Genomic DNA, 136,124 nt, shown 5'->3' on the forward strand with positions numbered 1-136,124 from the left:
CCCAGAACTGCAAATCCCCGGTTCCCGGTTGCGAAGAGACAGCAGGACGCTGCTCACGCAGGCTGTGGGGGGCTGCCCTGCGAGTAGCTGAGGGGGTCAGTAGGGGGCGCTCTCCCTTGGAATGCAGTGCCAGGCTGGAGAATGGGGGTATCCATATGCCCCCACCCAGCCCAGCCCTGGAGGGACCCTCCCCAGGGGCGAGAAGGGGGGGTTCATGCTCACCTCCGATTTCCCATCTCAACCAACATGAAATAGAGTCTGGGGCCTGGCAAGGGGGTAGGGCCGGGGGAGGCAGGAGGGGATGAGTGGGGTGGGCCCCGAGGGCTCCCCCTACAGCGCCGCACAGGGAGAGGGGTTTCTCTGCTAGGCCCTGCCAGGCTATGGGGAGCAGGGGCTCAGAACTGAGAGCAGGCGAGGGGGGGCAGCGTTAGCCCCCCAGCAGGGACAGACCCAGGCAGTAATGGAGGGGAGGGGCAGACCCCAACACTGGGGGTGGCAGGGTTACCCCCCCCCCAAGTGGGGACAGACCTGGGACATGGACCAGACACCCAGGTTGGATTCCAAGGGGTTTATTTGCTTCCCCGACAGTCGCTGGAGGGGGTGGGGGTCCCGGGCCCGGTGGAGTCGAGGGGGTCTCGGAGCCGGCCGTGGGGGGATCTCTCCGCCTCCTAGCGGAAGAAGGCCAGCCGTTCCCGCAGCCACTCCTCGGTCAGGTCCTCCGTGGTCCGGATCTCGAACACCTGGGGGGCGGGGGGAGACGTGGATGGAGCTCGGGTGGGAATTAATGCAGGGTCCTCCAGAGAGGAGCCTCGATTCAGGGCCGTGGATGCTGAATGGGCGTGGCAGTAAATCCCACCGTTGGGGGGGGGGTGATCCCATCTCTAGGGGCTGGGGGATCCCAGCTATGGGGCAATCCAGGGATCTTGGCTAGACCCCAGGTATGAGGGCAGGTCCCTGCTAGATGGGTGGGAGGCCCCGGGGGCGAGGAAGCAATAAGACCCCCTGCTATAGGGCAGGCCCCCGGACGAGGCAGAGCAGGGTGTAGAGGAGAGGAGAGCGACAGCCCCTTCCACCATGGGCCAGAGGGGAGGGGCAGAGGTAACCCCCCCCCCCAGCATGGGTATGTGGCTAGCAAATTGGGTGAGGGGGCTATGGGGAGCAGGGGTCCCTGGGGTGTCAGCGCTGCCCATGGGAGGAGCTCGAAGGGGTGGCACTGCCCTGGTACCTTGGTGAGCTCGGCTGCCTGCACCAGCCTGTTTTTGCTCCCGGCGTACATCATCTGCTGCTCCGGCTTGCACCCTGCCCCGTGGGGAGAGACAGAGAGAGAACCCAGGAGTCCTGGTGCCCAGTTCTAACCTCTAGACCCCCACTCCCCTACCAGAGCTAGGGATAGAACCCAGGAGTCCTGCCTCCCAGCCCCACCCCGCTCTAACCACTAGACCCCCCCCCACCCCACTCTAACCACTAGACCCCCCTCCCCTCCCAGGGCTGGGATAGAACCCAGGAGTCCTGCCTCCCAGCCCGCTGCTCTAACCACTAGACCCCACTCCCCTCCCCGAGCTAGGGATAGAACCCAGGAGTCCTGGCTCCCAGCCCCGCCCCCCTCTAACCACTGGACCCCGCTCCCCCTGGTTCTCACCGAGTGGGCTGGAGAAGATGAAGCAGAGCGGGTAGGAGATGCGCCCGTCATCGTGGACGTATTTGTAACTGTACACCACAAAGGTAGCCCCAGTCAAGGAGGCAGCTGCTTCTCGCCAGAGCTGGGCCATGCCTGAAATGCTCCTGTCTCTATCCTTCTCCGTCTCGTCACCCTCCTGCCCCCCCCTCCGGATACCCGCCCTAGGCTGCCCCCACCCATGTCAGACACATTGGGGTCTCCCAGGACCCCAGCCCTGCAGGGCCCAAAGCCCGGAGCTCTGGTGCTCCTGCCCAGCCTCCCACCGCGCTGCAGAGCCACAAGCAGGGGGGCTGTGGGGTACACCCCCCCCCACAAGAGGGGCTCGTTTTCCTCTCCCTCTGCGCTGCCCCCTGCTGCTCTGATCCCCTGGCTGCTCCCTGTAGCCCCCTCTGATCTCAAATCTGCTTCAAGCTGGGGACAAGGGACCCTTTTCCCTGCCCACAGCCCCGGCATCCATCCTCTCCCGGGGGCAAGGATGATCCCAGAGAACCCCCCCCCACACACACACACATACACATGCATCCCTCATGCATACTCCTGGCATCCTGCCACCATGTGCAATGCCTGCGCCCCACCAGGTGACTCGGATGCCCCCTCCCTGCCCCACGGCAGAAGGATATCGGGGCTGGCGCTCCGGCAGCTCGCTCTTCAGCTCCTCCGGAGAGATGTCCTGTGGGAGAAATGCCAAAGGCTGCATCAACTGGCAGGGTGGAGAAGAGGACAAGGAACCTCCCCATCACCCGCCATTGTACAGATGGGGAAACTGAGGCGCGGAACAGGGCAGAGACTTGACCTAGGACGCCCAGCAAGTCAGTGGCGGAGCCAGATGTGGAACCCAGGAGTTCTGACTCCCTGCCTTGCCTGGCAAAGTGGTTAAAACAGAGCAGGTCCTGAGAGCCAGAACTCCTGGGTTCTTTCCTCAGATCTGGGAGGGGAGTCTAGTGGGTCACAGCATGGGGGGCTGGGAATCAGGACTCCTGGGTTCCACACTCAGCTCTGGGAGGAGAGTGGGGGCTAGCAGTTAGAGCAGGGAGGGCTGGGAATCAGGACTCCTGGGTTCTCTCCCTAGGGGGGCGGCGGTAGGAGGGGTGGCCCAGTGGAAGGGCAGGAAGGGCCACTCCGCACATGGGCCAGCAAGAGTGGAGGGGCTGGGCACGCAGAACAGCCGAGCTGGGCGCCGCTCCCCCAGAGACACCCCAAGATCCAGGATCAACAGCTGAGCCCATGTTTGAAATCGCCGGCACTGAAACAGGCATCAGAGCCATTGCTCTTTCCTTTGCAGCTGCCCCTCGAGCCGGGCCCCGGGTCGCTACATGCCCCGGGATTAGTCTACGATCGAATCTCCTCCGAGTCCAGCCAAGGGGCACCGGGTGCCGTGGCACAAGCCTGCTCAAATCTTGAGGGAAACGGAGCCACGGTCCCACCTCGTAACCCTTCAGGATCAAAGCTGTTTGGGTGCCTAACTCCCCTTGGTCTCTGTGGAAGTTAGGAGCCCAAATACCTTTGTGGATCTGGGACAAACAACCGGCCTGGGCCGAATGGGTCCAATCCTACCAGCAACCCCGTCTATCTGAAATATTGGCAGCTCAGTCCAATTAGAGTCTCTTCGATCATGGAAGAAATCCCGTCTGTTTTTATTAGGGTTTGCTAACGTCACACTGAGGGTCTGGCTCACTAGTGGGGCTTTTCTGAACATCTGGATTCCAGCACCGCTCAAGCTAGACGGACAGGCTGGGGGGCTCTCTCCTGGGAAGCAGCGACTCTGGAAAAGACCCGGGGGTTGTGGTGGAGAATCAGCGGAACAGGAGCTCCCAGTGCGACGCTGGGGCCGAAAGAGCTAATGCGATCCTGGATGTATAAACAGGGGAATCTCGCGTAGGAGCAGCGAGGTTCTTTCCCCTCTGGGTTTGGCCCTGGTGCGACCGCTGCTGGGATCCTGTGTCCAGTTCTGGTGCCCACAATCCGAGGAGGATGTTGCTAAATTGGAGAGGGGTCAGAGATGAGTCACAAGAATGATCAGAGGATTAGAAAACCTGCCTTATAGTGACAGGCTCAAGGAACTCAACTTATTTAGCTTAACAAAGAGACGGTGAAGCGATAACTGGATCCCAGGCTGTCAGCACCTCCATGGGGAACAAATAATGAATAACGGGCTCTTCAATCTAGCAGACAAAGGTCTAACACGACCCAATGGCAAGAAGATGAAGCTAAACAAATTCCGACTAGAAATAAGGTGTAAATTTTTAACTGGGAAGGTCATTAACTGCCGGAACATCTCACCAAGGGTCGGGGTGGATTCTCCATCACAGACCATTTTTAAATCAAGACGGGAGGTTTTCCTTAAACTCGGTTCTAGGAATTATTCGGGGGCAGTTCTCTGGCCTGTGTTACCCAGGGGGTCAGACTTCTGGCCTTGGAATCTCTGAATAAAGAATTTACTCCGTTAACTGGCGGCAGTAGTAAGTTGCTACCTTCTATATAGACCAGCCCTATGAGGGGAGAAGAATGGGTCATATAGACAGTGAAACCAATGGGAGATTTGAAACCAAGGGGAGAGAACTGGTAGCAAGAGGCAGTGCGGTCTAATGGGCAGGGTGCTGGGACGCAGGACACCACGGTGCGTTTGGCCTCAGCGTTGCAGCAAGCCCTTGTTCCAGTGCAGCGAGCCGGAAAATGTGTGGCAGCTTTGTTCAGGTTGTAAAAACCGCAGGCTCGGATCGAATTAAGTATGAAACCGACTGGTGCGAGCCGTGAGGCCTCCCCGGGGCTGTTTCATTCGGTGGTAAATTCAATTTATCTTCCTCCAGACCACGTCGGTTCTCGACGCGCTGCCAGAACATCGCATGCAGCAGGCCGGGGAACACAGACGACTGTTTGGAAGGAGAGCGGGGTTCCACGCGCCTCCCCCAAGGGCCCGGCACTCAAACCTTAGAGGGGCAGAGAGAGGGACTGTGTGTGTGTGTATGTGTGTGTGCGCACGCACGCTTCTCCCTCCTGGAGCAATGGGCACCTGTTCTGTGTGTGTCCCGTGTCCTTGTCCCTGCTGGAAGGAATGAGCTCGGCTCTGTGTGTGTCTGCTGCCCCCTGCTGGAGAAATTGGCACATGCTCTGAGTGTGTCCCTGCTGGAGGGATGGGAACCTGGGTGTGTGTGTGAGTGTGTCCGTCCGTCCCTGCTGCCCCGTGCTGGAGGGGATGATCCCTGCTGTGGGGTGTGTGTGTGTGTGTGTGTGTGTGTGTGTGTGTGTGTGTGTGTGTGCGCGCGCGCCCCCTGCTGGAGAGGATGAGCCCTGCTCTGTGTGTGCATGCATGTGTGTGTGTGTGTATGTATGTGTGTGTGTGTGTGTGTGTGTGTGTCCCTGCTGCCCCCTACTGGAGGGGATGAGCCCTGCTCTGTGTGTGTGTGTGTGTGTGTGTGTGTGTGTGTGTCCCCCTGCTGCCCCCTACTGGAGGGGATGAGCCCTGCTCTGTGTGTGTGTGTGTGTGTCCCTGCTGCCTCCTACTGGAGGATATGAGCCCTGCTCTGTGTGTGTGTGTGTGTGTGTGCGCGCGCGCACTACCCCCTGCTGGAGCAATTGACACCTGCTCTGTGTGTCCGCAAGAGAGCCTGAGAACACTGCCCTCTAGTGGAGACAATCAGACTGCCACCTCTGCACCTCGTAGCCCCCTACCGTGCTTATGAGGTTGCTTCTCCAGCCCCAGTGGCGGGGGGCTGGGCTTTGGAAGCAAGAGGAGCTGGGTTCTAGCCCCACTGATGCCGTGGGAGCCCTGTGGCATAGTGGCGTCTGGGAGGAGCTAGGCACGAGTCCACTGCCTGCGGGGCCTTTAACCGAACTGGGCTTTCCAAAGGTAGCTGGAAGAAGGGAGTGAAAGGTCCCCACCTGGAATTCCTCCTCCAGCACCACCAGCTGCCGCTCCTTGTCAATCTTCACTGGGGGGAGAGACAGAGCCAGGGTCACGATCTGCACATGGGCCACCTCCGCCAGCAGGTACCGGAGCAGCGCTGCCTTTCCCTCGGGGACGCTGAACGACCCCCAGCCAGCACCCCTGCCCTGCTCCCCACAGCGCCCCCTGCTGGGAGAAACTGGCCCCAGCGGCTGTCCAGGGCACAGGCTGAGCGGAAGATCCGCCAAGGCGCGTGCCGGTGGGGGTCAGGGAGGCGGAGAAGGGCCGGGGATGGTGCCCCTGGGGAGGGAGCCGGCCCGGGGACACTCACTGAGGATGGCCGCGTTGTTGGTTTCCTTCCGGAAGCGGAATTTCCTCAGCTTCTCCGTGAGCGCGGGGTCCACGTCGCACACGACCAGGGAGTCCGACTGCAGAGAGACCGGCCATGAGAGGGGGCAGGGGCTGGGGCCGCCTCCCTGCGGGACCCCCAACCTGGAGGGGAGGGGAGCTGCCGCCCACAGCCAGCGTTCCCGCCCTGCACCCCACAGCGCCTCCTGCTGGGACAGGCCAGGGCCGGAGTAGCCCGGGGTTGTTTCCAAGGAAACAGCCTCCTTCTGCCCATGGTGAAGCCGACAGCGCTCTGGCCGTGCCCTGCCCAGTGCAGGGGCCGCGCCATGCCTGGGGGATGGGGTAGGGAGAGCGCACACGTGTGTAGGTCACTGCCCCCTTGTGGTGGGGAAGGGAGGGGCCATCGTGGTTGTGGGCCCAAAATGTTTCATGGTCTGTTCAGCTGTGGGCTGTGCATGGGAGAGACCCACCGGCTGAGATGTGCACACACGCACACCTCCCCGGCCTCTCCCAACACACACACATACATGTTCAATCTCACACATGTCATTTTGCTGGCACACCTAGTGTCACACATACACACCCATGGCCATTGTCACACCCACACAGAGACACACCCAGTGTCACACACACACACAACGCCTTACAAACACCCACCCACCCATTGTCACATAGACACAGATGTTCACCCCTTGTCACACACACCCGTTGTCACACATACAGAGACTCACACCCACTGTCACACCCACAGCCATTGCCACACACACACATTGTCACACACCTGTTGTCACACTCATACACACTCATTGTCACACACAGACACCCATCGTTACACACACACCCATTGTCACACACATTTCACACACAGTCTCACACTCATGTCACATGCAGCCATTGTCACACACAGCCATTGTCACGCACACAGAGATTCACACCCATTGTCACACACACACACATTTCACACACAGAGGCTCACACCCATGCCACAAGCAGCCTTTGTCACACACACAGAAGATCACACCTATTGTCACACACACACATTGTTACACACAGAGACAGGGGCGGCTCTAGGAATTTGGCTGCCCCAAGCACGCCGGTCCCGCGGCTCCGGGGGACCTCTTGCAGACGTGCCTGCAAAGGGTCCGCTGGTCCCGCGGCTCCGGTGGACCTCCCGCAGGCATGACTGCGGAAGGTCCGCCGGAGCCGCCTGCCGCCCTCCCGGCAAAATGCCGCCCCAAGCGCGCGCTTGGCGCGCTGGGGTCTGGAGCCAGCCCTGCACAGAGAGACTCACACCCATTGTCACACACACACACATTTTACACACACAGACTCACACACAGCCATTGTCACCCCACACACACATTGTCACTCACACATCCATTGTCTCACACACACACCCATTGTCACACTCACAGTCTCACACCCACATAGAGGATGGGGATGGGTTGATACACAGATGGCAGATGAAGAAACTTTCCTGTACGTAGCCACTTTTCCGGACCGCCTTTGACACCAGGGTCACCGAGGGGTGGGGGGGGGGGCGGGCACAATACAGCCAGGCAAATACTGGCACCATGCTAAGCTCTAGATCTAACCGCCAGCTCTCCCGCGTCCGCCGGAGGGGGCTGGTGAGCAGTTCCCCCAATGCACAGGCTGCTGCCAGGCTCTCCAGGGTGCAGGCACCTTTCCTGGGCCTCCCACCCACCACCATTGCTGGTGCCACTTGGCGCCACCGCTGAAATCTCGGCGCTTGCAAACCCCTCTTGCTGCAGGGTGCGGGGCCCACAGCTGCCCTCCACGGGCACATGGCCTCCTGCCTCCCCACCCCAGCCGGGCTGGGGCCTTCGGCGTGAAAGTCTCGATTCGAACACGCCCCGAATCCTGGATCCCAGCTTTGCAGGGGAGCTGGGGGGTGGGGACATGCAACAACCGCTCCATAAGGAAACCCCCTGCCTCCAATGCGCCCCCCCCACCTCCCTTCCTGACCCCCGCACGGTGAAGCAATGCTCAGCCTGACCATTCTGCCGCGGTCTCTGCCCTCCCAGCGCCGGGCGGCCTGACTCTCGGCTTTCCTTGCTGCAAGCTGGGCTAGCGCTGACCTTGTGACAGGATGCTCAGAGCGCAGTTCCTCCGGTCGGGGACACTTTGACAGCACTGATCTGCTGGGGGAAGAGGGGGAAGTGTGAGGGTGGGGGAGGGCAGGGCAGCTATGGGCGTGTGTGGAAAGAGGAAGGGGTTTGCCTTCCAGGGGCAAAGGGGGAAGGGAATGGTGGCGGGGTGGTGGGGCGACTGGGAAATAAAAGGGCAGAGGTGGCCGGGCACAGCCACAGGGCGCTCACAGATCACCCCGTGTGCCACCACATCCTGTTTTGGATGAGCTGAACCAACGGCCACCTGCTCCCCCCCGCCCCCACTCCCCGCCAGCTTCACGTTACATGCACACGGGTCACATGGCTTCCATTGTGCCCTGCGCCTTGCATGCACCTTTAGATCGGGGTGACGTGGTCAATCAACCACTGACAGACTGCGATCAGGGCCCCGTTGTGCCAGGCGCTGCACAGACCCCGACCAAGATCAAGGCCCCGTCGGGCCGGGCGCTGCACAGACCCCAATCGAGATCAGGGCCCCATTGTGCCAGGAGCTGCACAGACCCCGACCGAGATCCGGGCCCTGTTGTGACGGGCTCTGCATGACACAGAGCGAGAGACTAGGCTCAAAGAGCTGCCAGTCTAAATAGACAAAACAAAGAGTGGGGAAGGAGGTGGGGAACTGAGGCACACAGATACCAAGGGCTCCAGTTCTGCAAGGACTCAGCATTCACAATTGGGACTGAATGTGCTAAGGAGCTGACATTTTCCAGCTGTCCAAATGCTTATGCTTAGATTGTGAACTGTCTGGGGCAGGGACTGTCTTTTTGGTATAGGTAGGTACAGTTCAGGCCTGTAGGCATTACAATTAATTAGTTAATTAAAGCTGAATAAAATAAGTAATTATTGCACATACGTGCCAAACCGCTGCTACAGTGCCTCATGGGAATTGTAGTTCAGTTATTTTATATTCCCATTCTCTTCTATGGGCTGGGCTGCCCAGCTGGACTATGTCTCCCATGATGCACCACAGCCACTGGCCTGCCATGATGGCCCCTCCCTCCATGAGGAGGCTGTGGTGTATCATGGGAGATGTAGTCTGATCAGCGACACTAGGCTATAGCGGAGTGCACAAGGTGCCTGAGCTACAACCCCCTATGAGGTGCTGGTTTTCAATTTTTCACCCCAAAAAGTGTTTTTTCCCCAAAATCCCAGCATTCATTTTATTTAAAATCTCAGGATTTTTAAGACAATCTTGTGATTTTTTTTGGAGGGTGCGGGAGGGATGGCTCATCATTTTTGAACCCTTGGAGTTGGCAAAGCTTCAGTTTGGAGACCTACACCCTGCTCAGCCACTGGCTTGCTGGGTGACCTTGGGTATGTCACGTCCTCACTCTGTGCCTCAGTTTCCCCATCTGTAAAGTACTTTGAGATCTATGGCTGAAAAGACCTAGATAACATAAAAGGATTATTATTATTAAATGAGTTTTGATGTTCTGTCTCATATCCCCAGCTCCTGGAGTCATGGGAGGCAGTGAGAATCTGAGCTTTCTTTTTAAAAAAAAGAAGAAAACATTAAGGGCTTGTCTACCGGCAGAAGTCTACCAGTGTAATTATACAGCTATAGCTAATGTGGCCTAACACCCTCTGTGGATGCACCCTCCGGAGATTTTGGAGCTCACCAAATCCGGGGGGGGGGCGAGCTGGTGTGCGTACGTTAGCTCTGTTTAGACGTTTACGTTTGAAATTAATGTAGCTCGGCATTTCCTGGAGAGGTTTGAGTTTTGCTGAACTCGGTGTTCTGGATGGCCCAAGATGACTCCAGGCACCCTTCCCTCTGTGTTAACAAGAAGTTATTTTGTCAGGGATTTTAGCTGTGCTTCAGCCACCTCCAAAGAGACATAAGCTAAACTGGGGAGAAAGACCGAAACAACGCGCCACTCCAGCGGGACTGACATCGCCACAGCTCTCGGGATTTAGTGGTCAAATTCCTCACTGACGCTAGCTGTAAGTGTCTAGGTCTCATGGTTGCAGGGAAAAGCTTGGACATGTCACACACACACACACACACACACACACACTTCCCAGGCTCAAGGGCAGAGGAAGGCCAGACGTTGACTTATTTATTTATTTATTTCAAAAACTCTCGTGATTTTGAAGCCAATCTTGTGATTTGTGAACATTTGGGTTGGGCTAAGGTGAGAGGAGGGGGAGGATAAGGAGTGGGGTGGAGGTGGGGGACAGGGAGGAGTTGGAGAAGGGGAAGAAAGAAAAAGGAAGGGAGGAGGGGGTCAGGGGGAAGGGAGGAGTACGGGGATGGGGGGGAGGAGTTCGGAGGGGGAGGGGAGGAGAAAGGGGGAGGAGTTGGAAGGGTGAAAGGGGAGGGGCAGAAGGAGGGAGAGGAAGGAGAAGTGGGAGGGGTGAGAGGAGGGGAAGGGAGGAAGAGGAGGAGAAAGGGGATGGGAGGGGGAGGAGTTGGGAGGGGAGGGGCAAGAGAAAGGGGAGCGGTGGAAGGAGGGGGAAGGGGCAGGAGGGGGAGGAGTAAGGGGATAGGAGGGGCAAGAGAAAGGGGAGGGGCAGAAGGGGAAGAGCAGGAGAAAGGGGATGGGAGAGAAGGAGAGGGGGAGGGGCAGGGGAGGGGAACGAGAAAGGGGAGCGGTGGAAGGAGGGGGAAGGGGCAGGAGGGGGAGGAGTAAGGGGATAGGAGGGGCAAGAGAAAGGGGAGGGGCAGAAGGAGAGGGGAAGAGCAGGAGAAAGGGGATGTGAGAGAAGGAGAGGGGGAGGGGCAGGGGAGGGGCAGGAGAAAGGGGAGGGGCAGAAGGAGGGGAGAAAGGGGATGGGAGGGGCAGGAGAATGGGGAGGGGCAGAAGGAGGGGAAGGAGTTTGCCAGAGTGGTTGAAAGGGGAAGGGCGGAAGGAGGAGGAGGGGGCAGGAGGAGTAAGGGGAGGGGAGGGGGAAGGAGAAGGGAAGGGGCAGAAGGAGAGGGGGAGGGGCAAGAGAAAGTGGAGGGGCGGAAGGGGAGGGGCAGTGGAGGAGAAAGGGGAGGGGAGGGGAGAGGAGGAGAAAGGGGAGGTGGCGCGCCCAAGCAGGCACTCTAACGCCACAGCCCGGGCTATTACGTCACCACGATGCCATTACGCCATTGGTTGGGGAGCCTCGGATTGACAGGACTACGAGCCAATCAGAGGCTCCGGAGCTGAGCCTGAGGCCGAGGCGGGGCGGGTGGGGGTGTGTTGCGCATGTGTGCGGTCGTGCGCGCGGGAAGCCACGCCCCACCGAGGGCAGCCGCGAGCGTCTGGTTGGTCCCGGCCGCTGCCAGTCGACCTTCCGCAGCCAATGGCGAGGCGGCTGCGCGCTGACGCGTGGCGTGCCGTGCGCGCTGACGTTGCGCGGGGGGCTACGGTACGGGCGCCTCGGTGTGAGGCTGGCGGGGCCGAGGCCGGGGCCGGACGGGCCGCAGAGACGGTGAGTGCGGGACGCGCCCCCCCCCCCGGGCTCCTCCCCCGCCCCAGGGAGCCCCACTCCCCGCCCGACGCGGGCATCTCCCCTCTGCGGCATCTCGCCCCTCCCCCACCCCGAGCCAGGGCCCCCTCCCCGCCCTCCCGCGCAGCCCCCCCCCCGCCCTGCTCCGGGGATCCCTCTGGGCGTCACCCCCAGCCCTGGACCAGCCTCCTTCCCTCTCTGCAGCGCCCCTCCCCCCATCCCAGCCAACCCCGCCCCGACCCCGGGACCCCCTGTAATCCATCCTGCCCGACCCAGGGATCCCCCCTTCCCCCCATCCCAACCAGCCCCGCCCCGACCCAGGGATCCCCCCTCCCCCCATCCCAGCCAGCCCCGCCCTGACCCAGGGATCCCCCCTTCCCCCCATCCTGCCCGACCCAGGGATCCCCCCTTCCCCCCATCCTGCCCGACCCAGGGATCCCCCCATCCCAGCCAACCCCGCCCCGACCCAGGGACCCCCTGTAATCCATCCTGCCCGACCCAGGGATCCCCCCTTCCCTCCATCCCAACCAGCCCCGCCCCGATCCAGGGACCCTCCTTCCCCCCATCCTGCCCGACCCAGGGATCCCCTCCCCGACCCAGGGATCCCCCTTCCCCCCATCCTGCCCGACCCAGGGATCCCCCTTCCCCCCATCCCAGCCAACCCCGCCCCGACCCAGGGACCACCCTTCCCCCCATCCCAGCCAACCCCGCCCCGACCCCGGGACCCCCTGTAATCCATCCTGCCCGACCCAGGGATCCCCCCATCCCAGCCAACCCCGCCCCGACCCAGGGACCCCCTGTAATCCATCCTGCCCGACCCAGGGATCCCCCCCCTTTCCCCCATCCCAACCAGCCTTGCCCCGACCCAGGGATCCCCTTCCCCCCCATCCCAACCAGCCCCGCCCCGATCCAGGGATCCCCCTTCCCCCCCATCCTGCCCGACCCAGGGATCCCCGCCCCGACCCAGGGACCCCCCGTCCCCCCATCCTGCCTGACCCAGGGATCCCCCTCTTACCCCCATCCCAGCCAACCCCGCCCCGACCCAGGGATCCCCCCATCCCAGCCAACCCCACCCCGACCCAGGGATCCCCCCTTCCCCCCATCCTGCCCGACCCAGGGATCCCCCCTTCCCCCCATCCTGCCCGACCCAGGGATCCCTGCCCCGACCCAGGGATCCCCCTTCCCCCCCCCCATCCTGCCCGACCCAGGGATCCCTGCCCCGACCCAGGGATCCCCCGCCGCCCCCTCCTGCCCGACCCAGGGATCTCCGCCCCGCCCCAGGGATCCCCCTTCCCCCCCCATCCTGCCCGACCCAGGGACCCCCTGTAATCCATCCTGCCCGACCCAGGGATCCCCCTTCCCCCCACCCTGCCCGACCCAGGGACCCGCTGTAATCCATCCTCCCCGACCCAGGGATCCCCCCCTTCCCCCCCATCCTCCCCGACCCAGGGATCCCCCCCATCCCAACCAACCCCGCCCCGACCCAGGGATCCCCCTTCCCCCCATCCTCCCCGACCCAGGGATCCCCCCCTTCCCCCCATCCCAACCAACCCTGCCCTGACCCAGGGATCCCCTTCCCCCCCATCCTGCCCGACCCAGGGATCCCCGCATCCCAACCAGCCCTGACCCAGGGACCCCCCTTCCCCCCATCCTGCCTGACCCAGGGATCCCCCCCTTCCCCCCATCCCAACCAGCCCCGCCCCGACCCAGGGATCCCCCTTCCCTCCAGCCCTGACCCAGGGATCCCCTGTAATCCATCCTCCCCTATCCAGGGATCCCCCTTTCCTCCATCCCAACCAACCCCGCCCCGATCCAGGGACCCCCTGAAATCCATCCTCTCCGATCCAGGGATCCCCCTTCCCTCCATCCCAACCAACCCTGCCCTGACCCAGGGATCCTCCTTCCCAACCAACCCCGCCCTGACACAGGGATCCCTCTGTGCTTCACCCCCCTCACCCCACCCCTAAACCAGCCTCTTCCCTTCTCTGCAGCTCCCCTCCCCCGCAGTTTTCCAGCCTTGCCCTGACCCAGGGATCCCCTGTAATCCATCCTCTCCGATCCAGGGATCCTCCTTCCCTCCATCCCAACCAACCCTGCCCTGACCCAGGGATCCTCCTTCCCAACCAACCCCGCCCTGACAGGGATCCCTCTGTGCTTCACCCCCCTCACCCCACCCCTAAACCAGCCTCTTCCCTTCTCTGCAGCTCCCCTCCCCCGCAGTTTTCCAGCCTTGCCCTGACCCAGGGATCCCCTGTAATCCATCCTCTCCGATCCAGGGATCCTCCTTCCCTCCATCCCAACCAACCCTGCCCTGCTCTGGGGATCCCCCTTCCCTCCATCACAACCAATCCATCATAGGCACCAACTCCATAGGTGCGCCAGCTGTTCCATGGCATACAAGAGGTGCTGGGAGAGAGGGGGAGAAGTGGGAGCAGAAAGAGGTGGGGAGAGGAGGTTTGGAGGATGGGACGGAATGGAGGCGGGGCCTGTGGTGGAATAGGGGGTTGAGCCCCTTGGTAAGTCGGTGCCTGTGAACTCGCCCCTTCCCCCCCCCACACACCGACCCTCTAATCCACTGTGGTCTGGGGATCCCCTTCCCTCCATTACAACCAACCCTGCCCTGATCTGGGGATCCCCTGTATTCCATCTTCCGTGATCCGGGGATCACCTACACTCAATTCAGCTGGACCCCCAAACCAAAGATTGCCTGCCCTTTCCAAAGCAGGCATCCTACCCCATCCAGAGTTACCCTTTACACCTACTGCAACTAGGGAGCCATTCTCCTCCCCGGATCCCCTACCTCACTCTGATTTGGGTTCCCATATATTACATAAGAACGGCCACACTGGGTCAGATCAAAGGTCCATCTAGCCCAGTATCCTATCTTCTGACAGTGGCCAATGCCAGGTGCCCCAAAGGGAATGAACAGAACAGGGAATCATCAAGTGATCCATCCCCTGTCGCCCATTCCCAGCTTCTGGCAAACAGAGGCCAGGGACACCATCCCTGCCCATCCTGGCTAATAGCCATTGAGGGGCCTGTCCTCCATGAATTTATCTGGTTCTTTTCTGAACCTTGTTATAGTCTTGGCCTTCACAACATCCTCTGGCAAAAAGTTCTACAGGTTGACTGTGTGTTGTGTGAAGAAATACTTCTTTTGTTAGTTTTAAACCTGCTGCCTGTTGATTTCATTGGGGGGTCCCTAGTTTTTGTGTTATGAGAAGCTGTAAATAACACTTCCTTATTTACTTTCTTCACAGCAGCCATGATTTTATAGACCTTTGTCATATCCCCCTTAGTTGTCTCTTTTCCAAGCTGAAAAGTCCCAGTCTTACTAATCTCTCCTCATACGGAAGCCATTCCATACCCCTAATCATTTTTGTTATCTTTTTCTGAACCTTTTCTAATCCCAATATATCTTTTTTGAGATGGGGCGACCACATCTGCGTGCAGTATTCAAGATGCATTTCTGTAGCGGCAACATGATATTTTCTGTCTTCTTATCTATCCCTTTCCTAATGATGATTTCAGAGAACTATCAGCAGTGACTCCAAGATCTCTCTCTTGAGTGGTAACAGCTAATTTAGACCCCATCATTGTATACGGGATATATTATATCACCTCCTCTCTCCCCAACCAGGGATCTGCTACCGCATCCTAAACCTGGGACACCCCACCCCCACCTCCCAGATGCAACCCATCAGCATGCCCTCCCTTGTTCCTTTTGCCCGGGACATAATTCTTAATGTCTCTGCACTCTCCCCATGGATTCCAGACTGTTCTTGCTAGAGATCCCGTCTCTTCTCCCCGTCTCTCAAAATGCACATGGAGACCTTCTAGCCAAATTTCTTCCCTGTTCCTATGTACCAGACAGAACACCTCCCATCTACTCGCTCTGATTCCCTTAAGATACTCACAGCTCTCTCCGCTAGCCTCTGACTAGAGGTCTCTCTTCCCTGTCATGCTGGCTGACTGCACTGCCTTCTGTCCTCCTTATGTGTATGCCCCTAAGATCCTCCCATGGAGGAGATCTGTCCTCCTTCCCTCTGTACTGACACCTTTCTGTGGAGATATTTCCAGCGAAGCCTTGCATCAACCCAGCTCTCTAGCTCCAGAAACCCCCTTATCCCTGAGGGATCCTTGCACCCCATTGGAACCCTCCTGCAAAGCCAGGCATGTGCCACTAATGGTCCATCGAGTGTGTCTGTCTGGTATCCTGCCTCCTGCAGTAGCCAGTACTGGATGTTTCAGAGGGTGGCATAACCCTCCCTTCCTAAGATACCTCCTTGTGCAATCCCATCCCACTCTGGAACGCGCACATGCATTTCCTTCCTGATCACCCCCAGCTGGTTATCTCATGCCCTCATGCTTTAGGGCTGGTTGTTCATATGATTTTGTCCTGTACAGCTGAAATTCTTTCCTAATACCATCTGATCTTCCTTTTTGGAACCTCAGTGCCCAACCCAGTTGCTTACTATCATGTGGCAATGAGTTCGACAAGTTAACAACCTCTTTCCTTCTACAAGTTAGAAATCTGTTTGCTTTTTTAAATTCTGAGTGGGCTATTATGGGTCAGAATAGACAGGTAGAACCAAACTAGCTTTCCTTGTGCCATAGGCCTGTATCTCCTTCCATTTTTCAGATCCCCCCCGTGTACACTTGATCATGTTTGCTGGCCTTCTCTGGTCCCTTTTCTGTGCTCTTAACTGAACCAAATAACTGCAGTACCTACTCTGAGGCTGTCCCAGCAATGTCTTTGTTGTCACTATTTTCTTATTGTTCTCCATCACTTTCTTAATATGGCGTTATCCAGTTGTCAAAGCACAGTCGCTGGGTTCTGTCCTTGGCTTTGAGAGCAGGGTCTAATGGGTAGAGCAGGGGAGTGGGAGTTAATACTCCTGGCTTCCATTCCTGGTTCTTCCACCCAACCCTGCTTCATAGCGCACTCTTTCTCCAAGCAGGGTCACTCATACTTCACAAAGGGGACTGTGAGGCTTTGATGTCAGTCATGTGCTTGGAGATCTTGGAAATAACAAGATCTAGAGAAGAATCCAAGTGTGGTTCTTCCAGTTACCCAGTAACAAAGGTCTCCAGGTATCTCATATACTTGGAGGCAGCACTGATCAGAAAAGGGATGGTGTGGGGGAAATTAGGGGCACACATTGGGGACAGCGGTGGCATCTGGGCTTGGGAGAGCTGAGGTGAGTCCGTAGCTCTGTCATAGATGTGGTGTCTTCACAGCTGGAAAGGCATGGGTTGGATAGCCAGCCTTAGTGGAGACAGGGCACAAGAAGTTTCAACCTCAGGTAGGTGGGCTCCACCCTATACTCCTCTACCGGGGGTTTGCTAGCCACATGGAGGTAAAAATCTACCTGTCTCTTCACTAGGACTTTGTGCCTCAGTGCCCCAGGTGTAATGGGAGGATCATATTGCCTCCATCTTACTTCAGGAATGTGGGGATAAAACCCATGGCTGAGTGTGAGGGGCCCATGTTATGATGATGCGGGAGGCACCAAAAGTGCTTCGCAGGCCTAAGGGAAGATTAAAATAAGCTGTAACCAAGGATGGGGTGTGGGGGGGAACCCAAAAAGACACACAGTATGGCCTGTGTGTGCATGTGCTGAAGTTCAGCGAAGGGGAAATGTCTCGCTGCTGGGAGATCTCTTGTCTTTGCTGTGCAATTCGACCCCTTGAGTTGGCCTAGCTTGAGAGCTGCCACACTGCAGAATCCTACAGTTACTGCCTTCATGTTGGTGCTATCCTCGCTTGTGTGAGGCACTAGGACTTCTGGGAGAGGTCGTACCCCATGGCGCTTAGCGCTGCGATCATCGGAGCCCTCTATCGGTCGTGTCGCAGTGGCTTGTGGGAGAACTTGTCTGCTCTTTCCGACCAGCTGGGCAGAATTAGTGAAAACAAGGCCTTGGTTTGGTAGCCGTCCCGTGGCTTGTTCTTCTTGAAACCAGTTGGGACGAAAGGCTGAGGAATGGACCCTAGAGAACTAATGAGCGATTCAGAGAGAGCTCTTCAGTCATCGTCTGTGATGTGCCGAGAAGGAGGGGGCAAAATTCTCACCCTCTCTTCCAAGCTTTCTGGTGTCCTTACCCGAAGCCTTCCGAGAAGACGCTTTTTTGGTTCGTGCCAAGCACAAGGAGAACCTCCCTCATCTCCAGAATAATCTCAAGTCTGAAATCTTTCTGGTCAGCACCACCACCGCATTGTCCTACGGAAGGCATGGGATGAAGACGCCCCTAGCTCCAAAGAGATGCTGAGGGAGTGCTGGGAGGCCTTCCTGCCGGCGGTTGTTCTCATTGCTCACGGGTATCGTGAAGGAGCAAGATATCCGGATGGTGTCGAATGTGGGGAAAGCAGCATGGAACTAGGAAGGTGTCGGCGTATAGGGTGGGAGCAGACACCATGAGGCATTGAAAGTGGTGGTGCCGGCCAGGCAGAGTGGGGGATGTTCCCTTCTTCAGAGGAAGGCACAAGAAACCCTGTAGCTAGCCCTGGCTGCTGTTGTGGGGGCTAGATGGCTCGTCTCAGCGGCAGCGTAGACTGGAATGCAGTTGCGGGCAAGTTTTAAAGTCAATCAAGCCGGAGGGAGCCTGTGGAAGGATGCAGAGGGAGCGGTGACGTGGGCCAGTATGAGGAAGATGAGAGGTCTGGTTTCCCAGAGTTCAAAGTCTTTGCTGAACGAGGCAAACACAGATGCTTTTCTGGAGCAGCAGGTGGATGGGAAGCACGCTTTGGCCCAACTAGCCTGTTGGAGCCGAGTTGTTCCTGCAGTACGATCTCCAGATCGGGTTCAGGGATGGGGGCGGTTTGTTTTGTACAGAATTTTAACATAGTTTAAGAGGAAAGATGGCCTAGTGGTTATGGAGCAAGCCTGGGACCTGTTCCCTGCTCTGCTGAAGTGATCCTGTGTGACCATAAGTCACTTGTCTCTTTCTGTGCCTGAGTTTCCTCATCTGTAAAATGGGCATGCTATCCCCACCCCAGCTCACAGGGTGCAGGGAGGATGAGTCCATTGTGAGGTGGTCAGATGCCATGGTGATGGGGGCCATATAAGTTGAGGGATTGGATTTACAACATGTTGACATCCATTGGAGACTGAATCCTCTGTTTATCTGTGGAGAAGGTACATCCCTGGTAGTGGTAGGGGGAGCGTCCCCCTACACGCCACCCGCTCCTGCTCATCTGCGTTAGCCCTGCCCTGGAGAGACCAGCTCTCGGCCTCCTTGGTCCATTCAGATCTCATCTTCCTGAGGCATCAGTCACTTGTCTGTTGTGGTGGCTTTTGTGATAACCTGTCGGGTGCTGGTCTGAGACCCATCCCATTCATTTCAGAGAGGCAGTGTGACCTAGTGGGTAGGGCACTGCACTGGGACCCAAGAGAACTGGATTCTGTCCCCTGTTGGTTGACCGTGGGCAAGTCACTTCGCTCCTCTGTGCCTCGGTTTCCCCCACTTTATGGGGGAAATGGAGGCACAATGCTCTAAAATGCTTTGTGGTCTACAGATGAAAAGAGTTAGGTGGTATTAATAGTAACTTCTCAAAGCAGGAGGTGGAGGGCGGCGTGTGGAACGGATTTCCAGGTGGTGACTAGTCAGTCAGTGGCAGGAGTTGCCAGCTCATAGATAATAGATCTTCAGGCAGGGATAACAGAAGCCGTGTGAAATTCCTCCCTCTTCTCCGAGCCAGCCTGGGAACTAAGCTGCGGCCGGTGGGGAAGCTCGCACAGGGTTACTATTTGAGGATCAGACTCAGGAATCGGATAGTTGCAGGGGTGAGCTACAGAAGCCCCGGCTCTCCAGAGGGCTGGTTCTGATCCAGTCCAGGAGTACGTACCCCAAACCGGCTGCCATGGTGGTGGCTGGGTGCCAGCCTCGTTCCCAGTGGGACATGTCTGCATCACTGCACCCCCTGCTGTCTCTGATGCTAACTAGGGGGGGGCCCTTAGGAGCAGCCTGAGACAGGCGCGAATGGGTTGGGGGTCTGGATTTCCAGCGGGAGTTGCTGGGGGTTGGCACCTCTCAGGATGGCCGCGTCTCGGGGGGCTGTAAAAATGCAAACCGCCGGCCTCCTCCAGTGGCTCCGCATCGGTCTGCTCAGCTGCGTGACATCCATCGCTGCTTATGTCTCCCGGTTCCCCTCTGTAGCTTAGGCCGCTGGTGGCCAGCTCTCCCTCCGAAGGTGTAATTACAGCGGGCTGCGTCACTGCTCCAGCAGACCGCTCCTGTCTCCTTACCTCCGGGAGCCTGCTTAGTTTGGCTGTAATGATAGTGTCCAGTGGGGAGAGACCCAGACAGCAGCTTCCCGTCGGTCTCTCCTCACACACACACACATGCCTTTTCAGAAAGGTTTGACAGCAGCGCGCTTTAAAAATCGCTGCTTCTCCCTTCGCTGCCATCCCTATCCCTCAACTTGGCTGTGGCTGGCACACATGGACAGCAATGCACAGGGCGCTATTGTGACCTGGCTGCCTCCAGCATTGCTGACAGGAAACAGCGCCCAGCCCAACGGGCGGAGGGGAAAACACTGGGACAAAGGATGCTTCATTCAGCAGGGTCCAGACGCTGCTTCCACTTGGTGCATTAGCCTAGGACTTGGGCATTCAAGTCCTACCTCCCCCACAGACTCCCTGTGTGACTTTGTGTCAGTTAGCCCCTCTGTGCCTCAGTTTCCCCAATGGTTGCGTGGGGATAATAGCACTTCACTCATAGGCAGGCTTGGAGGGATTAGATTTTTATCAGTAAATGTCAGTAAACGTCAATTTCACTGCACACCCAAACCCAGGAAAAAACATTTTCCACTGATGATCGAAATTGGCAGGCAGCATTTTTGTCTGACTTATTAGAGTCAAAATCTGGTGATCAAGACTTTTGAATTAGGCTCGTCACAAGCGAAAGAATAGTTTAAAAAAAAACAGGAAGGATTTGTTGATCTAAGGCTATTTACCTTTGAATGTGATGTTGACAGTTTGTGTTTCAATGGTTTCTAAACCTTTGGCTTTTTGGATCTCAGAATCTACTGGCATTAAATAGTTGTCTGACCGCAGGTTTCCAATTTCCCAAAATGGTGAAAATTTAAATAGATAAAAATTGGGGCAGGGGATGCTTAATAATCTGTTGAAATTATAGAAAAATAAAACTGAGTTCTTCTTTAGGGCATAAAGAGATTGAGACACTGAGGTCCTACACTAACAGGATCAGTAAATTCCTTTGTATAGATCCAAGCTATATTGATTATGTCTTCGATTGCTGCAGGACTGGCGCAGTACGGGGTGCTGAGTACCCATGGAAAGGGGTACGGTCCTCCAAAGAAGTGCAATTTTAGAGTTCACCTGCTTGTATCTGGTTGCTCTTCTTTTTATAAGGTTGTTGTCTCTGTGTCTGTCTAATCACAGCCTGAGGAAACGGACCTATCTTACATCTGTATCTGAATGCCTCGTAATCTTTAGGGTATTTATCCTCCTAACACGCCTGTGAGGGAAGGCCTAGCGGGATAGAGACCCGGACTGGGATTTGAGGCCTGGTTCCATACGTCACGTCCTCTCTCTGCCTCAGTTTCCCCGTCTGTAGATGAGAGTAACGGGACAGACCTCCTTTTGAGATTGAGTGAGGAAAAGTGCTAGATGTTGTTGCCCATTGCGGCCTCAGTTTCCTCAGCTGTACAGACTACAGGACTTGCCCCATGGTTACACAGAGACTCTAGCAGAGCAAGGAATTGAACCTGGGTCTCTGGAGTGCCAAGTTGGCACTCTAACCACTGGGCCATGCTTCCTCCAGGATCCAAAGGCGGCCAGGTGACAGGTGGTCCTAGTCTCTGAGCCTAATTCCTGTGCCTGTGCTGAGCAGGGCAGTGTCTGAGACAGCTTGACAAGAACATTGAGTTAGGCCCCGCACTGGATGAGGAGGCAAATGGAGAGAGTGCGGCATAAGGGTGACTCAACTCAGCTGATGGGGAGTCAGGACTCCTGGGTTCTATTCCCATCTCTCCTACTGTCTAACCTTCAGCTCTGTGCCTCAGTTTCCCCATCTGTAAAATGGGGATAGTGCTACTTTGTAAAGGTCTCTTATGTCTGCCAATGAAAAGCACTACATAAAAGCTGGGGTTTAGGATTGATTTATTACTACAGTACCTGGCTTTCACGCAGCAGGAGTGAGTCTAGTGCTGCTGCAGGGTAGGGTGGGGGTTTAGAGAGAGGCATCCCGTTGAGATGGCCAGAGCAGCTGGAACCCAGGCTGCGACGCCGTGGCTAACGCCCCAGCGGTGCTGAGAGGCGCCATGGAATGGCCAGTGAACACAAGGAATCCATAGCAGAGCTAGGATGAAGACGTGGGAGTCCTGATCCTTTGCTCTGAGCACTAGGCCATGCTACCCACTGTGATCCATGGGGCAGCACTGTACACTGGGACTTCTCCATATTAGAGAGGGGGCAGGCTGCAAGTTGCCTTGGATGACTCCCAAGGGCTGCATTCTTGGTATGGTATGTCCTGCCTTGCCAAGTCGGAGCACAGTCCAGCCGTTTCAGTGGCCCAATCAGGAAACCAGACGTCTCTCTCCAGCAGTTGGTCTCTGTCCATCACCCCTGGACTCTGTTGGAAAAGCGTCTCTGCTTTTCCTTTTGTTTTTTTAAATACATAGAGGCAGAGCTAATCCCACTGCAGACAGAGCCAGCAAACATGCCTTCCGTGGTGCAGAGACAGTCTGTAAACCCTTTGACATAGCGCAAGGTGCTGTCTGAATTCTTTGTTGAGCTTCAGAAAGCCATCGCTTCGGACAGAAAATCGAGGTGTGCAAACAACACAGGAAAGTTAGAGGTCGCGGTAGCTCAGGAGTTCAAGACGTCTCGTGTGAGAATTCCGCACCCGTTAAGCTATGAGAAGGGGAAAAAAAAAGTCTGAGACAGTTACGTGGCTGGAATATGAAGCACCTGTTGTCCTTCCACTTAGCCAAAGCTGCTTCTCTTTCTCATACAGCCTTCAGTGTTCAGCATTGTCCGTTCTGAAGTGCTGTATCTGCAGAATGGCTGTGCCGCAGAGCTGCTGTCCCCGCCACCCCTGCGCTCCTCCCAGCACCACTGGAGCTAGTGTGCTTTCCTGCCTTTGAGAGAACCAACCCACCCCACCCCCACACACACGCGCTGACACACACACATCCTGCTAAGAGGTTCTTTCTCCACAATCTAGTTAATCCCCCCTTGGAGCAAAAAGGAACCCAAGGAATTTTGGGTTCCTAGATAGGCCCCTCTGGATTAGAAAGTAACTGCAACAAAAGGCTCGTTAAGTTCCCCTTGTAACGTTGATTTGTGCCCGGGATCCCCATCTGCTAAACCAGAGAGTTAATGGGGGAGTGTTGTGATAGGAGAAAATGGGTCTTTAATTGTTTGCTGAATAGGCGTTGAAAGCCAGTTTCCTTTTCAGCCCCCTTACTGCTCTCCCTCCCACTCCTCTCTTATCTCTGCCTGTCTTGTGCAGTCCTGATCCTCAGTATTGTGCTTGCACGCCGGGAGCAGGTGAATCTCCAGGGACGCCAGCGACACACAATCTTGTTGGTTTAAAAGCAAAAGTTAAAAGCAGCTGTAGGTCCTAACGCATGCCCTGAAAATGCTCCCTTTGAGGCTTTACAATTGTATTTTCCTACCTTGTATGTTTCAGTCTTCCACTGGGGTTGTGTAGAAGGAGTCACAGGAACAAAGTGCTGCCGAATGCATGGAAGAAATTGAGGGCAAAAACTCACTTTTTTTGCTCATCTGTGAGTGTGATCTTAGATGCCTTAATAGTAGCTAAAATATCTTCAGACAGAAGTGACCCATTGTAAGTCAATGGTGTATTAGAAATGTGTCTCAACTGGAAAGTGAATTTCACTGAGGGGTTTATTTGGATTTAGACCTTCCCCGGCTGTGTGTACCACCCGACAGTGCAGGCTTCTGCTGTGTACGAGAACCAGGAAGTGGAACTGACTGTAAACGGGAGATTAGAACAGATTCTGCTGTGAGTGAAGTACAAAAAGCTTCCGAAAGGTCCCCTCCAATGACCTGTGGTATTTGAATTGCCTGCATCACCCTAAATCAGTGGTTTGCAACCTTTTTTCATTTGCGGGCCCCTAAAGAATTTCGAATGGAGGTGCAGATCCCTTTGGGAATCTTAGACATGGTCTGTGGACCCCCCGGGGTCTGCGGACCCCCGATTGAAAACCACTACCGTAGAATCAAAGCATCTTGCAATCTTTACTGGATTTATCTTCACAACCCCCCTTGTGAGGCAGGGCAGTGCTATTTAGATGGGCCGTGGAAGAGGTACAGAGAGGCTAACTCCCTCCTCCGAGATCACGCAGGAAGTCTGTGGCAGAGCGAGGTATTGAACTCCAGAAAGCCCAGGTTAGCACCCTAACCGCCCCTTCCTCCATCACGGGTCCCGAATAAGAACTTTGAGTGTGTGTGTGATGTCTAGTTAGCTTAACACCTGAATCAGACCATTGGAAGGAAAACTATAGTGAGCCCAGTGTTGGCTCACCAAAGGCAGAGATCTCACAAGCTGTGCCCGAGTCCTCCAAGGAGACCTCCAGGAAAAGTGAGATGTAACATTCCTGACATTCTTAAAAAGGAAAGTCTCCCTACTTGGTGTTTTTTTTAAGCCTAGAAAGGATAGGAGGGAGTGTGTGTGTGTTTTGCAAGCATAGCTGTGTTAGCTAGGAGTGTGGGGATAAAGATCAGTCCCCCTAACCGATGTAGGTGTGCCAGCAAATCTGGTGTGGACACAACTATACCAGCAAAGTCTTTGTAGTGTGGGTCTTTGACTTTGCAGGCCCCCTGTGTGTGTTTATAATGTACGTCCTTCAGCTTGGACCATTTTGCCTCTTGAATGCGGTTAGTTCTGCTGGGTGGGCAGCAATCAGTGCAAGAGGAGATTTTAAATGTAAAAATCCCCGCTCCCTGGCTTTCCAGGTTTCTCTCTTATTGGGCAGGGCAGGAGAGAGATCATCTCCTTTTTTACAAAACCTAAACTTTGGCCCCAACCATCCTTTTCCACCAGTGGCCGGCCCTGACTTGGTTCTCGCTATCAGCTCACTGCTGCTTTCAAATCTCGCTTCACGTCTTGTTAGGGCAGCCCTGGGGTTGGGGGGAGTTGGACCTGCTTGGGTTGGTTGGCTGCATGCGAAAGGAACAAAGATTAACGTGCAGTTCAGGGGGTCGGGGGAGAAGGGGAGGGGAGGAGAGGGTTGATGGTGCTGTAGCAATGTGATTGGCTGGTTGGGTCTCTCCGATCAGATACCCTGCCCTTGTATCGCTACCCTGCCTTGCCTGATTGGTCAGTTGTTCGATCTGGTACATTCCTGCCGCACTGGGTCAGACTGCTGGTCTACCTTGTCCGCTGTCTGGACTCTACCAACATCCAGTGCCTGATGCTTAAGGTGAATCCCCTTCTCATCCCACCAACTCAGTCTAGTAACTTTCTCTTTGTTAAGCTAAAGGGGTGACTTAATCCCAGTCTATAAATACCTACGTGGGGAACAAATATTTAACAGTGGGCTCTTGGGTCTAGCAGACAAAGGTCTAACGCAATCCAGTGGCTGGAAGTTGAAACAAGACAACTTGAGATTGGAAATCAGGCATAAATTTTTAACAGCGAGAGTAGTTGAGCCTTGGGGTATTGTTCCAAGGGTGGTCGTGGATTCTCCATCACTGGCAATGTTTACATCAAGAGTAGATGTATTTCTGAACGTTCTGCTCTAGGAATTATTTTGGGACGGGTCTCTGGCCTATGTTATCCAGAGGTCAAACTAGGTGATCACAATGGTCCCTTTTAGCCTTGGAATCTGAATTGCACAATGCCGTATGTGGGGGAAACAGGGAAGAAAAGTGAATTCATCTCTCCCACCTGAGGTCTGATTTGCACCAACATAGCAGGTCATAAAGCTGTCCAGATGCAATAGTTGACTCTCTCTGATCTCCTGTGGCGATGAGTTCCGCAGGTGGGCTTTCCGCTGGGCTCAAGATACAGCCTGTTGTGTGTTTGGATGTGTAATCGTCCCACCTGTCTGCTGTTGTAAAGCAAGAGAGGCCTTGGACTTGGTTATAGACCAACGCAGGCTGTGCTCTGGGGTGGCCAATCTTTCTTAATCGATCTCGTATTTCTTTTTCCTTGCAGGGATCTCCAAGGCAGTCTGCTTAGAAGAGAGCCCTGCAAAAGGATCTAGACGGAGAAAGATCTTTTGGGACAGTCCCCCCGCATCTGATCCCAGCTTCGCTGGCAGCAGGATTTGCATTCCAGTTCGTGCCCTCCTCCACCCCCGGGCCAAACCGTAGGACTTAAAGCTGAAATCATGTGAGGGGGTTTCCCTTGCTCCCCCCTCTCCCCGACCCCCTTCCCTCCCCCCCCCAGCCTTGGGCGTGTCGCTGCTGAGCCGCGTTGACACGCCTGCCACCATGATGTTCCGGGATCAGGTGGGAATCCTGTCCGGCTGGTTCAAAGGTTGGAACGAATGCGAGCAGACGGTGGCTCTGCTCTCCCTCCTCAAGCGCGTCACTCGCACCCAAGCCCGCTTCCTGCAGCTGTGCCTGGAGCACTCGCTGGCCGACTGCACCGAGATCCACATCGTGGAGTCGGAGGCCAACAGCGCAGGTAAGTTCGGCGCAGCTTCGGGATGCGGCTGCTGTCGGTCCGGTGGAGCAGGCTGGGATTAGCATCAGGAACGGGGTGGGTTTAGATCAGCTTAGTTTAATCCGACTCTCCTCACTCTGAACTCTAAAATGAGTCCATTGTTGTGGTATGCGAGACTAACCATCTCTGAAATGCAGCCATGTCTGGGGCGAGACAGGGCAGCTGTTAACAGCCTTGCAACAATGCCATACAGAGGTTTAGGGTGGAGAAGGAGGCATGCTATATCCATTAGGATTGTAAACCTCTTGGGTCAGGGGACCACCTTTTTTGTGTGTTTGTGTAGCATCTAGCACCAGGGTGTCTGTAACTGGAGCTCCTAGGTGCTACCATAATAGACCTGTACAGCCCCTAGCGTAACGGGCTCCTGGTTGATGGCTGGGCACAGCTGTCATACAAATGGTGGTAATTTAGACTCTGCTCATTAAAGCTGGGATACCAAGGCAGCTCTTGCTTAATGGCTTCCTCCAAGACAGCAGCAGACAAGCTGGTGTATTGGAGTGAGCCCTGAGTCTTTAAGGTGCCACAAGTACTCCTGTTTTTTTTGCGGATACAGACTAACACGGCTGCTACTCTGAAATCAGAGAGGAGAGTCGCTCATCTTTTTCTCTGCAGGATGGCTGGGCCCCTTAGTGCTGCTCCGGGGCATTGGGGTCAATACGGTTTCCATGGGGGGAGCGCCCCCTACTGAGCCGGGAATGCTGTGTAAACAGGAGATCTTAGTAACAGACGTGTTCCAGTGTTAATCGTCCTACACCAAAGATTGAAATAGACAATTGGTTTATATAACCCAGCCCACCGGGAATCAGGGCAGCGTTCTTCCTAAGTACAATCCTCTCTCTGACCTAGTTCTAAACGTTCCAGGAGCCAGGGCTCCTTTTTCCATGGGAGGAGAATGTTCCCCAGCTTCAGCTCAGCCTCTGTTCCCCTCTACTCCATTTCATCCCCTTTCTTCCTGGTCCCACCCCCAGCCACTCTCCCGCCTTTGCAGTTCACATTCTTCAGATTCTTGGAGAGCAATTGCAGTGTATTGGAACTACTTAACTCTCCTCCCTGGTAGCAGTGTGTGTCTCTTAGCACTTGATCACTTAAGCATCTCAGAAGCACAGGAGTTTAAAGCTCTTTCAGGGTAGATCTGGCCTTAATGCAGATTTACTTGTAGGGTGACTCGTTCTAATGCAGCGTTACGCAGCCTTCAGGCTGGCGACCCCCTTATTCGAAGGCAAAAAATTTTCTGAGCCTCTGATGCTTACTATAAAAAAATAAAATATATGTAACAATCAGTGATGATGCTAAGCCTGCATAACTTCTTTGTGTGTTTTGAGAGGTTAGTCGAAGAATGCTTGACCATGAAAAGGTCAGGATGTGCCAGTAATGGGGGAGTGAGATTTTCCTTGCTTTAGATTGTAATAAAACTTTTCAGCATCTCGTAACCGCCTTGAAAGTTGTGGCCTTCCTGGTTGAGAGATGCCTGGTCTAAAGTCTTATATGCATCCATGTTAAGATCATCCTCTCCCTTCCTCCCCCTCCCCCCGCAGCTATGTTGGGGGGTGGGGAATAAACTGAGGAAATCAAACTGACTTAATCAAACTGGGGAAAATCTCAGTGTGGACACTTAAGGCGTGTCTATATGGGGACCCTCAGGAAAATTAATCTGAATTAACCAAAATGTGCAAATTTAGTGACATCATTTTAAACCACTGGGTGGACACTCACATTGTAAATTAAAGTGGCCTTAATTTGATTCAGTTTAATTCTCTGTGGAAGTGAATTATGAGAGTGAGGTTTTGGAATTGAATTAAACTTAATCTGAATTAAGGCCACTTTCATTCTTAATGAGTGCATCCACACGGGGTTTAGTGTAGTTTAACTAATCCACTTTGAATTTAGATGTCTAGCTAACTTGGATAAATTTTTCTGAGTGTCCCCTTGTAGACAAGCTCTTATTTCATTTTAAGCTCTGCTCACACAGAGATTTTTGTTTTAGTGTCACTGTCATTTAGGAGTGTGATTTGTCTTGTTGTAGATCATCTTTTTACACCAATGTAGTTCCATGGCGGCAGTCCCTAGAATGGATGCTGTTATACTGGTCTCTAACTGGTATAGCATATTCCCCTATGGAAAGCAGAATTAGCTATAAGAAGAGCCCTATCAAATTCGGCGTCCATTGTGGTCAGTTTCACAGTCATGGGATTTAAAAAATTGTAAATTTCGTGATTTCAGATATTTTAAATCTAAAATTTCATGGTGTTGTAACTGCAGGAGTCCTGACCTAACTGGGCTCGCAGCAGCGCAGAAGTAAGGGTGGCATGGTATGGTATTGCCACTCTTACTTCTGTGCTGCTGCTGGCCGGACGCTGCATTCAGAGCTGGGCACTTGGCCAGCAGCTGCTGCTCTCTGGCCACCCAGCTCTGAAGGTTGTGCAGAAGTAAGGGTGGCAACACCACAACCCCTCTACAATAACCTTGCATCATCCCCCCACACACACCCTCTTCTGACTCGGGACCCCCAGTTTGAGAAATGTTGGTCTCCCCCGTGAAATCTGTATAACATAGGGTAAAAGCACACAAAAGCCCAGCTTTCACGGGGGAGGCCAGATTTCATGGTCCGTGACACGTTTTTCACGGCTGTGAATTTGGTAGGGTCCTAGCTATAGGCCAGGTCTGCTCTACAGACATCTGCCAGCATAGGTACATCAGTAAGGGTTGTGAAGAGGTATGATCCCTGACCCACCTAGCTTTTGTCACCGAAAGCCCCAAAGTAGATGCAGCTATACCAGTAAAACTGCTTTTTTGTACCAGTATAAGATGCCCTTACACTAGGGGCTTGTCTACGCTGGAGAGTTGCAGCACTGCTGGTGGGGTTGCAGCGCTGCAACTTACACACCGTCCACACTTGCAAGGCACATACAGCGCTGCAGCGCTGGCTGTACTCCTGCTCTGCCTCAGGTATAACTAGTGCAGCACTGGTGATGCAGCGCTGCTCCGCCAGTGTGGCCACCAAAAGCGCTGTAATTGGCCTCCAGCAGAATTTTCCCATAATGCTTTTAACTAAAGAACTCTGTTTGTTATGATGCCTCTTTGTTTTGTTGTGAAGTCGGGGCTCCCGGAGCTGCTTATCTAAAAAACAAACACAGCTCCTGTTTGCTGTGAATGAGGCAGGCAGGGGGGTGAATGTCTACAGCCTAGTGTTTGCTTTAGGAGAGAAACAGCAGGGCGGGGAGGGGGAGCGGGGGAAAGGGAGTCCGTTGGAGCAGCTGCTTATCTGGTCTGCAGGCTATCTGCATTTAAGAGTGAATGAGGCGTCGGGGAAATGGTCAGAATTTGCAAGGCAGGGAGCTGACAGTGTCGGCTCCAAAAATCCCCTCTCTCTCCCCCCCACACTCCACCCCACCCACCTCTTTTGAAAAGCACATTGCAGCCACTTGAATGCTGGGATAGCTGCCCATAATGCACCACTCCCAACACTGCTGCAAATGTGGCCACACTCCAGCGCTTTCCCTACACGGCTGTACGAAGACAGCTGTAACTCCCAGCGCTGCACACCTGCAAGTGTAGCCAAGCCCTAGGACTGCTTTAGTTACGCCAGCAAAGCACCCCTAACACACGTCTGGCCACAGTGGTATGAAAACATGCATCCCGGCATAACTGCCTCCATCTGCGGGATTGGAGGGGTGTCGCTTTGTGTGTACCACTGTAATTATACCGGTATATTTAAAGCGTGTGCAGACAAGCTCAGACACCTTAATGAGCCCATGCTTGGTCCTAGCAAAGCGACTTACTATTGCAACTAAGGGCTCTAAGGGCTTGTCTGCACTTAAAATCTGGTGTCTTTTGACCGGTGATAGCCTTAATGCAGGTGCAGTTACACCAATGTAAGGGGCTTTTATTCCAATAGAGCTTATTTCGCTTTGCCAAAGCAAGGTCCGCTCCACCAGTGTAACTCCTTCTAGGGTGGGGTGTTGTGTTTTTGCCACTCAAACTATGCTGGTAGCAGTGGGGTGGAATCTGCCCTGGTGTGTAGATATAAAGCAGGAGTGGCCAACCTTCTGACCTTGGGAGCCACATGCAGTAATCTTGAGGGCCACAAGACGTGTACAACCTGCCTGGCCGGGTGGCCCCGGCTGGACCATGGGGCTAAAGCCCTGAGGACCCCCCCCTCCCTGCAGGGCAGAAGCCCCAAGCTCCTGCCCCAGTCTAGTAGATGGAGAATGGGGGGGGGGAGGAATGGGGGGCTCCATGGGTTGTCCTTTAGCTGTAAAAGAGCCTTGGTGTGGCCATGCCTAATATAAAGTATCAGCAAGACCTTTTTTTCAGTCTTAATTTTGTGGCTAACTTGGTTAAAAGCTTTTCTCTGTGTGTGATTCTTTTTTTATGAATTTTCCTAAAGAAACAATAAAAAAAATCTACAAAAAGGTAAAGGAGTTGCAGCTTGTGTGTGTTACCAGATACTGCCCCGTTCACAGGATAGCCAATACGATGATGCCATTCTGTGACTTTACAGCTTGTCAGAGCTGCAAGACCAGACAACGCAAAATCAGACAATATTACGCAGACATAACATGCTAGAGTGAGAGTGACAGTAATAATAAAAAGACACACAAATAGGCAACAAAGGGAAGTGTGTGGGGAGGGGGAGTTGAAGAGGGAGGGGGGAAAGCAGAGAGGTCAGATGAATGGCAGTCCGGGATTGAGATATCGCCGCATTCTTGATCCAAACGAATCAAGAAACAAGGTCATAAGAACGGCCAGGCTGGGTCAGACCAAAGATCCATCTAGCCCGGTATCCTGTCTCCTGACAGTGGCCAATGGCAGGTGCCCCAGAGGGAACGAACAGAACAGGGAATCATCAAGTGATCCATCCCCTGTCGCCCATTCCCAGCTGCTGGCAAACAGAGGCTAGGGACATCAAATTTCTTTGACTTCCTATCATTTCTCTCTGCGTCGTTAAGCTGTTTTTTAACTCAATTCCACCCCCGAAATCAGCTCGAGCAAAACTCAGTTTAACATTGTTTCTGTCTAGCGGAAGCAAAATACGTAACGCCGGCCATGGATGCATCATGGGAAAACATTGGCCTTTTCGGCCAAAAGTAATTAGCCATTTCCCCTCTTCGGTAGCCAGTTTTCAAAGCAAAGTAAAACTTGACCGTCTAAGGGGCCTCTTGTTTTGTTCCTAAAAGGGAATGATCTGAATTGAAAGGACCGTTTGATTTAAAAACAAGTAATGAGTGAACTGTAAAAAGTGTGTTGCTTTTGAGCTGGGAAGAATTGTCAAATTCGGAATGGGTCAGGCCTCAGAACAGACTAGATTTAAAAAAAAAAAAAATCTAACTATTCGGCTTTTTTAAAGCTAAAATTCCCCCTCTCGCTTGTGCCACACTTCAGCTTGCATGTGAATTTTAACAGCCTTGTTCCAGAATTCCCCATGAGGCAATTTGAGATCGGAAACATGGCAAACCCTGTGCAACATGGCACCCTGTTAGCCTCCAGCTGTTCTCTGGGGGCGAGGATGGTCCCTGGTCCCTCGATGAAGTAGCAAAGCAAATCTTGTCAAGTTTGCGCAGGGCCTGCCGGCAGCTTGCGGGAGACACTCGCTGCATCGTTGGCCTCAGCTTCTGTGGCCTAGCCTTCCCCTAAGCCTTAATTTCCAGTTTAAAAATAGCTGTCTGTGTGTGATGGGAGATGCCCCAGAGGTAGCCGCTCTGTCCTTTCCAAGTGTGTCTCCTGCTCCCTGGCTGAGATTGCGTGCTCTGCTAGGGGCAGGCAGGGATGGGTCATAGCCCAGACTGGCGTGTCAGATGCGTGCTTGTTTCTACAGTCGCTCTGGCGATGCGTGGATCCCCCTAAATAAACCACGAAAGCGATAGATTCCAGTTCCATTAATCGGACCACCCATCCTCTGGGGACTCGGGACTTAGGCAAGCCAGTGCTTTTCATCCCAAGATCTTTAAGCGCCCTGCAAACGTTTGGCTATCCCTGTTTTACAGATGGGGAAACTGAGGCAAGGGGCGAGGCAGTGACTTGCCCTAGCGCTCTTGGCAAGTTGGTGAAGAGCTAGGAATCAAACCCAGGAGTCCTGCCCCTCCAGGCGTGTGTCATACCCACACCGTCTCCCTTGCAGGGGACTCTCGAGAGCAGAGTCCCCACCATGCAGAGATGTGGAAGGGGTCCCTGTGCAGGTGCGGGGGTCACCCCTCTGTGCAGCAGGCCCATTCTTCCACAGGTGTGGGAAGGATCTTCCCCTAAGAGGCCAAGAGGAAACAACGGGTAGGAGCTAAGATTTAAAGAATTAAGATTGCTGGACCTGCATGTGCTGCTCAATGCAGCTTCCCTTGGCAGAGGGTATCTTCCATCCGACAGGCACGCGGTGAACAGACTCTGCCCTTCCGGGGCTGTGGGTGGGTAGCTCCGGGCCTGTAACTGTAACCTTTGGGCGTCTGCCCGTGGTGGTGGCAGCGTGTGCTGGAATCTGTCTGCTCTGACTTTGCAGGGAAAGTTTCTCCCAAAGCCTCCCGTCCCCTCTCTCCGGTGGTGAATGTTCTATTAAAGAACAAGACGTTGCTATTAAAGAACAAGAGATCTCAGTTCTGCAGCCTGCGCTGGCAGGGAAGAGCTGGCCAGATGCATTCCCATGGTGTTGGGGAAATCGAGGCAGGGCAGTAAAGTGACCCCTCCACCCCTCAGTCCATACGCGGTCGGTTAGTAGCAGAGCTGGGATTAGCACTGTGGTAGTGTTGAGGGAGCTGCATGCGCTCCTCTGTTGGAGCTGCACAGGCTGTGCTGACAGCACCACCGATGCAGCTGCTTCTGGGGTGGAGAGCAACATGGACCAACAGTGGAGGTGGGAGAGGAAATTTTGGCTCAGGAGACCAAGGCAAACCCCTGCTCCCTCAAAGTTCTCAAGGAGATATTCATGTCTATGCAGAGTGGATAGGACCTTGGATCTCCTCTGAAGGCTGAGGGGGCTTGGTCATCTCTGAGAGTTTGAAGCCATGGCTGTTTCAAAGAGCCGGTAGCACCTGCTTGAGTTAAAGTTGGGTCTAGCTTACCGTTGAACAGCTGACTTCTAGAGCTCCAAAATCCGCAGACTGACTCGGATGGTCTTGAAACTTTCTGTGCCTCATGGGGGTCTGGTGTAGCGTGACATTTGACATAAGAACGGCCCAGTATCCTCTCTTCCGTACCAATGCCAGGTACGTCAGAGGGAATGAACAGAACAGGGCAGTTTTGAATGATCCATTCCCTGTCGTCCACTCTGTTTCTGGCAGTTTAGGGACACCGGAGCATGGGGTTGTGTCCCTGAGCATCTCGGCTAATAGCCATTCATGGACCGATCCTCCAGGAACTTATTTATTTCTTTTTTGAACCCGGTTATTCTTTTGGCCTTCACAACATCCCCTGGCAATGAGTTCCACCGGTTGACTGTGCACGCGGTGAAGACCTGCTTCCTTTTGTTTGTTTTTAAACCTGCTGCCTGTTAATTTCATCCGGTGAAATTAATAACGGTTCTTGTGATTTTGTTTGCTCATGCCTGGGGTTCAAACCAGAGGCACCAAGTTCCTGGGGGGTGCTCGACCCCTGCTCCGCCTCAGGCCCTGCCCCCCCAGCGCATCATGCATGCCACTGAACAGCTGATCACAGCTGGCATGAGACCCTGGGGGGGAGGAGCTCGTTAGTGGGGCTGCCAGTGGGTGCTTAGCACCCACAATTCTTTTTCTATGGGTGCTCCAGCCCCGGCCCCTGTGGTTCAAACTATGGCGCTGATCCTCTGTTTAGGATTTTATTCCACTGCATGCTGAAGTTGGGGTAGCTGGCAAAGGAGAAATCCAATGGTTAGGCACTAACCTAGGCACTATGGCTAGGGCTTGAAGATGTAGGTTCAATTCCCAGCTCTGCCACAAACGCTCCGGGCAAGTCACTTTGCCGCTGGCTGCCTCAGTTTCCCCATCTGTGCAATGTTGAAAGTGGCCCTTCTCTGCCCCACTAAAGATTTTGAGGCGCTCGGATGCAGGAGGCCAGATAAGGACCTAGGACTCGCCCCTTCTTCGGAAGAAAGCTGGGCCGCACCGCTCCGGTTCACAAGCCCTTATGCTCTGTCTGCTGGCTGTGCACGTGGTTATTTCCCAATAACTGTACGGTTATTTACCTAATCCCTAAACGGTTGAGAAATCTCTCTGCCAGGCTCCCCGTCCCTCAACTTCCCCCCCATACGCCCATAACAAATACGCCCACTTCAGTGTGGAGAACCCTCTCCCTTTGAAGGCCTCTTCTACCCGCCCCGCCCAGATCGATTCCTGTCTTGAAGTTCCCACGCGCTGTCCGGGGAAAGGGAGTTCAATCAGAGCCATCCTGTTAGTTTTGGGCAGAGAGCTGGAGAGTTCAGCAGGGAGAGGTGGCACGGCCTAGTGGATAGAGCACTGGACTTTAAACGCAGGTCTGATGAGCCCAGCTCTGTCGCCGACCTTGGGCAAGTCGCTGCCTTCCCCATGCCTCGGTTTCCCCAGCTATAAAATGGGAGTAATGAGACCATGTTTGCCAAGTGCTTGGAGCTCTCTTTGTTGCTGGAAGTGGTGACGTTTTGGGGGACACACAGACTGATCACCTGGATTGCTTGAGATCTCCGTGTCTGGGGTCGGAGTGTCCCTTCCAGGTGTCTGGTTCTGGTAAGCCCCCTTGGTCACCTCACACTGTGGCTTTCGGTAGGATACAAATCTCCCTGCCTGAAGCTGTTGCTAGTGTTCCAACACACCTCTTCATTAGCTGTCTTGTTCCTCCCCAGAAGTGGCTGCATTGATTCCTCTGTGGCGAAAGCGACTGGAGGATGGAGCAGGCTCCTGTTTGTTCCGGTTCTTCACCCCTCTCTGCCCTCTCTCCCCCAAACAGCTGTCATCAGCCAGTGGCACCAGGAATCGAAGGACAAGGTGGTCTCCCTGCTCCTGTCTCACCTGCCCCTGCTGCAGCCTGGCAACACAGAAGCCAAGTCCGAATACATGAAGCTATTGCAGAAGGTCCTGGCCTACTCCATCGAGAGCAACTTGTTCATCGAGGAAAGCCGGCAGCTGCTGTCCTACGCCCTCATCCACCCGGCCACCACGCTGGACGATCGCAACTCCCTGGCCCTGTGGCTCAATCACCTTGAGGAACGCCTGTCTAGCGGCTACTCCGGCCAGGGCAGGGGCCGGCCCGACACTGCCTACCACTCGCGCCAGGGCTCGGACGAGTGGCAGGGCCCGGTGGACTCGGGCATGGGGGAGCTGGGACACGGCTGGCAGGAGAAGCTGCCCCGCGAAAACGGACACTTGCCTTTCCACTCCTCCAGCTCGGTGCCCTCGGCCATCAACAGCATGGGAAACAACACCAATGCAGGTATGGGGCGGGGCCAGGATGGGGCGTGGGCAGTAGGCAGGAGCTTGGAGGCCAATGTAACATTATTTCCAGTTTGTCTAGCTTTAACATCCAGCCATTGGATCGTGCTCGACCTTCCTCCGCTAGCTTGAAGAGCCCAAGATCAAACGTTTGTTCCCCGTGTAGGTACTCAGTGCGGTATCCCAACCTTGTTTTACCCATGGGGGAAACTGAGGCACAGAGCGGGTGAAGCCACTTGCCTGTGGCTAGTCAGCAGGAGAGATGGGAACAGAACCCAGGAGAGATGGGAACAGAACCCAGGAGTTCTGAGTCCCTATCAGCTGAGCCGTGCTTCCTCCTCGGACTCCGCGCATGCTTCCTGATGAACCCCAGAAGAAAATATTTTGAGGCCCAAGCAGCGGGGAGATTGGAGGGGTGGCAGTGTGTCCAGGTGGGTGGTCTGTGGTGTTTGGGGGCAGAGGGAGGTGGGGACAATGACAGATCAAATCTAAGCTCTGACGTTGGGGGACGGGTCAGTGCCCCGTATCTCAGTGCTTCAGTTTCCCCATCTATAAAATGGGGGCTGATGATATTGATTGCCCCTCCATCCCAGGGGGGCGTTAGTTTGCACGGTGCTTTGGGCCTGCGAAGTCCTTGGAGTCCCATGGCGGCTGGGGGTGTGCGTACACGTACGTACAGATGCCACAGTGACTGGCGAGGTAAACGAAGCTTGAAGATGGTCAGGGGAGCGTCAGGATGGGTGGCGGGGGGGTGTCAGTTTCGGAGGTGACCTACTGAACCCCACCCAGTGGCGTAGCCAGGTGGAGGGAACAGGGGGAGCGATCAAAAAAAAAAAAAAGGTGCCACCCGCTGTGGCGCTTTTACTCCCCTGGCGGTGCTCCGGGTCTTCGGCGGTGGGCCCTTCGCTCGCTCCGGGTGTCTTCGGTGGCACTGAAGGACCCGCTGCCGAAATGCCACCGAAGACCTGCAGAGCAAGAGGAGGTCCCGAAGACCCAGAGCGCCGCCGGGTGAGTAGAAGTGCCGCAGCGGCTGTTGCCCTTTTTTTAATCGCTCCCCCTGTTCCCTCCCGGTGAGTAAAAATTAAAAATCGCCAAGAAATTGACACGGTGCACTTGGGCTCAGTGGGGGAGCGGCCGCTGCCCTGCTCCCCCCTAGCTACGCTACTGACCCCACCCCCAATAACTGCCTCTACTTCTATTAAAGAAACAGGAGTGATTATTAAAGCTAATTAAACCTTCTAATCACTTTTTCCTTCCCTTTCGTCTCCTCCTCTCCCGTTGGGGCGGTTCCTGGTGGATTTCCCTCCCTGCAGCCCCCAGCGCTCCGGTGGCTGCCAGAGGAGTGGGAGTGGGGGGGAAACGTGTGTTCTGTTCGCACCGAAACAGGAACAACACGAATCAAAACGGAGGCGGCTAAACTTGCCTTACCAGCGTCCCCTTTGACTCGAAAGCCGCCGCTGAGGGTGTGCCCAGGGTTTGGAAGACTTCAGGGGCCAAACCAGCTGTGTCCCAGAGCGGCGACTAGCCCTGGCCGGAGCTGAAACTTACAGCCTGGGTCCGTTGGCCGAACCGGGCTCTGCCTTGCGCCTGTGCCATCCCCCTGCTTGGCGTTGGCTGGCTCCTTGGCAGTCCCCACAGGGGCACTCGGGATAGTGGGAGATCCGTGGCGAGGGCCGGGGGCAGAGCTGTCGCTGGGGGTGGAGGATACCTGCCTCTTTTCACTGCCGCCAAATACAGCAGGGAGACGAGACGAGGGTTGAGCTGCTCCCCGGCTGCTTCACGATGCTGGGGAAGCAGACGGAGCAGCGAGCAGTGCAGACGGCAGGTCAGTTCAGACGCAACCCCCCTGCCCAGAGCGACCCTCCTAAGCCCTTTGCTGCTGCTCGTCCCTCTGCACGGGGGACTGGCAAAAGGAGCGTGGTGAAGTGGCTGGTTCCCCCGATAAGTGTGGGTTTGGCTCTCACTTGCGCTGTCGATCCTCTGCATGCCCTGGAGCAGGCAGCTTCCTGGAGAGGGGTCCTGACTCCTGCTGCTCAGTTGCATCAAGGGCCTTGGATGAAATGCACCATAGCCGTGCAGAGAATTCTGCCCATCTGGGGGAGCCTCGCTGGGGGGGGGCAGGGCCCATTCTGGGGCCGGATCCTGAATGCGGAGAGGAGGAGCCTGGCAAAAAACCACTTCCCGAGTGCCAGGCTGCTCTGACTTGTAGGTGACTGATCTCTGCCCTCCTCTCAGAGGCGTGAGGCTCATCCTCCCTGGTCGATCTGTAGGATGGGAGATCCGGCCCCAATGTCATGTTAATTCTCTGCCCTTCCCTTCCAGCTCTGCCCTGCCAAATCCACCCCAGCCCGCTCAAGCGCTCCATGTCCCTCATCCCCACCAGCCCGCAGGCCCCCGGCGAGTGGATGAGCCCCGACGAGCTGTGCGCCCGGCAGGCTTTCATCCCGGGGGACCACGCGCCCCTGTCCCCCCAGAGCAGCGTGGCCTCCTCGGGCAGCGAACAGACGGAGGAGCAGATCGGCAGCCGCAACACCTTCCAGGAGGATGGCAGTGGCATGAAAGGTACGGCTGGGGGGGAGGCGCTGTCGGCCCGTGCTGGGGAGGGAACCCCAACTGCCTCGCTCTGCTGGCCAACCCCGGGAACACAGGGCTTACAGGCTGGATCAGACCCCTGCCCGTGCAGCTGTAACTGGGGGGTTCCCAGCGATCTGACCAGGGCTGCTAGGCCGGGGGCTGGAGGGAACACGGGCAGTGGTAAGCAAGGGAGATGAGCTTTCCTGTGTCTGTGACGAGTAGAGCCCTGCGCGGATACAGAAATGTGGATCCACGTCCGATCCGCATCGGCCAGGATCAGCCCGCGATCCGCCAGCCGTTTTTTACCTGGATCCAGCCCCGCAGCGGCAAGCGAGGGAGCGGGAGGGGTCTTGCAGGGAAGAGGTGGGTGCGGGCGCAAGAAGGGGCAGCGCAGAGGGGAAGTGCGGGGGGCACATCGGGTGCTGCTCCTGGATGATCACAAGCGACGGCACACGGCAGCAGCGGTGCGTGTGGTATCACGGGGAGGGGTTGGGCCAGCGGGCCGGGACTGGGAGCGTGGCCAGTGCTCCTGGGCCAGGCCGTGGTGGGGGATGCTGGCGCTACCCGAGGGGCCCGAGCCGCTGAACAGGAAGCGGTGCGGTGAGCGGGTGCCGGACAGCCCTGACGCCGACCTGCCGCTGGCCCCAAGCACACAGCACCCCCCCGGGCTGCTCGAGCTGGACACTGCAGGCCAGGTGCCACCAGTGAGTAGTGCCCTGCACGGTTGTATCTGCATCCAATCCACTATCTGCAAAAATGGTCCCCAGATATGAAGCGGGAATCCATGGATTTTCAGGGCTCTAATGATGGGAAACTGCTGTGGGTAGCAGCCAGCCTTGGTCTGTAATCTCGTCTCCCCAGAAGATGGTCGAATGCCCTTCCAATACCCTCTCTTACACACGCCCCTTGTCGCCTGAGAAGGCCCTGCCTGGAAAGGGGAATGTTCCTCTGGCTCTGGGGAGCCCCGGAGCGGCCGGTGCGTAACGCCGGCGGTCCCGGGAGCTGTCTCCATCCTGCGGCCGCGGAAGCTTCCCCAGGCCTGGCCGGTGGGTGGCGGCCTAGGTGCACACTCAAGAGTCGGTCTCTCCCGTCTCCGCAGACGTCCCCTCGTGGCTGAAGAGCCTTCGTCTGCACAAGTACGCAGCCCTCTTCTCCCAGATGACGTACGAAGAGATGATGACCCTCACGGAGCAGCATCTGGAGTCCCAGGTGAGGAGGGGACAGCAGGGTCCCAGCCTCCCCTCGACCGTGCGCTTCCTGGGGGCAGCAGCCACCTGGCGGGGGGGGGGCTGTGGTGTCATAGGACATGTGTCTTCCACAGATTCAGGGGGCTGCTCCGGCACCCGCCAGCTGGGAAGGGGCTCTCAGGACTGCATAAACACATGGGCACCCATCACCGTCCCCATAGCTCCTGATCTGAGCCGATCGCTAAATTCCAGGGGCTTCTCTGGATACCTCCAGCCCAGAGCCCGAAATTCCCACCTACCCGTGGGGCGAATACCACGGAAGAGCCCTGGGTTCCTGTCGGACTCTGTGGCACCCAGGGGCACCTGCGGCTGGGACCTGTTCCCAGGTGTGTCTCTGAGTCTGTCAGGGGCGGGGGTGGCTGCATCCGTGGCTGTCGCCTTAGCTCCCACGTCTCTTCCTTCCTGCACAGAACGTGACCAAAGGAGCCAGGCACAAAATTGCCCTGAGCATCCAGAAGCTGCGGGAGAGGCAGAGCGTTCTCAAGTCTCTGGAGAAGGTAAAAGACCCACCGGCTTCCCCTGCGAGGTCTGAGCTGGAGGCCTCGGGGTCAAGGCAGCCAGACCCGGGGTTGATTCCTCGTGTTTCCTTAGGCCCCTCGAATCTCCCCATCTGTAAATCTGGGGTCGCAGTCCTTGCTTGGGCTGTGAGCTCCTTGGGATCTGTGCCTCTCGGTCGGGGCCTGCACTGCACCCGGTGCAAAGGGCGGGGAAGTCAGGGCCTCTAGGTGCTACTGGAATTCACGGCGTGGCAGATTGCGCCTCTGAACCGCAGCCAGGCGTGGCCCGCGGCACAGCAGCTGGGGGAGTTAAAACCCAAGATCTCGGGGCAGGTGCCGTGCACGGCAAACAGGATTGTGTGGCTGCGAGTCCTAAATTACCTGCCACGGGGCTGCTGGGACTCGAACCTGTGATCCCGGGTGCTCTGAGCCTGATGCTTGGACCACTGAGCCCCTTGGCCCTTTCTGAGACGTGGGGCTGCCCTTCATTTTTCATGGCATCTTCCCCACCCCCTTTGCCCTTTCTTCCACCCCCTTTCCCTGGCCCCTCCGCAGGACATCCTAGAAGGAGGGAACCTGTGGAATGCGCTCCAGGAGCTCCAGCAGATAATCATCACGCCCATCAAAGCCTACAGCTCCCTGCAGGCCCTGGCCACGCCCAAGGAGGGGCAGCAGGCGCTGCCCGAGCGCCACGGAGCCCCCAGGCCGGGCCTGGACAAAGCCACCAACGGGGCAGAAGACAAGGAGCCTGCAGTGGACGGCTTCCCGTCCCAGACGGCCTCCCCCTGCGACGGGGAGTCGGCCACGGCACCCATCGCGGAAGGGGACATCCCAGGGCAGTTCACCCGGGTGATGGGGAAAGGTAAGGGCGTCCCCGTGCCCGGCGTCCGGTCCAGAGGGCACTGCCTTTCCCCCAGGGGCATTCAGGGAGCCCGTTGTGGGGGTCCCGGGGCGCTAGAGGGCGCGCTACTGCTTCCCTCCCAGATGGGGGCGGTGACTTCGTGTTGGCATGTGTGGCTGGGGCTGACTGATGTCTCCAGCCCTGTTTCAGGTGGGTGGGTTCCCCTGACTCCCACTTGGCTGGATGACTTAAACCATCTGTCGGGAGAGGGGGCGGGAGCTGGGCTCAGGATGCCTGGGTTCTCTAGCTGGTAGAGGAAGGTTGGCGCTGGGTGTTAGGCCCAGGACACCTGGGTTCTCTTCCTGACTCTGGGTGGTCGGGAATCCTGGCTTCTATTCCTGGCTGGGGGAGGGAGGTGGGGTGTAGGGGTTAGAGCAGGGGGGCCTGGACCCAGGTTCTATTCCAGTTGGGTGGGGAGTGGGGTCTAGTGGTGAAAGCAGGGGGTGGGGGGCTGGGAGTTGGGACTCCTGGGTTCTACTCCTGGCTGGGGGAGGGAAGTGGGGATTGAATGGTTAGAGCAGTGGTGGGACTGGGCAGGACTCCTGGGTTCTTTCCAGCCCTGCTCCATGTTCACCGCTTGTCCTTGGGCGAGTCCCTTCTTCTCTGAGCTGCAGCATCCCCCTCTGCTGACCCCCCTCCCGGGGGCATGATGCTGAGCATCGGGCAGGGGGCGGAGGGGAGATGCTCTGGAAGGGCCTGGGGAGTAACCCCTCTGCTCCCCTCGCAGTGTGCACGCAGCTGCTCGTCTCCCGGCCCGACGAGGAGAACATCACCAGTTACCTCCAGCTCATAGAGAAGTGCCTGACTCACGAGGTATCGTCTGCATGGAAACTTCCCTCTGATCCTGGGGGCGGGGGCTGCTGGCTCCCCTCAGGACTCCTGGGTTCTGCTCCGCCGTGCCCAGCAGCCCAGGCCCCAGTGCTGTTGAACTGATCCAAGCAGGTCATTTAAGGACACCGCCCCCTCTCCCCCCCCACACACACACAACACCTCCACACCCACATCTGCTTTGGGCTGGATGTGTGCTCGAATCCCTCCGCTCTCCGTAGCAAAGTGCCCCCCTCCTCCCCGCGGCTGCTCCCGCCCCCTCCCTATGCCCTGGCGCCGGCCCAGCGTCCTGACGGCGCTGTCCCTGTGCGCCACAGGCATTCACGGAGACGCAGAAGAAGCGGCTGTTGTCCTGGAAGCAGCAGGTGCTGAAGCTGCTGCGAGCGTTCCCCCGGAAGGCCGTGCTGGACATGCAAGGGTACCGCCAGCAGAAAGGGTAGGTGCGGCCGGTGTGCAGGGCTCAGCTGTGGATTGGCATGAAGGCTGGGAGTACGGGGGCGGGGACAGTGCTGAATAACCCCCCCTGGGTGATCTGGCTGGACAGTATGGCCCAGTGAATCGGGCTCTCCAGGACCTGGATTCTGGCCCCGGCTCTGCCTTGATGTGCAACTTAGGCTGCCTCGGGCCTCCCAGCTTCCCTCGTGGGGCCCCCACCCGGCAACACAGCACGGCTCACTTGGCTCAGGTGTGTCTCACGCCCCGAAATGGGCTGCTGTGGGAGGGGGCGCGCCAAAGACCTGTCCCAGGTGAAATTGGGAGGCGGGGGGTCAATCCCAAGGGATGCAGCAAGTAGCTAGAATCTCTGGTGACTTCAGAACAGTCCTTTTATTTTATTTTTTTGCCTTTTCCCCTCCCCCAGATGGGCTTTTGGTTCCAACTCTCTCCCCATAGCTGGATCTGTGGGGGTGGGCGTTGCGCGCCGAGGGCAGCGGCCGTTCCAGATGCCCCCTCGGGCCATGCCCCCGAGCCGCCTGGGGCTGCTGAGCCCAGCGGGGATTGGAGGGGTCTTGCCCCGGCATGCACTTACCAGCCCCATCGGGAGCCAGGGACGCCAGGTGAGTCCGGCGGGGCGGGTGGTGTCGCCCGAGGCTCTGACCCGACTCCCCTGTGGCTCTGGCTGAAGCCCCAGCCGAGCCGAAGGGATTTTTACAATGAACGGGAGCCGTGGGTGCCAGTCTAGAAGGGCTCGTTTGTCTAGGTCAGCAGGTTATAGAGAGAAATGTCTAGGTCCATGAACACAGGGCTGGGAGGGGAGAGGGGTCCACTGGGGAGGGCTGGGATCCAGGACCCCTAGATTCTATCCCCAGCCCTGGGAGGGAAGTGGGGTCTAGCGGTTAGAGCAGGGGGGGCTGGGAACCAGGACTCCTGGGTTCTATCCCCAGTGCTAGTGGTTAGAGCAGGACAGGCCTGGGGGAGGGAGGACTCCTGAGCCCCATTCCTGGCTGTAGGAAAGGAGTGGGATCTAGTGGCTAGAGCAGGATAAATTGATTCCCCCCCCCTTTTTTTTTTAATGAATTTCTGCTCTCCAAATGGCCTGGTGGGGCTCCCTGTTTGGAGGAGGGAGGGTTAAGAGCCGCTCTGTGAGGTCGGAAAGCTGGGTTCTCTCTGCCGGCCCTAGGATTGCAGAATCGAGCTGGGCTCTCCCCTTGCAGTGTCACCTCCCCGCCCCTGGGAGGCGCCAGGACCTTCCCCCTTGCGCAGAAGGGCCTTGCGACTTGCTCGGGCACGGGAGCCCGGCCCCCTCTCCCGGCTCCGCTGCTCCTCCCAGGGGAGCGTGACTCGGGGCCACCCCGATCCTTGGCTGCTATTGAACATTGTCTCCGGGTCCCCCGTGTGCCAGGCTGGCGCTGCTGAGCCTGGCGGATCCAGCTGCTCTGGGCCAGGCTCCTGCATCCTCTATCCCTGCCTTTCCCCTCTCCGCAGAACCTGTGGTTCGCCAATCCCGGGGGCAGCAACAGCATGCCCGGCCAGAGCCGCAGCTCGGTCCAGCGCACCCATTCGCTACCCGTCCACACGTCCCCGCAGGCCATCATCATGTTCCCCCAGGGTGAGTAGCCGGGTGGCTCTCCGGGTACCAGCCCGGGGCAGACTCAGGACAGGAGCTGTTCTTGGAGAGACTGTTCTGCCCAGCTCAGGCCGGTGGGAGGCCGTCTGCCGCCAACTCGCTCTCCAGCTGTCTGGGCTGTGGGGTGTAAGCCTGTCGTGCTCCTCCCCAGAGCAGGCTGCACGTGTTGGCAAGCAGTGTCCGTCTGCTGCAAGTCAGGACTCCTGGATTCTATCCCTGGTACTGGGAGGGGAGTGGATTAGAGCAGTGGGGGCTGGGAGCAAGGACTCCTGGGTTCTATTCCTGGCCCAGTCATTGGATTCTCCATCACAGACTGTTTTTCAGTGGAGAAGGTGGCAGCGCACGGGTTAATAAGGGGATGAGGCTCGAAGCTGCCACCTTGCGGGGTGGGCCAGGGCGGTCACATGAGTGCTGCATGAATCCAGTTTCCATCACCCACCAGGGAGTGTGGGGGCCACGTGGCTAATCCCCTTCTTCCCCCACCACCCTGTAGATTGCCAGATCCCCGGAACAGACCTGGAGATCAACCCCACGCTGGAGTCGCTGTGCCTGAGCATGACGGAGCACGCGCTGGGCGGTGAGATGCGGGGTCAGCCCCGGGAGGGGAGGGTGTTCGAGGGGGAACAAGCCAGCAGGTCCCAGGGAGACCGAGATGGGGCCCAAACCCTCCCCTTGACCCCGCCCCAGGGTGGGCGACGCTCTCACAGCCCTAGATCGCAGCCAGACGCATGGGGCGCACGGATCTAGCGGCGACCTTGTCGGCAACGGGGCTCCTGTGGCGGAACCCAGCATGCAGCTGGGCGTAGTCGGCAGTGAAACCCTGGGCCGAGACTTCCCGCTACTCTTGGCGTTTGGGGGGGGGCCAGTGAATTCCTGGCTTCTCTCTTGTCACGGAATCAGCGGCCCCTTATGAACCCCCTTGGCCCGAACCCAGCCACGGGGGGGACGACTCGTCCCCTTCCGCCTCAACACTCAACGCTCTCCGGGCCTGTTTTCTCTCCTAACAGATGGCACCGACAAGACCTCCAGCATCTGACCAGCCTCGGGGATCCGTGGTTCCTGAGAAGCTTTATGGGGTTCTCTTTATTTTTGGGGGGGTGCTTAAAGGGGTGGTTGAATCTTCCACCCCACCCCCCTCCCGCCCTCCCCCAGCATTTGCCATCAACTCCGCCTGGGCGGGGGGGTTGGAAGAAGCTCTCACTACAATCTTACCATCTTATACGTTCTAATATTTTTCTACTTTATTATTACTTTAACTATGGTTTAATACTGAGCTGCAGCCTGTAACTCCCAGGGTAACGAAGCCAGAAGCAGCAGGATCTTGGGTCACGCATGTGTGTGTGTCCTCCCCCCGCCTCTCTTCCCGGCCCCCCCGCCTCCACCCGCCCATCCTTTCTCAGCATGGGGAAAAAGAAAGCTCCTGAGAGTGAGGAGTGGAGAAGGGGAGAGAGCGCGTCTCTGATTCACTTTCCTCCGCACCCCACCCCGGGGCAGGACGGCCGCTCTTGGCCACGAAAGGCACCGGGGGGCTATCCTGGCGAGCTGGTTTCTTCCGGGTTAGCCCCCCCCACACCTGCTTTTCACGCCTGATCCCTGCGATGGGGGGGAAACGCCTCCACAGATGAGAGCCGAGAACTCTTCTGGAACTGTTAAGTGCCTGTAACTCCCCACCCCACCCCTGTGACGACTTGGGGGCGTGGCCTTTGAAGGGGTCCGTGCCCTCCCCCATAGGGCAAGTGGTGGATTCAGGGAAAGAAGCCACGCCCCAGAGAAGGGGTGTTGAGCCGGGGCTGAAGAGGGGGGGTGGGGGGTGATGGGGATACGCGGGGGGGGGAGAGGGGTCGGCGCATTGGAGGGTATTTAACTCTTTGGGCGTCTTCTCCTGGGGTGCATCCCCCCCCGGAGGGGATTATAAAACTTCTGTGATTGGAGCATTAGAAGGTTGGTGGGTGTTGGTGTGGCTGCATCTGGGGCCCTCGAGAGTCAGCTTGGTTGACGGGTTTGCCCCCCCCTTCCTCCCCCCGCCATGTGTGCCCCCGGCAGAGGCTGGGAAGGCGCCGCCCGCACAGGGCAGACCTGCCTGGATGAATTGGCGGCTCCCCCCTGTTGGGCTGTGCCTGTGGGTCGCCTCTCCCTGCCTGGAGCTCGTCTGTGTTGGCAGCGCCATCAGACCAAGCTCAGGCAGCTGGGTTAGAGCGCCCCTTCCTGGCCGGGGGCCGCGAAGCACCCAGCTGTGCGGCAGGGCAGTGCGGGGCTCTCACCATGCTAATGAACTGAGAAAGGGCTGGACGCGGGGGGTGGTTTGCAAGCCCCTTTGGGGTGGTCTGGAAGACACCCCCCCCCCCTGTGTTTGGGGGGCGGCGGGGACAGAGCTGTTCCTTAAATGCCTTGATGGGGGTGTGAGGGGAAATGAGAATTGAGCCTTGCTGGGGGGCGGGGTGCTCAGGCAGGAGCGAGCCCTCCCCTAAGCCCCAAGCTTTGTGTGTGCGTGTGCATGTGTGTAAAACAAAAAACACTACATGGGCTGGGGGTGGGAGGAGCCTGTGGGCAAGGGGTGGAGCCTGTGGGCAAGGGGTGTGGCTTTTACCCATCCCAATGCCCATTTTGATTGGATTAACCTATTTTTTTTCCCTTCTGATTTGCGACTCTTTTTTTTAAAAACAAATAGATTTAAAAGCTTCCAAATTTTCCCTTCCCCGAGCTCTGCTCCCACGGGGCAGCGAAGGGTGCAGGCCCGGCTGCGGGAAAGGGGCCCCCCGTCTCTCCACCACCTTGCGCCGTCACTGATAGCTGGGCAACGGGAGGCGCAGATGACGCCGTTTCAACGGGAGAGCGGAACTGGCGCAAAGGACTGCGCCACGCGGAGAACCGGGGTCGCCCCGAGGCTTGTGGTATCCTCAGGCGTTCAGGGGCAGCGGAGGGGAATCTGGGGTGAGGGTCACACTAGGGATTTGAGGGGGGCAGGGGAGGACTGGGCTTTGCACGAGCCCCATGGATTTATTTGGGGGGGGGGGGAGAGGGGAACAGGGTCCTGCCTATACCTAGGTACAGTTTTGTCTTTTTCCAGAAAGACGCCCTGGGACAAAAAGTCCCATCTCCCCGGATCTCTCTGCAGCGTGGGGGGAGACGCATGCCCCAAAGCAGATGACCCCCACAGGCTGAGCCCCTCCCGTTGGTACAAAAGAAATTCCCAGCCCACCCCCCAGACCTGTTTAAATGTTAAAGGCCTTTCCAAAGTATATACCGCATAGTAGTGTGTACAAAAAACAGCCCCACCCCCAAACGGGGCAACACCCCCCCCCCGACCTATTTCTACAGTAGAGAGACAAGGTTCCTGTTTCAGATAGAAATGTTATTTTAGATACATTTTATTATGAATAACTTTTGTTATGACTATGGCTGGTAACCATGAATACGTTATTAAAAAACAAAACGGAAAAAAAAAATTTTACAAAAAAAACAAACAACCAAAAACCAAACCCGGCAGCCCGTGTTCGCTGGCTCTTTGTCTCGCTGCGTCCCACCTCCCGCTGTCTGACCGTGTGAAAGAACCTGCCCCCGAACCAAATACGAGACCGCCCCATGGAAACACCCCAAAACCCTCTCTGATAAAGTTGTACTTATTTTGTAACCCTGCTTTTTATTCTTGATTTGTTCGGGGTGGGGGCGTGGGGGGGGGTGTATTTCTTTACAAAGGTAAGAGCCAGGATGGGGCAGCTGGCCCAGTGGTTAGAGCGCTGGTGAGCGGTGGTTTGCTACTTAAACGCCTGGAGCACTCTGGGCTGGAAGCTGTTACGCCCCCGGCTCCCACAGGCTTGGCCAGGCGGAGATCTGGGCACCATCAGGTATTTTTAAACACAAGATTTTGAGGCCTTGGCTAGCAGGGAGGGCAGGGCAGTGGCTATTTTGTTCCTTCCCGATGCAGGGCAAGCGCTGGGGGAGCGGTAGGAGGGACCCAGATGTGGCAGAGCTGTTTAGGTGAATCCTGTCTGGTGTGCTTCTCTGGGAGCCGTGGGCACCGCTCGGGCCAGCTTGGCTTCCCAAGAGGAGAGCCAGGGCCAGCTGCTTGAGGCGGCAGCATCTCCGCTCGCGTGTGAGGCATAACTCTGGGTTTTTCTCCTCTCCGTGATCCTGAGCTGCTTTCTCTCTGCAATAGCCGGTGCCAGGCTTCTGTGCAGTCGCCCCTGGCTCTCGGCTGCTTCATCCAAACCGTCTTGGGGCAGAAAAGGGGGGGGTGCGACAGTGATTTCCTCCCCACCCCCCTTCTAAAAGTTTGCAGGCAAAGTTCAGCTTTGTGGGGTCAGAAAGATCCATGTTTTTGAGGGGCTCGTGTCGTCGTCTGGGGCCGGGATCTGCTGACTGAACTACATCCCCCACTGTGCACTGCTGGCAGGGACTCTGGTGCATTGTGGGAAATGTAGTCTGAGCCGGGGGAATGAACAGGTCCCTGAGCCTCCCCCACAGCCTGTCGGCACCAAATTATTGGGGCTTTCAGCTGGTTATTTTGCCAAACAGGCCAGGTGTGTGAGCCGGGACTGATGGGGCTGTGACGAGGGGTCCTTGGGCAGAACCCCTGTGCCATGCTGTCACCCCCCTAGGCTGAACCTTAGCCCCCCCTGCAGCTCTGCCTCCACCAGGGCCCCTTTCTGCTGCGTGACACCTGCTTGCTGGGGTGGTCCATCCCCCTTCAGCACACGCTGATCAGCCCTGGCTGGCAGCGTGTTCAACCCTGGGCACTGATTCTGGGTTCTCCTTGGTAGGGCCCCCCCGTGCCAAGCTGATGCTCGTACTGCTGCACAGGGCCGGACTCGTGCCAGGTTGTACATGTCACAGGGCCCACCCCTCTCGTCTTCCCCCTGCTGTACCTGACCCCAGCTCCCTGGGCCTTCCAGCCACTAACCCCTGCTGGGGCATCAGAGAAGATCAGGGTTGGAAGGGACCTCAGGAGGTATCTAGTCCTATCCCCTGCTCAAAGCAGGACCAAACCCAACTAGATCATCCCAGCCAGGGCTTTGTCAAGCCGGGCCTTAAAAACCTCTAAGGAAGGAGATTCCACCACCTCCCTAGGAAACCCATCCCAGTGCTGCACCCCCCTCCTAGTGCAATAGTGTTTCCTAATATCCAACCTAGGCTTCCCCCACTGCAACTTGAGACCATTACTCCTTGTTCTGTCATCTGCCACCACTGAGACCAGCCGAGCTCCATCCTCTTTAGAACCCCCTTCAGGTAGCTGAAAGCAGCTATCAAATCCCCCCTCACTCTTCTCTTCTGCAGACTAAACAATCCCAGTTCCCTCAGCCTCTCTGCATAAGTCATGTGCTCCAGCCCCCTGATCATTTTTTGTTGCCTTCTGCTGGACTCTTTCCAATTTGTCCACATCCTTCTGTAGGGTGGGAACCAAAACTGGACAAAGTTCTCCAGATGAGGCCTCACCAGTGCCGAATAGAGGGGAATGATCACGTCCCTCAATCTGCTGGCAATGCTCCTACTAATACAGCCCAAAATGCCGTTGGCCTTCTTGGCAACGAGGGCACACTGCCGACTCATCCAGCTTCTCGTCCACGGTAACCCCCAGGTCCTTTTCTGCAGAACTGCTGCTTCGCCAGTCAGTCCCCAGCCTGTAGCAGTGCAGGGGATTCTTCCCTCCTAAGTGCAGGACTCTGGGATTGGGCAAACCTGGCCTGAGTCATGTGAGCCCGGACTGCCCCTTCCCTGGCTCTGCAGGGCTGTAACCGGCCCCGCTCCCCGGCTTGGAGCAGAGACTCGTGTGGTGGCTGGTGGGAGCCCTGGCCAGGGGCCTGGTCGTGCTGGCAGAGAGCTCGGCGCTTCTGAAAATCAGGGCTGTGGTTCGGCCCTTGACCACTCACTCGCTGGCCTTGGCCCAGGCTCCTGCAGCCCCCGGCACCTCCCCCTTCTCTCCACAGCTCTGCCTTGGAATCGCTCCGTCTTTCACCCCCGGCTTCAAGTCACCTTGGCGTGAGGGCTCTGATCCTCGTTCCTGGATCGCTCCCGCCCCCAGGAGGCAGAACAAACCTGGCCTGGGTCTGTAACTTCCCCCCACATGTGCCTGCCTGGAAGCGGGGCCCCATTTGCTGCCTGAAGTGTCCCTAAGGCGGGCAGGGGATTGTGGGGCTGTCTGGGGGGGAAGCTGGGTCCTGTCTCACACACCCCAGGGCTGGATGGCTCCAGGCCACGTGGCTGGAGAGCTGAGAGGGTGTTTGGCTGGTTGTGGAAAACTGGAGGTTTATAAACAACTCAAGGGGTGTCTCTGGAAGGGGGAGACACCCCAGCTCCCCCCACCCAGAGCAGGCTCGGCATCCTATGGTCAAAATCCCCCGGCCGCCAACAGCTGCAAGAGCAGGGCGGCCTATGGACCAGCTCCTGGCCTGGTGCGTCCCAGTCGTTCACTGCCCTGGAGATCAGCCCTAGGGTCGTTCCCTTGCCAAGGGGCCTGGTTCCCTGCTCCTGGGAGGAGGTGGTTGAGTGAGACGCCTGGAGGTTGGTGAATTAACCCCCAAGCTAGTGTGGCTGCAGCACAGGGCCGGACCAGCTGCTCCCAGCCATTGCTCCGAATCCACCAAGGGGGCAGTTGGCCTGTTTTCTACCAACCCTTCAGAGGCAGGATCTGGCTCCTGCATGCAGAGACCAGCGTGATCCCAAGGCCGGCAGGGGCCAGTGAGATCGCGTGACTTCCCCTGTAGCAGGCCCGAGATCGTTCCCAGCGCGGAGCTGTTAGAAAAACACCTCGGCTTCATTTCAAAATGGGCCGTGCTGGAGAATCCACCTCAACCCTCGCTCAATGGGGCCAGAGGTTAATGACTCTCACCGTCCAAAACTGACACCTCCTTTCCAGTCTGAATTTGTTCAGCTTCAACTTCCAGCCAGGGGGTCGTGTTCACCCTTCCTCCGCTAGACTGATGGGCCCTCGATTAAATATTTGTTCCCTGGGCAGGTCACCCCTTCACCTCTTTGCTACGCTCCTGGAGTCTCTCACAACCAGGCAGGTTTTCTAACCCGCTGATCATTCTCATGCCTCTTCTCCGATTTATCAACATCCTCCTTGGCTGGTGGGCACCAGAACTGGAGCCAGGATCCCAGCAGTGGCCACACCAGTACCAGAGAGGGGAAAGAACCCCTCTACGCCTATGCGAGATCCCCGTTCGTGCGGCCGGAGCAGAGCCCTGCCCCTGGGAATGGTACATAGGATGTTCTTGTATTGTGCGGCCAGGGTAGGGGGATCGGGGGCAGGGGACAGAGGGGGGCACAGACCAAGGAATGGGTCTGTCACCCCCACCCTCTGGGAGAGCTGGGATCCCAGCACGTGGCCTCCAAAGGAACAGAGGGGGGAGGGTTGCTCCCCATGATGAGGGGCATGGAGCCCAGGGCTGGAATAGGAGGTGAAGGGGAGTGGGTCACGGTTGAGCATTGTCCCTATTTTTTTCAGTTCAGGGGTTTCATCCCAGCTGGATCCAGGTCCGCCGGCGCAGGGACAGCCTGGCGCTGTAGCCCCGGGCGTCAGGCAGCCACAATGTTCCCACGTCACCGAGAGCCGCCAACTCCTCTGGCGCCAGCCCACCCCCTTTCCTAGCTAGCGGCGGGGGCTGAGGGCCAGAGCTGGGTGACCCACATCCCTGCTGCAGCCCAGAGACATGACCCCAGGGGTCTCTTACAGTCACAGCAACAGGACTTTATTCCAGCCCCTTTAAATAAAACAGCTGATTGAGGCTCCGGCTGCGTCTTCCCCCCACCAGGAGCGGGGCAGGGGCTCCTTTAACGAACCTCCCCACTCCTCGGCCCCTGGGGGGGGCAGTAATTGGGACATATGGTTCCGCCCGACAATCCCAGAGCACAGGGGGCCCAGAACCTGCTGTAAAAGGCAGAAAGTTCACGGGCAATACGGCCTCGTATCGGCCCTGATCCCGGAGCCGGCCCCTCGTCTTTGGGCTGTGGCCCAGAGGACCAAAGCCACGGGCTGGCCTCAGTTCCAGCGGGTGTCCAGCCGCCGCACCCGCACCTTCTGCTTGTAGTGGTATTCCTTGAGGTACTCCTGGAGCGCGCCGGGGATGGGCAGGCGGCCGATGCCGTCGTAGGAGGTGCAGCCGGCCACCACGGCCCGGCACAGGTGCTGCAGGGCGAAGGGGAAGGGCCGGCGCACGGGGCGGGAGAGCAGGGGCTCAAAGAACATGCAGGCGCTAGGGTCCTTGTACCGCTCCAGCAGGCCCGAGACGGTGGGGGCGTGGAAGACGCCGGGGTCGTGCACGTCGAAGCTGAAGTTGTGGTTCCACTGCTCGACCCGGGCGTGGAGCGAGCGGCCGTAGCGCCGGAAACTGACCGAGAAGAGATAATCCTCCTGGGCCGAATCCCGCAGCAGGAAGGTCCCTTCCGGCTTCCCCTCCAGCAGGGCCTCGGCCTGGTAGCGATCCATCACCCCCCAGTAGCAGGGCAGCCGGGTCAGCTGCAGCAGATCCGGCACCAGGCAGTGGATGTAGTCGATCTGGGTGTGGACGCGGAGCTCCGGCTCCGGGGCCGCCACCAACTCCTCCTCCTCTTCCTCCTGGGGGGCCAGGGTGGCCCGGTTGTCCCCGGCCAGTTCGTTCATGCCGGGGGCCAGCTTGGGCCCCAGTTTGTAGAGCGGGTTGATCTGGGCCGTGGCCTCGAACGTGTGGATCATGGCGTCCGGGGGCGGCTCCACCCCCTGCTCGATGCTGATGCGCCTCCGCTCCCGCAGCCGGTCGTCCTCGTCCTCGGCCGCCCCCGTCCCGCCGCAGGCCAGTCCCTCCTGGGCCGACACGGGCGCCGTGTGCTGCTTGATGAGGTTCCACTTGCGGGCCAGCTCCGAGCCAGCCGGGAAGGGGCAGGTCTCCAGCATCAGCTCCCGCAGGTGGATCTTGCGCTGGGAAGGGGAGAATTCAGGGGAGCGGGCCCCACCGCTCCCCTTGATGGGGAAACACTGGCCCACCGCGTCCTGGATCCTCTGCCGCAGCGAGCGCCCCGCCCGCCGGCCCGGCTCGGCCCCCTCTGCGTCCTGCTCCGCCGGGGGCTCCGGGAGCTTTGTTCTCCTGCGTCCGCTGCGCCGCCCCCCGGCCTCGCCCGACCTCTCCTTGGGCCGGGCCCCTCGCTCCGGCCCCTCTCTGGCCTGGGACATGACAGGGCCCAGCGCGCAGAGGACTCGGGAAGGTGTCAGGGGGCCCGGTCTCTGCTGGGGTGGGGTGACCCCGGCTCGCTCATGGTGGGGACGGGGAGCGTCCGGCCTGCACTGAAGGGAGAGAGTTCATTAGAGCCCAGAGCCAGCTGGGTTCCGCCCCACCACGGGGCCCTCAGGTCCCCTGCGCCCCACCCCAGAGGTGGCTGCATCTCAGCGCCTGGAGAGGAATCCGTGTATAAACAGCCCCTCCCCCCTCCCCCCCCCATCATGCGTCATCCCAGAGGTGGCTGCATCTCAGCACTGGCTGAGGGATCCCCCAGCTGAGGGGGCTCTGTCCCGGCCAGTGGCCGATCCCATCCTGCCGCAGGTATTTTGTTCAGCGCTAACGGGGAAGTGACAGTCTCCACTCACAAGCCCCACCCCCCTCCACCTGCCCCTGTCCCTCAGCACTCAGGGCGGGGGCATGCTCAGAGCGTGGGGGGGGGCCGGACGACGGCCGTTTGGGGGCCAGCCCAACCGCCCGGCAGCAGCTGTGAGGATCTGGGCCTAGGTTGCTGCATTTCAGACCCCTGCCCCCCAGATCTACTCCCAGCCCTGCCCCCCAGATCTACCCCACCCCATACCCCAGCCCTGCCCCCCAGATCTACTCCCAGCCCTGCCCCCCAGATCTACCCCACCCCATACCCCAGCCCTGCCCCCCAGATCTACTCCCAGCCCTGCCCCCCAGATCTACCCCACCCCATACCCCAGCCCTGCCCCCCAGATCTACCCCACCCCATACCCCAGCCCTGCCCCCCAGATCTACTCCCAGCCCTGCCCCCCAGATCTAACCCACCCCATACCCCAGCCCTGCCCCCCAGATCTACTCCCATCCCCCAGCCCTGCCCCCCAGATCTACCCCACCACATACCCCAGCCCTGCCCCCCAGATCTACCCCCCCGATCTACCCCACCCCATACCCCAGCCCTGCCCCCCAGATCTACCCCACCCCATATCCCAGCCCTGCCCCCCAGATCTACCCCAGCCCTGCCCCCCAGATCTACCCCACACCCCATACCCCAGCCCTGCCCCCCAGATCTACCCCAGCCCTGCCCCCCAGATCTACCCCAACCGCACTACCCCAGCCCTGCCCCTCAGTTCTACCCCCAGCCCTGCCCCCCAGATCTACCCCACCCCCCATATCCCAGCCCTGCCCCCCAGATCTACCCCACCCCCCATACCCCAGCCCTGCCCCCCAGATCTACTCCCAGCCCTGCCCCCCAGATCTACCCCACCCCATACCCCAGCCCTGCCCCCCAGATCTACCCCACCCCCCATACCCCAGCCCTGCCCCCCAGATCTACCCCATCCCATACCCCAGCCCTGCCCCCCAGATCTACCCCACCCCCCATATCCCAGCCCTGCCCCCCAGATCTACCCCACCCCATATCCCAGCCCTGCCCCCCAGATCTACCCCACCCCATACCCCAGCCCTGCCCCCCAGATCTACCCCACCCCCCATATCCCAACCCTGCCCCCCAGATCTACCCCACCCCCCATACCCCAGCCCTGACCCCCAGATCTACTCCCATCCCATACCCCAGCCCTGCCCCCCAGATCTACCCCACCCCATACCCCAGCCCTGCCCCCCAGATCTACCCCACCCCATATCCCAGCCCTGCCCCCCAGATCTACTCCCAGCCCTGCCCCCCAGATCTACCCCACCCCATACCCCAGCCCTGCCCCCCAGATCTACCCCACCCCATATCCCAACCCTGCCCAATAGATCTACCCCACCCCATATCCCAGCCCTGCCCCCCAGATCTACACCCATCCCATACCCCAGCCCTGCCCCCCAGATCTACCCCCACCCCATATCCCAGCCCTGCCCCCCAGATCTACCCCACCCCCCATACCCCAGCCCTGCCCCCCAGATCTACTCCCATCCCATACCCCACCCCATATCCCAGCCCTGCCCCCCAGATCTACCCCACCCCCCATACCCCAGCCCTGCCCCCCAGATCTACTCCCATCCCATACCCCACCCCTGCCCCCCAGATCTACCCCACCCCCCATACCCCAGCCCTGCCCCCCAGATCTACTCCCATCCCATCCCCCAGCCCTGCCCCCCAGATCTACCCCACCCCCATATCCCAAACCTGCCCAATAGATCTACCCCACCCCATACCCCAGCCCTGCCCCCCAGATCTACCCCACCCCCCATATCCCAACCCTGCCCAATAGATCTACCCCCACCCCATCCTTTCCCCAGCACCTCCCACCCCATATCCCAGCCCTGCCCTACAGATCTACCCCACACATCCCAGCCCTGACCATTCACCCCTACACCCCACACATTTACCGCCACGTGTATCCAGCTCCCCACACACACCCTAACCCCCACTCCCTGCCCACTCACCGCATACATCTACCTCCAGCTCCCCACAGCCCATATCCCAGCCCTGCCCCACAGATCTACCCCCACCCCATATCCCAGCCCTGCCCCACAGATCTACCCCCACCTCATATCCCAGCCCTGTCCCACAGATCTACCCCCACCCCATATCCCAGCCCTGCCCCACAGATCTACCCCACTCCCAGCCCTGCCCATTCACCCCCACACCCCACTCCTGCCCCACACATTTACCCCCCCACCTGTACCCCGCTCCCCACACCCCGACCCCCCCACTCCCTACCCACCGCCCCCCGGACCCGGGCCGGACTCACCGCGGAGGGGCCCCACGCGGCCAGGCTGGGGCCGGGGCCGGGGTTGGGAAGCGGCGACCGAAGACGGAGCCAGCCGGGGAGGCGAGGCCGGGCCCAGCGCCCAGCTCCCCCCGCAGCGCCGCCCAGCCGCCGCCGGGGGAAGGGAAGGCCAGGCCCGGAGAGAACCCAGGCGTCCTGCTCCCGCCCCCGCCCAAGAGCCGGGAGAGAACCCAGGCGTCCTGCGGACTTGCCCCACCACCCCGGAGCAGGGAGAGAACCCAGGCGTCCTGCTCGCCCCCGCAAGAGCTGGGAGAGAACCCAGGCGTCCTGCCCCCCCACCCAGGAGCAGGGAGAGAACCCAGGCTCCCCCCCCGCCAAGAGCCAGAAGAGAACCCAGGCGTCCTGCCCCCCCACCTCCCCAAGAGCCAGAAGAGAACCCAGGCGTCCTGCCCCCCCAGGAGCCAGGAGAGAACCCAGGCATCCTGCTCCCCCCACCGGAGGCAGGAGAGAACCCAGACATCTTGGCCCCCACCCTCCCCCACTAGACCCCACTCTTCCCTCCAACTTGGGGAAAGAAAAGAACCCAGGCATCCTGCTCCCCAGAACCTTCTCCCACCCTGCCCTAACCACTGGACCCCACTCCCCTCCCTGAGCCTGGAGGGAGCACAGACACCCTGGCCCCCAACCCCTCCTGCACCAGCAGATTCCACTCCCCTCCATCCCTAAGGCACGAACCCAGGCATCCTGGGCCCTCTCCCCAGCCCAGTTCCCCATCTCCCCCACCCCCAACCCGGGGAGGCATCCTGGCCTCCAGCCACTCCCCAGTTCTGACCTCCAAGCACCACCCGCCACAGGGAGAGAACCCAGGCATCCTAGCCCCCACTTCCCCTGCTCTGACCACTGCACCCTCCCACCCCAGGGCTGTGGAGAGAACCACCCCCCCCGGCCCCAGGCGTTTTGCACGTTTGTGTGCATGTGGCACACGAGTTCATGTCTCTTGCACGCACCCTGCTCGTCCCTCGCTCAGTGACGTCCTTCCGCACCCACCCCAGGCTGAGCCCCCGCCTGGACCTGACACTCGCTCACAGCCGCGTGTGCCAGGCCCACAAACACCCACATCCATCTCCGTCGCACCCATGGACCTTTGCACGCTGGAGTGTCTTCTCTCCCCCGCCACCTCTCACACTCACAGCCCCCTCCCCCAGGTGAGTCTCACACCCACGCGTGCCACACACTCAGCCCGGGCCTGGTCGGCCCCCTCCCTGCAAAGCCCAGGGTTGGGCCCGTGTCGGACTGAGCTGGGGGTTCCTCTGCGGAATCACCCCAAAACTGCACCTCCCTCAAATCCCTCTTGGGGTAAAGCAAAGAGCCCTGCCCAGGCCTCCCCCCTACACAATCCCTCCCCCAGCAGGGTCAGGGGGAGATAAGCACAGTCCCCCCCCAGCTGATTCTCACCCCCCCAAAACCAGCTCTGCCCCCCTGAACCCCACTCCTTCCCGCAAACGTGGGGTGTGGGTCTGACATCCCCCAGGGTCCCATCCAGCCTGTGGAAACTCTCTGGCTCCGGATACCACTCACGCTGCCCTGTCCCGCACAGAAAGCAGCCCGGTTACGTGATGTGAACCATCTCCCAGCCACTCGTGGGCCGTACCAGCCTTGCCCCCTAGAAACATGCTCAAGCCCCCCTCCCTTGGCCAGTGCAAGCGCCTCAAGCCGTCATTGAATGCAATGAAAAATGCACCAGCCCTCGTGAATCCGGAGCCGAGATTCCCCCGAGCCCTGCCATCAAAACACACCTGTTTAGATCAAATAAAGCTCGTTTATTAGCGAGAGAGATTCTAGGCGATCGAGGCCTCCAAAAGGTCAGAATTGGTTACAGAAAGAAAGTGATCAAACCGCACTCGGCCTGAACCTCGCCACGCGCCGCAAGATTCAAAGCCAGCGGCTTTTTTCAGCCCTCTGGCCGTTGCAGGCAGCTCCCAGTTCTCGGTACACAGCCCGGCGGGCGTCCTTCCCGCAGGCTTCTTTCAGTAGAGACGGGCAGAGAGCGGGGACGAAGAAAAAACTTCATTGCCTCTTACTTTATAACCTTCTCGATGACTCCCCCACTCCCCCGGGACGGACAAAGCAGGCGCCTGCATAGCTGAGATCCAAAGCATCTCCCCAGTGAGTAACAAACCTCCAGCAACCACAGTGGGTTCGAATTCAATGAAACCTGAATCCACGACCACCTCGGCTTCGGGTCTGGTTTTGTAAAACCCAAAATGAACCCAACTCACTATTAAAATCGCTACCAAGGCGGCCCCGCTTTTGTCTTTTTAGTTGTGAACAGGAGGACGCTCAGCAGCTGATGAGTTGGCAGACAATGCATTCTGTACAAAGCACCCCTAGAAAAGTGGGGGGCAACAGGGGGTTATTTTGAGGTACAGTATCACAGCAGGGCAGCGGGTGCACCCCCAACCTTCGCCTCGATGCAACAGTGCACTCGCCTTTGGCCAGGGGCCTCACGGGAACCAGAAGGGTGGTTTCCCCAGCCCGGGGAAATGCCGGTCACTTTCACTGCCCCAGATGCCAGCATGGCTATACAAGGTCCTGCCCCCACCCCCAAAGCCCATCTGTCCCCAAATGCCCCCCAACCCTCCCCAAGAAGGGCTCCGCCCGACCCCCTCCCCACGCAGGGTCCGATCTCCCGCTCACACTGCCAACGGCGAAAGGGCTGGTGAATCCCGGCCCTGCCCACCTGCGCACGCAGAGAGTGGGGAACCCGGCCTGCCTCCCCCACACTTCGATAGCAGCTTCGAGCCCAGCCCCTGGCGGGGAAAGGGCAGAGTTTGGGGCACAGGGGGATGAACGAGCCCTTTCTCCCCTAGATACCTGTCCCCCCCCACTCCTCCCAACGCGCCTTCCCAGCCCAGGCCCGAGCCCTGTGAGTGGGGGCTCTGCACCCGCCGCCCACTCTAGGGAGGGGGCTGGACGGCGGATGCCGGAGCCCCTGCTCGCAGCCAGAGGGAGGCGGTGATGCCAGCCGGCTGCCCCTGGCACCAAGGGGGTGGAGATCCCCGGCAGGGCCGGCACCGAGCACAGGGGTGGGGAGAGACGCCCGGTTTTAGGAAGAGACCCTTTTATTGAGGACGGAGAGCGGGGTCTGGTACAGGCTGGTATGTACAAGGGGCAAACCAAACAGCAGTAAGAATAAACACCCCCCAGTGTCTGCGGGGGGCGCCAGAGGGGATCCCCTGGGGCGGGAGGGGCACTCCCAGCAGGTCCCTGGCCAAGCACAGGGGGGCCAGGCAGAGCCACTTCCTCCCAAGTTGGGGGCGGGGGATTCCAGCAACTCCCGGCACAAGTGAGCCCCCCACATCATGCCCACATCCTCCTGGTGGCAGCAGGGTGGAGCGATGGTCCCCCAAGGGGGTGGGTGGATCCGGCCCAGGCGGCGGGGGGGGGGGCAAGGGGCTGCCCACCCCCCCCAGCAGAGCCCACTCAGTCGCTTTCGCTCCCCTCCTCGCTGGAGTCCGAGGCGGCCTCGCTGCCGCTCCCGCTGCGCTCGTCCTCCTCCTCCTCCTCGGCGTTGGAGCCCTCGCTGCCGCTGAGGAAGGGGCTGCGGCCGGCCCGGCGCCGCCGGCCCCCCCCCTCGCTGCCGCTCTCCTCCTCCTCCCCGGGGCTGCGCCGCCCCCCGCCCCCCTCGCCCTCCGAGTCCTCGTCGTCGCTGCCGAAGATCTCCTCCTTGTCGCGGGCCGCCCGCTCGTCCTCCTCGCTGGCCTCCGGCGAGCCCTCGCTGGCGCTGCGCCCGCTGGCCTCCCGCTCGCTCTCGCTGCCCGAGCGCCCGTCCTCCTCCTCCTCCTCCTCCTCCTCCTCCTCGCTGGCCTCCGGCTCGCTCTCGCTGCCCTTCTCCGGCTCCTCGTCTGCGGGGACAGCCGCGGGGTCAGGGGGGCGAGGGAGGGGATCACCCTCCCCGGGGTGGGCTTGGATTGAGGGAAGGGAAGCGGAGAGTTGACAGAGACGGGGGGCCACCCCTGGAGAGGAGGAGGGGGATGGGAGAGGGGGCCTGTCCCTCCCAGGGAGATGGGGGGGGCTGATGGAAGAGAGGGGACGGAGAAGCGATGGCTCCGCCCCTCCTATTCTTTTGGGGGTGGGGGCGACAGGAGCCGTCCTCGGGGGTGGGATGCAGAGGGGACTCAGGGGGGAGATGACACAAGACCAGCCCACGGGGGAGGCAGGACTCAGGGCTGCCCCCTGCGGAGGGAGCGGCAGCACCATCTCCGGGGGTGTCTGGGGGGGGGGGGATGTCTGGTGGCTGTGTTGGGGCGGGGGGGTCATAGGGACCGAGGATGGAGCGCCGCGGCAGTTCCAAGGGCAGCCACCAGAGGGAGCCGCAAGCCCTTGTGTGGCCAGCAGTGGGTGGGAAGGAGGTGATGGGGGAGGGGACAGGCAGAGGGGCCCCTTTTCCCAGGCCCGTCCCCCAAGGCTGCAACCCCCCCTTCCCCAGCCGCTACCTGAGCCCTGGGCCTCCTTGTCCATCTCCAGCTCCTCCTCCTCTTCCTCCTCCGGCTCGTGATTCTCCAGCTGCGCCTTGCGAGCCTCCTGCCGGGGGGAGGGAGCCGGGTTAGCCGAGGGGTGGGGGGCACACCCCACCCACCCTGCCCAGGCGGGGACCCCGCCCAGCGCCCCTCCTCAGTCAGTGAGAGTGGCTGGCATGGGGCCTTCAGGGCAGGGAACTGGACTCCTGGGTTCTCTCCCCAGCTCTGGGAGGGGAGCAGGGTCTAGTGGTTAGAGCGGCGGGGGGGCTGGGAGCCAGGACTCCTGGGTTCTCTCCCCAGCTCTGGGAGGGGAGCGGGGTCTAGTGGTTAGAGCAGGAAGGCTGGGAGCCAGGACTCCTGGGTTCTCTCCCCAGCTCTGGGAGGGGAGCGGGGTCTAGTGGTTAGAGCAGGAGGGGCTGGGAGCCAGGACGCCTGGGTTCTCTCCCCAGCTCTGGGAGGGGAGCAGGGTCTAGTGGTTAGAGCAGGAGGGGCTGGGAGCCAGGACTCCTGGGTTCTGTCCCCAGCACTGGTGAGTGGGGTCTACTCCCAGATCCCAGCGTAGGGGGTGAAAACAGAAGCTACAGGGGGGGCACAGATGCGCTGATGGCCCCCCAAAGGACTCCCCCTCCCCCAGCACAGAGCCCGGAGATCTGCCCTCGCCCTACCTGAGCCTCCAGTTCCTTCTCGTTCATGTCCCGGTGCTTCACCACCAGCACGGCGTTGGTGCCCGACTGCACGCCCGCCTTGGCCCTGCGCTTGCTCAGCCGCACCCTGGCAGAGGGGCGACGTCAGGCCGGGCAGAACGGCCCCCGCACCCTCTTCCCAGGACACAGCCCCACCCCACCCGCTCCATGTGCCCCCTCCAGGCACAGCCCGGAGCTGGGGATCCCCCCCACGGCCCGGCTGGGGGTCGGGGCTCCCTGCGCCCCAGCGCCGCTCAGACACCAACCGAGCTCCGTTCGGTTCTTCCCCACCCTCCCCGGCTCCCTCCGCGACGGGCCAGGAACCGGGTAGCTCCAGCCTCGGTTTACCCTCGGCCCGTCAATTCCCATTGGTCCAGGCGCCGACAGGCAGCGGCCACTAACTCTGCCCTCTCGGAGCCGAGATCTGAGCCGGGCCGCGGGCACCGGCCCCGAGCCGCCCCCCACCCGCTGGGACGGGCCCCCCAGCCTCACCGGGTCTCCAGCTCGTTGTAATAGACCCCGTCACCCTCGCGGAAGATGAAGAAATAATTCTCCTCGTAGCCCTTGCTGGCTTTGTTCTTCACGTTCCAGTTGTACTCCCGGGCGATCTTGTAGTCGTACCTGGGGGGGGGGGGAGGGGTCAGCACCCCACAGCTCTGCCGCCCCCTCCTGAGCAGAGAGATGACCCCCCCGCCTCCCCCATCCCCCATCCCAGCCCCCCCGCCTCCCCCATCCCAGCCCCCCCACCTCATCCATCCCTCAGCACAGCCCCCCTCACCTCCCCCATTCCCCAGCACAGCCCCTGTCCCCCCTCCCCTGGGCCCTGCACAGCCCCCCCGCTTTCTCCCAGCCCCGCCACGTACACATCTTCGGGCGCATAGTCCATCTCCTCCTCCTGGTCCCGCTTGCGTTTCCGCAGCGTGTCCTCCACGGGCAGGAAATAGGCCACAAACTGGTTCCCCTCTTCGTCCATCATCCCCCTGAGACGGCCGGGAAAGGGTTAATGAGGAACCCCCCCTCCACACAGCGCTCCCCTCCCCACCGCGGAGCACTGCCTTGGGGCCAGCACTGACTGCCAGGGAGAGCGCCCCCTACTGCCCCCCTGAGTCCCTGCAGCGCCCCCTAGGGCTGCCCGGGGCCAGCACTGACTGCCAAGGAGAGCGCCCCCTAGTGCCCCCCTGGGTCCCTGCAGCGCCCCCTAGGGCCACCCAGGGCCAGCACTGACTGCCAGGGAGAGCGCCCCCTAGTGCCCCCCTGAGTCCCTGCAGCGCCCCCTAGTGCCCCCCTGAGTCCCTGCAGCGCCCCCTAGGGCCGCCCGGGGCCAGCACTGACTGCCAAGGAGAGCGCCCCCTAGTGCCCCCCTGGGTCCCTGCAGCGCCCCCTAGGGCCACCCGGGGCCAGCACTGACTGCCAGGGAGAGCGCCCCCTACTGCCCCCCTGGGTCCCTGCAGCGCCCCCTAGGGCCACCCGGGGCCAGCACTGACTGCCAGGGAGAGCACCCCCTACTGCCCCCCTGGGTCCCTGCAGCACAGCGCCCCCTAGGGCCAGCACTGACTGCCAGGGAGAGCGCCCCCTACTGCCCCCCCGAGTCCCTGCAGCGCCCCCTAGGGCCGCCCGGGGCCAGCACTGACTGCCAGGGAGAGTGCCCCCTACTGCCCCCCCGAGTCCCTGCAGCGCCCCCTAGGGCCGCCCGGGGCCAGCACTGACTGCCAGGGAGAGCGCCCCCTACTGCTCCCACCCCGCTCCCTGCAGCACAGCGCCCCCTAGCGCCACACTGGGGCTAGCACCCACTACGAGCCCCCACCCCACAGCACTCCCCACTGGAGTCAGACCCTGGAATCGAGGGGAGAGCGCCCACTCTGTTCCCTGCAGCCCAGCGCCCCCTAGCGCCACCCTGGGGACATCACTGAATATGAGAGTGAGCTCACGGGGGACCTCCCATTCAAACAGCAACCTGCCCCCCCTTTAGCTTGCAATCCCCTCACCCAGCCCTACAGCATCAGGCCATGAGGGCTGAGCCCGGGGGGCAGGACACCCCCTGGCTGGCTAGGACGCTTGGCGGAGCAGCTCTCCGTGACGGGAAGGGGTTAGCACCGGCACCCAGCACCAGGCAGGGCCGGGGGACGCCCGGCTCTCGGGGCCACAGGAAGGGCTCTGCCTAGTGGAGGGGAGAGGGAGGGTGAACCCCCACCCAAGGCTGAGGGGTGCGGCGTTACCTGATCATGGCCTGAGACATCATCTCGAGGGCCGCGGCCCCACTGGTGTCCTTGGGGGCTGGGTCCGAGTCGAAGATGACCTGGGCGCAGGGGTTGATCCACATCTAGGGGGGAAGGAGTCAGTTAGCGGGGTGGTCCCTGCCCCCAATGCACCCCCGCCCGTACTCCCCAAAGCCCCTCCATCAGGCAGACCCTCCCCCAGGCACCAGCCCCCCCACTAGCCCCTTGATCTCCCTCAGCATCAAGGACGAGGGGAGCCCCCTCCAGGCTGCACTTCCGTCTGCGGGAGGGGAGTCAGGGCCGATGGGGAAACCGAGGCACAGAGAGGCGACGGGACGGGCTGGGATTAGAAGCCAGGTCTCCTGCCTCCCGACCCGGCGCGTTATCCACCACGACGCTGCCACCCCCCGAGGCTCGCTTAGCCCCAGACGGGGAGGTGCTTAGACCGGCCCAGGCGCTAACGGCTGCAAAGGAGCCTCCATGGGCCTTGCGTGCCACGGGCCACTGCCCACCCCCCTCCCCCAGCCTTACCTTGAAGTCCGGGAACGCGGGCATCACCTCCATGGGGGTGACGCGAGGTTTGCTGTAATGCTGGGAGATCTGGGGACGGAGGAAGCAGAGAGACCGTGAGAGGCCGGCAGGGGAGGGGTAACCCTAAACCTCCTCCTCCCCGCTTCCCCTCCAGCCCTTCTGTCGGGGTGATTTCCACATGGGCCCTTTAAGGCTTAAAGGCACAGCACGTTGTGCGGGGAGGGGGAGATATTTAAAGGGGCGACTCACCGATTTCTGGGCATCCTCGAAAGTCTTCTCGATGGCAGCGATCTGGCTGTCCCGGTCCTTGTAGATCTCCTCCTCTGTGAACTGCTGCTTGACGGACACGCCAATCCTGATTGCGGGGGGGGAGCGAGCAGAGTGAGGCCTGCTGGGAAAACGCTGCCCCCCGCTGGATGCAACCGGCATCGCTGCACGCGATGCTCCCCCTGACCCTCGCCCGCTGGATCGAACCAGATCCAACACCACCCGCGGGTAGGTCCACGAACGCCAGGCTTGTGCTGCCCCCTGCTGGACGCAACCAGTCCTGCACCAGGATGCGTCTCCCCCTAGTGGCTGAAGATCGTGCGCCCCAACACGGGCAGCAGAGCAGACTCTGCGATGCCCCCCCGCCAGCTGTTCCTTGTGGCGGGGGGCCACGCAGCATTCCAAGAGGTAGCGGAGATCCCAGAGGGAGGGTAACCTCCCTCCCAGAAAGGGGATGGTCCCCCCTGCCCCCCCGATGCTGTCCCTGCCCAGGAGAGTCACCCCGGCCGGCTCCCCTCAGACTCACTTGACCTCCGGCTTCTCGTTGGACACGCCGTAGCGGTTGAATTCGGTGGAGATGTATTCCGTCTTCCTCATCCACGGTACCACTTTGGCGTGCTGCTGGGATCTAGTGCAGAGGAGACGGGGGGCTTATAGGCAGTGGGGCGGAAGAACCTCCCACTGAGGGCAGGGCTCAGGCAGGTGGGACTGAGCAAAGGAGACCCCAAGGCTGCACAGCAGGGCTGGGAGAGCTGGCTAGCCCGGGGTTCAGGGATGGGCTGCTCTCCGCAGCCAGCGGGTGCGCTGTGTTTTGGGAGCTGGGTTACCTCTTCGAGCTGGTGGGAGCCTGGATTTCCTCCTCCAGCAGCTTCTCGTCGGCCGGATCCAGGAGAACTGAAAGAGGCAGAGCAGGATGGGACAGGACCCGCGCCAGCCCCAGCTTCCCCCAAAAAATGCTCCTGGGCTCAGCTCTCAGTGGGGCAGGACTGATTGGGGACGGGCGCAAAGGAGACTCTTCGGTGAGCAAGATGCTTTGTGGGGGGCACTTTGAAACTAAATCCCAGGATTCAAGGAGGGACCCCTGAACTGCAAAAGAGCCCCTCCCCCGCCGTGGGTACGCACCACACACACCCCACTGAGCACAAGACACAAACGGTGCCCGGTGATCTGTCGGGGATGCACACGCGGGCGCCCCCCCGGCCCGGCTCTCACCATTGGGGTCGATGCGGTACGTATCGGGGTTGATGAGGTCGATGGTCACGCCCAGGTCCGGCTCGGTGAGGAGGTCGTGTTTGTGCTGCTTCTCCAGAGAGGTGGCTTTGTACTGCACAAACCTGGGAGAGGGACAGGTGAGACGCCGGCCCGGGAGAGCCCCCTGGCAGAGCCCTCTCCCCTCCCCCAGCCTCCTCCCCGGGGGCGGCAGTGGGGTGGGTGAGACGAGCGGGCCCCGATCCCAGCCCCGCTCAGCGGCTGCTCTCTCACCTGTTCTGGTCGAAGGGGTATGTGATGAATTTGGGGTCGAAGGGAATATCCGGGAGACTGTTGCAGTATTTCACCCGACACACCACACCCGATCTGGAAGCACAGGGAGAGATATCAGCACCGCCCGGATTCCTGGGTTCCTTATCCCCCATCCCACCCAGCCAGCCTGGGGTGACAGGGTGAGTCTAGAGCAGGGGTGGGCAAACTACGGCCCAGGGGCTGCATCCAGCCCTCCAGACGTTTTAATCTGGATCTTGAGCTCCTGCTGGGGAGTGGGATCCGGGGCTTGTCCTGCTCTGGCGCCCCCCCACAGCTCCCATTGCCCTGGAACCGCAGCCAATGGGAGCTACAGGGGCGGCACCTGCGGACAAGGCAGTGCGCAGAGCCACCTGGCCGTGCCTTCGCGAAGGAGCTGTAGAGGGGACACGCTGCTGCTTCCAGGAGCCGCTTGAGGTAAGCGCTGCCTGGATCCTACACCCCTGACCCCCTCCCGTGCCCCAACCCCTGCCCTGATCCCCCTCCCACCCTCCAAACCCCTCGGTCCCAGCCCGGAACACCCTCCTGCACCCCCAACCCCACCCCAGAGACTGCACTCCCAGCCGGAGCCCTCACCCCCTCTCACACCCCAAACCCCCCTTTCATGGCCTGCCATACAATTTCCATACCCAGATGTGGTCCTCGGGCCAAAAAGTTGCCCACCCCTGATTTAGAGCCAGGCACCATGGAGGACTGGGATCCCGGACTCCTGGGTTCCTTATCCCCCACCAGCCAGGGGGGAGGGATGCGTGCATGCGGAGGGAGCTATGGGCAGTGGATGGCGGAAGGGGTTATGTGCCAACCCCCCCACCCCACCACGGGACTGCGCTGGAATCTCCAATGTCCCACGTCAGCGGCGACCTACGATCATGCTCAGCCGCCATGAAATGTGTTTGCCGGGACTCTGTCCGGTTCGTGAGTGACAAGCAGTCACAGTAATCGCTCCCCCCGCAGCCTTTGCCAGCAAGTCCAAGGGCTGGGCAGGGGAGCTGTAAAAACAGGCCTGGGCACAGCGGCCGGGGAATTGTGAACCGTGGGACGAGGAGGGGTCATACCTCTCAGGCAGGGTCCGGTGAGCGTTGGGCCTGCAAAGATACGGAAATAAATAATAACTGTCAATAATCACAACACTGTGAGCTCTTTTCGTTCAATGCCCTTTACCAAGGCGTGCTGGTAGCATTATCCCCATTCTGCAGATGGGGAAACTGAGGCACAGAGCAGCAGAATGAGGGTCAGCCTTGGGGGCCGGGGGGGGGGAAAGCTGCCTATGGGTCTGGCCCCTGGAGGCTGCACCAAAGTAAGAGCCCTGCCCAGACTCTCCACATAGAGTGAAACCAGTTTAAAACACTTTATGAATATTGATGTGTTGCCCCTCCCCCACAGGAGGCAAGTCAGCAGCATCAGTTCTACTGGCCGGATGGGGAAACTGAGGCAAGACCAGCAGCAGGGCCAGACTCAACCAAGCGGAACTGCTGCAGACTTTGTGCGGCCACTTCTGGGGTGGGACACGGTGGCCACACGGTGACGCTATGCTGAGTTTAGTGGGGGTTAGGTCAGGCCTCTTAGGTGACTGTGAACGGGCCTCCCCACAGGGCTCTGGCTGTCCACACACCGGGAGATGGAACCCAGGAGTTTGGGCTCCCAGCCCCCCACCCCAACTCTCCCCATCATCCCTGACTGGGGGCGGGGGGTGGATGGGACCCAGGAGTCCAGGACCCCAGCTCTCCCCCAACTCTCCCCATTACCACTGGCGGGGGGGAGACCCAGGAGTCCGGGCTCCCAGGTCCCTCCCCCCCAACTCTCCCCATCACCCCAGGTGGGGGGGGGACCCAGGAGTCCAGGCTCCCAGCTCCCGCCTCCAACTCTCCCCATCACCTCTGGCGGGGGAGGGGACCCAGGAGTCCGGGCTCCCAGCTCCCCCCCACAACTCTCCCCATCACCCCTGGCGGGGGAGGGGACCCAGGAGTCCGGGCTCCCAAGCTTCCCCCCCCAACTCTCCCCATCACCCCTGGCGGGGGGGGGACCCAGGAGTCCGGGCTCCCAGCTCCCCCCCCAACTCTCCCCATCACCCCTGGCGGGGGAGGGGACCCAGGAGTCCGGGCTCCCAGCTTCCCCCCCCAACTCTCCCCATCACCCCTGGCGGGGGGGGGACCCAGGAGTCCGGGCTCCCAGCTCCCCCCCACAACTCTCCCCATCACCCCTGGCGGGGGGGGGGGACCCAGGAGTCCGGGCTCCCAGCTTCCCCCGCAACTCTCCCCATCACCCCTGGCGGGGGAGGGGACCCAGGAGTCCGGGCTCCCAGCTTCCCCCCCACAACTCTCCCCATCACCCCTGGCGGGGGGGAGGACCCAGGAGTCCAGGCTCCCAGCCCCCCCCCCCATCACTCCTGGCGGGGGGAGCGGGGAGAAGGGACCCAGGAGTCCGGGCCCCCATGACGTCACAGGGGTCTGGGGTCACGCCCGTGACGTGCGGCCGGGGGCGGCCCTACCTGTGCCCCGGCTCCTCCCGCTGCGCCTGGGTCTGGATAGTCGGGGCCATGGCGGGGCCGCTGCTGCGATCGCTGCTGCCCCGCCGCGGGGCCTGCGGGCGGCGAGGGTGGCCGGGGCCCGCCTGACGGGAAGCGCGGCCGCGCTCCGCGGAGCGGCTTCGGGAGGAGGAGCCCGATGATGCGGGGAGACGAGGCGGCGGGACCCCGGGCGGGCAGAGACTCCGCCCCGGAGACAGGCACCGGGGTAAACACCTACGGACGGGCTCACAGGGCCCTTCTGCCGGGCAGTCTCACGGGAAGCGCGGCTCGGAAAGGCGCACTTCCGGGGAGAGAGTAGGGCATGCTGGGAGTTGTAGTGCCGGGAACAGCGCTCCCGGAACGTATTGCGCATGCACGCTAGCGGCGCGGTGTGTGACGGGAATTGCAGAAGCGGTGCACGACGGGAAACGGGAGTCTCGGTCAATGGGAAGCGATGCATGCCGGGAGCCGTAGTTCTAGCCGTGTGAGGAGGGGCCAGCAGGACGAGGCGGGAGCGCGCAATGCATGCTGGGAATAGTAGTCAGTGTATGGGCCGGGCGCGCGTGGTGCACCCTGGGAATCGTAGTTCGGAGGGGGGGTGTTGGGGCGGTGCATGCCGGGAGCTGCTGTCCCTGTTGCGCGGTGCATGTCGGGAGGAAGCCGTCGTTGCTAGGGAAGATGGCGGCCCCCCAACAGCAGCCGCAGGCCCCGTCTCAGGCCCCGGCGCCCGGGCCGCAGCTCACGCTCCAGGCGGGCCCGGGGCAGCAGCCCCAGCTGCAGGCCCAGGCCGCCGCGCAGGCCCAGGCCCAGGCCCAGGCCGCCGCGCAGGCCCAGGCCCAGGCGCAGGATTTTGACCCCGTGCAGCGCTACAAGATGCTGATCCCGCAGCTGAAGGAGAGTTTGCAGGTGGGGGCGGGGCTGGGGGAAGGGGCGGGGCCTACAGCTGGAGTGGAGGGGGAAGGTCTAAACTGAAGGGGGTGTGGCCTGAAGGGGCGGGGGTGGAGCTTACAGGGCGGTGGTTGAGGTATAGGGGGAGGCGCTGTGGATAGGGTTGGAGGGGGGCAGCTGCTGGGGGGGCAGAGTTAAGGCTGTTTACTGGGGGTATTTGCTGATGAGCACGGTGGGGGCCGTTTCTGTGTTGCACAGGGTGGGAACATGGCTGTGGGGCCCTTTAACCTGCCGCATTGTGTGTCTGATGAAACAGTAACTCACTAGGTGTGTTACAGTCGTGTCTAGAGTCACCCTCACTCATATCCAGGCCCCCCATTGTGCCAGGCAGACCTAGTGAGAGACAGTCTCTGCGCCCCAAGGGCTCCCAGTCTGACTAGAGAGACAACAGGTAGGAGGAAAGGAGCATTATCAGCTTAATCCAGCAGATGGTGGAGTGAGGCCCAGCGAAGTTAATGCCCTGATGCTGCAGGCATGTGCTTCACCATAAGCCTGGGAATAACCCCCTTGATTCCAGCGGCAAGGCATTTCCTCGGTGTCCAAAATACATGGGGGTGTGTTTGTCCAGTTAGAGGGTAAGTGACTTGTCTACAGGCACACAGGGCATCTGTAGTAGAGACAGGAAGAGAATCCAGATTCATCCCAGTGCCTTTACCAGAAAGCCAGCCGCTTACAATGCTTAGTTAAACAGTTGATCGTCGCGATCGTTTGCCATTTGGTTTGTTCCTGTGTGGTCGCAAGGGCTTGACAGGCTGAAAGTCCAATGTCGGAACAGACTTAATCCTCCCATTTAATAGGTGGTCTGCCTGTGAGCTGCCTCCACCTCTCGGTTGGTGGGATTTTGTCCCGGATGTTATAAGCCACCCGGAGAATGGCGTTCACCGGAATGTCTCGCGGCATTCTGGCAACATGTCCAAAAAGTGTAAGACGTTGGCTGTGGACAACGGCCCCAGTAGTCATTTAAGCCAGAGTGACTGTAAATGTCTGCACTACAAATGAAGTCATTCCACTTTATGCACAATATACGATGTTAGCATTTTGTGTGGAAAGACTCCAGCTTTGCCTGGTCTGAGCGATATAGTGTCCATGTTTCGCAACTGTACGGCAGTACGGAGAGGATACAGCTCGAATAGATCTGAAGTTGGTTGTCGTGCCGAGGTGATGTTGATTCCCTATTCGCCGTAACTGACCCATGGCAGATGCTGCGATGCCAGTCCAGTGAAGAACCCCTGGGTGAGAGCTGGAGGGACTGTTGAGCATCAAACCCAAATACCAAAAGCTGGAAACTTTGGCAGTTTCATTATTCAAAACGATTGGAGTCGTGGGTGGACCTGATGCTAGGTTTTGCATCTTAGTCTTTGACCACGAAACACAGAGGCTGATGTTGGCTGACAACTCTGTTTGCTGGAGTGCCTCACTCTATACTAGGAGAACCACGTCATCAGCAAAGGCAAGGTCTGAGAGCGAGAGATCACTGATCTGAATGCCCAGGGACCGGATGGAAAGCTGCATTTTGAGATCCATTGCCCGACAAAAGAGAGCAAGGTCCGAGACTCAGCCCTGCCTGACACCAGGTACCGATTTAAAAGGTGCCGACATCCGATTCCCCCAGGCGTACACAGGCAGTGGTTCCGTTATGCAGCTTGCTAATCAAGTCCAGTAGAGTGGCTGGGACACCTATGCCCTTTAAGGCCTTCCATAGCCCGATTTGGTCAACTGAATCAAACGCAGGCTTAAGATTGACATACACCACGTGCAGGGGCTTTTCGAACGCGCACTGTATCTCTGACAACAAGCGGAGGGTGAAAATGGCGTCTAATGTGGACCTGTTCCCCGTAAATCCTGACTGTTTGGGCCAACGCTTCTGATATAGCCGGGGCTCCAAACACGCCAGCAGAACGTGCACACCCCATTCCCTGGAACGGACAGCAAGGTGATCGGCCTGTAGCTCTTACATTCGCTGCGCAGACCCTTGCCCTTATAAAGCGAGATCACAATACCATGGTTCCAGGTGGTTGGCAAGGATCCAGGTAAAAGACGGCCAGAAGCCAGCCTGCCTCTCGTCAGTGTTGACGTTGGAGACAGTTGTGCCAGAACTGGTTACACAGTGGAGTGTTCTGTGTTGTAATAATTAAGTGGACTGAGAGTCGGAACAGTCTGTTCCTTATTGCATTGTTTCCCAAGGAGTTGGGTGTGCCCCCTGGAGGGGTATGAAGGACTAGCTAGGAGTGGGACCTAGAGATCCCTCCCAGTTTTTCTCCAGCTCCTCAATGAGCAGCCGCAGTCAAAAAAGCTAACAGAATGTTGGGAATCATTAAGAAAGGGATAGATAATAGGACAGAAAATATCATGTTGCCTGTATATAAATCCATGGTACGCCCACATCTTGAATAGTGTGTGCAGATGTGGTCGCCCCATCTCAAAAAAGTTCTATTGGAATTGGAAAAGGTTCAGAAAAGGACAACGAAAATGACTAGGGGTATGGAGCAGCTTCCGTATGAGGAGAGATTAATACGATTGGGACTTTTCAGCTTGGAAAAGAGATGACCAAGGGGGGATATGACAGAGGTCTATAAAATCATGACTGGTGTGGAGAAAGTAGATAAGGAAGTGTTGTTTACTGCGTCTCATAACACAAGAACTAGGGGTCACCAAATGAAATTAATAAGCAGTGGGTTTAAAACAAACAAAAGGACTTATGTCTTCACGCAGTCAACCTGTGAAACTCTTTGCCAGAGGATGTTGTGAAGGCCAAGACTATAACAGGTTCAAAAAGAACTAGATACGTCAGGGGTTCTCAAACTGGGGGTCGGGACCCCTCAGGGGGTCACGAGGTTATTACATGGGGGGGGGTTGCCAGCTGTCAGCCTCCACCCCCAACTCCGCTTTGCCTCCAGCATTTATAATGATGTTAAATATATTAAAAAGTGTTTTTAATTTATAAGGGGGGGGTCGCACTCAGAGGCTTGCTGTGTGAAAGGGGTCACCAGTACAAAAGGTTGAGAACTACTGAGAGAAGTTCATAGAGAGTAGGTCCATCGATGGCTATTAGCCAGAATGATCAGGGATGGTGTCCCTAGCCTCTGTTTGCCAGAGGCTGGGAATGGGTGAGAGGGGATGGATCACTTGATGATCACCTGTTCTGTTCATTCCGTCTGGGACACCTGGCGTTGGCCACTGTCGGCAGACAGGATTCTGGCCTAGGTGGACCTTTCGTCTGACCCAGTAGGGCCGTTCTTATGTTTAATTGACCAAAGTAAGTCTCTAGCTGCTCCAGTTGCTGAGAAAACCTTCAGAACAGGAAGCAAGTGCAACCAATTTAGTGAAGTCCTCCTCAGTCTGCAGAAAGCCTGAGCCAATTGCTGTGCGGGGGTGCGTTGAGCGAACGACTGGTGTGGAGAAAGTGACTAGGGAGGGCAGAATTGTTTATTCCTTCTCATAACACAAGAACCAGGGGTCACCCGATGAAATGAATAGGCAGCAAAAACAAACCAAAGGACGTATTTATTCACCCAACGCAGAGTCAACCTGTGGAACTCCTTGCCGTGGGATCCTATGAAGGCCAAAAGTAGAAGTGGGTTCAAAAAAGAATTAGACAAGTTCATGGAGAATAGCTCCATCAATGGCTATTAGCTAAGATGGTGTGAGACACAACCTCGTGCTCCGGGTGTCCCTAAACTGCCAGAAGCTGGGAATTGGATGACAGGATGGATCACTCGATGATTGCCTTGTTCTATTCATTCCCCCTGAAGCCTCTGGCATTGGCCACTGTTAGTAGACAGGATACTGGGCTAGCTGGACCATTCGTCTGGCCGTTCGTATGTGGGTGACTTGCCCTGTTAATATCAGTGGCGACTGTCTCTGGTGCTAATGGATGTCCTTTAAAACTGCCCATCGGCAACTTCTCGTGCTTTGAGCGGGGAAATGGAGGCTCATCTTACAAAGCTCTAACCTATGTGTTGACATGGAACAACGAGATTGAAACGGGAAGGTTGAGGTAGCATTTGCTTGCCTGACCAGAGCCCCTGCATGGGAAAACACTACATGTCACGTTTCAGTTTCCAGGCTTAATCAACATTAAGAGAATGCCTTGTTCAAAACCTAAAACCGACCTGGAGATTTCACATCCGTTTCTCAGCCCCCGTCTGAGTCAGGGAGTTTGTTGCCCAGAATCATGGGGCTTTTTTAAAAAGGTTCATCTTATAAAAAGCATTTTTTAAAAACAAAATATTTACTTTGAAAGCAAAGTGAGTCATCCCTCTCCCAAAATAGACACCCAGGAGAATGAAACCAGTGCAGAATCGATGTGTCATGTCATAAGGCACTTGTGACTGAGATTCTGGTAAATGACTCAGCGCTGGGTTAGATAATAATGTCAACATCTCAGAAACTGCAACGTTCTAATAAAATGGAACAGAACTTTAGCCCAGATTCCTCTTGTCTATGTGCCATCTGGCCTGATTTGACTCAGCAAATTCCTGGGCTAAGTTTGGTTCCAGTTCCTGTTAGTCTTTCCCGACTTAGAGGCCCTAGATGTAAATCGCAGGAACAAATCCACAAGAGCGGTATTGTTCATATAGTCCTTGCATGACTGTGTCTTTTTCAAACGAGGAGATTGATATTGACCACCTGGATGGGGGAGTGAGGTTTAATTATTGTTTGTAAAATGCTTTGATTGGGGGCTAGTGGTTGGCGCAGGCAGCTGGGGGTCAGGACGCCTTTGTTTCTGGCTTTAGGAGGGGAGTGGTGGCTAGTGGTTAAAGCAGAGGACTTTGGGGGTTCAGTCCTTTTCACAGCTCTGGAATGGGTGACCTTGTGTGAATGGCTTCGTGGCTCCCTGCCTCGGTGTAACGCCAGCCCACAGCTGTGATTTGCTTTGAGATCCTAAAGGGCCGCAGTGCAGTGCGGTGTTTACTATTTAATGGCTGTTTCCTGCCAAAGCCAGGATTCTTGTGACAGAAGGTCCCAAGGAGGGTCCCAAACACGGCCTCTCCGGGCACAGGCGGCATCAAGTCCCAACTCCATTCCCAAAGCTAGCCAAGCAAAGGCACCTGTCGCTTACCTTGCACCGTCTGACTCTTGCTTTCTCTCGCACTCCAGAACCTGATGAAAATCGCGGCTCAGAATCTCGTCCAGAACACGAACATCGATAACGGGCAGTGAGTATTCTCTCTCCTCCTCCTCCCCGGGCAGGGCTATCTTCTAACCCCGGAGCCAGAAGGCTTTCGCCCGTGTCTTTAAACTTCTCAACTTCAAAGGACACTGCAGCTCACCCCCCCGGTGTAAAGCAGGAGTGACTCCAGTGGAGTTCATGGAGCCATCTCGAGATGGGCTGGGGCGAGGGATTAGCTGTGTTGTGTCAGTGAGATCAGAGCCAGGCCTGCATTCGGTGCCTTTCTGGAGCCCACGTTGCTCTGGTGTCTAGCAGCCAGACTTCCCAAAGTGGCCGTGGATGGCAGGCGCACCTGGTTCTGGGCCCCCGACGGCTCCTGTCTGGGAGAATGAAGCCCTGGGTGACTTGAATAGGGCCCCCCAAATCAGTGCTGATTCGATCCCAGCGCAGCTGAGTAATGGCCAAACGCCACCCCCCACCTGACAGCTGCGGGGGGGGGCCCACGTGACAGGAGTTGTCTGGGTCTAATTGGAAGGGGCACCCGCATGGGCAAAACCCACTCTTCCTGCTGGCGCGCCACCCCATCGTGGGCAGGTGTTACAGAGCGGCCAAGGACTGAATGAGGGACAGCGACCGAGCTCCCCCTGCTAAAGAGGTGACCCTCTGGGGTGGGGGAGGCATATTGATGGGAGCGTGGAGGAGGGGAGGGTTTGCCCTGCAGCTGTCTCTTTTGTAGGGGTCACCCCAAGACTTTTTAGCGTGTCCCCTTAAAGATGAGGTGGGCTATACACGCTTTCCAGCCCATTTTACCAGCCTCTCTGTTTCTCTCCCTGCCTGCTCTGCTGGAGACTCCGCCCCTTCCGTGTCCGCTTGCCCCACCCCCTTCACTGTAAATACTCTGGAATCCGGAGGCATTGCCCCATCTTGCTGTGCATTGGGGCGGGGCAGTGTTCCCCAGGGGTACCCAGGGCTGGGAGGCACCTCAGCACCACCTGCCCTTAGTGTGAAGCAGCTTGTCTGGCCCTGCTATGGCTCAGCTCCCTGAATCCACCAGCCTCTGGCAGCACAAGCCCTGCCCGCCTCGTGCTCTCTGGAGCAGCAGACACACGCCAACCGCCAAGTCCTCGGCGTGTGCCCTGGAGTGCCCAGGACTCCCAGACCTGCCGTTCCCACAGGAACCGTGCACAGCAGCTCGTAAGATGCAACTCAGGCGAGAAGAAGTTTATCATCAAAGCTCAGAGGATGTTGGAAACACGTATCAAATAAAATCTTAACACGCTTCGGAGAGTCTAAACTCAACAGGTTAAACCTTCTGTCTGCAGAAGTTTGATCTCCCCTGAAGTTCTCTGCAGCGTTTTCAACCAAGCTGCCAGAAAAGGCCCCTTTTCATGGAACAAAACTACCGTCCTCTTTCTTCCTGGGTGAAGGGTGCCTGCTCGTCTTCTCTGCACCCCCAAAGATAGTCAAGCAGCCCTTGATGTGCATCCAGCAGATAAGGCCCCTCCCCCTGCTGTCTTTCTCTTCTTGTTAAATCCCCACAAGCCAGTGATGGGAGGCCCACTGGGACCCTGCACAATTTACTTGTCAGCAGGTAGATGGATAGAGAGGGCCTGTCTGAGAGGAAACCTGTTTTTCACCTTTGCTGGTGACCAGTTCCTTGATCCAGACTTGAAGAATGTATTTGGAGTAGATCTAGATGCATAGAATCTGCACATACATTTTCCCAATGATATTGATGAGCACTGGGACACCAGCTTTCATGTGGAAGCTCACGTGACGCTCTTTGGTGAACCAGAATGTACATACCAGACTCAAGAAATTCTTGTGTCCCCTTTGCCAGTTGACGTTGAGGTTCCTGGGTCACAGGGGGGACTCCCAGCCTGAGGTCCAGCCCCATTCTGTCTGCCCTCTCTTGTGGGGCCTAATCCCTGCCCCAGGAGGTGCTGGGGTTTGGGTCTGCCTGCCTTCCTCGGAGTGCAGCCGTCACCGCAGTACCACGGCTGCCTCGTCACGGTTCCTGTCATTTCAGGAAAAGCAATGATGGGTTGGTGCAGCGCTTCGACAAGAGCCTGGAGGAGTTCTATGCCCTGTGCGACCAGCTGGAGCTGTGCCTGGTGAGTTCGCCCTTCATCGACAGTGCTTCATGGGAGTTGTAGTTTTGATGGTGTCATGTCCCCATTCTCCTCCATAGGCTGGGGTCCCCAGCTGGACTCAGTGTCCCATGATGCACCCATGAGGCAATTGCCTCACTGCGGTTGCTGGCTGTGGTGCATCATGGGAGATGGAGGCTGTCTGGAAAGCCCGGCCCATAGAGAAGGAGGCTAAGAAGCAACCAAACTGCATCTCCCATGTTGCCCGCTACTGCAGTGATGCAATCACCTCGCGCCAAGAGACATGGTGCCTCATGGGAGATGTAGTCCTTCCCCGTCTGAAATGTTTCAGATGTTTTTTATTCCAAATGGCTGTCTGAAAATTTCCTTTAATTTTACTAAAAACTGCATCGTTCGACCCCAAACCAACCTTTTTTTAGTTCTTGATTTGCTGAAATTAAAATTTTTTTTGGTTTGACCTACATTTTATTTATATAGTTTATTTTACTTCAGAATTGCCAGAGAGCCAAAAAAATCCATCATTTGCCCTGCTCTGTCTATGTGGCTCTGTCTCCCTCCCGTGGCTGGGTCAGGCAGAGCAGTTCAAGCCCCGGTCTCCAGGCTAATGGTCCTTTTAGTTCAGACGGTGAAGCCTTCCACTGTTAGCTGTAGGCATTGTAGGTTTGGTCCCTACAGGGGACCCTGCCATGGGCGTCACTACACGTCCATTTAGGGAGTATCGATCTCAGCCATTGACACGGGGCTCTGCAGCCGTAAACAAAGCCGTGGGCCCTGCTCTGGCGAGTTCAGTGGGGAGGCCCATGGAGACTGAGTGCTCACTCTGCCCTCTACTGAAGGGGGCCTATTCTGGGGCAGCAGGACAAAATGGCCTCAAGGGGCAGGGGGCTGGGAGAGGGGGCTTTGAAGGAAGAGGCGCGTCTGTCAGATGATGTGGTAGGACGTCCCAGGCATAGGGAGTAAGGTGATGGGAGGGCTGAGAGCAAGGGGAAGGGAGGGGGTGGGAGCTGTGGGGCTTGGAGAAATGAGCACAGATGCACTGTGGGTACAGGCAAGAGGGTGAATGCAGAGAGGCTAAATGTGTTGTGGGAGGGGTCATTGATGTTGATCTCTCCAGGGGCAGGTTAGAGGCTAGAGGGACAATTGCTCTGGCCAAGGCCGGAGGGTGAGTGGCCGTACCCCAGGCGTTCATTGTTTCCCTCCCCTTCCAGCGCCTTGCCTACGAATGCCTGTCCCAGAGCTTCGACAGCACCAAGCATTCTCCCAACCTGGTGCCGACGGCCACCAAACCCGACGCGGTGCAGACCGAGAGCCTGCCCTACACCCAGTACCTGAGCATGATCAAATCCCAGATCTCCTGCGCCAAGGACATCCACAACGCCCTGCTGGAGTGCTCCAACAAGATCACCGGCAAGATCCCCGCCCAAGGGGGGCCGTAGCCCGCGGCACCGGCACGCTTGTTGCTCCTGCTCCGCGGCCGGCGTGGTTTGAAGGAGACTTGGATCGTTTCCAGGCCGACGCCGTGTCAGGCGGTGAAACTCTACACACTTGCATCTGACCCACGGCCTGTCTCATGTCCTCTGAATTCCCTGCGTGGGTAGATGGTCTCGTTTGTATCAAGAGTGAAACGAACGTCCCTGGTTCGCTTCCTCCTCTCCTCTCATTCTCCTCTAACTCCCTCTGGTCTTACTCCTTCCCTCCCCGCTCTCCCATTTCTCATGTTCTCTCCTTTCCCCTCACCTTTCTTGCATCTCCTAGGCCTGATCCTCAGCTGCCATCAGTCGTCAGACCTTCGCCGAACTCACTGTTGCGACGCTAAGCTATGCCGCCCGGTGGCTTGGCCCATGTACATTCAGAACGCGTTAGCCCGGCTAAAACTGACTCACCCAGCACAGGATCTACTTGCTGAAGTCTCCCATGCCAGGGCCTAAGCACCCTCCACTCTCCTTTGACTTCAGGAGGGGTCGAGGAGACCTGAGATTGTGCTGCTAATGAAGTGAGGAGGATCAGACAGAATCTTTCTCTGCCATCAAATTAAAACTCCCCCCCGCCCCAGGCGAATGGGTTAGATTGTAGCTTTCCAGGTTGGTGGGTGTATTATTTATTTTTCTTAAACAGTAATAACCATTTCAGAGAAATGCCATTGAGTTAAAACAAGCCCAGGTGTTCATTTCCCCCGGCCACCACACTGACTTTACCTCACTGTAACCCTTCTGCCCTTTTCGCTCCTGACCTGCACGGAGCGAGAGGGGAATCGGACTCCAGCTCATTTAAAGCTCGTTAATGATAACGCCTTTGATCATTCAAAACAGAGGGCTGGACTGTGATTCCATTCACACCAGCATAGAGCAGAAGTAATGAAAAGAATTATCTCTGTGTCAGACTGGCATAAAACCTAAAGGAGAATCGGATCCAAAGAGTGAATTAAAGCAAGACAACTTTGACTCAGTTTGTTTCCCTTTATTTGTCAGACTAAATCTAGCCTGGTCAGTTTCACTTTCCATTTCTAGTCAGTTTCACTTTCTGTCTCCTTTCCCAATTTGCTCCAGGGAGCTGAATTTTACTCCTGGGGGGAATTCCGTACCACTGAGCGTGTGCAGAATTCCTGTTCCCTGAAGATTTTTTGTTTCCCTGCAGAAGGATAGATTCTGAAAAGGAAGCCACAAGAGGGGTCACATGCCCCTCCCTGGCAACAGTCCCACGCAGGCACATGGGAGCAGCTGGGAGAGATGTAGATCACTGGTGCAGCGCTGGGTGTGCATGCAAGACGCTGATCCTGTTGCTCACAATCGCGATGCGCCCAGCGGGGAGGCGCAGGGCAAGGCACCGGGTTGTTTGTGGGGCAGGCCTGGCCCTTGCACTGTGTCCGGCGGGGGGCTGCAGGGTGATGCCCCACCTCCGTGCAGCCCCAGTGTGTGCCCCTTGCTGCACGTGCCCTGCAGAGGCATGGGGCTGATCCAGGCAGCTGTGGGAAGCTGCGAGGAGCCTTGGCTGGGGTGCCATTTAGGGAGGGGGGGGCACCTATTTCCCCCCCCCCCCGAGTTTCACGCCGGAGGTCAGCTTGTGGCGCACGTCCCAGCCCCAAGCGGAGCTCTTACCCGCAGCACCACGCAGGCAGGTCCCCTCCCCAGGAGCCGGAATTCTCTGGCTGCAACTCCCTGGTCAGTTTCCTCCGCTGCCCTAGGGCCTCTGGGGGTGGGGCAAGCAAGGAAGAGGGTGGGAGGGGGCAGCACAAGTCCCCAGAGGTGGTGGTGGGAGGGGGGAAGAAGCAGAGGGTGCACAGGGCTCCCAGTGACCGGGAGGGTGTTGGAGCCGCGGAGGGGAAGGGGAGTCAGTCCCCAGGGGAAGAGAGAGGGGAGGGCATAGGGCTGGGCCCTGAGGGAGGGGGGCGGTGAGCATAAGAGGAGCAGTTGAGGCCGCACAGTCTCTGTGGCAGGGAACCTGAGGGGGAGGGAGCTGAAGAAGAGTGGGGGACTAGGAGCAGCTAAGTGGGTTTTGGGATTTGTTTGTTCTCAGGGAAGCAGGGAGCCCCTTCACCTCTTCCTGGGACGAGACTTGGGACAGTCCCGTCCCCCCCGCCCCAGCTGATGCCTTCGCCCCGCTGACCCATCTGCTCTCCACCTTCCTCCCCACCTCTCCTCCTTCAGGGTGTCTTAGACCTTGGTCCTGCAGTGAAGATCCATGCGGGCGCAGGGGTTTCTTTAACTCTGCTCTGTGCTCTGTATTGTTACGGGGACACTTGCTGACAGGGATTTTGAAATAAATCCCCCCAAATCATTGAAACTGGCAGGACTGTATTGTGGTGTGTTTGACAAAGAAAATATGCAGAATTTTAAAAGACTGTGCGCAGCATTTTTCATTGTTTGCTGCAGAGTCGAATTTGGGCTCTTCAAATTTCAAGGTGTGGTTTTAAATTTAAATCAAGAAGGACAGTGAGTTTCACACACACTTTGGGCCTTTTGGGTTTTTTTTTAAAAGAAATCAAACATTTCCTATTCGGGTTTTTCTAAAACCATTTTTTAATTAAACCATAAAGTAGATTTGGCAGCGGGCCGCGTTCTAAGCCCCCAGGGGTAAATCCACCGCCTCCCATTGAAACCAACAGGCACGTGGTGGGTTTACTCCGGCGCTTAACAGATCGGAAACTCGCCCGCAGGTTTCTTGTTATCGTCGTTCTAATAAAAGCTCTGACCTGTCTCTTTGCAATGGGGGTGAGGTTTAGTTTCAAAAAGCTGATGCGTAATGTTGCTTCTCTCATGCTCTGTCACCGCTGGGGGCAGAGCCCCGGCCTAGCACCTTTCCTTGAAATGTGAGATTGTCGTTCAACTGCCCGAGGCCCTGAAAAACCAGGGGTGACCTGTCCCATGCCTGCTCCCCCGGTGTACCCAGGCGGGCTTTGGTTACAGTTTAACCAGTGGCCCACAAAGCAAGGGACTTTGCACCTGGCGACAGCCTGCAGAGGGCAGGAGGGGCCTGTCTGCCTGAGAAGGTGACTGGTCTATCAGGCAATGGTCATATCCTGCAAACAAAGGTGACTGGGTTAAGAAACTCCTTTGCAGTGGTGCGGGGCCGAGATCTTCAAAGGTATTTAGGACCTTAACGGCCGCTGTCATCAGTAGGAGTTAAGTACCTAGCTAACTCGGAGGATCAGCTCCCACAGGGCGAGTGCTGAAATATTTTTGCCCGAGGATCTGTCTGTGTTCCTTGCTTGGCAGCCAGCCAACCCTGCATTCTTCCAAAGGATGCAGCTCCGGGGCTCTTAATGAGGGAGGGAGGGAGGAAGGTGTCTCCCCTGATAATAAGGGCTTGGGAAAAATCCACCCGCCAACCCCAGCTCCCCTTATCTTCAGCTGGTGCTTTCTGGGAATCTGGCCCAGAGCTGCTCACCTTCAGCACCTGAAAACCAGCAGCTGCTTTAGGCGACGCTGCCCTCAGCCCGCTCCAGGAAGTGGGCGTGGGCCTGCGGCTAGGGACCATCGGGGATCGGGCCCGGAGTTGAATTCGCTAAGCCAGACTCTTAACAAGCCTAGAACCCGGATCCCTTTGTGGATCTGCTGTAACAAGGGGGCGTTTCAGTCCTCCCTGCGACCCTGGAAGGAGAAGAGTCTCCTGGGGGCGATTGCCCCTGGCTTTTGGCCAGCGGTCACCCAGTCCCCAGCCAGCCATGCTCTGGTCAGGATCTTCTATGCTCTTGCTGGCTGCTGGTGCAAATGCCCGTTCTCAGCAGCTGATCTGCCAGAACTAGGCAGGATCAACTGGGTCTGGGCTTCCTGGGACAAAGGGCAGAGCCCTAGATGCAAGAGAAGGTTGTGGGGCCCACTGGGGTTATTTAGTCTGCAGAAGAGAAGAGTGAGGGGGGATTTGATAGCTGCTTTCAACTACCTGAAGGGGGTTCCAACGAGGATGGAGCTCGGCTGTTCTCAGTGGTGGCAGATGACAGAACAAGGAGCAATGGTCTCAAGTGGGGACAGGAGGGGGAACGAGAGACCTTGGGGCTCCCAGTCTGGGGTGGGGCCTTTTTAAGAGCGCTGGACTCCTAGGAGCCTTCCCGGCTGGAATTGACATGTGTCACTTTCAGCCATGGGGGGGCCTTGCTGCTGCATTGCCTTCTGGGTACCCAGAATTCCCAGCGCCGCTCCCCTGCCTACCTGCCAGAGGTACCGGGGGTGTCCGGCAGGCGGGTAGCTGGGATCCAAATAATCCCCTCCTTGGGGGCAGAGTTAAGGGGCTGCGTTGCCTGTGATGTTCCCCCCGCTCCCTCCATCACCCAGCGTTCTAGGGAGGGGCTGCCATTTTAGTGGGGGGGGGGTGTCTCTCTCCTGCCTCCCATGTGCCACTTGAGCGGTGGGGTGGTGGTTTCTTATTTCCCTGCCCCGCTTTGCCGTTCTCAGGGGTGGGGAGGGGATCTCGGCTTCTGTCCCTTCCCCCCTCGCCCATGTCTGCCATCCCTCTGCCTGTGGTCCCCCTCCCTGCCCAGGCTCAATCTGCGGCTCTGTGTTTGTGCTGGGGGGGGACTCTCTTATCACGTAACCAACTTGTACCCCCCCCTTCCCCCCCGCCAGTGTGTCTACAAACAGTTCGACACGGACCGATCCGGCACCATCGGGAGCAGCGAGCTGCCAGGCGCCTTCGAGGCGGCGGGTAAGGAGCCGCTGAGGGGTGGGATTGGCGGGGGGGCTGTCTCAGGTGGACGGGGAGTGACTGTCTCTCCCCCCCTCCCCCCAGGCTTCCGGCTGAACGAGCAGCTGTACCAGATGATCGTGCGCAGGTACTCGGACGAGAACGGCCAGATGGACTTCGACAACTTCATCAGCTGCCTGGTTCGCCTGGACGCCATGTTTCGTAAGTGGCCTGCGGGTCGGCCCTGGGGATGGGGGGGGAGGGTTCTGGAGTCCTCTGCCCCCCTCTGACCACTCCTCCCAACCCCGCCTCTAGTGTGAGCCGGGCCCCTCCCATCTGGGTTTTTCTCCATGCGTGTACAGCGCCTGGCACAACGGGGGCCTGGTCCATGACATGGGCTCCTAGGTGCTACCGTAATACACCTAATCGCGCTAGAAGGTACTAGTGCCATGATGGGCCCCTACGTGCTACCGTAATACAACTAATGGCCATAAAAATGTACAGCGCCTGGCACCGGGAGTGTGTGCACTGCTGCCCCCTTCTGGCTGGGATCGGGACCGCTCAGCTGTGTTTCCTAGCTCCCTCTGCTGCTAACAGCTGATGAATAGCCTCCTAGAACAGCTGGGAGGGGAGTTCAAATCCCTCCGGCATCAAGGCCACCCCTGGGTGGGGGTTTCCCTGGGCGGTTGTGGGGGGCTGTGCCGATAACCCCTCCTGCAATGAGGCGGCAGCGGTAGGACGGGGAAGAGGACATCCAGTTCTCGGCAGGTTCCTGCGATTGAAAAAAGCAGGTTGCATCACAGCAGAATTTTTAGGGCTGAAGCCTAGGAACCAGGGGCCCCCGCTCCCGCTGGTCGCGGTCAGGGAGGGGGAAGCTGCATCCTGTGGCTGGGGGGGGAGGAGGGATGAGCCCCTGGCAGGGAGGGAACGCTCTGTCCTAGGCCAGCGTGGCCTCCCCTCCCTGCCAAACCCGGGAACAGCAGTGAGCTCTTGGAAACAGGAACCAGCTGCCAGCAGGGCGGGAACAAGGAGCCAAGCCGCCTCGGAGACAGGCCAGACCAGATTACACAGTCAGTGGTGTAAATCCGGAGTCACTTCCCGACTGGCTTCAGTGCCACCTGGGCCAGATTCTGATCACAGTGATGTAAATCCAGTGTCACACCCTGACTGGCTTCAGTGCCGCCTGGGCCAGATTCTGATTACAGTGATGTAAATCCGGAGTCACACCCCGACTGGCTTCAGTGCCGCCTGGGCCAGATTCTGATCACAGTGATGGAAATCCGGAGTCACTCCCCGACTGGCTTCAGTGCCGCCTGGGCCAGATTCTGATCACAGTGATGTAAATCCGGAGTCACTCCCCGACTGGCTTCAGTGCTGCCTGGGCCAGATTCTGATCACAGTGATGGAAATCCAGAGTCACTCCCCGACTGGCTTCAGTGCTGCCTGGGCCAGATTCTGATTACAGTCAGTGGTGTAAATCCGGAGTCACTCTCCAACTGGCTTCAGTGCCACCTGGGCCAGATTCTGATCACAGTGATGTAAATCCAGAGTCACTCTCCAACTGGCTTCAGTGCCACCTGGGCCAGATTCTGATCACAGTCAGTAGTGTAAATCTGGAGTCACTCCCCAAGTAGCTTCAGTGCAGACCAGGCCAGATTCTGATCTCAGTTGTGCCTTTGTGTGAACAGGAGTCACCACACGGATGTCAGTGGAGTGACTATAGCTTCTGATCCTGTTTATGTCAGTGTGAAAGCTGGAGTAACTCCACCAGGGCAGATCCTGATCTGAGGTGTACCCATGTGTAAACCTAGAAAGAGTCCACTGGAGCAAAGGCCAGGTGCTGATCTCATTCACATACCTTTCCTCTGGGTCGCTCCCTCTCTGTGCTGTATGTTAATAACTAACGAGGCCTGTCCTGGCCTCCTGGCATGTGGGCCAGTAGCATTCTCCTCATTTTATAGGTTGGGGAAACTGAGGCACAGAGAGGGGAAAGGTCACACAGCCAGAAGAAGAACCCAGGAGTTCTGACTGTTACCTCTCTGCTCTAAACCACTAGAACACTCTTCACCTCCCAGAACTGGGAATGGAACCCAGGTGTCCTGACTGCCAGTCCCCCCTCCTCGCTCTAACCATTGGACCCCACTCCCCTCCTAGAGCTGGGACTAGAACCCAGGAATCCTGACACCCACCCCCCTGCTCTAACCACTCCATTGGGTGTAGCTGGCCCTGTGCTGTGCCGGCCTGCATTGCCTGGCAGTGACAGCGGTGGGGGGGGGGCTGTTTGCAAACCCAAAATCAACCTCCCCTCCCCCGAAGTTCCTGCGTGGGCCTCTGAGCTCATTTCCTGGTTCAGCTTTTCAGCCCTCCAGCTGAGAGTGCGGGGGTGGGGGTGGGGGGAGCAGGGGTGGGGGTGGAAAGGAAAGGGGGGGCTGTGCTTGTGGCCGGGAGGGGGTGGGGGGGCGGGGAGTGGCTGATCTAGGCTGAGGGATGAACTCACAGAGAACAGCCTGTTCTTTGCGCGGCAGGAGGGGAATTCTCCGCATTGTTTCTGATTTACGCAACCTCTCCCCACCCCTGCTGCGGGGACGGTCTGGCCAGCGGGGAGAGGGGGCTCAAAGTGGGATAGGGGAGAAGCCCCTCGATTCCCCCCGGAGAGTCCTGCCTCCCCAGCCCCCTACTCTGTCCCCTGCAACCCGGCCCTCTCCCCCAGCTTTGCAGAATGGCCCTTTTGTGGCTCGCAGAGCTGGCCGGCGACCCCCTGGGGGAGGGAGGGAGGACAGAGAGTGATACAGCAGGGGGGCAGGGGGCGGGGAAAAGGGGACCCCTCTTAGCGGGAGCACCCTATGCTGCAACCCTGGCACACCCCTGTGCCTTGCCCCGCTCCTGGGGAGCATCGGGGCATGGGCCAGGGAAGCGGGAACTGGGCCGGGGCACCATACAGGGCCCTGGAAAAGGCCCCTGGGGCTGTTCTCCGGCTCCGGTCGGGCTGTCGGGGGGTGTGCACTGTAGAATGTGAGTGGGACAGGGGTGTGCACTGTCCAGGTGTGAGTGCGAGGGGGGTGTGCACAGTGCTGCAGGTGTGTCAGCGACACAGTGGGTGTGCGTGCGAGAACAGGTGCGCCAGCGGGTGGGTTTCCGGACGCACCAGCCAGTGCGTCACTGAGAGGGTTTGTGGGTTCTAGCATGTGCGTGGCAGGGCGCTGTGGCAGTCGGGGCGGGGGCGGGGAGCGGTGGCTGTGTGTTTGCTGTGGGTGAGGTGTGAACCCCGCCTTTCTTTGGCAGAGGGGGGAGGGATGTGTTGTGTTTGTTTGGAGGGGGGAGAGAGAGAAATCTGTGTCTGGGGAGCTGAGAGTGTCTGAGAGTTGGGCAGGGTTGTTAGCTGTGTGTGTGTGTGTTAGCCCAGTGTTTGTGTCAGTGTGTCTTGGTTAGGCGTGTGAGCTTGTTATCTTTGCGTGTGTCTGGGTTTTTTAGCTCTGTGTGTGTGTGTTAGCACTGTGAGATGTTGTGAGCTCTGTGTGTGTGTCAGTGAGCTCTGTGTGGTTGTCTCTGATTGTGAGCTGGGCGTGTGTGTGTTAGCTCTGTGTGTGTCAGTGTATTTGTGAGCTCTGTGCAGTTGCGTCAGTGTCCGTGTGTGTGTGTCAGCTGTACGTCGTGGTGGCAGTATGCGTGTGTGTCAGTGTATTTGTGAGCTCTGTGCAGCTGTGTCAGTGTCCGTGTGTGTGTCTCAGCTGTACGTCGTGGTGGCAGTATGCGTGTGTGTCAATGTGTTTGAGACCTCTGTGCAGCTGTGTCAGTGTGTGTGTGTCAGCTGTACGTCGTGGTGGCAGTATGCGTGTGTGTCAGTGTATTTGTGAGCTCTGTGCAGCTGCGTCAGTGTCCGTGTGTGTGTCTCAGCTGTACGTCGTGGTGGCAGTATGCGTGTGTGTCAGTGCATTTGTGAGCTCTGTGCAGCTGTGTCAGTGTCCGTGTGTGTGTCTCAGCTGTACGTCGTGGTGGCAGTATGCGTGTGTGTCAGTGTATTTGTGAGCTCTGTGCAGTTGCGTCAGTGTCCATGTGTGCTTGTGAACTGCAGGGCCGGCTTTATGACCCGCGAGGCCCGATTGGAATATTCGGCGGCGGTCTGGGGCTTCGGCAGCATTTTGGTGGCGGGGGAACCGCTCCGGGTCTTCCGCAGCACTGAAGGACCCCCCACCGCCGAAATGCTGCCGAAGACCCCCGGAGCGGGGCCCGTTTCTGGGGAATCAGTGGAATCGGCGTAAAGCCGGCCCTGGTGAGCTGTGTGTGGTTGTGGCGGGGGTTGTGTGTGAGCTGTGTCAGCGTGGTCTCTTCCTTTGCAGCTCGGCCACAGCACGTCACACCCCTCATGACACAGGCCCTGGTTGTGCCAGGCTCAGCCTCCTTCCGGCTCAGCATGTGCAGCTCAGGTGGGCCCAGAAACCAGCCCTGACCCCCCTCCCCAGGCTTCCAGGGCCTCTGTATGACAAAGGCCAGTGCCTCTGGCAGCCTGCAGAGGGCAGCACGAGAACTGGGAATGTGCCCAGGGCACGTCAGGACGGTGTAAACAGCACCCCAAGCAATTATGAGTGTGAGGCCCAGCCCACTGTGCTAACCACTGGACTCCGCTCTGCTCCCCCCCCCCCGTCCCCAAGATCCCACTCCCCTCCCAGAGCTGGGGTTAGAACCCAGGAGTCCTGGCTCCCAGCCCCTCCTGCTCTAACCACTAGACCCCACTCCCCTCCCAGAGCTGGGGTTAGAACCCAGGAGTCCTGGCTCCCAGCCCCTCCTGCTCTAACCACTAGACCCCACTCCCTTCCCAGAGCTGGGATAGACCCCAGGAGTCCTGGCTCCCAGCCCCTCCTGCTCTAACCACTAGACCCCACTCCCCTCCCAGAGCTGGGGGGAGAACCCAGGAATCCTGGCTCCCAGCCCCCCCTGCTCGAACCACTAGACCCCATTCACATCTCAACTCCCCATGTGTGTTTGTGATTGGGATCAGGGTGAGGGGAGGCCTTAGGCCAAGCTGTGCCCCCGCGGTCCTGGAGACTCGTATGGACCCAGAGCTGAGCGCCAGATGACTGCAGGGTGCAGCGTGAGGGCTGGGCTGAGGGGTCCCGGGACTCTGTGACTGGCAGGAGCCAAGCAGCCGTGTATGCTTGGAAACTGACATTGACGCTAGCATTTGGAGGCTGGGGCTATTACATGTATTGCGGTAGCATGGGAGAGCCCCGGTCATAGACCAGGGGTCCATTGGGGGTGTGTGTGTGTGTGTGTGTGTGTGTGTGTGTGTGTGTGTGTGTGTGTGCAATTGGCTCAGCCCCATCTCCCTGCAACACCCTAAACCCCAGCCCCCTTCCAGCAGGCCCATGGCCAGAGACGCACCCGAAGGCTCCTTGGCTAGAAGGGGACACTGGGGCACCTGACAGAGGGTCTCCCAAGCTGGGGGATGTGGAAGGACGGAGGCAGGAGAGTTAGAGAGTGGACCCCTTGGTTGAGAGCCAGGACTCCTGGGTTCCTATCCCAGCTCGGGGAGGGGAATGGGGGCTGTTGGTTGGCGGGGAGGCTGGGAGCCAGGACGCCTGGGTTCTATCCCAGCTCTGGGAGGGCAGTGGTGTCTAATGGTTAGAGCAGGGGGCTGCAAGCCAGGACTCCTGGGTTCTATTCCCAGCTGTGGGAGCGGAATGGGGCCTAGTGATTAGAGCAGGGGGCTGGAAGCCAGGACGCCTGGGTTCTCTCTCCAGCTCAGGGAGGCAGCGTACTCTAGTGACCTCAAACAGCACATGGAACCAGAAATCCCAGCCCTGCCACTGACTCACTCTGTGCTGTTCCTTCCCTATGCCTCGGTTTCCCCATCTGTTAAGTCAAGGTAATTACTCCAGTGCACACGCTTAATTAGTGTTTACAAAACACATGGTTATTACTATAGTGACGGTGATGCTCTGTGTGTCCTTGGCACCTTCCGTGTGAGGATTCCAAAGTCCCCTGGCAACACGAGTGAGGCTGGTGTCGTGGCAGAGTCTCCAGAAGCTGGGTCACTCCCTCATTGCACAGCAGGAGAAACAGAGGCAAGGATTTGCCCAAGGTCACTGAGGGCAAAGACAACGGTAGAACCCAGGAGTCCTGGCCTCCAGTTACATTCCCACCCAGAGCCAGGAACACAGCCCAAGAGTCCTGACCAATAAGTGCCATCTATAACCCTTTACATGCCACACCCCATCCCAGAGCTGGGGAAAGAACCCAGGAGTCCTGGCTCCCAGACCCCTGCTCTAATCTCTATAGCCCACTCCCCTCCTGGATATGGGGATAGAACCCAGGAGTCCTGGCTTCCAGCCCCCCTGCTCTAACCAATAGGCCCCACTCCCCTCCCTGATCCAGGAGTCAGCTTTTAATTCCCAAACAGCTGCGCTCGTCGTCCTCCGGGCCACACACCTCCTCTTCCCGGAAGCCCCTGGCTGCAGCGTCTTCTCCCTGGGAGAAGCCAAGTCGGGAAATTCTGAGTTTGCTCTGGAGATGGGCCAAAGGGAGGGAAGGGCACGCGGCGGGAGGGCGGCAGGCGGGATCGGAGAGCAGCCTCCTCTTTCTCTTTCTGTTTCCAAAGTGGTTGTGTTGTCATGGGCTGGGGTGCAGCGGCGGCTGCAAACCCAGTGCCCTTGGTTCAGCAGTTGACGGGAGGCACGTTTTGTTCCACTCCCTTCCGTGGTGGTTTCTCGCTGGTGTTCTCGTTAGACGGGTGACGACGGTGATTGTTATTCGTGATCATTTACTGTTCTGGGTGTCGTGGTGTCTCACAGGCACAGGCCACCACCCCACCGTGCGAGGCGCTGTACGTTTGCATTGGTATTGGGTGTATTACAGTCGAATCTAGACACCCTGGTAATGGACCATGCCCCCATTGTGCCAGGCGTTGTGCGTGTGCATTGCTATTATGTGTATTATGGTAGAATCTAGGCACCCCAGTCATGGACCTGGCCCCCATTGTGCCAGGCGCTGTACATTTGCATTGCTATTAGGTGTATTACAGTAGAATCTAGGCATCCTAGTCACGGACCCGGCTCCCATTGTGCCAGGCGCTGTATGTTTGCATTGCTATTAGGTTTATTACGGTAGAATCTAGGCATCCCAGTCACAGACCCGGCTCCCATTGTGCCAGGCGCTGTACGTTTGTATTGCTATTAGGTGTATTACGGTAGAATCTAAGCACTCCAGTCATGGAGCACACCCCGATTGTGCCAGGCGCTGTACGTTTGCATTGCTATTACGTGTATTATGGTAGAATCTAGGCACCCCAGTCATGGACCTGGCCCCCATTGTGCCAGGCACTGTACCTTTGCATTGCTATTAGGTGTATTACGGTAGAATCTAGGCACCCCAGTCATGGACCTGGCCCCCACTGTGCCAGGCGCTGTACGTTTGCATTGCTATTAAGCACCATTCAGCCTCCAGTTCTGATCCTTAAATTCAGACAAGGTTAAGGCCAGATCAGCTCGCTCAGTGCAAACTGCTAGCCAACCTGGGGCTTGTCTAGCCACCTGAGCAGGGCCATAGGGATGGGGGAGACTGGGGCCCATCTGCCCCAGCCTCCCGTCTCCTCCAAGGGCCAGGGCCCCTTGTTTCAAAGGGAGCTGCAAGGACACCCCTGGTGGGCAGTGATGCGGTGACCTGCCTGTGAGGGAGGGACTTCCCAAATACTGCGTGAGCAGAGGTGTTGGGGGAGTGTGTGTGTGTGAGTGAAGGGGCCAATGTGTGGTGTGCATGTGAAAGAGGGGGGAACGGTGTGTTTGTGTGTGTGTGTGTTAGTGAAGGGGCCAATGTGTGTGCTGCATGTGAAAGACGGGGGAACGGGGTGTGTGTGTGTGTGTGTGTGTGTGAGTGAGTGAAGGGGCCAGTGTGGTGTGCATGTGAAAGAGGGGGGAACGGTGTGTGTGTGTGTGTGTGAGTGAGTGAAGGGGCCAGTGTGGTGTGCATGTGAAAGACGGGGGAACGGGGTGTGTGTGTGTGTGTGTGTGTGTGTGTGAGTGAGTGAAGGGGCCAGTGTGGTGTGCATGTGAAAGAGGGGGGAACGGTGTGTGTGTGTGTGTGTGTGTGTGTGTGTGAGAGTGAAGGGGCCAATGTGTGGTGTGCATGTGAAAGAGGGGGGAACGGGGTGTGTGTGTGTGTGTGTGTGTGTGTGAGTGAAGGGGCCAATGTGTGTGCTGCATGTGAAAGAGGGGGGAACGGGGTGTGTGTGTGTGTGTGAGAGTGAAGGGGCCAATGTGTGGTGTGCATGTGAAAGAGGGGGGAACGGGGTGTGTGTGTGTGTGTGTTAGTGAAGGGGCCAATGTGTGTGCTGCATGTGAAAGAGGGGGGAACGGTGTGTGTGTGTGTGTGTGTGAGTGAAGGGGCCAATGTGTGGTGTGCATGTGAAAGAGGGGGGAACGGGGTTTGTGTGTGAGATGCAAGAGAAGAACTGGGGTGCGTGGGACTAATGAACAATTATCAGCTAATTATGAAGCAGTGATATTTTAACTCCGGCGGCTGGTAGGCTGGGGGGCAGACTGGGGATAGGCTGGGGGGGGGAGGAGGCTGGGTTCCTGAGGGGATAGATGGGTGCATGGGGGGGTAGATGGGGTGCGTGGGGGGGCCACGCTGGGGTGTGCAGTGGGGGCCGGCCATGCATTTTCGGGCATAGACCCCTGTTTATCTCACGCCGGTGTGAGGGCCTCCTCCCCCGCAGCCCCTTCTGCTGACCCAGAAATTGGGGGCGTGGCGGGCTGGGCTAGGACTCCTGGGTTCCCTTCCCAGCTCTGCAGGGGCGGTCGGGCCTGCTGGTTGGCGTAGGTGCAGCTACTTACCGTAATCCCTAGAGCACATGCCCCTGAGGGCCCCCCCCCCCCCCCCAGCTGGGGCAGGTTTGTTTTGCTTTGCCTTGTGGGGAATGAGTCAGTAGGAAGAAAGTGATTTCCTGACCCCTCCCCCCAACACCTCCCCATTCCCCCTCCCCCGCGTTTCCTGGAAGGGCCCCGCCCCCAAATGGAGTGTCAAACCAGGGAGGGAGCCGGAGCCCTCCTCTGGCCCCTGCTGGGGTGGAAGTGTGGGCCAAGGAGCACTCAGCCCCTCTGTCCTATTGGGGTTCTCCCCTCCCCGCCCACAGGCAGGTCGGGCTGCTCGGGGTTGGCAGTGCTGTGGTCCCGTGCACACTAATGTACACACGCGTGCATACATGTCAACGCACCTGCACGCACACATGTGCAAACACATGCATGTAACACGCGTGCATGCAGGCACATACAGACATATGCACCACACGCACACGCAAACACCCGTGCGCGCACACATTCAAACACCCTCGAATGCACGCCGTCGCAAATATACCTGAGCGCACGCGCGTGCAAATATGGGCTCAGGCCCGCAAACACATGAATGTTGCATGCACATGTCAACACATATGCCCGCATGCAGGTACACGGGGATGTATGCACAGACACATTCAAACATACATGCTAACACATGCAAACGCACAAGCACACGCTGGCACGTGCGCCAGCTCATATTAAACTATGCACTAGATATGGAGCAGGGCAAAATGGGCCCAGGGCCTGCCATCCGCCTGCAGGGTCCTTCCGGGGCGCTCCAGGCTGGGAGAATCCGGACTGGGGTCTGCACCAGGCCTGAGCCGCCCGGAAAGGGGAGGTGACCCCAGCCCAGCGCGCCTCAATCCTGAGTCTGACCCGCAGCCCCCTGCTAGCCCAGCTCGGGCTCCCTGCCACCAGCTCTACCGGTGCCCTTCAACCCCAACCCACAGCCCCCTGCTAGCCCAGCCCTGGGCCCCCCCATAGATTTCCCAGTTCACCTCCATGACCCTGGCGAGGTCCCATCCCCAGCCAGGGCCAGGGAGTGGCTGATGTCAGGAGCCCTGGCCCATGTGAGCTCAGAGCTGGGTTTGGCTGGCTATTGCAGACTCCGTTCTGCGGCCTGGGCTCAGCCAGCCAGCCCCTTGGGAGGGGAGCCCTTTGCTTCTCCTGTTTTCCATGCCCAGACCCGGCTCCAGCCTGGGAAATCCCCGAGCTGGGAACAGCAGAGCCCATGAGAGCGGCATCCCCTGGCAGTTTCCAGCAGGCTGCATAGGGAATTCCCCCTTCACGCCCAGCGCCAGCTCCTCCACCTGTGCCGCCCGCTGGGCCAGCGAGGGGCGGTAAATGTGCCCACGGGGTGTAGGCTGGAAAGACCAAATCCACCTTGAATCCGCCACCCCCTCCACACACTCCTGCCATGGGTCAGGGTGGGATTGTCCCCTCCAGACCATGCCCCCCCGGGGGTGGGATCCTCCCCACAGTCTGTCTATGTATCTATCTATCTGTCTATCTATCTATCTATCTATCCATCCCCGTACACCCCCCCATCTATCTATCTATCTATCTATCTAGGGATAGATAGTATCCCCATACACCCCCCCATCCCCATACATCCTATATCTATCTATCTATCTACACCCCCATGTATCTATTGGGGGCCATCACGTCCCTTCCTCTACAGCAGCTGGTGCTGTCACCACTGGAGACCGGTTCAATGGACCCTACCTCTCGGTCTGTTCTTTTCCTACGAGGAGAGATCTGGAGCAAGCGGGTGCAATTCACACTTGGGGGCACTAGGGAGCAAATCCAGAACCGGCAGATACTCTTGGCTCAGACAGAAGGGTCCTGTTCCGTTCCACTGGTCAGAGACCACGCCCGGGTGTGTGTATGGGGTGGGGGGGGTCGCTGCCCACCTGCCTGGAGGTCTGAGGACCCAAAGGGAGCCATGTGCCAGTCGGAGGCTGGGATGGAATACACCCCTGTATTCCCACCCCCTGTATTCCCACCCGCTGCATTCCCACTCCTGTATTCACACCCCTGCATTCCCACCCCCTGTATTCCCACCCCCTGTATTCCCACCCGCTGCATTCCCACTCCTGCATTCCCACCCGCTGCATTCCCACTCCTGTATTCACACCCCTGCATTCCCACTCCTGTATTCCCACCCCCTGCATTCCCACCCGCTGCATTCCCACTCCTGTATTCACACCCCTGCATTCCCACCCCCTGCATTCCCACCCCTGTATTCCCACCCCCTGTATTCCCACCCGCTGCATTCCCACCCGCTGCATTCCCACCCGCTGCATTCCCACTCCTGTATTCACACCCCTGCATTCCCACCCCCTGCATTCCCACCCCCTGCATTCCCACCCCTGTATTCCCACCCGCTGCATTCCCACCCGCTGCATTCCCACTCCTGTATTCACACCCCTGCATTCCCACCCCCTGCATTCCCACCCCCTGCATTCCCACCCCTGTATTCCCACCCCTGTATTCCCACCCCCTGCATTCCCACCCCCTGCATTCCCACCCCTGTATTCCCACCCGCTGCATTCCCACCCCTGTATTCACACCCCTGCATTCCCACCCCTGCATTCCCACCCCTGTATTCACACCCCCTGCATTCCCACTCCTGTATTCACACCCCCTGCACCCTACACCCTATTGCACAAAACAGGCCTTGGAAACTAATCACTGGCTGGTTGCTACAATCCCAGCGAAATGTGCCTAGCAACCTTATGCGTAAAGCCATGAAATCCCCCGCGCCCCCGCCAGCCGCTGATGTTAAAGGCACATGTACAAACTCCCGTAGCCCCATTAGGTGGAACTGGTCAAGCCGGCCTGGCTTACCCAAAGGGACATGGGTGCGGTTTGCACGGAAGCTGTAACCGGCCTCCTCAGCCAGCCAGAGGGGGAAGAAAGACGACCCAAGAAAACCTGCCTTTCAGCATAGGCAGGTGAAAAGGAGCGACCCCCCTTGCCCAGCGGACCCTGCGCTCGGCTGGGAAGAACTTTCTCTAGGGGATACGCACAGGAAGATGCTTTTCAATGGGTGACTGTAAAAACGAGGGGAAAAGCCACCCCCGCCCCATGATCGCTCCCCACCCAGCTCTCTTTCAGCTAGGGAGACAGGAGAAAACAGCCACTGGACCAGGGAGCAGATCCTGGCCTGATCCTTGGCGCGCAGGTGGTCGGGGCTGTCACCTGGAAGTGGAGAAAGCCGTTTCTGTTTGTTTTTCTTCTAACCCTTCCTGACCTGAGCGCCTCGTGGCCCGGCCTCACGTCAAACCTCCCTCTTTGGCCTGAAATCGACTTGGTTTGGTCTTTCAGCAGAATGGATCCGGGGCTGGGAATAGGCTGGGTCGCTCCGTTTAAGGCAGCAAGCGATTGTGCACCGATCGCCCGCGAGGGCCGGCGGAGAGAGGACTGTCCGGGAGGGGGGTGGACACAGCAGAACACGGGACCGGGAGGGGGTTGGGGTCACACTGCAAAGCATTGGGAGGCCCCTAGGGTTGCAGAGCAGGGGGTGACACTGCCCCTCACTGGTCTGGCGGGCACCCCGGAATTTCACCGGGGTTTCCCCTTCTTCCCAGCATCCTTCCGCGCTCTGCCGACTGCATGGGATGGATGATTCGTTACACCTCAGCGCTGAGGGTTGCTGGGACAGGAGGTGTTTTTGCAGGCTGGTTGGCTGGCACATGGGGTGAGGGACTGATGCAAAGATGGTGGGGGCGGGGGGGCCAGACTGGCTGATGGGTTAGGCAGGAATCTGCTGCATCTTGAGCACAAGCTACGCACCAAGTTTCACTCATCATCCGGAAGGGGGACACACACACACACTCTCTCTCTCCCCGGCTAACAAAATGGAGGGGGCATCACTACTGCTCCCCGTGGCATCCCGTTCCCCAGCAGCGACTGGTGCTGGGCACTGTAGGGGCGGGACCCATCCCTAGCCCCCAGTTCAATGGCACCAGCTGTTCTGCGTCAGCAGGGAGGCGTTCCTTCCTGACCACACCAGTGAAATCACTGGGGGCCCTGAAGCATGGGGGCTGGCTGCACGTGGTGGGATCAGCTAGGGGAGCAGGCCCTGGTGCTGTGCTGGGGCTGAGGACTAGGGTGCGGACTGGGACCCGTGCTGTTCAATATGAGGGCCACGTAGGTCCAGTGAGGCTCGCAGGGGATGTCTCGGTCTGAGAGAGACTGATGGGGGAAGTGTTTGTTTGTGTGTTTGTAGGCATGTGCGTGCGTGTATATTCGTGTGTACATGCACATTTGTGTTTGTGTTTGCACATGCTTGTGTGGGGGCCTGCGTGAGGGGACGCACGTCACGGCAGTTTGAGGCAGGGGGTTTCTACACACACACACACACACACCGCGGCACCCAAGCCACGTCGTGCGCACACGCTCAGCCTGTTTACAAACAGACACCGGTCTTGCCTCACTGTTTCCGAGTGACTGGCGGGCAGCGGTGGGGTGGAGCTCGGGGAATCCCTGGCGGTTCCTGGCCAGCCCCTGTGTCCGGACAACATCACACCTTGCTTTGATTTCATGGCTGTCCCTTGGGGGGGGTTATGGTGGATTATGGGGGGACTTTTCAGCCAGTGGGGCTGGCCAGGCCCGACAAAGATGCAGCCCCGCCCCGGCCAGCCGGCGGGAATGACGCAGTTTCCTGTGCTCCATGGGGGCGCCTGTGTCGGTTTCGACACTGATCAACCTGCAAAACAAGAAGTGAGAGGGGGTGGGGGAGGGAAGCGAAAGGGACCGTATCCTCCTGCTTCTGCCGGGGGGGCGGGGGCTGTTACCGCTGAGCCAGGGGTTCTCACACTGGGAGTCGCGAGCTGCCGGCCTCCACCCCAAACCCGCTTTGCCTCCGGCATTTATAACGGGTTAAATGTATAAAAAAGTGTTTTAAATTGATACCGGGGGGGGGGTCGCACTCAGAGGCTTGCTGTGTGAAAGGGGTCCCCAGTGCAAAAGTTTGAGAGCCCCTGCGCGAAGCCCTTCCCCGGCTCATGGCACAACTTCCCCCCTCCCCTTGCCGGCGGTTGGCTGTGGTTAGAATCCCCGGCCAGATGCTCCAGTGATGGGCACGGGGTAGGACCCTATGCAGCCTAGACTAGAAACCCCTGGAGCCGCCCAGTCCCCTCTGCCTTTAGCCTGGGGCAGGGGGTGAGGCTGCACGTACTGGGGTGTCTCGGGGATTGGGGTGCAGGCTTCCTGGGGGGCAGCCGGGCCAGCAGATGTGGAGCATCGAGGGGGCCCGGGTGGGGGTCCTGGGTGCTGTGTGCGCTGGGCCTGGGTCCCAGGTGGGTGGAGGGTTGTAATTGGCCCCCCCAGGTGGGGGCCTTCGATGCCCCTCGGCCTCATCCCCCTTCTCGGCAGCCGCCCCGGCTCTGGGGGCCCTGAGCTCAGAGGCTGACTGAGGCCTGGGAATTCGGTCGGTATAACCGTGTCAGGATGGGGGGCTGTGAACGCTGCACCCCGGGGTGGGCCGAAGTCCCCGTGCGGATGGAACGAAGTGGGGGGATGCCCCACAGCCCTCCGTGTGGCTAGCGGGCGCGGGGCAGCGCCAGGGAGGGGAGGGGCGAGCAGGAGGGAGGCCAGAGACGCGGGGAGCGAGCAGGGGCCGGGCACCGGGCAACAGAACACGACCCTCCCCTCTCGCCCCCCCCCCGGCCTGAACTGCCCGGGGCTGTGGGGCACCCGCTCACTACAGACACCCACTGTGCACACTGCACACTCACTACAGACATCCACCGTGCATGCGCACACCCACACCCACTGCACACATACTACGGACACACCCACACTACAGACACTCACTGTGCACACACACACACGGCACACTCACTACAGACACTGCACGCACGCACACACACACACAGAACACACACTAGGGCACACACACACTATAGACACCTACTGCGTGCACATACACGGACACACACACACACACACACACAAACACAGACTACAGACACCCACTGCGTGAACACACAAATGCACACACACACACAAACACTACAGACATTCACTGCATGCACACACACAGACACACACACAAACACAGACACTCGACAGACACACTCATTGCAGACACCCACTACCCCCCCCCCGTTACAGATATACTGCACCCACAAGGCAGTACTCACAATTCACACACACTACAGACACATGAACACACAGACACCCACTACACAAACAAGACACACACAGGCACAAACACACAGAGAATTTGCACAATTTGTTTACGTGGCCTGGCCCAACGGGCCCTGATCTCGGTCACTGTGTGTCTGGGCAGCGCCCGGCCCGACGGGGCCCTGATCTCGGTCACTGTGTCTTAATTTCTGTGCTTTGAAATCCACCCAGGAGCAAGCGATTCTGGGGGGTGAGGGCTGTGGGCCTGTGGTCTCCCCTAGGACACTTGGAGGCTGGGGGAGCACCAGGGGAAACCCGCCCCGTGTTGCTTCCAGTGGCAAGAGCAGCGGAATGGATGTGAGAGCCCCCCCCCCCCCCCCGTGCCCCCCTCCCAGAAGCAGGGCTGTTTCCGGATGGGTATTTCCAGCCCAGCGCGGAGCGTGTGGCTCCCTGCCCAGCTGGGCTGGATCGGGAGGAATTCCCCCACACAGGCGCACACACTCGTGTGCTTATTGGCGGAGGAGGCCAGGCCAGGTCCCTCCTCCTGGAGGAAGGGGAAGGAAAGCCGGGCTCCTCGCTGGATTCCTGGAAGGGCCAGGGGTGGAGGGGAAACACCCCCATGCTGCCACCCCCACCCCAACCTGGCTTCTCAGCAAGGCCGCCAGGCACTGGGATGCCTCAGCCCTGGCAGAGGACAGTCTCGCCCGCCCCCACTGCCCGCCCCTTCCTTCTTGGAAATAGACGGATCCAGGGAAAGGATTCAAGAGACCAGGGGAATCCCCAACCCTCCCCGCGCTGCCAGGACCTGCGCACCCTCCTCCCCATCCCCAACCCTCCCCCGGCTGCCAGGACCAGGGGACCTTCCCCCCTCTATCCCCAAAGCCCCATCCCACCAGGCCCCATGTGCCAGGCGCTGCACAGACCCCGACCGAGATCAGGGCCCCGTTGCGCCGGGTGCTGCACAGACCCTGTCTGAGATCAGGACCCTGTTATGCCAGGCGCTGTGCAGACCCCGACCGAGATCAGGCCCCCCCCCCATTGTGCCAGGTGCTGTACAGACTGAGTGAGATGGGGAAACTGAGGCACAGAGCGATGGTGGGGACTTGCCCGCCGTCCCCCAGGGAGTGTCTGAATCCCGTCCCACAAGGCCCACCTGCCCACTGCACAAAAGCGTCATGTGGTTTAACCCCCTAACCCCCCTTGCAGGTCCCAGCCCCCCCAGGCCATTTTTAAAGCACCCCCTTAACACCCCTTCCTATGCTCCCCCTCCCTCATCGCCAGATCCCCCTGATCTCCACCCCACGGCCTTGGGAGCAGCAGAGCAGGGAGCATTTGGGGATAGCTGCCACACAGGTGCCAACGCCAGTGCCCAGCGTTCCTGGCTTGCGGGGTGGGGCTGAGGGCCCCTGGGCGGTTGTGACAGCTCGCTGGGATGAAGGCTTCCTGTGGGGGGGCAGTTTGGGAGTGGGGGGGTTTCTGCAGGATCTTTTGTGCTGTGGCCGGATGTCTCCTCACACTGTCCCGTCCTCCCCCGAAGTGCCAGCAGCTGGGTCAGTCCTTCGGCTCGCATGACTCACCCTCTTCTGCCTCACTTGTGCGGCGGGGGGGGAGGGGGGGGCTGTTTCGGAGGGGAAGTTGGCCCTCCCCGCGTGGTGGGAGGCCCCAGTGGGGCTGCTGGGAGCCGAGATCTGGGCCCCTGAGTTTCCCGGCAGGGAGCCACCTTCCCTACTGCTGGGAGACTCGGGGTCCCCGGGTGTGTGCGCCCCTTCGTTCATCCCCCCTCTCCAGTCCCGGGCTCCTCTGCTCCTGAGCGCGTTCGAGGCCGGGGACCCCGCTCTGGGGGCGCTGTCGTGCAAGGCACGATCTCCCTCACGGTCGTGTAACACCATTCACAGAGTCCAAGGCCGGAAGACAAAGCCCCAGGCCCCCGAAAAGGAAGGTCTTGCTCGCACGGGTGCACCGGGGGGCTCCCTAATGCCCCACGACGCAGGGCTGACCCTGGCTGACTTGCCTAGAGAGAGGCGGCTGGAGCGGAGGCATGTGCCCTTTGCTCTCTGTCAAAGGGCTGTTTGTTGGATTGCGTAATGGGCGGGGGGACCAATTTCTTAGAATCAGCAGCTGCCAAAGGACACAGCGGCCTGGGTCAGGGCTACAGACAATGGCGGGGGGCGTGCGGGGTTGCTGGGACCGTGCTAGCGGCGGTGGTGCAAAATAGGGAGTGGAGAGGGAGGGTGTGCGAGATGGGGAGGGAGGGCGCAGAAAGACGTGTGGCCTTGTGCATGTTCCAGTCGGCACGGTGCGCGGGTGTGTGCACTAGTGAGGGGGCGTGCTACTGCTAGTGAGCGTGGGCAAGAGTCGTCGTGCACAATAGTGAAAAGAGAATGGCATGAGCTGGATGTGAGGGTGTAAATGCAGCCCTGGTGAATGGCACCAGGGAACAGCTGCACTCCTGCTCGCATGCGTGCGCATCCGTTCGTGGGCATGTGAAACGGGGCGTGTGGGTGGGTGTGCAAAGCGGTGTTTGTTCACGTGCATGTGTGTGCAATCGTGTCGGTGTGCAGAACTGAGCAGGTTCACGTATGGGCATGCAATGACGTGAGTGTCTAGTTGTGTTTGTGCGCCGAAGTGTGTAGATTCCTGTGTGCAGAATTGTGTTGCTGGGCGTGTGAGCCATTGTGTGGGCGTGATCATCATTTCGGTGTGCAATTGTGCGTCCGTAATGGCGCATCTGTGTGGGCCCAGCGCTGCTTTTGGGGTGTGCGTAACGGTGTCTCTGGGTGTGTGTGTCGGCCCGTACAGGTGTGTAATTGTGTGCCTGCAATTGTGCATCTGGCGGCGTGTAACTGTGTCGGTGTGCCTAATTGTGCCTTTCTGTGTGTGCAGTGGTGAGTCCGTGCATGACAAATCCATTTGCACTTGAGTCGTTTCCTCTGTGTTTTGGGATTCCCCTCAAAACCCACGTCCCCCAGGCCAGCCTGACGCAGGTCAGCCCGGCCTGCAGCTTTTTCTCATCCTCTGTGCGCACCAGTGCTGGAGAAACCAGCCGGGCCCGGCTTCCATCTCCATCCTGACAGTCCCCGTTGGCCGTATACAGACGCTCTGCTCCTTAGCCGAGCATGAGCACCCAGGAGCAGGTGACACAGGGAGAGGCAACCCGGTGGCATGGAACTGGGCCCCAGTTCAGGGGGTGCAGGGCACATCTGTGCCACAGATACCATCCCGCTACAGTCGGTGATCTACAGTCACTGGGGCAATGGACAGCTGGCAGCCAATCCGCTCATGCCAGTGGCTGGTGGCTGCTTGTGCAAATCCTTGCCCATGGGGCACGGACATCCCAATCCTCTCTGGTGTCAGCTGGGGGGCACCAGGGCTAAAACAGGGTTCAAGAGAGGCCTGGCTAACCCTGCAGCTCTGAACTGAGGTGCCAACATAGGAGGGATCAAGGTCATGCTCCAAGGCCCCCATTTGTCCTCCACAGAGGTCAGGAAGGAAATCTCTCTCCGTATGCCTGGGAGATTTGCCTCTGACCAAAAGCCATTGACTCCGCCTGGCACCGACTGAGGGTCAGCAAACCCCATTGTTGTTATTAGGGGGGATACTGTGGAGCCCCCAGCCACAATTGGGGCTCCGTCGCACCACGGCCATTGTGCAAGAGAGAGACCCTGTCTCCGAGTCCAGTCAGGGGAAGGCAGGGTGACTACCTCACTTCAGAGGCCCAGGGAGATTTGTGACTTCCCCAGGGCTACCCAGGCAGAGCTGGGGGTGGAACCCAGGAGTCCTGAGTCCCGCCAGGCCAGCCTTCCCCTGGAAGGGAATATTCCAAACCCCGGAGCCAACCCGAATCCAAAGTCCCAGCTCCCCAGATTCAGGGTTTCAGCAGTAGCCATATTTCGGAGGCCGGTTCTAGGTTGGTTCCGATCCGGGGGGGTGGGGGAGAGGAGGTGGAAGGGGTGGATCCATCTGGAACTGTCCACCCCCACGTCTCCGCACGCACGGAGGCTCACGTCCCACGTTTGCCTTAGGGCATGAGCAATCATCAGCTGACAGGTCTCCAGCCCGGTCCTTCCCTCCAGGCACCCTTATCGGCTGGGAAACCAGCCGCGCCGGGTGAGGCTGATGCAAGAGGCAGCTGCCGGGGTGGCGGCTCCGCTGGGTTAGCCGGGCGACCAGGGCCTCGGAAAAATCCCCCCGGGGTTGGCTCCAGACGGGCTAGCAGCTGGCATGGGCGTGGCTGGGTACTGGGGTGGGCGAGCTGTGGGGCCCAGTAGGAGGCGCTCTCCCCACAGAGTCAGTGCCGAACCCAACGCCCTAGGGGGCGCTGTGCTGTCAGGTGCTCTCTCTCTCCCATGCGATAGATTCTAGAAAACCCCTTATGGCCATTAAAGAGCCCAGGACGCTTTCCACCAGAGCTGGGGTGATCCGTCCCCTGCCAGCGCTCAAATGAGGATACAATTTTTCAGATCCTTCCACGTTTTCAGTCGGATACAGGGGTCACCCTCACTCCTTGTTGTGCTATACGGCAGCCAGGCCTTTCTGCAGACGGGGGCCGCGTCTCAGACCCAGCTGAGCGATCCCTGTACAAACAGCTGCTGCACTACACCCCAGAGGTGGCTGAATTTCAGTGCCGAGTGTGAGAGTCCTGTACAAACAGCTGCAATGCCCCATCCCAGAGGTGGCTGCATTTCATTGCTGAGTGAGAGAGTCCTGTACAAACAGCTGCCGCGCTACACCCCAGAGGTGGCTGCATTTCTGTGCAGAGTGAGAGATCCTTGTACAAAGCTGCAGTGCCCCACCCCAGAGGTGGCTGCATTTCACTGCTGAGTGAGCTGTACAAACACCTGTGGCTGCATTTTAGCAGTAGCAAAGTGATCTCTGTGCATAGTCTACAAGGACTACAAGGTAACAGAGAAATAGACACGTCCATTCAGGAGCCATATGCTGCACATTCCCTTCATAAATCTGCCCCCTCCCCTCACATCCCAACAGCCCCTAAGGATTGGCTCAGCGGGAAATACCCTCACTGCAGGCACTGGGGGCGGAGCCACCACTGGGCCGACCTCCATCTGCTGTTGTGGGTTTAGCCGGCTCCGGTATCAGTCAGTCGATCTGATTAACCCCGCCCCTCCGGTGACGTGTCTCCTGAGTCGCTGAGTTCCACAAGTGAGCCGGGGGGGGGGCTGGGTTGCTCTGTGATCAGGGTGCAGGACCGAGCCAAGGGACCCGTCCAGAAGCCAACCCCAGGGTGGGTCAAGGCGCTGGGCTGCGTCTTGGGTGAGCTGGGTTCTACTCCAGCTCAGCCCCTGACTCCATGTGGGACGATGGGCGAGTCAGCTCTGTGCCTCAGTTTCCCCACCTGTAAAATGGGCAAATACGCCTGCCTTGGTCTAGAGGACGGGAAGCTCTTTGGGGCAGGGGCTGATTTGTGCTTGGGGTCTGCAGTGCCTGCCAGCTGGGGGCCCTGGGCCTGATCTCAGCTGGGGTCTCTTAGGTGATACCGCAATTACCATAATAATGGCTCCATCTATAATCCCAGTGGGGCCTCCCTCCCTCCCTGTGGGATTTAACTCGCTACCATTTCCCTTCCCCCAAGGAGCTGCCTGGAGCAGGCAGGTAAACAGCTACTCCTGGGCTCACCTGAGCCTGGGCACACAATGAGCTCATTGTTCTCCCCCACCTCCTCCTGAGCTCACCTGCAACTGCTGATTCCTTAACCCTCTCCTGCCCCAGGGGCTGTGCATTGCCTGCCCGCGACCCTGAGCCAGGCCAGGGGATCCTGGGGCGGCCGGCCGGAGGGCGCACTGGTTCTCGGGCACCTCTGGGCTGCAGACAACCCCCCGAGACTCATTCCCCGCCCCGCCACCTGCAAGCGGCTGTGGCTATTCTCTGCCCCCCCCCCTCGGCTCATAGGGGGCGGATCGGGGCGTGGCTGGGGCGCACTGAACAGTGGCTATTCTCTGCCCCCCATAGGGAGCAAAGCAAGAGTTAGAGCAGCCCTTGAGGGACTCAGTGTCCTTATCTGTGCAATGGGAGCATAGCCCTGCCTTTCGGTATTTACCCTGGATGTTCTTTGGGGCAGGGACTGTCTCTCACTCAGCGCCTGCAGTGCCCACCTTGCTAAGCCCCCTGGTCTCGGTCAGGGTCTGTGCAGCACCTGGCACATCAGGCCCCTGATCTCGGTCGGGGTCTGTGCAGAGCCTGGCACATCAGGCCCCTGATCTCGGTCGGGGTCTGTGCAGAGCCTGGCACATCAGGCCCCTGATCTCGGTCAGGGTCTGTGCAGCACCTGGCACAACGGGCCCCTGATCTCAGTTGGGGTCTGTGCAGCGCCTGGCACAATTGGGCCCCTGATCTCGGTCGGGGTCTGTGCAGAGCCTGGCACATCAGGCCCCTGATCTCGGTCGGGGTCTGTGCAGCACCTGGCACATCAGGCCCCTGATCTCAGTTGGGGTCTGTGCAGCACCTGGCACAATTGGGCCCCTGATCTCGGTCGGGGTCTGTGCAGAGCCTGGCACATCAGGCCCCTGATCTCAGTCAGGGTCTGTGCAGCACCTGGCACAACGGGCCCCTGATCTCGGTCGGGGTCTGTGCAGAGCCTGGCACATCAGGCCCCTGATCTCGGTCGGGGTCTGTGCAGTGCCTGGCACAACGGGCCCCTGATCTCGGTTGGGGTCTGTGCAGAGCCTGGCACATCAGGCCCCTGATCTCGGTCAGGGTCTGTGCAGCGCCTGGCACATCAGGCCCCTGATCTCAGTTGGGGTCTGTGCAGCACCTGGCACAATTGGGCCCCTGATCTCGGTTGGGGTCTGTGGAGAGCCTGGCACATCAGGCCCCTGATCTCGGTCAGGGTCTGTGCAGCGCCTGGCACAATGGGGGCCTGATCTTATTTTGGGGCCACGGGGTGCTAGCGTATTATAACTAATAAGAGACTGCAGGGCAGGGGTGGGACGAGGTGTCGATCCAGCCCCTCACCGGAGAGGAAGGCTGGCTCCGTGGTTAGGTGGCTCTCCTGGGAGACTGGCGTTCGGCACCCAGCTCTGCTACCGGCTTCCTGTCTGACCGCGGGCAAGTCACTTAGCGGCTCTGTACCTCAGTTTCCCCATCTGCACGGGGGGGGGGCGGGGGGATGGTAACTCCCTCCTGTTCGGGGGCGCGTCCGAGGAGGAACGGGTGCCAGTCTGTGTGGTGCACGACGGTCCCCTGCCCACGGGGGCCTGGCTGGGAAGCGGTTACGCGCCCGGCTCACGGCTCCGGGTGCCAGGGGAAAAGACTGAGCTCAGGCGGCGCCGGCTCTGATCACCTGGGGCTCCCGGCCTGCCTCAGCCCCGTGCCCTGCTGGGAGGTGACTCAGCAGGCCGGGCGCGTGACGCTGAGGTCACCGGCGTGAGCCCTTATGTAACCAGAGGGAAACCCTGTCATCCCTTCCCGGAATTGCCCCCGCCAACCCCTGGGTGCTCGGCTGACTGAGCCTGCTGCACGCCCCTGCCTGCGCCGTTTCTCCCCTCCCCCAGGTGGTTTCTGTACACCTGGCAGGACTCCTGGGTTCTCACTGGGAGGGGAGTGTTTAGGGCAGGAGACTGGGTGGCTGGACTCCTGGGTTCTATCCCCAGCTGTGGGAGGGGAGTGGGGTCTAGTGGTTAGAGCAGGGGGGGGGGGCTGGGAGCCAGGACTCCTGGGTTCTATCCCCAGCTCTGGGAAGGGAGTGGGGTCTAGTGGTTAGAGCAGGGGGGGCTGGGAGCCAGGACTCCTTGGTTCTATCCCCAGCTGTGGGAGGGGAGTGGGGTCTAGTGGTGGGAACGTGGGATTGGGGACCAGGGCTGTTCCTATCTCTGTCACCGATCGGCTCTGTGACCTCAGGCGGGCGCTTCCCCTCCTCCGTGCCTTAGTTTCTCCCCGTCCGTAAAACGGGGGAGGTGATGCCGACTGGCCTGCCAGCGGGCTGCAAAGTTGCCTCGGTGTTTATAATGGGCACAGCGATGCCCAGCTCGCAGGGGCCGGGACTCACGGAGCAGTAAGGCTGGGGGAGTGTGGGGGGAGCTCCCGGGCAGGCTCGGTGACCGGCATCCTTGTTCCACAACTACCTTCAGTCACGTCCGGGGAGCGGAGGGTCTGGGGGGAGAACCAGGGCCTGGCATGAACCAGGAAGCCCTGCGGAATCACCCACGTGTGGGTGGATCCTGCCAGTGGCTTTCGACACTTCCTGATTGACTTGCCGGGCTCCAGCAGCGATGCCGTCCGGGAAAGCGGGTGGCGCTTCTCGGACGAGATGGCGAAACCGGTTTGGCCCGGTCTCAGTTGGCAGGGGGCATTGGCCGGGGAAAGGCCTGGTCAGGGAGAACTGTGGCATCGGGGAGGGGGTGTGGCTACCACCATGCCAGCGCAGGGCGAGGGAGAGCCGGCGGGGGCTGCAAACCTGGAGAGCAAACGGCTCAGGGATGGGAGATGAGATGGGTCCTTGTATAAACAGCTGCTGCGTCCTACCCCAGAAGTGGCTGCATCTTAGTGCTGGGTGATCTCTCCGTCCCCATACACACCCCTTTATCCACCTATCTGTCCCCACACCCCCCCATCATCTATCCCCCTACACACCCCTCTGTCCCCATACACACCCCCATCTATCCTTCGATCTCCATACACACCCCTCGGTCCACCTGTCTGTCCCTTCCCACACCCCTCTATGTATCCACGCCCCCGCCCCTTATCTAGCTATCAGCATATTTGATAGGTAGGAATTCAGGGTGGGGCGAGTGTTACTGACTTTTTAAAGAACCCGGGGTGTGATTTTTAATGCCGGTGCCTCTGTCTGTCACTGTCTCTGCGCAGCGCCTGACACAACTGGGCCCTGATCTCGGTCGGGGTCTGGGCAGCACCCGGCACGACGGGGCCCTGATCTCTCTCTGCTGGGGTCTCTAGCCTCTGCCTTTACACAAGCAGCAGTACAGACAGTCAGAGGTCGGGACTGAAGCCAAAGGCCGTTGTAGCAGAGGCAGGAATTGCCTGGGGGTCTCTCGGGCGCTGCTGCGGGGCTCGGAGGGCCGAGCCAGAGGCCGCTAGACCTGGCGATGCGTTTCCAGCCGCCGCCCGCCGGGTTGGGGACGTCGTGCCTGGCCTGGCAGGGCTGCAGCTCGGAGCTCAGCGCCGGGTTTACGTTCCTTTGCGTTGTGCAATTCATCAGCTTCTGCTTTCCTGGCGGCCTGCCGGGTCATCAGAAACACATCTGCCCGCCTGCCGGCGTCAGCGTTTTCCTGGCAAGGGCCTAACGCCGGGCCGCAGCAGGCAGAGCCGCTATGCACCGGGGGAGCTGGGGAGGGGCACTGCCCGCAGTTATCCACATGGCCTAGGAGAGTGGGGTCTAGTGGGTGCAGGGGGCAGTCAGGACTCCTGGGTTCTGTGGCTCAGGCTGGGAGGGCCGGAGTCTGCAGCTGATGTGAATCAGGATCACTCCAGTGCTGATGGGCCTCAGCTGGGGATTTGCCCTAGAGGATTTTAAGGCTGAAAGGAGCCAGTCTGACCTCCTAGTGAGTGGAGCTGGGAGCCAGAACTCCTGGGTTCTATCCCGGCCCTGGGAGGGGAGTGGGGGCTGGGAGCCAGGGCTCCTGGGTTCTATCCCGGCCCTGGGAGGGGAGTGGGGGCTGGAAGCCAGGACTCCTGGGTTCTATCCCGGCTCTGGGAGGGGAGTGGGGGCTGGGAGCCAGGACTCCTGGGTTCTATCCCGGCCCTGGGAGGGGAGTGGGGGCTGGGAGCCAGGATTCCTGGGTTCTATCCCGGCCCTGGGAGGGGAGTGGGGGCTGGGAGCCAGGACTCCTGGGTTCTGTCCCGGCCCTGGGAGGGGAGTGAGGTCGAGTGGGTTGGGGGCTGGGAGCCAGGACTCCTGGGTTCTGTCCCGGCCCTGGGAGGGGAGTGGGGGCTGGGAGCCAGGGCTCCTGGGTTCTATCCCGGCCCTGGGAGGGGAGTGGGGGCTGGGAGCCAGGACTCCTGGGTTCTGTCCCGGCCCTGGGAGGGGAGTGGGGGCTGGGAGCCAGGACTCCTGGGTTCTGTCCCGGCCCTGGGAGGGGAGTGGGGGCTGGGAGCCAGGACTCCTGGGTTCTGTCCCGGCCCCCCACACTGAGCTCACATGTTCCTCCTGCGCTGGGCGTCAGTTGTTCCAGCCTCATCTTTTCGGACTCTCTGCTGCTACGGGTCAGGTTCAGCCAGTCCTTTAAGGCCCCTTTCACGCCCCCCCCCCCGCCCCCCGAACAGTCAGTGGGACACACAGGGCTCATGTCTCCCGCTATGGGCCAGGAGCAGCTTTATAACCTTTTTTTTTGCAGCCACAGGGGAGCAATGCAAAGGGCAGAGGGAAACTGAGGCACACAAGGGCATCATCAGAATATTACAGGACATTCCCGGGGTGGAGGGAACGGCCTCGCCGGACGCACCATGGGGACAGGCGACGAACGGGTGAGAAGCTCTTGGATTCGCCACAACGTGAATCTCCCTGCACCATAGTCTGATACCCTCACAGGGCTGTGTGCTGCAGCTTCACTGCAACCACTAATTAATTACCCAGGAAATGGACGTTACAGAACCTGCATTTCCCCTACTCCATCCCACCCCACCCCCTGCCAGCCCGGATCAGCCCACGGGACCCATCTAGTCTGACATGAAAGGGGCAGTTCACCTCTCTGCACTATTGTTTCAGGCTCTCTGCAAACTCAGGCGCGTGTGACTTCCTCAGCCACACTCAAGTGACGTTTTTGAGATTTTTTTTTTCGGGGGGGGGGACTGTAACCACTGGAGGCTTCCTGTGTGCTAGAAACAAAAGCCGAGACTCTGGGGAATGTTGGAGGGGTGGGTGCATGCCCCAGCTAGCCCCCCTCACTCCCAGAGCTGGGAACAGAACCCAGGAGTCCTGACTCCCGGACCCCCTGCTCTAACCCCCTAGATCCCACCCCCATCCCAGAGCCAAGGACAGAACCCAGGTGTCCTGGTTCCCAGACCTCTCCTGTCCTAACCACCAGACCCTGTTCCCCTTCCAGAGCTGGGAACAGAACCCAGCCGCCCCCCACTAGACCTCTCCAGTAAGGGGACACAGCCCAGGCATTTCTCAGCAGGGCGGGTAACCCTGCCTGACTCCCAAGAACTGCAGCAAACTCTTGCGAAAGGCCAGCCCCAAGCCAGCCCTCCCCTACTCCTCAAAGGCTCACGTAGGTTCCAATTCACGAGCCACTGGGGTTCAGTGTAGCTGGGCAAACGAGCACGGCCGAGGGGGGGGCTTTCAATTTCCCCGTCTCCCCCCACTGGGCGCCGGACTAGCAGCGGGCTGTGGGCTGGGATTGAGGGCCACCGGCAGGGCTGAGATTGGGGGGAGCCCAGGGCTGGGCTAGCAGGGGGCTGCGGGCCGGGATTGAGGGGCACCAGCAGGGCTGAGATTGGGGGGAGCCCAGGGCTGGGCTAGCAGGGGGCTGCGGGCCGGGATTGAGGGGCACCGGCAGGGCTGAGATTGGGGGGAGCCCAGGGCTGGGCTAGCAGGGGGCTGCAGGCCGGGATTGAGGGGCACCAGCAGGGCTGAGATTGGGGGGAGCCCAGGGCTGGGCTAGCAGGGGGCTGCAGGCCGGGATTGAGGGGCACCAGCAGGGCTGAGATTGGGGGGAGCCCAGGGCTGGGCTAGCAGGGGGCTGCAGGCCGGGATTGAGGGGCACCGGCAGGGCTGAGATTGGGGGGAGCCCAGGGCTGGGCTAGCAGGGGGCTGCAGGCCGGGATTGAGGGGCACCAGCAGGGCTGAGATTGGGGGGAGCCCAGGGCTGGGCTAGCAGGGGGCTGCGGGCCGGGATTGAGGGGCACAGGCAGGGCTGAGATTGGGGAGAGCCCCGGACTGGGCTAGCAGGGGGCTGCGGGCCGGGATTGAGGGGCACCGGCAGGGCTGAGATTGGGGGGAGCCCAGGGCTGGGCTAGCAGGGGGCTGCAGGCCGGGATTGAGGGGCACCGGCAGGGCTGAGATTGGGGGGAGCCCAGGGCTGGGCTAGCAGGGGGCTGCAGGCCGGGATTGAGGGGCACCGGCAGGGCTGAGATTGGGGGGAGCCCAGGGCTGGGCTAGCAGGGGGCTGCGGGCCGGGATTGAGGGGCACCGGCAGGGCTGAGATTGGGGGGAGCCCAGGGCTGGGCTAGCAGGGGGCTGCGGGCCGGGATTGAGGGGCACCGGCAGGGCTGAGATTGGGGGGAGCCCAGGGCTGGGCTAGCAGGGGGCTGCGGGCCGGGATTGAGGGGCACCGGCAGGGCTGAGATTGGGGGGAGCCCAGGGCTGGGCTAGCAGGGGGCTGCGGGCCGGGATTGAGGGGCACCAGCAGGGCTGAGATGGGGGGAGCCCAGGGCTGGGCTAGCAGGGGGCTGCGGGCCGGGATTGAGGGGCACCGGCAGGGCTGAGATTGGGGGGAGCCCAGGGCTGGGCTAGCAGGGGGCTGCGGGCCGGGATTGAGGGGCACCGGCAGGGCTGAGATTGGGGGGAGCCCAGGGCTGGGCTAGCAGGGGGCTGCGGGCCGGGATTGAGGGGCACCGGCAGGGCTGAGATTGGGGGGAGCCCAGGGCTGGGCTAGCAGGGGGCTACGGGCCGGGATTGAGGGGCACCGGCAGGGCTGAGATTGGGGGGAGCCCAGGGCTGGGCTAGCAGGGGGCTACGGGCCGGGATTGAGGGGCACCGGCAGGGCTGAGCTTGGGGGGTGCCCAGGGCTGGGCTAGCAGGGGGCTACGGGCCGGGATTGAGGGCCACCGGCAGGGCTGAGATTGGGGGGAGCCCAGGGCTGGGCTAGCAGGGGGCTACGGGCCGGGATTGAGGGCCACCGGCAGGGCTGAGAGTGGGGGGAGCCCAGGGCTGGGCTAGCAGGGGGCTACGGGCCGGGATTGAGGGGCACCGGCAGGGCTGAGATTGGGGGGAGCCCAGGGCTGGGCTAGCAGGGGGCTACGGGCCGGGATTGAGGGGCACCGGCAGGGCTGAGATTGGGGGGAGCCCAGGGCTGGGCTAGCAGGGGGCTACGGGCCGGGATTGAGGGGCACCGGCAGGGCTGAGATTGGGGGGAGCCCAGGGCTGGGCTAGCAGGGGGCTGCGGGCCGGGATTGAGGGGCACCGGCAGGGCTGAGATTGGGGGGAGCCCAGGGCTGGGCTAGCAGGGGGCTGCGGGCCGGGATTGAGGGGCACCGGCAGGGCTGAGATTGGGGGGAGCCCAGGGCTGGGCTAGCAGGGGGCTGCGGGCCGGGATTGAGGGGCACCGGCAGGGCTGAGATTGGGGGGAGCCCAGGGCTGGGCTAGCAGGGGGCTGCGGGCCGGGATTGAGGGGCACCGGCAGGGCTGAGATTGGGGGGAGCCCAGGGCTGGGCTAGCAGGGGGCTGCGGGCCGGGATTGAGGGGCACCGGCAGGGCTGAGATTGGGGGGAGCCCAGGGCTGGGCTAGCAGGGGGCTGCGGGCCGGGATTGAGGGGCACCGGCAGGGCTGAGATTGGGGGGAGCCCAGGGCTGGGCTAGCAGGGGGCTGCGGGCCGGGATTGAGGGGCACCGGCAGGGCTGAGATTGTGGGGAGCCCAGGGCTGGGCTAGCAGGGGGCTACGGGCCGGGATTGAGGGGCACCGGCAGGGCTGAGATTGGGGGGAGCCCAGGGCTGGGCTAGCAGGGGGCTGCGGGCCGGGATTGAGGGGCACCGGCAGGGCTGAGATTGGGGGGAGCCCAGGGCTGGGCTAGCAGGGGGCTACGGGCCGGGATTGAGGGGCACCGGCAGGGCTGAGATTGGGGGAGCCCAGGGCTGGGCTAGCAGGGGGCTACGGGCCGGGATTGAGGGGCACCGGCAGGGCTGAGATTGGGGGGAGCCCAGGGCTGGGCTAGCAGGGGGCTGCGGGCCGGGATTGAGGGGCACCGGCAGGGCTGAGATTGGGGGGAGCCCAGGGCTGGGCTAGCAGGGGGCTGCGGGCCGGGATTGAGGGGCACCGGCAGGGCTGAGATTGGGGGGAGCCCAGGGCTGGGCTAGCAGGGGGCTGCGGGCCGGGATTGAGGGGCACCGGCAGGGCTGAGATTGGGGGGAGCCCAGGGCTGGGCTAGCAGGGGGCTGCGGGCCGGGATTGAGGGCCACCGGCAGGGCTGAGATTGTGGGGAGCCCAGGGCTGGGCTAGCAGGGGGCTACGGGCCGGGATTGAGGGGCACCGGCAGGGCTGAGATTGGGGGGAGCCCAGGGCTGGGCTAGCAGGGGGCTACGGGCCGGGATTGAGGGGCACCGGCAGGGCTGAGATTGGGGGGAGCCCAGGGCTGGGCTAGCAGGGGGCTGCGGGCCGGGATTGAGGGGCACCGGCAGGGCTGAGATTGGGGGAGCCCAGTGCTGGGCTAGCAGGGGCTGCGGGCCGGGATTGAGGGGCACCGGCAGGGCTGAGATTGGGGGGAGCCCAGGGCTGGGCTAGCAGGGGGCTGCGGGCCGGGATTGAGGGGCACCAGCAGGGCTGAGATTGGGGGGAGCCCAGGGCTGGGCTAGCAGGGGGCTGCGGGCCGGGATTGAGGGGCACCGGCAGGGCTGAGATTGGGGGGAGCCCAGGGCTGGGCTAGCAGGGGGCTGCGGGCCGGGATTGAGGGGCACCAGCAGGGCTGAGATTGGGGGGAGCCCAGGGCTGGGCTAGCAGGGGGCTGCAGGCCGGGATTGAGGGGCACCGGCAGGGCTGAGATTGGGAGGAGCCCAGGGCTGGGCTAGCAGGGGGCTACGGGCCGGGATTGAGGGCCACCGGCAGGGCTGAGATTGGGGGGAGCCCAGGGCTGGGCTAGCAGGGGGCTACGGGCCGGGATTGAGGGGCACCGGCAGGGCTGAGATTGGGGGGAGCCCAGGGCTGGGCTAGCAGGGGGCTGCGGGCCGGGATTGAGGGGCACTGGCAGGGCTGCGTACAAGTGGGCGATGTGGGTCAGGACTGAGGTTACTGACTGTGCTGTCTGACATCCCGGAGGCCTGAACTCATCCCTTCTGCCTCCTACCCCAGCCGTGGGGGACGTGCTTGCAGGCAGCGGGGGCCAGGCAGCGCGAGCAGAAGCTCCCTGGGCGGCGGGGCAGGCAGGAGGCCCAGCACATCCGCAGTGGTTCCTGGCCGAGGGAACCCAGCTGGCATCACCCTCTGCTCAGAGTGACTCAGAGAGACCTTCCCGCAACCCAGAGCCCACCCGCTCCTCACCCCCACCCGCACCACGGCTAGACCACAGAGCTCCTTCCGGGAATCTCCCTCGGGGCCAGCCGGAGTAGGGGCTAGGAAACACAGCTGAGCCGCTCTGAGTCCATCCAGGAGATGGCGGCCGGGCGTGTGTGCAGGCAAGCGCACAGGTAGAGACACAATCAGGTGCACAGTCGCACAAACACCCGCGTGCGGAGACACGCACACACATGCAAAGACACATCTCGACACAGGCAGACCCAGAGACGGATGTGTGCACGCCTCCCCCTGCTGTAAGTGTCACCCCCACACCCCACTATTAATGTCACACATACACACTGCTAATGTCACAACCACACAACACCCCATGGTTACTGTCACACCCACATACACCCCACTATTGTGTGTGTTCCATTAATGGAACACACACAACACCCCACTATTAATGTACCACACATGCACAACACCCCACTATTAATGTAACACACATACACAACATCACGCTGTCAATGTCACACACACATGCACAACACCCCACTATTAACACTGTCAGTGTCTCACACACACATACACAACACCCCTCTATTAATGTAACACACATACACAACATCACGCTGTCAATGTCACACACACACAACACCCCACTATTAATGTAACACACATACACAACATCACGCTGTCAATGTCTCACACACATACAACACCCCACTATTAGTGTAACACACATACACAACATCACACTGTCAATGTCTCTCACCCACAGACACACACCCCACTCGACTATTAATGTAACACACACATACACCACAGGTAATGTCACCCGAACCTACACCCACTCCACTATTAATGTAAGACACACAAACCCCGCTATTAACACACCCTACTATTAATGCCACACCCACACCACTGTTAGTCACACCCACACAACACCCCACTATTAATGTCACACACGTACACAACATCACGCTGTCAGTGTCTCACACTCACAGACAACACCCCACTATTAATGTCACACACGTACACAACATCACGCTGTCAGTGTCTCACACTCACAGACAACACCCCACTATTAATGTCACACACACACTATCTAGTAATGTAATTGAGCGACCTGAAAATGACAAGGAAACAGACCGGCTCCGGCCCTTTTTACCCTCTCTTGCCAGAGGTGGGGGGGGGGGGCTGCTGGGGCAGAGGCCAGGGTCCCTGCCCATGGGGCAGGTCGTGTGGGGGGGGGGCGGGGCGTGGGCCTGTGTGTGGATGAAGAAGGGGTTGAGAACTGGCTCATCACTGTCGCAGATGGAAACCCTCCTTACAATCAGCCCTAACTGGATGGAGGGGGGAAATGAGGCACGGGGGGAGGGGAGACTCCACCGTGGTCACCCCGTGAGTCAGTGGAAGAGCCAGGAATGGAACCCAGGAGTTCTGGGCTCCCAGCCCCCACCCTCACTCTAGCCACTAGACCCCATGCCCCTCCCAGAGCTGGGGAGTAGAACCCAGGAGTCCTGATCGACAGTCCTGCTTGCTCGATTCTGTTCCTGGCTCAGAGCTGAGCAGGGCCTAGTGGTTAGAGCAGAAGGGGCTGGGAGCCAGGACTCCTGGGTTCTAGCCCAGCTCGGGGAGGGCAGCGGAGTCTAATGATTAGTGGGGAGAGTTCTAATGGTTAGTGAGTTAGTCTAGTGGGATCTAATGTAACCTGGGGGGTGGCGAGTCCCCAGCTTCCTCTGTGCCTCAATTTCCCTGCCTGAGAGAGAGGCACAATGGCGCCAGCCAGGCTGTAACGAGTGGCGTCCATGTCGCAATGCAAGACACACCCCCCCGAGGCAGAGGGCCCGGGGCTTGGCAAGGGGTGGGCCATTTCCCCAGCTCGCCTTCTGGCAGGGATGCACATCTGGAGGCCAGCTGTGCAATCAGCCGGATGCTGACTCAGCCCTAGGCGATTGGACGCTGCTAGAAGCCAGCTGGGGGCTTGGGGAGGGGTGGGAATCCATCCACCCTGTCACACACACCCGCCCCACAGCTGCCTCTGGTTATCAGCACATTCCTGCCATTCCCGGCTAAAATTAGCCTTCCATGTTGGGGAGGGGGGGGCCCAGAGCCCGGCCTGTGGGGGAAAGGGGGGCCTGGAGCCTGGCCTCTCGGGGATGAGGTGGGGATCAGGGCCTGGAGCCGGGCCCATACAGAGCGGGGTGGGATCAGGGCATATAGACTGCCAAGGGAATACGGACTCTGTGTGTGTGATTGGGGCCTGCCCCCAAACCCATACACTTGTGCACCCCCTCCGGCCTGCTCACCCCTAGCCCGCATGTGGCAGATCAGTGCCCTGCAGCCCTGCGCTCTCCCCAGCCGCGCTCGGCCCTGCTACTTTTAGCCGAGGGGCTGATGTTTGCTTTCCTGGCTGCCCTCTTTACGTAACCTCACCCACCGGGCCGCCCCCCTCCCCTCCTGAGCCCCCTCTCCCTCCCCACGGATCGCCCCGGGCTGCAGCTACATGGCCTCTCGCCCTGCTTCTCACCCGCTGCACCCCGGGCTGTGGTTTCCACCCCCCTCCCCGGTCCCCCACAGCTTCCATCCGCCTCGAGCCAAGAAAGAACGTGTGCCGTGATGGCCAGTCCTCACTCGGGTATAGCCTGTACCTGGGGGGCTGAGTAGGGGCTGCTCTCCCCAGTCAGCGCTGGCCCTGGCACTAGGGGGCGCTGGGCTGTGGGGAGCAGGGCGGGGGTCAGCAGGGGGCGCTGTGCTGGGGGAGTGGGGCAGGGGCTCAGCAGGGGGTGCTGGCCTAGGGGCAGCAGGGTGGGGGCTCGGCAAGGGATGCTGGGCTGCTGGAAGCTGGCGGGGGAAGGGCACAGCAGGGAGCGCCGGGCTGGGGGGAGCGGGTGGGGGCTCATCAGGGGGCGCCGGGCTGGGGGGAGCGGGTGGGGGCTCATCAGGGGGCGCCGGGCTGGGGGGAGTGGGGTGGGGGCTCGGCAGGGGGTGCAGGGCAGTGGGGAGCGGGTTGGGTCTCGGCAGAGGGCACCGGGCTGCAGGGAGCGGGTGGGGGCTTGGCGGGTGGCGCTGGGCTGGGGGAAGCAGGATGGGGGCTCGGAGGGGGAGCGGGGTGGGGGTTTGGTGGAGGGCGCTGGGCTGTGGGGAGCGGGGCGGGGGCTCGGCAGAGGGCACCGGGCTGCAGGGAGCGGGTGGGGGCTCAGCAGGGGGCGCTGGGCTGGGGGGAGCAGGATGGGGGCTCGGCGGGGGGTGCCGGGCAGTGGGGAGCGGGGCGGGGGCTCGGCAGGGGGCCCCGGGCTGGGGGGAGCAGGATGGGGGCTTGGCGGGGGGTGCTGGGCAGTGGGGAGCAGGGCGGGGGCTCGGCAGGGGGCCCCGGGCTGGGGGGAGCAGGATGGGGGCTTGGCGGGGGGTGCTGGGCAGTGGGGAGAGGGGTGTGGGGGGGCTGATTAGGGCACACTCAGCCCTCGCAGTCAATGCTGATCCCACGGCTCAAGGTGCTGATCTCTCTCCTCTCTGCGTTCGGTCACCTCTAGGACTAGCAGAGGCGAAAGCCGGCAAAGGCACCTGCATCGGCTGAGCCCCTGGACACGGCTGCATTCAAACCCAGCGCCCGGCGGCGCGGCTCTTTGTCCCAACCAGGCCTTGTGAGGGAGCATTTGAAACCTATCGCTGCGCACGTCAGCCGTCTGGCGGTGAGATATAGGAACCCTAACCCTAGCTCCAGGTGCCCTACCCATAGGAACCCTAACCCAAGGGCGGGAAGCCCTACCCATAGGAACCCTAACCCAAGGGCGGGAAGCCCTACCCATAGGAACCCTAACCCAAGGGTGGGAAGCCCTACCCATAGGAACCCTAACCCTAACTCCAAGTGCCCTTAGGCAGTGGTGAGCTTGAGCCGGTTCCCACCGGTTCTCGGGAACCGGTTGTTAAATTTAGAAGCCCGTTTAGAACCAGTTGTCCCGCGAAGGACAACTGGTTCGAAAAGTGCTTTTAAATTTAACAAAAGCCCCAGTAGCTCCCTGCCCTTCCCCCGGCCCCAGCTCACCTCCCTCCGCCTCTGCCTCCTCCCCTGAACGCTCCCGAGGCTTCTCCTCCCCCTCCCCGGCTTCCCGTGAATCAGCTGTTCGCGCGGGAAGCCTGGGAGAGCTGAGAAGGAAGCAGCGGCTTCCCGCAGGTTTACTCGGGCAGGTGCTAGGAGGGCTCGAGGCACCGCATGGCTGCGGCCTGGCCCCCGACCCCATGCCCGGGCGGCGCGGCTCCAGCCCAGTCCCGACCTCGGCCGGCCGGGCAGCGCGGCTCCAGCCCGGCCCCGGCCAGCTGAGCGCCCTGACTCCGGCCCCGGCCGAGTGCCCCGGCTCTGGTTCCAACCTTGGCCGAACGGCCCAGCGCAGGCCCGGCCCGGCCCCCATCTCCATGCAGCGCGGTAAGGGGGCAGGGAGCATGGAGCGGGCGTTGGATAGAGGGCAGGGGAGTTGGGGGGGTGGATCAGTGTCGGGGTGGTCAGAGGGCAGGGAACAGGGGCATTGAATGGGGGCAAGGGTCCGGGGGGGGCAGTCAGGAAGGAGCAGGGGTTAGATGGGGAGGAAGGGGGCAGTCAGGGGACAGGGAAAAGGGGGTGGATGGGGCAGAGGTCCGGGGGCGGGGCTGTCAAGGAACGTGGGGGGTTGGATGGGGCAGGAGTCCCGGGGGGGGGTATGATCTCCTCATGGGGTGAGGAGGAGGGAACCGGTTGTTAATATTTTGGCAGCTCATCACTGGATATAGTGTAACAACGGGGCAGGAGAGGGGCTGGCTTGTCCTCCGATAGGGACGCAGGTGTGTGTGTGTGTGGGGGGTAATAGGAGCCTATATAAGAAAAAGACCCACAAAATCGGGACTGTCCCTATAAAATCGGGACATCTGCTCACCCTACCTATGCGATAAACAGATCCATAGGAACTCATGACGGGGTCACACACTGGGTGTGAGTCAACAGCATCGTCCTGTTGCAAAACACACAGACACACACAAGCAAGCATGATTCCCGCCTGCATTAGCAAGCGTGTGGTAAGCAAGCCGTGACTCCAATAAATGATTCTTCCACTCTGCTCAGCGTCGATCAGGCTGCGGCGTGAGTTCTGGGCCTGGCTCGGAGCACCAGGCTTTGGGAAGGATGTGGACAAATTGGAGAATGTCCGGAGGAGAGCAACATGATGAAATGTCTGGAAGACGTGACCCAGGAGGAAAGATTGAAAAAAGTGGGTTTGTTTAGTCTGGAGAAGAGAAGGCGGGTGTGGGTGTGGGGGTGTGAGATAAGTTACCAAGTACATAAAGGAGTATTATAAAGGGTGAGCGGGTGATAAATTGTTCTCTTTAACCACCCAGGACAGGCCACAAAATGAGGGGATCAAATTGCTGCAAGGGAGGTTTAGGTTGGACATTGGGAAAAACTTCCTAGTGGTCAGGATAGTTAAACACTGGAACCAAATTACCTAGGGAGGTGGTGGAATCTCCATCACTGGAGGTTTTAAGAGCATCCCAGTCAGGGATGGTCTGGATCAGGAGCGGGCAAACTATGGCCTACAGGCCGGCGCTCCAGCCGGGGTGCAGGGTCGGGGGCCTCTCCATGTGGCTCCTGGAAGCTGTGGCATGCCCCCCCTCCTCCAGCACTCCAATGGGAGCTACAGCGGTGGTGCCTGTGGACGGGGCAGTGCGCAGAACCTCCTGGCCGCACCTCCGCGTAGGAGCCGCATGAGGTAAGCGCTGCCTGGAGCCTGCACCCCTGAGCCTCTCCCCAAGCCCCTGCCCCAGCCCTGATCCCCCTTCCACCCTCTGAACCCCTTGATCCCAGCCTGGAGCACCCTCCTATACCCCAAACCCCTCATCCCCAGCCCCACCCCAGAGCCTGCACCCCCAGCCGGAGCCCTCACCCCTACCCCCACCCCACTCCACGCTGCAGCCCGGAGCCCCCTCCCGCACCCTGGACTCCTCATTTCTGGCCCCACCCCAGAGCCCACACCCTCAACCAGAGCCCTCCCCCCGCCCACACCCCAACCCCAATTTTGTGAGCATTCACGGCCCGCCATACAATTTCTATACCCAGATGTGGCCCTTGGGCCAAAAAGTTTGCCCACCCCTGGTCTAGATAATACTTAGTCCTGCATCAGAAGAGGGGACTGGATTAGATGATCTATCGAGGTCCCTTCCAGCAGGACGATCCTATGACTAGATCATAAAGAACGGTGGGTTGGCTTCGCTAACCAGCTTGGTCCTCTGGCCGGAGACAATGAAGGGATATTTACATAACAGCTAAACAAAGCTGGGCTGGAATATCAAGGGGGAGTGGAAGCTGCACACCCTGAACTTTGAGAGAGAGAGAAGCCAGATTATAAAGAGAGGGGCGGTGAACCCCCAAGTTATCCTTCATCTAAGGAGACAAGGGAAACCGGCCCCTGGAACTCCTATGGCAAGTCCTGACTGAGAGACAGTCAGCTGTGCTGGAGTAGGAGTAACTGGAGAGCGAAACCATCTGAAAGAACGTTTTAGCCGCACGTGTCTCACTTTTATTCGCTTGTAACCGTCTCTGCTTTGATTTCACTTACTTGGCATCGCTGCCCCTCTGTCCTGTTGTTAATAAAGCACACCCAGCACTGTGTTGGAGTGAAAGTCACGTGTAAGGCCGGGTGACGGGGCGAGCTGTCTCTTGAAAGCAGCCAACGAACGTGGCTATGTCTCCGGCATGGCCTGGATGAATTTGGGGGAAATTTCAGCGCGCCCAGGGTTACGGGCCGGGTGGTGACGCAATCTCTCACTGGTCTGGTTGGCCCCTCAAAATGCGACAGAGGTACAAAAGGGCGTTAGACTGTGGGGGCAATCTACCATCGTTAAACCAGATTTGTTAAACCGGATTAAGCCCCCGTGTGAACGCTCTCATTCGGAATAAAAGTGGTTCCATTCGCAGAGGTGAATCGGGGCCGAGGCAGCTCTTCTGCCTCCTGGAGGGGTGCTCCACCCTCCAGTCCAACCTTGTTGCGGAGCTTAGGAGCGCAGCCGCTGCCGACAATAGCTCTGCCCAGGAGTAGGATACGGTACCCACGTTAAATGGGTGAAGACCAGGCGAACACAGATCTCGAAAAGCAGCCGTCCCTGGGGGTGTTTCTAGCGGGGTTCCCCAGGGCTCGGCACCAGGCCGGACTCAAGTCAGAGTTTTCATCAATGATTCGGAAGTCAATATAAAATCGTGGGTGATGGAATTTGAAAAGCAAAGATTGGCGGAAGAGTCAAGACCGAGGAGGACGGGACAGTCATAGGTGCTGGCTGCACTGAAACATAAGCCCAGGGTTAGTAGAACCGGAGCGAGCAGACCCTGGGCTTGTTAAGCTCGGGCTTGAGCGTCTACACTCGTTGGTAACCCTAGGATAGGAACTGTCGAACCCTGGGGCTTCAGCATCTACACTGCGTTATGGGGGCCTGGGTCCAACCAGCCGTATCCCGGGCTTCCTAGCGCCCTCCCCAAATGTGCCCGCTCTAGCCCTCGGCTCGTGGTGCAGTGTGGGGAAACTTGAGCATCCACCAGACTTGATGTGCGGAGGACAAAGAAATTCAGCCCGTGGGACACTTCTTAGAATCATAGAAGATCAGGGTTGGAAGGGACCTCAGGAGGTATCTAGTCCAACCTCCTGCTCAAAGCAGGACCAATCCCCAAATGGCCCCCTCAAGGATCGAGCTCATAACCCTGGGTTCCGCAGACCAGCGCTCAACCAGGGGACTCCCAGAGCATGAGTCCTCATGGGGCTGTGTCTACCCTGCCAAGCACCAGGGCTTGAACCTTGGGTCCTGGCTTCACCCTCTTGGGATCCTGGCCTAGGGTCTGCCCCCACCGGCAGCTCCCCACCCAGCTCACCTCTGCTTCGCTTCCGCCTCTGCCTCCTCCGGGCGCCGTGTGCCCACTGTCCCACCCCCTCCCAGCGCGTGCGTGGCGAAAAAGCTGTTTCGCGCAGCAGGGAGGGAGGGAGAAGGAGGGGGAACGCGACGTGCTGGGGAAGAGGCAGGGCCGGGATGGGGATTTGGGGAAGGGGTTGGAATGGGGGCGGGGCAGGGGTGGGGTCGGGATGGGGCCGGGGGCAGGGGGCCGCGAGCACCCACCGGTGCCGGAGGAAGGTGGCGCCTATGGATCCTGGGACTCTGGGTTAGCGCGATTTGTGTGTAGACACAAGTTATTGGGATCCAGCCGGGGTATTTAATGGCCTGTGTTATACAGGAGCAGGGCTGCTCGGGGGGGAGGGGGGGAGAAGTGGGCCAATTTGCCCCAGGCCCCGGGCCCACAGGGGCCCCCATGAGAGTTTTTCGGGGGCCCTGGAGCGGGGTCCTGCACTCTTCTTCCGCTCCGGGTCTTCGGCGGTGGGAGGTCCTTCTGCTCCGTGGCGGAAGGACCCCCCACCGCTGAATTACCTCCAAAGCGGGACCCACCGCTGAAGTGTCGGGTCTTTGGGGCACTCCGGCGGCGGGTCCCAGAGTGGAAGGACCCCCCGCTGTCGAATTACCGCCGAAGCGGGGGCCCCCGCCGCCGAAGACCCCAGGCCCCCTGAATCCTCTGGGCGGCCCTGTACAAGAGATCAGAGTAGACAACCTAATGGTCCTTTCTGGCCTTTAGCTCTGTGGCTACGTTTACACTGCGATAAAAGACTGGCCCGGCTCAGCTGATTTGGACTCTCAGGATCTGGGGTGGTAAAACCGCAGTGTAGACGTTCGGGCTCGCGGCTACGTGGCAATTTTTAGCCGCCGCATCGCACGCCTGAGTCAGCTGAGCTGGGCTGTGCGGCGCGGCGCGGCGAGTCTTTTATCGTGGTGTAGACGGGCCTTCAAAATCCGCGCCGATCAGTCTATCCCCATGTTTCAGGGCAGCCAAGCCATCGTCTCAGCGCGGCCTTGTCTACTCCGGGTGGGTTTTTACACCCCACCGATCCTCGCAGTATCCGAGCGCCCCCCAACCGGGCGTCACGCCGGGGGGACCGCACGTGTGCCGTGGGTGCTTTGTTCTCTCGCGTGGCGTGCTGGAGGGTCTTGTTTTGGTAGGGTTGTTGCTTTGGTTTGCCGCTCACTAGGCCCGTTGCCGTGCGTGTATATTAGAGAAGATCAAAGAAAGAAGAACCGACGTGATTTGACGCGGGCTGGGAAGCCGATGTGGAGAGCGGACGACGGGCGGGCGAGCTGGGTGCGCGCACTCCCAGGTGAGTGGCTTCGCTGTAGCCCCGCTCAGAAGCCCTGAGGAGACAAGGTCAGGTTGTTGTTGGCCAGGACGGGACGGAGCCCCTAGCCGGCCGGAGAGGGCAGCAAGTGATGTGGGAGCTCAAGAAACCCAGGAGAACTTCCCGGCGAAGGGCTGAGTTGAGCAGCTGCGAATCAGGAAGATAAATCTGCCTCGTAACATCAGCCCAGAGCCGCACCCCATCCTGAGTGTGATAGCACTCCCCCCACACACCCCCGCTAGCTGGGAAGTCCCCTCCCTGCGTGGTTTTGCCCTCCGGCAAATGACGTGGCTTGGATGCCCCCACCAGCCCCACCATCTCTAGGTCATATCTTCAGGCGACCGAGAGTGCTCAGCAGGACAGATGCCAGCCGGCCCCGTGCCTTGTGTGTGACGGGGGGGTGGCTTTTCTCCAAAGCACCAGGAATCGGCCGTGCCCTGGCGCATGATGTTGGACTTGGTGGAACATTGGCTGGCGAGATGGAGTTGGGACTAGCATTAGCAGATGACACCAGGCATCAGGACTCCTGGGTTCTGTTCCCAGCTGTGGGAGGGGAGCAGAGTCTAGTGGTTAGAGCAGGGAGGGCTGGGAGCCAGGACTCCTAGGTTCTGTTCCCAGCTCTGGGAGGGGAGCAGAGTCTAGTGATTAGATCAGAGGGCTAGGAGTCATATTCCTGGGGTCTCACTCCAGCTCAGGGAGGGGAATGGAGTCTAGTGTTTAGATCGGGGTTCTCAAACTGGGGGTTGGGACCCCTCAGGGGGTCGTGAGGTTATTACATGGGGGGGTGCGAGCTGTCAGCCTCCACCCCAAACTCCGCTTCACCTCCAGCATTTATAATGGTGTTAAATATATAAAAAAGTGTTTTTAATTTATAAGGGGGGGGTCGCACTCAGAGGCTTGTCGTGTGAAAGGGGTCCCCAGTACAAAAGTTTGAGATCCACTGGTTTAGACTGAGGTTGCAGGGGGACAGTCCGGGAGTCAGGACTCCTGGGTTCTCTCCCTGGCCCTGGAGACCCACTTCAGGCTAGCGAAGCCGTGTGCAGCCCATCTCCAAAGTGGGACATTTCACCCCGGTCCTCCTCCCCCGCCCCCGGCTCTCCCCGCCTGTTGAGACGGCTCATCCCCAGCCTGGGGCCTGCCTGAGCGGGGGCCCCCCTCATCGCCTCCTGGCACTGGGAGATTCCTGGGAATGCGGGTGGATTGTGCAACAGTCTGGCTGCAGAAGGTGCAGCAGAGGAAGTGTGCGAGGGCCGCTGGCTTCCCCCCACGCTTCCCCCAAACCGGACCCAGACCCTCCTCCCGGGCCCCGGAGAGCAAGCGAGTGCCATTAGAAACCACTCCCGTCACGCTGGGGTTGGCTGCTGAGTTAAGGTCAACGGAGCCGATTCCCCCGAATGACAGGTCAGAGCAGAGGATCTGGACTCCCAGGAAAACAAATCAGAACTGTGGCTTCGTGCTCCCAAAAGTCAGGGGAAGTTAAACACGAGATTTCGAATGATTTCTGAACATGGTGGTTTAGAATAGAACATTCAGATACACGGCACAGAGCGCGCCAGCCCCAGACAGCTTACAGCTGGGGGGGAGGGGAAACTGAGGCAGGAGACCAGCCTTGTGGAAGGTCATCAACAGAGCAGCTGCGAATAGAGCCCAGGCGTCCTGGCGCTGCAGTGGGGGCCTGAACCTCTGGGCCCTGCTGCCTTTCTAGTGCTGGGGAAATTACCCGAGTGGAATCAGAGTCCCGGCACGAGGTGCCTGCTAGCTCCAGGTCTTGGGACATTCACGAGACTGTGAGAAGGCAGCAGCTGTGAAGCCCTGATACTCCACCCCAGGCCGGGCCTCCCAGAGCCAGGACAATGCCCACCCCCACCCCCCTCCCATCCTCGGCCTCTCAGAGCCAGGGAAACGCCCATCCCGGCTCCTATCCTGGGCATTTCAGTGCTGAGAAATCCCCTTCCTCCATTCCCATCCTATCCTGGGCCTCTCAGAGCCGGGACAATCACCGTCCCCCCATCCCATCCCCGGCCTCTCAGAGCCAGGGAAACCCCCATCCCATCCTGGCCATTTCAGAGCTGGGAAATTCCCCTCCCCCATTCCCATCCCATCCTGGGCCTCTCAGAGCCGGGACAATCCCCATCCCCCCCTCCATCCCATCCCAGATTTCTTAGACCTGGGACAATCCCCATTCCATGCCCCCTTCCCCCAATCCCATCCCCAGCCTCTCAGAGCCAGGAAATCCCCATCTCTCTTCAGAGCCAGCATAACCCCTTTCGCCCCTGCCCCCTCCGACCCAGGATATCTCAATCTCCCTGACCCATCTGGGCTATACCTGTCCCGCCCTCCCCCGTAGAGCTGGGGTATCCCCTCCCCAGGGCTGTCTCATTAGCGTCTTGTTGTTGTTATTGATCCTTGGACTTTCGCGGCTGATTCAGCAGGGATTTCCCGGCTTATCGGGGCACGGTGCCAGTGATTCACACCCCGGAAACGTGGGATCCTGATGCAGAGCCAAATCGGAAGCCCTAGCCCCGTCAGGGCTCTCCGTCCTTCCAGGGGCTCCCCTCCCGGCCTACTTTGACATGTTCCCCCCCTCACTGGTCCCCCTGAAAGATCACCCCCCCCAGGTGTCATCTACGCCCGTGCAAAGTGGTAGGGGGACCCCTCTATTTATCTCTTTCCACTCGGAAAACTGACCGTTTATTCCCACCCTTTGTTTCCTGTCTTTTAACCAGTTACTGATCCAGGAGAGGACCTTTCCGCTTCTCCCCATCTCAGCTTACTTTGCTCAAGAGCCTTTGCTGAGGGACCTTGTCAACGGCTTTCTGAAAATCTAAGTACGCTATATCCGCTGGATCCCCCTTGTCCACATGCTTCTTGACCCCCTCAAAGAATTCTAGTAGATTGGTGAGGCATGATTTCCCTTCACAAAAGCCATGTTGACTCTTCCCCAACAATCATGTTCATCTCTGTGTCTGATAATTCTGCTTTTGACTATAGTTTCAACCAATTTGGCCAGTACGTGAAGTTAGGCTTATGGGCCTGTAATTGCCAGGAACTCCTCTGGAGCCTTTTTGAAAAACAGGCGTCATGTTAGCTAGCGTCCACTCATCCGGTACAAAGGTTGATTTCAGCGACAGGTTACATACCGCAGCTAGTCGTTGTGCAATTTCATATCTGAATTCCTTTAGAATTCTTGGGTGAATGCCCTCTGGTCCTGGTGATTTATTCCTGTTTCCTTTATCTATTTATTCCAAACGCTCCTCTATTGACACTTCAGTCTGGGACAGTTCCTCAGATGTGTCATCTGAGAAGAATGGCTCAGCTATGGGGATCTCCCCCACGTCTGCTACCTAACATAGAACAGCCCAGTGGCTGCTCTGAGATACGCCCAGTTGCCCACGGCCCCAAGGGGCTTTCCCAGAATCGAGGAATAGCTGGGGTGCAGCCAGCATAAACAGAGGCTGTGGAACATGCTGTTGGGGATTCCCGGGTAGCCAGTGAAACCAGGTTTCCTGGCCATGACCTGTCCTCACCCCTTGCTGTTATTCACCTCTGCTACATTCCTCCCCAGAGACAGCTGCACTGTAACACTGCCAGGATGGCTTCCTGAATATACGGGAGGCTAGATTCTGCCTTACTTATACCACAAATGAGCGAAGAAGCCAAATAACCCAGGCATCCTGTCTACCTGCCCACCTCCCACTCTAACCACTAGACTCCACTCCTCTCCCAGTGCCAGGTACAGAACCCGGGAGTCCCTGTGTTCTAACTAGGGTGACCAGATGTCCCAATTTTATAGGACAGTCCCAATATTTGGGGCTTTGTTTTAGCTATTACCCCCGCCACACACACTCCCGTCCCGATTTTTCACACTTGCTCCCTGGTCATCCTAGTTCAAACCACCAGACCCCATTCCTCTCCCAGAGCTGGGGATAGAACCCAGGAGTCCTGGGATGATTGCGGTCACCGGCAGGCCACACGCTCCCCTTTCAGAGTCAAGAATAGAACCCAGGAGTCCTGCCTCACAAGCCTGTGCTCTAACCACTAGACCCCACTCCCCCTGCCCACAGCAGGAACTGGACCATGCTGCTCTTGGCTTAGGCCTGTTTGAAAGCAGACGGGCGAAAGCCCTGGAGAGAGACATAACACTGCAGTGACTGCAGAGGACGGTGTAGGTTTGCCCTGCCGGTTGGTTGAGGTTTGTCATTTCCTGAGGCTCGGGGGCCGACTCAGCTTTGCTGTCTCTCTGCAGAGGGGTGCACCGGCACGCGAGCGGGCGCGTGGGAAACTTCCCGCTCGCTCGCTTGTTTGTTTCCCAAAAGCGTTGCATTGACGAGGCGCCTCGCTGCAAGAAAGGGGAACCCGGAGCAGCCGCTGCTGCGCTGAGTGTGCTGGGCGGCCTCCGGAACCTGCCCGTTTCCCGGGTGCTGACGCAGCCCTGACTTATGGGGCGAGGGGCACCGTGAACAGTCCCTGGTGAGCAAACTGAGAACTGAAAGGCTGACGCAACTCGGGCCAGCCCCCAGGGTAGGGGGTAGGCTGGGGGTATGGCCGGGGCACACTGAGCTGTGACTATTCTCTGCCCCCTAGGGTCCATAGGTGGCGGATCGGGGGGACGTGACTGGCGTGCACTGAGTTGTGGCTATTCTCTGCCCCCGCCCAGCGTCCATTAGTAGGGAAGAGGTGCGCCGGGATGGGGAGTGTCACCAGATGCCTCTGCCAATGTTGCTTCTTGAGGGGTATTGACAACTGGGCGAGCCTGGCCCCGCTCCCCAGCAGGGGTGTTCGTGTGTGTGAGAGGGGTCACATTAGCCCGAGGCCGGGACTTTTCCCCTATCGGCGAGGTGGAAGCAGGGGAGGCCCTTCCCGCTGTTGGGAAAATCACGGCGTTGGGCTAATGCCCCAGATTGCCCAGAAATCACAATGTTGCAAGTTACACGGGGCCTGATCTGTAGGGCGCGGGGCACGAGTTAGAGCAGCCCAAAGGCCACCCTGGTGTGCGTGTGAGCGGCCGGGGGCCCGGCTCGTACTACGGTGCCGCAGTAAACGTGAGTGCCCGGTGTCTCCTGCATGGGCGTGCTGCAGCACCGAGCGTGCCAGCTCTCCAGGCCAGCCGCCCTGGGGCCTGCCAGCCTCAGAGCCAGCCGGAGCGGGTGGCGGCCTTTGGCTGGGGACGGAGAGGCAGCTTGAAAGGACGACGGGATGCGACCTCTGTTGGAAGAAATGAAAACTGCAGGTGCTGATGGGAAATTTGATTCCCCTGGCCCGGAAACCCTCTTGAATTTGTTCTTCAGCTCAGCCAGGCCCCTAAGCTTGCCAGGCCCCCCCCCAGGATGATGGGAACAAATCCGATCACCCAGATGAGCCTGATCTGGCTCCCAGCAGAGCCAAACCGCCCCCCCCCCCGACAGCTGATGTTTATCAAGGGTGACCACATTTACCTGGGGTGACCAGGCAGCAAATTGTTTTGGGGTGGGGGGGGGTGGTAATAGTTGCGTCTATAAGACAAAGCCCCTAATGTCGGGATGTCTGGTCACCCTACATGGACCCCTTCCGGGGGCCTGTTTCTCAGCCCCCCACTTCTTTCCCCCTCCTCCCGCCATCTGTTCATTCATTCCTCTCTCTCTCTCTTTTCTCCCCTTTGGTTTGGTCTTTTCCCACGCCCATCGATCCACCCCAACTCTCAGGGGGGGGGCTTTTTTAATTTATTTATTTTTTTGGTAATAAGATGAGCTCATGGGAGGCGGGGCTACAAGAAGCCACGCCTCCCCCCCGTGCGCCTATATAAGGAGCTGCTCCGGCGGCTGGTTTCTAGCTCAGCTCAGCCCGAGCCCTGGTGGGTTAAAGCAGCTCCCACCCAGGGGAAGACAGACAGACAGACAGACAGACAGACAGACTCGCTCGCTCCTCTCTCTCTCCAGTTGCTCCTCGCTCATCTCCCGATTCGCCATGAGCTCCATGGTGGATGTAAAAACCTTGTACGAGGTAAGAGGCGATCTCCCCTCCTGTGGGGTGGGCTGAGTTTCCTGGGCTGCCCCGGCTCCCCTGAACTAGGCTAAGACTGACTTATATGGGGAGGGGGGGCGATTTCTCCTGCCAAAACTCACGGCTGTGAACCCCCCCTCCCCTAAAACTTTTTGTGGGCTGAGCCAGACGGGGCGCTCGATTGCACAGCATCGCGTCAAAAATCGGAGGGGGGGGGCTAGGAACGGAGCCCCCCCCCCGACAAGATCTCCACTCTGTCTGCTTCCCCCCCCCCTTTGGAAAAAGGGACCGAAAGTTGCTAACGCGGGTCTGAGCCGGAGTTGGGAACTTGGCTCGATTTGCTGCTTTGCGAGTTTTTTGGGGGGGGACTCGCGATCCGGGGCTGTTCGAGTGTCTGGCCGGCCGGGTCCATTTCCAAAAGCCTTTCGGGGACAGGGCCCGGACCCTAGCGGGGTCCACCGCCCCGACTGGGGGGGGCGGGGGAGAAATTCCCAGCGGCCAGGAAAGGGTTAAAGTGCCCTGGAATGGCGTCCCTCCCCGCCGCCATAGCGGGCGGCTGCTGCTGCGGGGGGGGGGGGGGGGGACTGGCCGCCCCCGGGCGGGGGGGGGGTTATAGCAACTTTGGGGGCAGTGGGAACTTGTGGGGGTGCAGCTTAGGGGGCTGTGTGGGGGGGGTTTGAGCAGGGCTCCTCTCTGGGGGGGTGGAGGACCCCCTTAGTGCGGGGGGGGGGAGGAAGGAGTCGAGGGGAAAGGGCAGTTCCCCGTTTAGGTTTACACCAGGGTGGGGTCCCCACACCATGGGGATCTGTCCCCTCTTCAGCTCTGTCACTTCTCCTCCCCCCCCCCCGTGGATTTCTCGGGGGCACCTCACTTCCCCCCCCCCTCCCGGTGCCCTGCAATCGCTTGCCGGCCCCCCTACAGCAGGCTGGCAGAAGGCCCTTTGCTCTGGAAGGGGGTGGGGGGGGGTCCGTGCCAGTAGAAAACCTTCCCCTTCCTGGGCCCAGCCCGAGGACTTTATAAATAACCCTGGGCCCTGTGCCATCCCCGGGCCTGTGAGTCACCACCGAGCCGAAGAGCCGGCGCTGCGGAGAGCCAGATGCCGCCTTTGCTGTAGGCAAAGTGGCCGTGCCGGGGAGGGTGTCAGAGCCAGGCATTAACCCCCCCTGCTTTTTCCTCTCTCCCCACACCACAGAACCTCCTGAACCTGAATCTGAGCGAGGCGCGAGATGCTTCGGCCGGCTCCGAGCCCCTGGGGGGCGACTCCCACGTCTGGCCCCTGCGCACGGTCTGGAGCCCCAGCACGGAGCAGACGCGCTCCCTGCCCGAGCCGGCGGCCCCGCGCCCTTCGTTCCGCACCGACCGCTCCCTCAGCCTGATCGAGGGCCGGGCCCTGCCACCCCCTCCGCCCGGCTTCCCCCCGCTGCAGCCCCCGCCGTCCCCCGCCCTCTCGGCCCGCTACAAGACGGAGCTGTGCCGCACCTACAGTGAGACGGGCCGCTGCCGGTACGGGGCCAAGTGCCAGTTCGCCCACGGGGCCGGGGAGCTGCGGAGCCTGAGCCGTCACCCCAAGTACAAGACGGAGCTGTGCCACAAATTCTACCTCCACGGCGAATGCCCCTACGGCTCCCGCTGCCACTTTGTCCACTACCCGGAAGAGCGGGGGCTGGCCGCCTCCCCGCAGCTTCTGCGCCAGAGCCTCAGCTACACTGGGGTGCCTGCTGCCCGCCAGGGCTCCCCGCCGCCTGGCATCTCCGACCCGGCCTCTTTCACCCGGGCGCCCTCCATCTCCCCGCCTCCCGCCAGCGACCTCCTCTCACCGCCCTTCGCCCGCCTCAACTCGGAGCCCGTCCCTCGCATGGCCACCCTGGGAGAAGCCCTGGCCTCTTCCGCCCCCAGTGGGCGCTGCACCTGCCGCTGTGGTGGCAACGGCAGGCTGGGCACCTTTGAGAGCCCCCGGGACTACTACGCCGCCGCCCCGGGCACGCCCATCGCCTCCGGCCTCCCCAGGACCCCTTCCTCCAACTCGCTTTCCGACCAGGATTGCTACAGCAGCTCGGGCAGCCTCAGTGGCTCCGAATCGCCCGTCTTCGAGATGCTGCCCACCAGCGGGACCTGGAGTGGCACCCGCCGCCTGCCCATTTTCAACCGCATCTCCGTGTCGGAGAGCGGGGAGGTTTTGGAATAGGAACCTGGCCAAGGGAGGGAATCTAATGGGGTGGAGAAAGGGGGAGGGGTTGCAATCGATTCCTTGGAGCAAAGGGCGACCCCCTGGTCCTGCTTCCAAGAGCCCTCCAGACACTGCCCCATGGCCCCTCCAGCTGCTGGTCCAGATGTTTGGGGAGGGGACAGCAGCTCCCCAGCCAGATGTTGGCAGGAGCTGCTCCTGTCTGGGGGGTTGGGGTGGCCTCCCCTGGTGTGGGACATGAGCTCCCCACAGTGGGGGAGGGAAGGGGGGGGACATGCATCCAGATGTGCACAATGCAGATGCCAGCTGGGGAAGCCAAGCTCCCTGCCTGGCCAGATGTAGCCACGCCTTTTTAAGTAACTTGCTCCCGCTACCTGTGCTTGTGGCATGACTAGCAGGGGCCGCTGCCCCCTCGGTATAGGGCTCATCACCCCCGCCTTCCTCCACCCGCTCGTCCTAAAGTGCCAGATGACACCGCCGAAGTGCCTTGCCCAACGCCCGCCGTCCGGGAGTGCTCACCTGCTTCAAGTCAAGGACTGCTGGTCTCCGCACCTCCCCCATGTCAGGCTTTCCACCGGACTCACCTACGTTACAGAGGGTGAGGGGCAAAGCCCCGTGGGGCCAGCGTGCAGCCCTGAAAATGGACTAACTTGGAGCTGGGGGGTGGGGAGGGTGCAGTTTTATGCCCCATATGTAGCAGTTTTTTTTGGGGTGGACCACATCAGCATATAGGGGTGTCTGGGGTGGGATAAATTTGGCTCTAATGGTGCTGCTTTCCTCCTCCGCCTTTACCCTTATTTCATGCTGTGAATATTTCAGGAAGGGGTCCCTGAATTGTGTGTGGGGGTTTTTTTGTGGGGGGAGGGGTAGAGGGTGACGGTCCTCCTGCTTAGCCCCCTTTCACAAGGAGCTGGCTCGATACTGGAGTACGTCCCCTAGCGTTAGTATGTGAGAATGGAGTAACTCTGTTCACTTCAGTCGGTGGTTTTCAAACTTTATTGGTTTTTTTATTTGTGGACCCCTTAAAAAAAATTATGGCTGGAGGTGTAGATCCCTTTGGAATTCTTTGACATGGTCTGCAGCCCCCTAGGGGTCGGTGGACCACAGGTTGAAAATGACTGGACTTAATGGGTGTGAAACAGCTCTCGCTTTAAGTTGGCGGAGGGGTGTATTTATCACCAAAGACGGTAGCATTACTGCAGTATTTATGGCAATTCCACTGGCTCAACAACCCAGCTGCAAAAGGAAGGGTGAAACTGACGGGGGAAGGAATTATCCAGAGTAGGGAAGCTCCAGTGTCTAAAAGGGGAGATGAGGCAACCTGAGCTGGCAATATCTCTGGGCGGAGCAGGAAGGCAGCAGTGACGTGATCGGGCAATTTGCGAGGAAGATGTGGTGTGTCGTCCCCGTCCCCCTCAGAATCCAAAGAAGGTCATGGGGAGGGAGGGGTCTTTGTCCGTTTCCTCTCCCTTCCCAGTTTGAATGCGGTGGCTAAGCTCGGTCAACATGACAGCAAGGTTGACCTTGATTTCCGGGGAGTTGGTGTCCAAAGCCATAGTGTTAAACCGGTCAGCCCTTGCCATGTAGCAAGAACTCTGTGAAGGGGTGTATGGGGGGGGGAGACGCTGAGTGTGCATTGCCTGCCTCCTTGCACAAAGCCGAGGTTGTGAAGTGCTCCTCACTCCAGCCCACAGGATAAAAACGTGCTTTTTCTTGTAGAGGCAAGCTAAGGTTCTGCTCTGATCACATGACTCCCGTAGCTTGGGCTTTCAGAACCGCACTAAACATCACACGGCTTTGGCAACACTGGTAGCGAGCTCCAAATCCCGCTGTGGGAGCGTGTGATGCCTTCTTTGCAGCTCAGAGGCCTAGTGAGATCTTTCATGTTCTGTTTTCTGTGCTAACAATTCCCCTGCTTTTTAACTGTTGCTCTTGGAAACAGAAAACAAACAAGCTGATGTTTACCTTTCTAATGATAGACCAGAAACCAAAATTATTTATGGAACCTTATTTATTCAAGACAGAATTTTATATTATATTTATCTTTTTTGTAATATTCTGAATAATATATATTATATTTTTCCGTGTTATTAAGAAGTTAATTGGAGAAAAACAATCCAGCCAGATGTAACCGGGAAGCGATATGTTTATAAGTGACAAATGCTTTTTTAATCATCTTTGTGGTGTTTTATTACTGAATCTTGAGGATTTAAAAAAAAAATGGTGGAAATAAAACCAAGAAAGCCATGAGATCGGACAGGTTTGGTGTTTTTGGTGTTGTGTGGTGTGTGTGTTTTTGTGATGGGCCTGCAGCCTGGGCACTGTGTGATGGCTCAGTGTACCCCCACTGCAAGTCCTTCCTCATCTCATCTGAAGAATATAGACCAAAACATGCACAATGGGGCTGAAATTCCATTAAGATGCCTAACACATGATGTCCCCTACCTGCTGTCTGAGTATCTCCCAAAACATGGGGTTTTTAATAAGAAGGGCTGGGGAGGGGAAATCTTCAAAGGCCTAACTGCACAGAGGCTGAAGGGAAGATGGGCTCTGCCCCAAACCGCTTCCAACCTAAACCCACACAAGATAGAGAGGGGGAAACTGAGGCATGGCTCAATAGAGGAAGCATGGCCCAGGGGTTAGGGGACAACCAGTGGGAGTTAGGTGCCTAGATCCCGTTGAGGAGCTGGGTGTCAGGACCTCCCTCCTCTAGTCTGGAGGGAGCATTCTAGCTTCTGTAAATAAGCTTTGGAAGAACAATCACCTGCCCGTGTAGCCCCATTGCTCTAGTAAGGGAGTTATCTTCCCAGCTGCACGGGGGGGGGGCTCCAGAAAGCACTTCCTCATTTTACAGGTGGGATTTGCTGCTCCGGGCTGGCTAGGCTAAAGCTAGCACAGGTATGGCCGCTGCCATCTTCCCCCTGAGAAGCTTGATCAGTTTAGATTTGTCTCGGGCCTGCTGTGAATGGTGGCACCTCCCCAGGTGATGAGCGCAGTCCAGATGCATGTTTCCTCCTTTCTCTCCCCCCCCCCCCTTCACCAACTGCTCTCGTCACGGCTGACGTTAGCAGGGCGCGGCCGGTCCCTGCCAAGGACACATCAGCAAAGCTCTTGGCACAAGGCCCTGTCCCCTCCCAGACTGGAGGAACCGGCCTGGTGAGTTTGGTAAACAAGCCGGCTTGGGAAACCCAACCGCACCCTCCAGCACCCAGCCGAGCAAGGCCCAGGCTGAGCCGATAGGGAGTGCTGGGTGGTTGGGCCTGTGTGAGAAACCACCCAAGGTGGGGCCCTGAGCACTTTGCCACCAGGAGGCTAATTCCCTCATGATTGGTTTCATCCCATGGGGCCCCCCGTGCCAAACTTTGCCCGCTCTAGCGGGTGCTTGATACATCCGGGCAGAGGCAGCGCTGGGAGACTGGTATATGTTAAGGCCAGAAGGGAACACCCAGATCATCTGCTTTGACCTCCCCAGAAGGCAGAGAGCGCTGCCCTCGTGGTATCAATGGGACGCAGAGGTGTTCAGAAAGCAGCGAGAGGCCGTGGCTGAGATCCAGGTCCCATTTTGCCGGGCGCTGCACAGACCCAGACCAAGATCAGGGCCCATCGTGCCAGGCGCTGCACAGACTCTGATCACGATTGGCTAGAGTAGGGGGTGGCTTTGCGTTGGAATCCCCCACCGCAGCCCAGCTGGAGGGATTCTCCCTAGAAAGGGGGCTGGGTTCTCATGGCGGCTGCATTGCTCCCGCTCAGTTGGGGGGTCAGCCGACCGCCGGGATCTCGCTCTTGGTAGGGCCTGCCGAAGCTTCTGGGAGCGTGGCTGCGTTCCGTGCGTGCTGGCTGCACTGGCTGCGTTCCGTTCCGCTGGCTTTGGGTTTGGTTTGTTCTTTGTGGTGTTGGTCGCCGAGGGTTCTCCATGGGGTTCATTGCAGCTAGGTTCCTTTGACCCGCAAGCCGGGGGCTTGGAGCTCGCCTGCCGGCTGCTGCACTGTGGCGGGTGTGTTGCTGCGTGTAAGGGAGGCTATTGCCTGTGCGACTATAAAAATCTGCCTCTCGAATGGGTAACTCTACGGGGATGTTTCCTGGCTCAGGAGCAGTTTGTTTCGGCTGGCACAGGAGGGACTCTGGAGCATTGGGTTCCTGTTTTTTCCCTTGTCTACTCCTGCAGTTGAAGTCGTTTTTTCCAATGCCCCCCTGCCCTGCCCTGGCAACTTCCTTCACAATGACCTATCTCCAAGGCATGTCCTGGAGGCTCAGGAGCAGAGACAGGCCCTAGAGATGGGGTGATCAGCCAGAGGAGCTGGATCGAGCCAGCGCTGTTTGTAACCAGACTCCAGCGCGGGCTCGGTGGGTCCTCTGAGCCGGTGGAGTCCGAGGGAGGTGACGCGGACGATGCTGGTGTCTCTGACTCCTTGCTCCTTCCTGATGTTCCAGCACGTCAGGAGACGTGCGACGTCGCGGGTCGCGCTAAAGGGACACGGGGAGTCGAGGCTGAGGCCTAATTCCCTGACTTCCAGCGCTCTGTTCACCCCTCTGCCCTTGTCCTGAGAGAGCTCAGCTGATCACCCAGCTGCCGACTTTCATTTTCCTGGGTGGGTGCTCCGCCCCTTTTCCCCAAGGCTCCGCCTCTTTCTGCCTTCCACTCCGCCCCCTGCTTCCAATGCCCCACCCCCGCTCCCAGCACCTCCCACCCGCTGCCGCACAGCTGATGGCTTTTTTTTTTCCCCCCATGGGTGCTCCAGCCCCGGAACACCCACGGAGTCGTCAGCGCCTATGGCTGATGGTGGGAAGCGTCGTTGAGCCGGGTGAGGAAGCACATGGGGTGTGGCCAAGATATACAGGCCTCCCCGGGGCCCATTTTGTTCGAAGCACTGCTGTGCGCCATTGCATCACCCTGCTCCTTGGCCCTCTCCATCTAGCCTCGAAGGCCTCTCGAAATAGTAACGGAGGCCGTGGTGGTCATAAAAGGGCACAACTCTCGGACGTTCTCCGCCCAGAACGGGCTGATCTCGTCCTTCTGCAGGAGAGGCGCTCAGACCCCGCTAAGCCGGGGGGCTGGCTGACGGCATGGGAAGGGGACGCTGTCTTGGGTCATGGCCCCGATGTCGGCTGGAGAAGCGGTTCTCTTTTCCCGGCGTGCAGGGGCACGGATCCTCTCTGTGCAGGAGACGGCCCGGGGCCGGCTCCTCCGGGCAGAGACCACGAAGGCCAGTGTGAACGCGTTTGTTCGCTCTTCCGTGTCCCACTTGTTTGTCTGAGCATCCTCGGGGCTCTGCCCGTGTCTCTCCCTCTCCCTGCCGGTGCGTCCCACTGGTGCTTTCATACTAAACCGTTACAGGATGGGAATTTCACCCAGACAGGTCCAAATCCGCATACCCAGCCTGCCATCAGGCCCTAGAACCAAGGCTCTTAGACCTTCCCGTAAAAGTCCCAGCTCCTGAAGTGCTTGTTGGAAGACATGGTGCCAGGATCCCTGGCCCGGTTTTCTCCACTGCGTGAAACCGACGCTCCCACAAGGTTCTTTTTCGGGTTGTGCAGCGCTCTGTCCCCGCAGCCTGGGTTGCGCTGGCACGGGGGGGGGGGGGTGCTGCACCTGTCTGACTGGTGAGGAATTAGCAATGCCTAGATGCCCCACTGGCACAGCATCCAGTGGCTCTCTGATGCAGCCCAGCAGCTTTCTAAAGGCCAGGCCCCAGGTACTGAATTTAGGGTGGCCAGACAGCAAATGTGAAAAATCGGGACAGGGCGTTGAGGGGTAATAGGAGCCCATATAAGAAAAAGACCCAAAAATCGTCACTGTCCCTATAAAATTGGGACATCTGGTCACCCTGACTAAATTCTACAAGCCTCTGGCATCTTATCGGTCCGGATATTTTTCTAGCCGTGCTGTCTCCAGGAGAAAAGAGCTGCGCTCCGTTTCCTCAGGGCAGCGACCACCCTGCCGTACAAAAAGGGAGAATCTTTGTGACTCACAACAAGGAAGACCTCTCTCTCTCTCTCTCTCTCTCTCTCTTCTGTTCTGATGATAAGGTTTTACCCAGGGACTCCATGGGCTGAACTCGATGCACCCCGATCCAACACATTGCACTGCTAACCTCTGCCTGTCTGATCATTTATTTTTAACTGGTGATGTCTTAACCATGAGCAAAGGCTGTCCTCTGGAGGTGGGGCTTGTTTCAAAGGGCCAGCAGAAGGCCTGTGATACACTGACCCACCATCGTCCTCTGCAGACGTTAGAAGCTGTCGGGATCGGGCCAGCGTTCTCGTCCTATATTTCTTTATTGGACCATAACGGTTTGAGTGGCTTAAAGATTAACGGGGGTCTTAGCCGCTGCTTTCCAGTTCGCAGAGGCATTGGTCAGTGGGGTCCTCTGTCTGGGATGCGGCATGGTCTTCTTTTGGAGCCATTCCTGCACCTTTCAGAAGCCGTCTCTCTGGCTTTTCCATGCCGGATGGGGCTGCTGAGTATTTGCAGGCAGTTTTTGCAGGAGTTGTTCTTCTAGGAGGCATCCCTTTGTCCCCCTCACTAGCTAGCTCCTCCCTGTCTGTGGACGAGATCCTTGTGCAACCAGGCAGACTGTTTTCCTGGAAGGGCTTGGGGAATGTTCCTTTTGCACCCGTGACCAAGAAGCAGGTCTACAGCATGTGGGGCAGTTTGCCACCCTCTC

General features: G+C 59.3%; 7 protein-coding genes and 1 long non-coding RNA gene across 14 annotated transcripts; 4 read left to right on the forward strand and 4 right to left on the reverse strand.

The window, feature by feature from the left end:
- Nucleotides 1-553: 553 nt before the first annotated feature.
- Nucleotides 554-16,471, reverse strand: GMFG (glia maturation factor gamma). Of its 3 annotated transcripts, none has more exons than XM_044988644.1 (8): nt 16,208-16,471; nt 7,927-8,071; nt 5,893-5,989; nt 5,558-5,607; nt 2,299-2,348; nt 1,640-1,722; nt 1,226-1,299; nt 554-740 (listed from the first exon to the last, which is right to left on the reverse strand). In XM_044988644.1, the coding sequence occupies exons 1-8, from the start codon at nt 16,264-16,266 to the stop codon at nt 669-671; spliced, it is 630 nt and encodes a 209-aa protein (XP_044844579.1). In that variant the 5' UTR covers nt 16,267-16,471; the 3' UTR covers nt 554-668. The 3 variants fall into 3 exon arrangements, with proteins under 3 accessions (XP_044844579.1, XP_044844580.1, XP_044844581.1); XM_044988645.1 differs by lacking the exon at nt 16,208-16,471 and adding an exon at nt 8,249-8,297 and having other exon boundaries at nt 7,927-8,068; XM_044988646.1 differs by lacking the exon at nt 16,208-16,471 and having other exon boundaries at nt 8,009-8,186.
- Nucleotides 11,309-44,794, forward strand: SAMD4B (sterile alpha motif domain containing 4B). Of its 4 annotated transcripts, none has more exons than XM_044988640.1 (13): nt 11,309-11,461; nt 25,630-26,103; nt 35,023-35,505; nt 37,827-38,066; nt 39,178-39,287; nt 39,736-39,822; nt 40,378-40,684; nt 41,451-41,536; nt 41,869-41,987; nt 42,411-42,606; nt 43,475-43,598; nt 44,110-44,193; nt 44,624-44,794. In XM_044988640.1, the coding sequence occupies exons 2-13, from the start codon at nt 25,908-25,910 to the stop codon at nt 44,650-44,652; spliced, it is 2,061 nt and encodes a 686-aa protein (XP_044844575.1). In that variant the 5' UTR covers nt 11,309-11,461; nt 25,630-25,907; the 3' UTR covers nt 44,653-44,794. The 4 variants fall into 4 exon arrangements, with proteins under 4 accessions (XP_044844575.1, XP_044844578.1, XP_044844576.1 ...); XM_044988643.1 differs by lacking the exon at nt 11,309-11,461 and adding an exon at nt 16,739-16,785; XM_044988641.1 differs by lacking the exon at nt 11,309-11,461 and adding an exon at nt 18,510-18,614.
- Nucleotides 44,795-51,282: 6,488 nt separating this feature from the next.
- Nucleotides 51,283-55,653, reverse strand: LOC123350298 (suppressor of cytokine signaling 5-like). 2 transcript variants are annotated; one of them, XM_044988799.1, is made up of 2 exons: nt 55,468-55,653; nt 51,283-52,867 (listed from the first exon to the last, which is right to left on the reverse strand). In XM_044988799.1, the coding sequence occupies exon 2, from the start codon at nt 52,759-52,761 to the stop codon at nt 51,595-51,597; it is 1,167 nt and encodes a 388-aa protein (XP_044844734.1). In that variant the 5' UTR covers nt 52,762-52,867; nt 55,468-55,653; the 3' UTR covers nt 51,283-51,594. The 2 variants fall into 2 exon arrangements, with proteins under 2 accessions (XP_044844734.1, XP_044844733.1); XM_044988798.1 differs by having other exon boundaries at nt 51,283-52,872.
- Nucleotides 55,654-57,249: 1,596 nt separating this feature from the next.
- Nucleotides 57,250-58,071, reverse strand: LOC123350287. The gene is made up of 2 exons (XR_006573742.1): nt 57,513-58,071; nt 57,250-57,403 (listed from the first exon to the last, which is right to left on the reverse strand). It is a non-coding gene; the product is annotated as an uncharacterized LOC123350287 (long non-coding RNA).
- A 37-nt stretch (nt 58,072-58,108) lies between these two features.
- PAF1 (PAF1 homolog, Paf1/RNA polymerase II complex component) lies at nt 58,109-68,003 on the reverse strand. Its single transcript, XM_044988782.1, has 14 exons — nt 67,670-68,003; nt 66,237-66,266; nt 65,146-65,238; nt 64,876-64,997; nt 64,491-64,557; nt 64,190-64,291; nt 63,646-63,751; nt 63,397-63,465; nt 62,866-62,969; nt 61,513-61,629; nt 61,142-61,270; nt 60,632-60,737; nt 59,943-60,030; nt 58,109-59,351 (listed from the first exon to the last, which is right to left on the reverse strand). The coding sequence occupies exons 1-14, from the start codon at nt 67,717-67,719 to the stop codon at nt 58,930-58,932; spliced, it is 1,605 nt and encodes a 534-aa protein (XP_044844717.1). The 5' UTR covers nt 67,720-68,003; the 3' UTR covers nt 58,109-58,929.
- A 317-nt stretch (nt 68,004-68,320) lies between these two features.
- Nucleotides 68,321-78,300, forward strand: MED29 (mediator complex subunit 29). The gene is made up of 4 exons (XM_044988784.1): nt 68,321-68,593; nt 73,736-73,794; nt 75,778-75,862; nt 77,068-78,300. The coding sequence occupies exons 1-4, from the start codon at nt 68,366-68,368 to the stop codon at nt 77,293-77,295; spliced, it is 600 nt and encodes a 199-aa protein (XP_044844719.1). The 5' UTR covers nt 68,321-68,365; the 3' UTR covers nt 77,296-78,300.
- Nucleotides 78,301-78,616: 316 nt separating this feature from the next.
- LOC123350497 (calpain small subunit 1-like) lies at nt 78,617-115,660 on the forward strand. The gene is made up of 5 exons (XM_044989110.1): nt 78,617-78,674; nt 80,388-80,440; nt 81,919-81,997; nt 82,082-82,198; nt 115,602-115,660. Exons 1-5 carry the CDS (start codon nt 78,617-78,619, stop codon nt 115,643-115,645), a joined length of 351 nt encoding a protein of 116 aa, XP_044845045.1. The 3' UTR covers nt 115,646-115,660.
- Nucleotides 115,661-127,032: 11,372 nt separating this feature from the next.
- ZFP36 (ZFP36 ring finger protein) lies at nt 127,033-131,716 on the forward strand. Its single transcript, XM_044988783.1, has 2 exons — nt 127,033-127,274; nt 128,467-131,716. The coding sequence occupies exons 1-2, from the start codon at nt 127,239-127,241 to the stop codon at nt 129,457-129,459; spliced, it is 1,029 nt and encodes a 342-aa protein (XP_044844718.1). The 5' UTR covers nt 127,033-127,238; the 3' UTR covers nt 129,460-131,716.
- The last annotated feature ends 4,408 nt before the right edge of the window (nt 131,717-136,124 follow it).

This window comes from Mauremys mutica, chromosome 15, assembly GCF_020497125.1.
Source record: "Mauremys mutica isolate MM-2020 ecotype Southern chromosome 15, ASM2049712v1, whole genome shotgun sequence".
Lineage (NCBI taxonomy): Eukaryota > Metazoa > Chordata > Testudines > Geoemydidae > Mauremys > Mauremys mutica.

Bases quoted from the DNA above. Each gene is read 5' to 3' on its own strand.
- GMFG (XM_044988644.1), bottom strand. From the start codon at position 16,266: ATGGAGAACAATAAGAAAATAGTGACAACAAAGACATTGCTGGGACAG. The intron at 5,990-7,926 runs GTCAGGCTGAGC...GTCTCTCTGCAG, and splicing joins GCAGAGACCGCGGCAGAATG to TCGGACTCCCTGGTCGTGTG. The intron at 741-1,225 runs GTACCAGGGCAG...CCCGCCCCCCAG, and splicing joins AGGCAGCCGAGCTCACCAAG to GTGTTCGAGATCCGGACCAC.
- SAMD4B (XM_044988640.1), top strand. From the start codon at position 25,908: ATGATGTTCCGGGATCAGGTGGGAATCCTGTCCGGCTGGTTCAAAGGT. The intron at 40,685-41,450 runs GTAAGGGCGTCC...CTCCCCTCGCAG, and splicing joins CACCCGGGTGATGGGGAAAG to TGTGCACGCAGCTGCTCGTC. The intron at 41,988-42,410 runs GTAGGTGCGGCC...CCCCTCCCCCAG, and splicing joins GGGTACCGCCAGCAGAAAGG to ATGGGCTTTTGGTTCCAACT.
- LOC123350298 (XM_044988799.1), bottom strand. From the start codon at position 52,761: ATGTCCCAGGCCAGAGAGGGGCCGGAGCGAGGGGCCCGGCCCAAGGAG.
- PAF1 (XM_044988782.1), bottom strand. From the start codon at position 67,719: ATGGCCCCGACTATCCAGACCCAGGCGCAGCGGGAGGAGCCGGGGCAC. The intron at 64,292-64,490 runs GTAACCCAGCTC...CCTCTGCACTAG, and splicing joins GCTCCCACCAGCTCGAAGAG to ATCCCAGCAGCACGCCAAAG. The intron at 60,738-61,141 runs GTGAGGCTGGGG...CCCCTCTGCCAG, and splicing joins TACAACGAGCTGGAGACCCG to GGTGCGGCTGAGCAAGCGCA.
- MED29 (XM_044988784.1), top strand. From the start codon at position 68,366: ATGGCGGCCCCCCAACAGCAGCCGCAGGCCCCGTCTCAGGCCCCGGCG. The intron at 68,594-73,735 runs GTGGGGGCGGGG...CTCGCACTCCAG, and splicing joins AGCTGAAGGAGAGTTTGCAG to AACCTGATGAAAATCGCGGC. The intron at 75,863-77,067 runs GTGAGTTCGCCC...CTCCCCTTCCAG, and splicing joins ACCAGCTGGAGCTGTGCCTG to CGCCTTGCCTACGAATGCCT.
- LOC123350497 (XM_044989110.1), top strand. From the start codon at position 78,617: ATGCAAGACGCTGATCCTGTTGCTCACAATCGCGATGCGCCCAGCGGG. The intron at 81,998-82,081 runs GTAAGGAGCCGC...CCCTCCCCCCAG, and splicing joins AGGCGCCTTCGAGGCGGCGG to GCTTCCGGCTGAACGAGCAG. The intron at 82,199-115,601 runs GTAAGTGGCCTG...GGTCACCTCTAG, and splicing joins TCGCCTGGACGCCATGTTTC to GACTAGCAGAGGCGAAAGCC.
- ZFP36 (XM_044988783.1), top strand. From the start codon at position 127,239: ATGAGCTCCATGGTGGATGTAAAAACCTTGTACGAG. The intron at 127,275-128,466 runs GTAAGAGGCGAT...CCCACACCACAG, and splicing joins ATGTAAAAACCTTGTACGAG to AACCTCCTGAACCTGAATCT.